The 144,179-nt window shown below is 35.3% G+C and overlaps 2 protein-coding genes, 2 long non-coding RNA genes and 1 pseudogene across 8 annotated transcripts in view; 2 read left to right on the top strand and 3 right to left on the bottom strand.

Moving 5' to 3' along the window:
* The window catches only part of LOC143248560 (TLC domain-containing protein 5-like), an 18,530-nt gene extending 12,609 nt beyond the window's left edge, over nt 1-5,921 (bottom strand). The window contains exons 1-2 of one of the 2 annotated variants that reach the window (XM_076496999.1): nt 5,695-5,921; nt 3,158-3,253 (exon numbers count right to left, since the gene is read on the bottom strand). In XM_076496999.1, the coding sequence (XP_076353114.1) occupies nt 3,158-3,253; nt 5,695-5,893 (295 nt within the window). In that variant the 5' untranslated portion in view covers nt 5,894-5,921. The remainder of the gene's footprint in view (nt 1-3,157; nt 3,254-5,694) is intronic. The other variant, XM_076497000.1, reaches the window with a different exon arrangement.
* Nucleotides 5,922-14,350: 8,429 nt separating this feature from the next.
* LOC143248562 (uncharacterized) lies at nt 14,351-15,214 on the top strand. Its single transcript, XR_013027047.1, has 2 exons — nt 14,351-14,511; nt 14,664-15,214. It is a non-coding gene; the product is annotated as an uncharacterized LOC143248562 (long non-coding RNA).
* A 13,333-nt stretch (nt 15,215-28,547) lies between these two features.
* LOC143248227 (uncharacterized) lies at nt 28,548-33,410 on the top strand. Its single transcript, XR_013026825.1, has 2 exons — nt 28,548-28,657; nt 32,471-33,410. It is a non-coding gene; the product is annotated as an uncharacterized LOC143248227 (long non-coding RNA).
* A 10,834-nt stretch (nt 33,411-44,244) lies between these two features.
* Nucleotides 44,245-102,484, bottom strand: LOC143248559 (uncharacterized). 3 transcript variants are annotated; one of them, XM_076496998.1, is made up of 6 exons: nt 59,909-60,600; nt 59,589-59,712; nt 58,901-59,146; nt 57,903-57,999; nt 46,647-46,845; nt 44,245-45,777 (listed from the first exon to the last, which is right to left on the bottom strand). In XM_076496998.1, exons 3-5 carry the CDS (start codon nt 59,132-59,134, stop codon nt 46,652-46,654), a joined length of 525 nt encoding a protein of 174 aa, XP_076353113.1. In that variant the 5' UTR covers nt 59,135-59,146; nt 59,589-59,712; nt 59,909-60,600; the 3' UTR covers nt 44,245-45,777; nt 46,647-46,651. The 3 variants fall into 3 exon arrangements, with proteins under 3 accessions (XP_076353113.1, XP_076353111.1, XP_076353112.1); XM_076496996.1 differs by lacking the exons at nt 59,589-59,712; nt 59,909-60,600 and adding an exon at nt 102,351-102,484; XM_076496997.1 differs by lacking the exon at nt 59,589-59,712 and having other exon boundaries at nt 59,909-60,407.
* Nucleotides 102,485-126,608: 24,124 nt separating this feature from the next.
* LOC143248558 (NADPH oxidase 5-like) overlaps nt 126,609-144,179 on the bottom strand; it is a 23,626-nt pseudogene continuing 6,055 nt past the window's right edge. The window contains exons 3-14 of the transcript XR_013027046.1: nt 144,062-144,179; nt 142,180-142,330; nt 141,410-141,620; nt 139,897-140,219; nt 138,109-138,297; nt 137,085-137,248; nt 136,357-136,545; nt 134,141-134,273; nt 130,783-131,699; nt 129,766-129,969; nt 127,813-128,083; nt 126,609-127,135 (exon numbers count right to left, since the gene is read on the bottom strand). The exon at nt 144,062-144,179 is cut by the window's right edge and continues 3 nt beyond it. The product of XR_013027046.1 is annotated as an NADPH oxidase 5-like (transcript). The remainder of the gene's footprint in view (nt 127,136-127,812; nt 128,084-129,765; nt 129,970-130,782; nt 131,700-134,140; nt 134,274-136,356; nt 136,546-137,084; nt 137,249-138,108; nt 138,298-139,896; nt 140,220-141,409; nt 141,621-142,179; nt 142,331-144,061) is intronic.

The following is a 144,179-nucleotide window of genomic DNA, read 5'->3' as shown; positions in this document are numbered from 1 at the left end:
GCAGTTAATCAAGAATATGTTGTATTTTTATATCAGAAAAGGGCCTTCTTTTACTTTAAACGTACATGTGAACTCAGCGTGCATTAGTATTAAAATTGAAGCACTGGACGAAAAACGAGTTAATTACAACTATATATTTGAATGGTGAATACAGTGTCACTATCATTACGTGTAAGTTTGATAGAGTAGCCTCTCTATGACTTATGGTGTTGTCGGTTGAATCAAATCAATTGTTTAATGTTTTCGTTAGGTATACTGTGTATACATGCCGATGTTTTATATACTGGTATTATACGGGTTTTGTTACATATACTATACGTATTGTTTTATGTTTTCAAGAAGCCGTGGGCCTATGGGCCACATTTAAAGGCTTGTTGTAAAACAAATTTAAAACTTTGCAACTATTATTTAGTTTTTTTTTTCTCCTTCAGTTTACTGATCATTGTTACAATAATTCATATTTCGTTTCTTTAACCAACTTACAAAAAGTAATTAGTAGGCCTACTTATTTACATGGCCTAATGTAAAGCAATCCAAAATTTTGAGATCACTTTCGAGGAATCCCGTTGAGGTGTTTTTTGTTGTTGTTGTTTTGTTTTTTGCAAATACAAAGGTTCCCTAACGGATTGGGTGATAAGTTTTATATTTGTGCAAACCTCGAGATCCAAACAAATTTGAACTCGGTGTGGCCAGCAGTTTAGGAGGAGCAACATGACACATAATCAGAAACAGAATCTTATTATACAGATATATTCAATAATATTTCAGACCACACTATAATGTTTGCTTTTATGTACCACCTGCAAATTACTTTGCGCTAAAACGAGCAACCTTTACACGTATGGATTACATATTCGTATAGCAATTATCAATTATTATCAATGAACATTATTGGTCATTTGTACCGCCGCCCACACATATACACATTGTTTAGGCGTCTACCACCCACAACTAGAATGTGTCTGCTATCTCTCGAGCGCTGGAACTTGTAATCCGCAGCCTGGAACTCTAATTTTTACGGTATCTGCAGATGCACTCCACTATGCTGTTGGTAGCATTGAAATGCATCTATAGAACGTACCAATATAAATGTTGGTTTCTTATTCTATGCATTCAATCATATCGCGTCTGTGATTTTAAGTTATAAGTGTTTTTGACAAGTGACAATATCAGAAGTTATTAATTTAAAGAACTTACCAACACTAATCATATACTAAAATTGATATTATTTTCTGTCTTTCAAGCTCAACTCTCACAAATAATAACATACTTTTTATATCCTTTTGTGCTATAAAACAGCAAAAAACAACACGAAACTATGATAACCAAATTATTCTTTTTTCTTTTATTTAAAAGGCTAAACATATTCCAAATAACTATTCAGCACAATAAATAAGACTGTTTTGCCTTTAGTTTACAATTATAGTGTTTATTTAAAAAAATACATTAACTTCACACGATCAGTTTATCACCTCATTCTATGAAAGTAAATTTCAGTATTGGATCAAAAAATATAAGTTTTCCTTACAATTTTTATCAATTTTTATGAATAACACTTTATATTTGTCAGTCGCTTTTTCATGAAGTAATTGTTCCACTAAATTTCGAATATTTCACACATTAATTACACGTTGTTTTATCTATCTCCACCTTTTTGTGCGTATGTTGTGAAGATAGGAAATCCACTGTACACTTTAAATAAAAGTTCAAAAATACAACTTTTGAGGGGATTGATTTTGTTAGACTTTTCTTTCGACGTTTCGACTGCTTGTGAAGTTATCATCAGGTAACTGTTTCTAATTTGTGAAATACCGCACGAATATTTTGTTCCAATTTAGAAAAACCTATGTCTTAATTTACACTAAGCTTTAGTTCATAAATAACAAATACTATTTTCTTTTATTAATTTTGTTCTCATTGCATAATATTTTAAAGTCATTAATATTAACTGGATGTTGATTTGTTGCAATATATTCGTAAAAGTGTGATGGGTATTGTTGTATTCTTTAATCCTAATGTTATGTTGCGTCACGTTTCGCCCGTGTAAGTGTTATCAAATCCATACATGTAAATAAAAATATATATGTAAAAACGGCTGGTATGGATGGAAAAAACTCTATGTAGAGGAGCGAACAACGTTTCGACCTTCTTCGGTCATCGTCAGGATACGTGAAGATGCTTTTGTCGTTGAAGTTGTCAGAATAAAGTTTTAGAAGATTTTTGGTTTTAATAAACGGTTTTTGAATAAAATACATTTTCTGTTTGTATTTAATGCGTTTTATGGTTGTTTTCAAATGTTCATAATGTGTTTGGTTACATAGCCATAAGGATCAAAGAACATAACATCACATTTATGAACGCAGCACAACGAATCAACGTCCAGTTAACATAAATAACTTTAAAATATATTGCAATGAGAACAGCATTAACAGAAGAAAAATAAACGAATCATTAATCATTCGTGAACTGAAACCTAATTGAAATGAAAACACAGATGTCGCCCTATATGTTTTCTAAACTAGAACAAAATGATCGTACAGCATTCCACAACATAGACAGTTAACTAATGATAGCCACACGAGTGGTTAAAACGTCGAAAAATGTTAAATAAAAATAATCCACTCAAAAGCTGTATCTTGAGTTTTATTTGAAGGTTATACATATTTCATACAATACACTAAATTCTATATGTTAGTACAATAAAACATTTTTTTCTTGTTCCAACTAATAAAAGTTGTTCGAATACTTAAAGAAAATTCCTTCGAGTATTTTATGTTTCAATTAAAACTGTAATAAAACTATGTTTTTTTCACCAATCTTTGGTAACATCTTCTATATTTGTCATTGAATTTTAATTTTACATTTCGCTATACTATTTTAAGTTCCTCAAATACACTTTCATCCAGTATGGTAAATAAATTGGATTAAAAAACAACAACAAACTTTAATCATTATTTTATCTTCTTTGGCTAAGATTAAACGCTTGTTTGTTTTTGAATTTCGCGCAAAGCTATACGAGGGCTATCTGCGCTAGCCATCCCTAATTTAGACTAGAGGGAAGGCAGCTAGTCATCACCACCCACAGCCAACTCTTGGGCGATTAAATGCTCTTGATTTATTATTTATTATTTATGCATCTACGTATTATAGTAATTACCTTCTGTTTTGTGAAGTAAGCACCACGCCAGGTCAAAGAAAAAGTAGCTCAAACAAATGGCCATAGTAAATTCTTGTTCCAGAGTATTTGGTTCGCCTGGAAATGAACATTAGGCAAGATAAAAAAAATAACCGACATCATAAAAAACGAAAAACGTGTAGAAATAAAAATACAGTCTACAAATTAACATAGAACATATAATACAGTAAGATAGAACTAGTTTGAGGATAATTATTGAGTAACACTCAGTTTTAAAAATTAAACAGTACTTTTATCAAATACTATGTGCAGTTACCAGATGGCGCCACAGTAGTTCGGTAACTTAAATTGTTAGAAAATACTACAAAAAACCATTCAAATGTGAATGGAAGTCCTCCTAAAACATTTATCTACAGATAGTAAGATCTAATTTAATCTTCAAATACCAACTTGTAATAATGAAATTAATAAATTTATTCTTGAGAATTAAGCATTGGAGCACATAAAATTATTTTCCTACGTCTAAATGAACCTGACTCTCCCTAACACTGGACTCAGCAGATAGCCCGGATGTGGCTTTGCACAAACACACGCACTCTCCCGAACAACAAAACATTGGACTAAATAACGGCATAGAGCGTGCGGACTCAGCTTATTGTGCACTTGATCTTCGTAGGTCACTCAAATCTTGACCTAAATCCCGCTCCAGAAAACTACCCAGAATAAAAATATTTATCAAGTTGGAATAGGCCTTTATTTATGGTTAACACGATCCATCCAAACATCAACCCTACCATACCTAAAAATTGTAAGATGAAATTAACACAGTGTTTCTTTCCATACAATTTCAACTATTTACTTTATCTCAAACCAAAATATTTAATTTTGTTTTAAATTTTATGCTTTTAATCGAAATTTTCTGCAAAACGACTGCTTTAATTTCTCTAATATTACTTTTTATAAGTTTTAAATCGTATAAACCAATACGAAATAGACAAATGTGTACTACTCGAACAAACAGGCCCTGCACCTTTTTATGTTTCAAGTAATTAAGAGTTCGAGAGCAAACACACTACATATGTATTGCCCCTTGTGAACTACATCGCAGATCTATTAGCAATTCATTAGGGTCTTTCGAGAAAACAAAACAAAACAACGTTTAAATAAAGTTTATTACCAAAAATCCATAGTAACAAAATTAAGCCACAACTTACAGGTATTACAACTTCACGTAGTTTACTTGAAAGATAGGCTCCAATATCTTGGTTATTGTGATAGTTCGAAAACAAGAGCATGGTTCGTGCTTAACTATCATTTAAAGCAAGTGCAACACAAATGTATGCATGTGGTTTCTCTTTTCTTTATGGTACAAAATATTTCTTCATATGGGTTTGTGTCTCTTTGGTGTTTGCTTGGAAACAGTTTTGGTGCATTAATTCTTTCAATATGATATGATTGACTACATTAAAAAAGCAATTTTAAAACCTGTTATCTTCATATTTGTGGGATGGTCAATAAAGAATCCAAATAAATATAAATTATTGATAATAATGGTTACTTTTCTTTAGTTAAAAATATACACTGATAGGATTAGAATAAAATTACTGTATTAAATATTCAGACTAAAATTTTTAAGTTTCATTGTGACAAACATTTTCAACCACTTGTTAAATTTTTGTTATCTCATAGAACATAAACACATAATTTTATTTATACACTGTGGAGAAACTGGGATTTCAATGTTTGCCCTATGTCTAAGCTATAATCACGAGAGTTTATAACGCTAAAATCTGGGCCTCGATTCCGGAATTAGTACAACAAAGATCATTATGTGGCTTTGTACTTACGAAGAAAACCATTCTCGCTAGCAAAACTTTTTTAAACTTAAAAAGTGCTTCAAACAATAGTATATCACACAACCTTGTACTAAAATGGTACTATAACCAATCCCGTAAAGCAGGTAGAAATATTTAATTTGTACGTTACATATCAATTAACATTTTCCCATGTAATAGAAACATGTTATTGCTGTTTGAAACTAATATTCATACAATATATCAAGGACACTTAAAATATTCTGAGTATCAAACTATTTTGTTACGAAGAAAAAAGGATTAGGCAATGTTCTTGACTGAAGTTTTAATAGCGTTCTACTTGGAATATTTTGTGATAGTCGCAGGTGTACAGACGGGGGTATCTATCAAACGTATATACTGTAGTTTGTTGCTTGAACGTGGTGAAATTAGGTTAGTTGGATACCAGGTCAACTTGTAAACCATGTCACCATTCTTTTCCCTGCAAGTTTTTGTATAAGTTTAAATTTGTTAAACTGTCGAGAGCTATGAACAGTTTTCATCTCGTAGCTCTGGATGCACTAAAGTGAAGTAAAAATTTGAAACAAAAACCTACGAAATAATGTTGTTTTTTTCTTTTTCATTGTAGTCTTTATTCCTAATTTGCGTTCCTATGAAATACAAGTAATAAAACCCAGGTATAAATGAACAAAAAGTATACTCTGAGGACATCTATACACACTTAAAAGTATACAAATGACTTACCTATATTAGTTAGAGGCCAAGGGCCCACTACAAAGGCGTTCCAAGCTGATAGTGCAGACACTGTAGTTCCATGAATGATAGTAACTAACCTACAATGCCACTCGGGTTTTTTGCTCCTGTCTAAATAGCACAAAATCCAATAGAAACCAGTCCAGCCGATGATACCAAACAGCACAATGATCCAAGAAAAGAAGAGCATTTCTTTGCTTTCACGTTTTCCGTTAGGTATCTGTTGAAGAAATTATAATTGAATGTTCACATATTTTGTGTTTGTACAAAGTCAACATATGTGCACAGAGATAAAAAAACGCAATTTCGTGGAAATATATATTTTTATTTCATTAAACAAACGCGCAACAGATTTTCTTCGTAAAAATATTGTAGCTACACGCTGGTGTGGGTTGATTTGTTTACAAACGACAACCTTAAAAATGAGAATCTTTGAAAAGTTCTACACAAATTTAAAGCTACACGAGGGCTATCTGCGCTAACCGTCCCTAATTTAGCAGTGTAAGACTAAAGGGAAAGCAGCTAGTCATCACCACCCACCGCTAGCTATAGGGCTACTCTTTACCAACGAATAGTGTGATTGACGGTAATGTTATAACGCCCCCACGACTGAAAGGGAGAGCATGTTTGCTGCGACGGAGATTCGAACCCTAAGAAAGAGGTAGAAAGGTTAAAGGAAATCAAGAAAACAAATGAATATGAAAGGAAGACCACAAAGAGCCTGCCAAAATATCAGAAGAAAGTGAAAATTATTTGAGATGGAAGTTAAAAAAAATGAAATACATTACATAATGTGTTTTTTTTATTAGAATTAAGCACAAAGCGACGCAATATGCTCTGACCACCACGGATATTGAAATCCGGTTTATAGCACTGTGAGTCCGTAGACATAAAGCTGTGCCACTTAATGAATAATTAAAATCAAAAAGTAGTTTGATTAAAGACAAGATCGATAAAACTATAGGGATATTTTAGATGGATTACAACAAGTTTAAAGAAATGCAGAAGGACATCAAAGAAGTACAGGAAGTCTGAGATGATAAAGTTGAAGGTGTAGAAAAAGACATGAACGAAGTAAAGAAAGACATGAAAAAAGTGACAGAATAAAACATTAGAACGTGAATTATTAAATAAGAAGATTAAGCCACACTCTTTTGGCATCGTATCAGAAGTTCCAGTCTGAAATAACATTTGCTATGGCATATGGAATAGGAGAACTTAGGTGGTCTACACCTTATGCCATTGCTGCTGTTGCATTTCTTACTGAAGGATTTACTTCAGCCATGACATTAAGAAATCCAATTCCCGAACTTATGTGGCCAAATAAACATCGCTCAATCGAGAAACAACAGACTTTAATGTTAAGGTACCAATGTGAGCCATACAGGTTCTACGATAAATCATCTCCAAAGTTAACAGGCGGGATATTAACCAATAATACATTCTTCATGGTGTCCATTTAAAAGGACTTGCTTTTATTACATTGGTAACTTTCCAGCTAAAAGCCATAACAACTGTCAAGCATTCATGGCTGCCCTATCCAACAGGTCTGAGGTGTCACACTTCAACACAGATATACTTGTACACTAGATGGATTATTGAAAGCTTGTAAAGAGTGGTGTGTTTTGGATGTTACTGTCTGACGCCGAAGCCTTCTATAACGGAAGTTGTGCTGCACTGTTATACTGTTGTAAGATAGAACATAACCGGACGTATGGAGGCTCTGAAATATTTTGTTGGTTTGTTTTGGAATTTCGTGCAAAGCTACACGAAGGCTATCTGCAATAGCCGTCCATAATTTAGCAGTGTAAGACTAGAGGAAAGGCAGCTAGTCATTTCCATCCACCGCCAACTCTTGGGCTACTCTTTTACCAACAAATAGTCGGATTGAGCGTAACATTGTAACGCCCCCACGGCTGAAAGGATGAGCATGTTTTTCGTGTGACGGAGATTCGAATCCGCGACCATAGGATTACGAGTCGTGTGCCTTAACCACCTGGCCATGCCGGGCCCTAAAATATTTTTGATATAACATACTCAGCCCCTATTAAAAGATCATCTGATTTAATTGTGAAATATTATTCTTTATAATATAATACAGACATGTGGATGGATAAGAGGGCGAAGTACAATCCTGTGAAATTAGAAATATTCCATACATAAATAGATAATATATATATTTCAACACAAAAAGTGATGTTCCATCTGACACTAACGAAGATAGGTTTAATTTTATAGAACAGAATTAATAGGTTCTCTGTCTTTACAAGAAGACCATCTTACTGTTTTCCTAGTACTCTTGAAAGATTAGTAAAATTAATTAACATAAAAAGAAACACTAAACAAATAATTAGTGTTAACTAAATAATACTGTGTTATCAATCCACATCTATATCCTGATTTGAAAATCACTCATATAGAACTAATGGTAGTTACACTTCATCACCTTAATTTAATACACACCGTAACAGTTGGGTCCGGCATGGCCAGGTGATTATGACGCTCGACTCGTAATATGAAGGTCGCGGATTCGAATAAACACTTGCAATAATCCAAGTAACTGAGTCTGTCCAGAGTTTTATTGTTGAAAAACAAAGCACGTAATAAAGTTAGGTAAGGCGCATCATACGTAGATGTTTTGCGCCTTACCTCTAAAACTTGACACTTGATTGGCTCTCAGCCACAACTTATCCATTAAGTGACTTCTCATGTCAAGTACAGTGTTATCTGTAAGAGTTTATACGTGTGCAGTTTGATTAAAATTATTAATATATATATACTAGTAGATATATTTCGCTTAATAAATTTTGTTCTTGAAGAAAAAGATATTTAGCTCTATCGAGCAGGAACGATTTGTATGTTGATTTACATGCACTCAGGTGAATACTGTTATTTCGATAAACGACCATGTCACACTGTAAATGGCACATCTTAAGTCAGTACTAACAATAGTAAGAACCAGAATAATCAAGATAAATTTCAAATGGCATAAAATAGTGAAAAATGGAATTAAGCACAGATTTAAGCTCCTTTAATAAGTCATCATCAAACCTCCGAATTTCTTTCTATCCAAGAAAACGTGTTCAAATAACGACTACCCAATTACTAAGTAAATGAAAATCCCCTATCCCTTCTTGGTAAATTAAGTATTAGTGATGTATCTAAACTATTTATAATTTAGGCTTTTAGTAGTTAGATCGAAACAAGCACTTTTTACGAGAAGAGATTTACAGACACGCTTGGAGAAAAGACGTGTGGTTTGGTTGTTTTTAAGCACAAAACTATTCTACGGGCTATCTGCGCACTGTTCCACCGTGGGTATCGAAATCAGATTTTTCAACATCGTAAGCTTAGTCTCTCCTTTGAGCCATTGGGGAAGAAAATCCAAGTCCATTGAGAATTTTAGAGAAAAAAATAATTATGTTACCATAAAAATTGGAATGTTGTCGGTATTGTCTAATTCTGGGTTTTCTACAAAATTGACTTGTGCGTTATTAATTACAGCAAGAACATTAATGTCTTTATGAAATATATTTGTTTTGGTTATTTCATTATGCATATATCTTACATATATTGCGATCCGTGGTGTCTGTTTGACTGTGTGTTGTTGTTGAGCAGCTCATAGCATGACTGAAATGCTCAACAATTGCTTTTCGCAGTGGGAGGTATAAGTAGATCAGAGTTTTGGCCCTGAGTGAAACCAAAAGTGGAACACAATTAACCTTTTTAAATTCCATGTAATTATATAACTTAAATTAACTTAAATTTTTAATGGGCACTTTGCCTGTATATATATATATATTCCTGAGCATGGTTTGACGGAATGACTACAAGAATGCATGTTTAATCTCTCGTATGATGGATGGACTGCTTGGAACATAACAAAGAGGCTTTTCATGAAGAAATCACTGCCTGTAAAGTACAGATATGTCACCCTAATAGTTCTAGCAAAAAACATAAGATACTATACACCGTACAACTTACAAGTATATGTGATATATTGAAACTGAGAATATTAACTGTCAGTTTTTATAAAGGGCCTGATTCTTTTAAATGCGTGTCTGTGACTTGTTATCGATACATTTCAGTAATAGACACATAATACACAATCCACTTCTTTTAAAATAATAAATAAATACTCAAAACAAGTCAAACGTATGAACAAATATTTGTTACACTGATGTTTAACACAATTTAATCTAGAGCTTTATATAATTCTCTTGCACGTCAAACGTCAGTACAAGCTGGTTCAATTACTTCAGAACCCAACTGGTAAGACAAATTATTCTCTCTACCTCTGTTACAATAAAATCTGTAAAACTCGCTTCAAAATCACTACGTAACGGATTTATCGTTATACGCTTAATTTAGTACCTACGTGTATTTCAGTTTCATGCATGTGAGTAAATATTGTTGGATGTGTATTGCGTGTTCTCGCCTGTTCTCCAAATGTGTAGAATATTCACGAGAGCAATAATAAATTATATAAGGTTTACGTGTTTTCGAACATTGTTGAACGTTCGATAATCTGATAATCTCGTATGATTCGTATAAAATCAGCTGGCCAAGAGAGAGTTTACCCTATGTAACAAAATTTTTACTTTTTCTTGTCCTTGGGCAGAAAGTGTTATTTCCCAATTGCTTATACCTAAATTAAATGGAAAACACCTATTTTTCTCTTGAAACTTTGCTTTTGTGACCTGGGAGCGTATAACGAAAACATGATGGGAGACTATCTTTGAGGGCTGATACGTGAAAGTGATTTACATTACAGTCGCAAATCTCGAAAAACTACTCACTTCTAAACATTTTTGTATAACTTTGGTATAAATACATTTAAAATTGATTCGTATGTTGTTTTATTCTGACCTTCTATAAATAAAATGCATAAGTTTGCCCGTTTTTCAATAGAAAATCGGTTGATTTCTAAATTTCATTATCCAGGTCACGAAAGCAAAGTTTGAAGGGAATAATGTCAATATTTTTACTTTTACAACATAAGCAATTAAGAAATAACACGTACTATCCAGGAACAAAATTTGTGTTACATAGTGTTATTATTATCAGTCAGCTACAGTTAGTATACTATAAGCCTCGGAAGCTATAATCGTGATTAATGCTTAATAATCAGAAAAACTACCGAATTTGAACAGAAACGTTTATAAATTTCGAAAATTACAAACCGCTCAACTTTAGTAAACTACTTCGAATGCTGTTATTTCTATGAACGCATTAGATATTGTCGTCGGTGAAAATTTACTGGTGCTTCAAACTAGCTACCCGTCAAGGTGTATCGAAAAACAATAATACGTTCTTCGTGAACGTCAATAAAAGATTCAGTTTCAGACCAGATACAAGTCTCAATATTGTTTGTGAGTCTATAAAACTCTTGTATATAAACAATCATTTGTAATAACTATTAGTAATAACCTTTAATTATAAATTATATTGTTGTTTGTATGTTAAAATATATTTGTGTTAAGAAAGAAAATTATGTTATCAATCTTCTTGACAAATATAAATTTGATACATATTAAATTTCAATTGTCTTCTTGAAACATCTAGCTCTTAGTCATGCCATGGCCAGGTTGTTAGGACGCTCGACTCTGAATCTGATAGTCGCGGGTTTGAACCTCTGTCCCTCCAATGTGTGCTCGCCCTTTTAGTCGTGGGGGTGTTATGACGTAAGGTCAACCACACAATTCGTTAGTAAAACAGTAGTTCCAAAGTTGGTGGTGAGTGATGATGACTAGCTGCCTTCCCTATTACCTTTCACCGCTAAATTAGGGACGGCGAGCACAATTAGTCCTCTTATAGCTTTGCGTGAAATTCAAAATAAATTCCCAATTACAGCCCTCTATAAGGCTTTCGAAGATGTTTAGAATTACAAAGAAGAGTGAAAATACAACAAGAACTGTTCGTTTAGTGTGGACTTTAGCGCAATTGGATTAAGCGAAAGTGTATTCAACACATTAATATTAATATAATTACGTACATAAACATGGTTCTAAGAGTGGTCTGAGTAAAAGCGTGACCTAGCCAAACTCTGTCCCTCTGAAGCGGTTATATAAACATTAAATAGTAATGACTGTGCTGAAAGAGTGACGGAGAGAAGAAGTCAAGGTGTACCTGACTCTCCCAGGTCTATGAGACCTAAATCCCAATATCTGGAACGTGGTTCCTCTAATGACAACAATATCAAACATCGCGAGAAAACTTAAAAGCTTCGAGACAAGACTATGTCAAAATTATTACAAAAATAATCAACTATCGAATCACTAAATAATAACTCTAAAACAAACAGCCTTGTATATCTAACATTCACGGACAAATGTATAAGTGCGTGCAAAGATTCTAGATATTTGACTACAATGTTATTGAGAAGAGCAATAGTTGTCTAAAAGTAGAAACATGAGATTTAAGTCATACGATAAATTAGAAGCATCGTAATCAAATCAACATGATGGTCATTTTCTCGCTATGTATCAAAACTCACTTGTACAAGATTTTCTGTCCGTCTTTACAGACTCAGGCATAGACAAATAGTTAACGTGTCGTTTATAAGGCCAAGGTTCAAGTCACTGTGACGCTGATCGCATTCTCCGCTTTCAACTATGGAAAAGTTATTGCTCTAACAACTATAACCACTCCTGTTTTGATTCCAGTTAGCAGTAGAGTAACACGTGCTAATGAAATTTTCCTTCCCTCTATTCATTCTAAGTCATGAAAGTGGCTATTATGGTTTCTGATATGGGGCATGTTCCGTGTGTCGGTGCTGTTTAGATTTAAAATAACAAATGTTTGTTTTGCTGGTTTGTGAATTTCGCACAAAGCTACTCGAGAGGCTATCTGCTAGCCGTCCCTAATTAGCTGTGTAAAACTAAAGAGAAGGCAGCTAGTCATCACCACCCACCGCCAGCTATAGGGCTACTCTTTTACCAACGAATAGTTATATTATATACCAACGTCATATTATAACGCACTCACGGGCGAGCATGTTTGGCGCGACGGGGATACGTACCCGCGACGCTCAGATTACGAGTCGCACGCCTTAACACGCTTGGCCGTGCTGGGCCATAACAAACGTAAACTAGCCGAATTCTGTGTGCTTATATGTTCATGTGATAACAGGAGGCCCGCCTAACCAGGTGGTTAAGGCGCTCGACTGGTAATCCGAGGGTCGCAGGTTCAAATTCCGTCACATTACATGCTCGTCCTTTCAGTCGGGGTGTATTGTAATGTGACGATCAATCCCACTATTCATTGGTAAAAAAAGTAGCCCAAAAGTTGCGGTGGTGTGGTCTGCCTCCTCTAGTCTTACCTACGCTAAATTAGGGACAGTTAGCGCAGATAGCCCTCTTGTATCTTTGTGCAAAATTAAAACAAACATGCGATGACGTAAAACACGAATTCTAAATATCGAAAAAAATAACAGCCTGTGACATAAAAATTTGGCGATGGTACCACACGATTTTCCAAAGCTACAGCACTGTCTATTGGTATCAATGTTGAGATAAAACATTCCTTCATGAAATTATTATGATATAAGCTCTGATTGCCCTTTCTACGATAACTGTACCTTTTAATGTCATATCTCTGAAGTGATCATCACTTAGTAATATACTTCCCTGAAAAAATAAAAACAACTGATAAAAATAATTGCCGTTTACTATAACATATATATATATATATGTATTTTAGTAACATATCAACTGTCGCATTCGTAATCAGTTATAAATAGTAAGTGGTAGGAGATCTGGAACATGTGAGTTCTGTCACCTAGAACCTGATCCTTTACTCAAATTATTGAATCTGTAGTTTGTTTTGTAGTTCTATATCTGTTGTTTTGATTAGAATCTCATCACGTATTTGTTGTTGCCTGCATGATCCAAAATAAAAATATTATATTTTAGAAAAGTTTCCTTGTCAGGGTTACGCAAAGCTAAGTAGTCGCCTATATGAAATGCGGATAGTTGTGAAATATACATATACGCATGCGCACACTACATCGAGTGAATAAATACATTCAATAACGTTGATATACATACATATATATATCCCTTAAAATATTAAAGTTTCTACGATAATTCAGTAACAGTATTATAATAATTAAAATACAATGAAAATATATTTGTGGTCTAATAAAAAACATTTAAATTATCTCTTAGCTAGCAACAATAAGTAGTCGACCATGAGTAGAAACCCTGCAAAACGATCATTTTGGGTTGTTTTCTCACTCCGTAAGTTTTACTTACTACATTTGTATTAAGAAAGTAAAATTATAGTCCATAAACTTACCGCTAACCAGCTGGGTGTGGGTGGACGGACGGGTAGTGTTTCATTAGGGTATTTAAAGAGAATAATAGTTGAATTTCGCAACATTTAAAGAAAAAGGAAATTGTTCCAAAACAAAACTTGTTTCGCAAAAATAGGCTTATAACTAACACACTTTTGTTTGAATGTAGTAAACTATTAGAGTATTCATATGGTTAAGGTGATTGTTGGTCGCTCAGTGCTGAGTCTGATAGCTTAATTTTGAAACTTGGGTTATGAGGCCCGCAGTGGGCCGCATGACACGCAAATACACACAGCCTTTCGTGTAGCTCTGTTATTTACAATAACAAAACGTCAAGATGAAGTGATGCTATACTAAACTGTAAATTTTGCTTCCTTTACCATCAGGGTTAAGAGAACAGAATGGCTGACCAGGTTCGTCGCTTCCTCCTTTCTTTCTTTTTCCAATGCTGGTCACTTTTTTTCCTCGGGCTAAACTGGATCACTTGAAAAGAGAACTGATTTCTGTAATGGGTAAGTTACTACTCTTGCGCTTTCTCGTAAACAAAAGTTAACTTCTGTTCTGACTGTGCCTTAGTTTGACTATTAAAGACGTTCTTTGTAGAATAAAAATCACTTTCTTTCATGTCAATAATTCGTGTGCTTACTGTTGTTGTTGTTTTCAGTTGGCTCTCTTGCTGACCTGAAGAGTGACAGTGTCTACTACTCGGTCTTTCAAACGAAGATCTCGCAGACTGTGATCCGAACGTTTAAGGCCTTAAATAAGGAACACGTCACGTGACTGGTCTCCTTAACAATGGCTTCTGTGTTAATTAAGACGTGCTGCATGTGGAACTCTCACTTGGTTCTTCAACTGTAATCTGCTTACTCGTGGAAGCGACAGGAGGAACGTGCAATGATCCGTACAAACCGTTTTTTGTGTACATAGATATAGATGAGTCTATATGGATTATGTATGTATGTATAGATTTTTTTTTTTGTACAAACGGTGTATCTATTGTGGTCTGGACGTGTTTGGACATGCGTGGTTTGTTACGTAGAACGACGCTAAAGTTACTTGGTAGTCGGGTGATATTAACGCTTATTATTATTATTATTATAACACTTGTCAACGCTTGCAGAGATTATATGTAACATACTATTTAGACTCGTGTAGGTCTCATCAAGAGATTCGATTTATCGGTTATCAATAAAAGGTTATTCAAGTCCTTTGTTACTGTGCTGCCACCTATCATTCTTGTCTTTGTGTACCAGGAAATTTACATTTTAATACCAACAATAATAACGTGTTTGTTTTTGACACTTGCTTAGCGTTTGTTTGTACATTGTAGTCTCTTGTAACGGTCACCTGTAGTAGTAAACGTAAGCTTTAATTAAAAGTTTAACTTCAGGGGTATTTTTGAGTGAAGCGGTTATCGAAGTTAGTATGCCGCTTTCTGTTGCTTCGCAGGTAGAACTCTTTGAAAGTAAAAAGTAGATGGAAGATTTAGTTTAATATTTCTGTTGGCTATCGTTAAACCAAACTCCCTCGAACGTTGTGATAAGTGTTTGGGTTTATTTTCGTCGCATGTGTTGAAGTGAAACTCTCATTAAAACCCAGATTATGTACTTATTTTAAGTGCCCATCGAATATTTATCACGTATGACATTTCGGTGCTTTTTATGTTTCATTTTTAATTTATGTTCTTGCCTTAAAACTTCTGGTACAGTAAGTAGCAGTTTTCAGATTGTTAGAGATTAAGTGACATTCATCAGAAGAGAACAGGATTACAGCTTGAAAATTAAAATGGTGGGTTTTTCAGTCGGAAGTAGGTCTGGCTTACAAACTGAAGGCCATCCAAGACATGGCTCCGTATTGTTGACTTGTGAGTGTTCGTTACCAGCTAACCTTACGGTTGACATGTGGTTCCTGGTTGTGCGAGTGATTCTGTACGTGGCAGGATGTAACTGGCACATCTGTTTTTAACTGTCGCAGTGACTGTTTTTCGTGACGAAATAGTTTAATTGTGAAATATTGCAAAGAAAGAGACGTTAACGCCTTATTAAAAAAAAACTGTGAGAAATCTACGTCTTTTTTTTTAACACCCGAAACACATACATACATACATACATATTAAAAAAAAAAAAAAGCCCTTAAGGTAGCACTGACCCTTAACGAGCGACCTCAACGTCAAAAACCGCATTTTTCAAACTAACCTGAATCGAAAGTTTAGCCTTTTTACGACATAAATTATTCTTGATTTAAAATATTTACGAATTAACTTGTGCTAAGTGATTAAAAATGTAAGTCTAACTTGTTTTCCTTTTGTTTCCACTTCACTATTAAAACCAATATTAGCATGAAATTTAGCACAGTTGTTTATTAGTTTCTGCCACAGCTTGAATGTTGTTGTTTTTTAATTTGAATATTTTTTACCAGCTGTATCGTTATGAATTATATCGCTACTAACGAAAGTATCAGTTAAAAGTAATTGACCCTAGCTCATTAACGTTGCAGAAAAATTGCAAAGTTTTAAATTCAAGCTATCAGGATGATCGTAAAGAGCACGTGTATCAATTTTCACGTGTTTCTGTCATTCCCATGTAAAATTGTGGAGTTAAAACAGTTCGTGTTATTCGCGTCTCTCTTCCCGCAGTATTGATTAGTCACGTGACTGAAATAGTATTCCTACAGATTGTGACATCACACTTGTTTCGTGCTCAACTTGAAGATTACAAAAAGTGTTTATCAGTGTTTTCTCAGTTTGTAAGTTTGACCAGTTTTAAAGGTCATTACTACGTTTTGTACGAAGCTATTAAGTAAAGTATCTGGGTCGGACGTGACCTTTGGTGTAGTGTGAATCCAGAGGTCCAATAATTCTTGTCCCGTTGCCACAGTTATAAGCCGATTAAATGGTTTAAGAGAGACGATCAAACCCCATTGTTCGATTTGGTGGTGGCTACTGCTTTCTCTCTGGTGTTACTATTTCAAGTTTGAAGGTGAACACGGACGATCTTTGTACATCTATGGTCAACAACCTAGAACAAGTCCATACGTGTATGTCGAAACATTCGCATAACTGTGGCAGTTTCAAAGTAATATCGACACAACCCTTTGACGGCCCTGCAGTAAGTTTATAACATCATCCGGGGCTTGATCCCCGCCGTGGATACAGCAGAGACGGTCCATTGTGCAAAATGAAACGAAGATGTCCGCAGAGTTGCCTACTTTCTAGTAATGTCATACGAGACAGGTCTAAACTTGTAGAAACTCCTATATTCACAGTATCTGTTTTGAAATAAGTTAACCGTACGTATATCGTTACTACGGGTTTACATTGTTTTTTTATAGTAGCGCCAGTTACTCTGTCGTTTGCAAAGAACAGTGGTTAGTGACCTGTGTAAGGGTCTTTAATGTGGGCGAAAATTGAATCTTGAACCTACAACAACGAGCCCCGATAATACAGATTTGACAAAACAAAACTAAAACCAGTGGCTTATCGTAATTATTAAAATACTTTAAAAGATTGATCGATGAAGACTAGCAAAATCATTTTTTTCCTTGTATTTATTTTTTGTATTTATTGGACGTTTAAGAGATTTTCCTAGCTAGTTGGTTGAAGGCTGACTGGTACTATCGTTTATCTGAATGTTTTACACTTTAAAACGTTAACTTGCGCTTACACACGTTTTTTAGTTTATTTTAATAACTTCGTTTAACCGAAATCACCTTTTTTAGATTAATAACGTATTACTATTATGCAGTAATTGTAATATTTACTATTGCGTTCTATAATAGAACTATCAAATAAGACTTCTATATATGCAAAAACGGCTCGTTTGGGTTGAGAAAATATTTTACATAGAAGAGCGAACAACGTTTCGACCTTTTCGGTCAAATATTTTCTCAACCCAAACGAGCCGTTTTGCATATATATCTCTACAAGTGGGTTTTCTCGGCATCACAAATAAGACTTCGTTATACTTGTAACCGAACAAACTTGTATGATAAGTGTTTCGTCATCTCAAGGTTTTATTTAAGCAGTTCAGACGTCAGAATGTCCACTACCGTGGCTGAGAGATAAGTCTGGAGGCTTTGTAATACTAAAAACAGTGTTATCGAAACACGTGTTGGGCATAATACAGATTGCACATTGCACTTAGCAACAGACATCCGAATGATTCGTTGGTTAGTTTGTTGTATTACTCATACCAACACTGGCTCTGAAAATGTGATAATTTAGAGTTGGAAAACGTAGAGCAGAAAGAAATCGAGTTATTAGTCTCTTCTCTCCCATTACTGATAACTACCTATTTTTGTTTTCGGTCAAAAAGTCACTCGTTCCCAAGCGAAATTAAACAGTGAGTCAGTCCTGTCCCAAGTTAGATGCACACTATCGGAGTATATTATAGGTACAACAAATGTCTCTCGTATATTCGCTGCCTAAACTGTCGTGATACTTGGCCTGTTCACTGTAGTGACTAAGTTATCGGATTTCGAAAAACATTTTCAGTTTTCACTTGTTTGGCTTTCGACTCAATGTCACCTTGCTAGAAGAAAAACAGAATAAAAAAAAAAAGTATTTAGAGTTGAATTTATGACGGGTTTCTTCGTGAGAAAATCTAAGCAAATTAAAATCTGGGCGTTACCTTCTTATTAAAATCATTCATGTATGCATGATTATCCAGGTGTGTTGTAGGAAGGGGGGGAGGGGTATAAAGGGAACTCGTTCGTACCTTTACTGTACGTCATGTATTATCTAGCTGTTCTCACAGTGCAGTAGCAAGCACGTGAGTGCGTGGTAAGAACTGAGATGCTTCTTTCACCTATGATTACAATAATATGCCAGATGTCTCCTGCCGGACCACGAGCAATGACTCCCACAGAGTCGCCTACCAAGAAGGTAGGACAGCCGACTCGGAACGTGGGAACGTGCGCCATATGGTCAGGGAGCCTTCGGTTTAGGAATGCGAGTGTTCGCTGTCCTCCTAGGTGTCTTCCCTGGGGCGACAGAAATCTCTGGAACGGCTGGCATGTCTACTGGATTACAACACTTGGACGTGGGCACAATACTGATCACGTGATCACGGCCACCTGGCAGGGTTTGAGTCGTACTGTATCTTCGGTCATAGCGGTTGTCATTACAACTTGCAGAAACCATGAGCAAACAGCTGCACTTCTTAATTTTGGTCGTTCAGCGTTCTTTCGGGAACAATCAAAACGGGATAATTAATGTTCGAAAGATAACCAGAAACAAAGCGAAGGAGTTAACAGATACGTGAAAGATAATAAGAAACAAACGATAGGTGCTGTAAAGATATTTTGTCATTTGACAGCACTAAGTCTTGAGTCGTGGCTTGGTTACTAATTACCAGGGTCAGTAGTTAGTCTGGGTTTAACTTTATTACCGGTGTAAGTCTACCTAGTTTCGGTCATGGCTTAACTAAAGTCTGGGCTTTAGCTTATATAATCACATTTATATCTAGGTTCGCAGCATTTACCTGTTAGAGTTATCACATTATTGTATGAAATAAGCACATTGTTAAAATTAACATGGGTAACAAACTGTTTAACTATAAGATGAGACACGTGGGTAACAAAGTGGTTAAACACTTTGTCATGAGTCAATTATAGATGACGAAATAACTTGAAAGTGAGGCCCAAATAATTATCATCTGTTTAGGAAATCATTTGTTATCGAAAACAATAATGATTGGCTTGATTTGGTTTTAGCTACACGAGGGCTATCTGTGCTATCTATCCCTAATTTAGCAGTGTAAGATTAAAGGGAAGGCAGCTGGTCATCACCACCCATCTCCAATTCTTGGGCTACTCTTTTCCCAACGAATAGTGGGATTGACCATCACATTATAACGCCCTCACGGCTGAAATGGTGATCATGTTTGGTGTGACAGGGATTCGAACTCTAGGGTTACGATTCGAGTGCCTTAATCACCTGGCTAGGCCGGGCCACTTCTTGGTGTTCCTGGTGAGGCTGAACAATAATGAACAGATATATACTGCATTCTGTGTTTATTGAGTTTCTCTAAGCTATTTTAGGCTAATATCGTGGAAACTTATTTTGGAGTTACAAATCAAAGTTTTTCCTAAAAAAGCATTTTTTTTCTGTTTTTATTTCATGTTTTTTGTTTTCTTTATCTAATTCGTTTTTTTTTGTGTGTGTGCGTCATGATATTAAGTTTTGTGTTTATTTTTATTTTATTAGTTGTATGTAATCTTGTAACATTTTCGCTCGACATATGTTGCGGATAATACGGGTTAATTTAATTCTGCCAGAGGGCGTATTGAGACTGAATAAACTTTCCCTTTGTATTTTGAATTTCGTTCATCAAATACTAAATGTATCTTGTTTTAAATGTAGTTATCTCTGACGTAACAAATTTACTACTGCCATCTTGTGGCACGCGGAAGTCTAGAAATAAAACAAAAATGGTGGCGTTTAGCCAAACTCAGAAGTTTCACGTGTACACTTTGAAACTTTAGTCACGAAATATTCGAAGAAAAAATGTTTAAGTTCAAAGAAAAGTTGGCTGATTAAAGGTGTCCGACTCAAGTCTGACGCAACAGATGCTAGGCGAATTTCGAGGACCGGACAGTTATCCATAACCGTTAACTCTTTATTCCCGAGGAAAAGGAGGTCACCATGTGAAATGTAAATGAATATAAGAATGACTAAACACGTGCGGAAGTTGATCAAAGTTGCCACGTACAGAAGTAAAAACTTCAGTTAGCAGATGGTGAGCTGTTTGACACGACTTAAGTGGTAATAAAACTACATCAAGGTGAAGGAAGTAATACTGCGTGTACAATAGAGGGTTCAAGTAACAGTATCTTGCATTTCTTAAGACAACACTAAAATTAGGGGTTCGATTCCACTCGGTGGGCTCAGCAGATAGCCCGAAGTGGCTTTGCCATAAGGAAACAAACACACGCTTAAGACTCCAATAAACAGCAAGATTTAAATCTGTCGGAATCCGGCACATGGATCATGGCCATGTTGGTGGACGACTTAGAAGAAATACAAAAAGTGTGTGTGTGTTTTCTTATAGCAAAGCCACATCGGGCTATCTGCTGAGCTCACCGAGGAGAATCGAACTCCTGATTTTAGCGTTGTAAATCCAAAGACTTACCGCTGAACTAGCGGGGGGCACACAAAAAAGTATTTGGTGTTTACGTAAATGAACTGATAGCTTCAGCCAATAATAGCGATAACATTGAATTCTGAAAGAAAGAAATTAATTATTAATAAGTAAAAAAATGTTGCTGTTTCGTCTGATTCTGAACAATTAATATTAATAACAGTGAACGAGGAAACACGCGTAAGTTTGGGGTTAATAATTTCTTTCAACCAATAATTTACAACAGTCTCTTTTTAGTGTTAGGCCCGGCATGGCCAGGTGGGTTAAGGCGGGCGCCTCGTAATATGAGGGTCGCGGGTTCGCATCCCCGTCGCACCAAACATGCTCGCCTTTTCAGCCGTGGGAGCGTTATAATGTTACGGTCAATCCCACTATTCGCTGGTAAAAGAGTTGGCGGTGAGTGGTGATGATCAGCTGCCGTCCCTCTAGTCTTACACTGCTAAATTAGGGACAAATAGTCATCGAGTAACTTTGCGCGAAATTAAAAAACAAACAAATTTTTTAGTGTTAACTTTGCTGTCCAGATGAAAAGTGACAAATAGAGTTATTAACAAACAAATAATAAAGCTAACTATTTGACAACCATAAAAATGGCAATTTGGACTTGTATATTTAGTCGTAACCAAAAGATTTTGGTGTGACTGAAAATGCTCGACTCATAGGGTGACCATGTTTCTAAACTGAAAAAAAAACACCCCTTTCCCCTAATTTCAAAACGGTTCTTACAAATAAGTCATTGTTTATCTAATTTACTTAATGTATCGAACTCTTCCACAATATTTCAAACATATTAATATTAGCCCATTAAACAAAAATCAACTTTTTTTCTGGTGATAAACAAAACAAATGAGCAAAAATAGGCAAATTACACGTTTACGAAATCTTTGATTATTCACTTCATCCGGGCCCCAACATGCCAGATGGTTAGGCCACTTAACTCGCAATCTGAGAGTCGTGGGTTCGAGTCTTCGTCCCACCAAACATGCTCGCACTTTCAACCGTGAGGTGTATAATGTGACGGTGAATCCCACTATACTTGGTAAAAGAGTTGGCGGTGGATGGTGATGACTAGCTGCCTTCCCTCTAGTCTTTCAATGCTAAATTAGGGACGGCTAGTGCAGACAGTCCTCGTGTTGTTCAACGAAAAATTCAAACCAAACCACTTTATCCAGTTCATCTTAAAACAGGTTACCTCATACCTGGGTTTATTCGTGTAGAGTGAATGTAACATGGAAATTTAAAACGTGTTTTGACCATGAGCTCTAACTGTCTCCACAGACCCGAGTTTTTCACTGAACACAAACGGAACTTGCGCCACTAGACTACATATTACAACACTGAACGCTCCCATTATCAAAGAGGTACGTCTACGGACTTACAACGCTATAAATGGAGTTTCGATACCCGAAATTGGCAGAGCATAGATAGTCCATTGTGAAGTTTTGTGCGTAATTTCAAAACAGCGAAATAAAGAATTTCAAATAAGTCTATTACATTATCGATTGGATGTGACTAGTATTTCAATGTTTTGTACACCCTGAGAACTTTTCTCTGGACAGTGGAATAAACTTAAAGAAAAAAAAAAGGTCTGTCTCAGCAGAACTGGTCAGTTTGTATAATCAAAAAGCTCAATATACAAAACAAGGTGTTTTGGAGTAGAGATGCTTCACTTGGGATGTTTATCACAGAAACTCTCTGAAAATAGAGATGTTGGATTTTCAAAGTTCAGATGTTTGGGAGTATAGAGTATGTTAGACTTTGAAATATTCAAAGATAAGAATTTGTTACTTTAATGAATTTAATTAATATATATAAATTAATGCAGTTATATCAGTTGTATTTAAGTCTGAATCTAACCTTGCATTTTTGTATTATTTTACCTGGTTAGCGTTGTGTAGGACTAATACTGTGTTTTATACAGTTAGCATTGTGTAACTCACATAGTGAGTTTTACTGAGCTACCATTTTTTTAGGCCTAAGAATAAGAATTCGATTTTGTGAAGCTTTCTTGGAGTCATTGGTTTAAGTTACTTTCTTTGGATTTTTTTTTCCTTCTTAGAAACGAACAAAAACATAAATAACATTTCGAAACATAAGTTTTAGAAAAAAACATATTTTACCATCTACCTGACTGCGGTATATCACAACAACTATAATAAGTTAATGGTGGACAGTTGAGTAACACTGTGACTAAGTTAATGGTGGATGGTTGAGTAATACTGTGACTAAACGCACGTTGTGACTAAGTTAATGGTGGATAGTTGAGTAACACTGTGACTAAACTCACGATGTGACTAAGTTAATGATGGATGGTTGAGTAACACTGTGACTAAACTCACGATGTGACTAAGTTAATGGTGGATAGTTGAGTAACACTGTGACTAAACTCACGATGTGACTAAGTTAATGGTGGATGGTTGAGTAACACTATGACTAAACTCACGATGTGACTAAGTTAATGGTGGATGGTTGAGTAACACTGTGACTAAACTCACGATGTGACTAAGTTAATGGTGGATAGTTGAGTAACACTATGACTAAACTCACGATGTGACTAAGTTAATGGTGGATGGTTGAGTAACACTGTGACTAAACTCACGATGTGACTAAGTTAATGGTGGATAGTTGAGTAACACTGTGACTAAACTCACGATGTGACTAAGTTAATGGTGGATAGTTGAGTAACACTATGACTAAACTCACGATGTGACTAAGTTAATGGTGGATGGTTGAGTAACACTGTGACTAAACTCACGATGTGACTAAGTTAATGGTGGATGGTTGAGTAACACTATGACTAAACTCACGATGTGACTAAGTTAATGGTGGATGGTTGAGTAACACTGTGACTAAACTCACGATGTGACTAAGTTAATGGTGGATAGTTGAGTAACACTGTGACTAAACTCACGATGTGACTAAGTTAATGGTGGATGGTTGAGTAACACTGTGACTAAACTCACGATGTGACTAAGTTAATGGTGGATGGTTGAGTAACACTATGACTAAACTCACGATGTGACTAAGTTAATGGTGGATAGTTGAGTAACACTATGACTAAACTCACGATGTGACTAAGTTAATGGTGGATAGTTGAGTAACACTATGACTAAACTCACGATGTGACTAAGTTAATGGTGGATAGTTGAGTAACACTATGACTAAACTCACGATGTGACTAAGTTAATGGTGGATAGTTGAGTAACACTGTGACTAAACTCACGATGTGACTAAGTTAATGGTGGATGGTTGAGTAACACTATGACTAAACTCACGATGTGACTAAGTTAATGGTGGATAGTTGAGTAACACTGTGACTAAACTCACGATGTGACTAAGTTAATGGTGGATGGTTGAGTAACACTGTGACTAAACTCACGATGTGACTAAGTTAATGGTGGATGGTTGAGTAACACTATGACTAAACTCACGATGTGACTAAGTTAATGGTGGATAGTTGAGTAACACTGTGACTAAACTCACGATGTGACTAAGTTAATGGTGGATGGTTGAGTAACACTGTGACTAAACTCACGATGTGACTAAGTTAATGGTGGATGGTTGAGTAACACTGTGACTAAACTCACGATGTGACTAAGTTAATGGTGGATAGTTGAGTAACACTGTGACTAAACTCACGATGTGACTAAGTTAATGGTGGATGGTTGAGTAACACTATGACTAAACTCACGATGTGACTAAGTTAATGGTGGATAGTTGAGTAACACTGTGACTAAACTCACGATGTGACTAAGTTAATGGTGGATGGTTGAGTAACACTGTGACTAAACTCACGATGTGACTAAGTTAATGGTGGATGGTTGAGTAACACTATGACTAAACTCACGATGTGACTAAGTTAATGGTGGATGGTTGAGTAACACTGTGACTAAACTCACGATGTGACTAAGTTAATGGTGGATGGTTGAGTAACACTGTGACTAAACTCACGATGTGACTAAGTTAATGGTGGATGGTTGAGTAACACTATGACTAAACTCACGATGTGACTAAGTTAATGGTGGATAGTTGAGTAACACTGTGACTAAACTCACGATGTGACTAAGTTAATGGTGGATGGTTGAGTAACACTGTGACTAAACTCACGATGTGACTAAGTTAATGGTGGATGGTTGAGTAACACTATGACTAAACTCACGATGTGACTAAGTTAATGGTGGATAGTTGAGTAACACTGTGACTAAACTCACGATGTGACTAAGTTAATGGTGGATGGTTGAGTAACACTATGACTAAACTCACGATGTGACTAAGTTAATGGTGGATAGTTGAGTAACACTGTGACTAAACTCACGATGTGACTAAGTTAATGGTGGATGGTTGAGTAACACTGTGACTAAACTCACGATGTGACTAAGTTAATGGTGGATGGTTGAGTAACACTGTGACTAAACTCACGATGTGACTAAGTTAATGGTGGATGGTTGAGTAACACTGTGACTAAACTCACGATGTGACTAAGTTAATGGTGGATGGTTGAGTAACACTGTGACTAAACTCACGATGTGACTAAGTTAATGGTGGATGGTTGAGTAACACTATGACTAAACTCACGATGTGACTAAGTTAATGGTGGATAGTTGAGTAACACTGTGACTAAACTCACGATGTGACTAAGTTAATGGTGGATGGTTGAGTAACACTGTGACTAAACTCACGATGTGACTAAGTTAATGGTGGATGGTTGAGTAACACTATGACTAAACTCACGATGTGACTAAGTTAATGGTGGATAGTTGAGTAACACTGTGACTAAACTCACGATGTGACTAAGTTAATGGTGGATGGTTGAGTAACACTATGACTAAACTCACGATGTGACTAAGTTCGTGGTGTAAAAACAGTACGACTGAAGTTGTAGTGTTACTCGGTTCATGGTGTAATTACATTACGACTAAGATCACGATGTGACTTGGTCCGTGAATAACACTACGACTACACGGATACAAAATAACAAACTTCAAGAACAAATTACACTACGAACACTTTATTACTCAGCACCACGTATTTATTTGAACCCTACACATGTATTAAGATTGTCAAAAGATTTGTTGTTAGCTGTATTGAGTCTAATTTTATTTGCACCAATGCATATTTTTAAAACAACACTCGCCCCTGCCGTGAGGTGATCTCACCAGGTCAGCTACAGGTTCAACGACAAGGAAACTAATAAATATTCTATAATAAAGCTTCCTCTACCGTCTCCACCCACCAGTATTTAAAATACATATATACATAACAAACCCTGTCAGGAATATGCAATAGCATGTGCCTTTAGATGAACAGGAAGTTTCAATGTCATTTGTGAGTTCTATTCTCTTAAACAAACAACTAAGTTACCGAACCATTCAACGTCCAAAGATAAAAATACAGCTACTGATATTCGTCGACGTCTCGCCACCTGCTGGGGTGTTGGCAAAGCTTATTGAACTGTGGCTTCATATGTTTTGACAGGGTGGTAAGAATTGCCCTAAATTCTGATAACTATGACTTTATTTTGTCTAACTTTTTGCCCTAAAGTGACATCATTACTTTCTTTTGCTTACACTTGGTGGAAATTGTTCAGTTAATTTCAAATGATCAAACTATGCGGTTTCTACAGTGCTACAAGCTTGCATTACTAAGTAACTGAATATAGTAATCAGGTTAACTGTATACAGGAAGAACTGAGACGTACGATCGTGTCATGACCATAAAGTAGTCTGATTGTTGTGTTATATTCTAGTTCATAATGTTAATAACCAGAAACAGTGTGATTTGTATTATTTCTTCTCTGACCAGCAACAGTCTGACTTGGGTTATGTTATAGCTCATAACGTTACTGACCAGAAGCAGTTTCATAAGTTCCAATCTATTCAATGTATACGTAAAAAAAACAAACAAACTATATTTCTCCAGGTCGAAGTTTTCATGGAAGTTTTTATTTAAATTAAGTTCGAACTTAACGAAAGGTTTTTTCTCGTTTTTTTATAAGTAGATATGATTTGTTGCACGTTCGAATATTGGAAGATATTCTGCCAGAGATCAGAATTATCTATTCAGAAAACATATAATGCAAAAATAAAACTATAATAAAACAATACGTTAAGCAATCCACAGAAATACTGGAAATTAAATTTACAAGATACGTACTCTTTAAGACCGGTAATATTATTTGTTATATAAAGCGCCACCTAATGACAAATTTAGAAACTAATTATCTCGTTTGCTCCTGGATCCCTCAAAAAAGTTCGATCTAAGTTCACAACATTTGTTTTTTAAATAGATTTCATATACTGAGCACAAAAAAGAAATTTCTCACGTTTAAGCGAATATCGATAAAATAATTATTCCTGTGTAAATTCAAAACCATTTTGATTTTTTAAGGGGGAGGAAATAACAATTAAGTGTCACGAGGAGGTTTGAAAACAAAATTGAAAGAAGGGTGAGATTATTTATTTTTTCTAGGGTGAATATCATAGAAATGTCACGTGATAATTCCAGCTTGCTGATTACATAAAACCACTTCTGTCACTCAAAGTGAAAAACGTGTTAGTTCAGGAGAAGAACAGATTTGTACTGGATGGGTTATCTCTTTATCTTCAGTTTCATGAAACAAATATTCTTGCAAAAGTTTATCACAACAATATAGCACCCTCACATAAAAAAAAAAAAACAGACTCAATCGCTCTCCATGTTTAATATCACAGATCAGACTTTATGAAGATTTTATTCGTCGTACGTTGCTCAATAATTTTCAAGTTTTCCAGTCGGAGTCTTTATTACACCTGTAAATTTTAGTTTTTCCCTCAAACACTTTTAAATCTTCCCAGTAGCTCAGCGGCCAGTCCAAGGCTGGCATTGCTAAAAAGCTGGGTTTCAGTATCCGTGATGGGCAAAGCACATACAGCCCAATGTGTAGGTTTGTGCTTAACAAATAAACAAACAAAGAATAATTTTGAAACTGTCACAGAGACCTCTGTGGCGAAACGTCATTCTTATACGACGTTTCACTTTTTTTTTTTCTCATTTTAAGGAAGACCAATTTACCGTTTCTTTACATCTTATGAGCAAGCAGAGCTAACTACATTAAACCATTTCATATCACTTTCTAATTAGTGCAGTCTTTACTACGTTTCATCGTATTTTGTAAACAGGTGTTTCTAACATTTCAGTTTCTTATTCGGTGAAGTGTTTGCCTGTTACATGTTAATTTGAACAGAGCACTTGTAGCTGCGCCCGGTTTGGGAATTCCCACTTTGAAGAACACCCACGGTCTTCATTCCAAGTTTGTATGGGTAAGAGCTTTAGACTGCTTGGCGCCATATCACCCTTGCATTGCGCATGCACTCTAACCGTTTTCGAATAATTGTTGATTGACTCCGAGGGCAACCCTTCTGACAAAAACGCATCACTGCGAGCCACGACTGTTTGTAAGTGAGAGATGAGGTCAGAGGTTGGGGCAGAGTTCGAGGCCAATGTATGAATATAAATATAAACGACACATGTGTATGTTGATGTAAGTATAAAATAAAGTACACGTGTGAATGTTGATATAAATATAACATAAATTAAACTACAAGTGCTTATGTTGATGTAAATATAACATAAAGTACACGTGTGTATGTTGATGTAAATATAACATAAAGTACACGTGTGTATGTTGATGTAAATATAACATAAAGTACACGTGTGTATGTTGATATAAATATAACATAAGGTACACGTGTGTATGTTGATGTAAATATAACATAAAGTATACGTGTGTATGTTGATGTAAATATAACATAAAGTACATGTATGTATGCTTATGTAAATATAACAAAAAGAACACGTATGTATGTTGATGTAAATATAACATAAAGTACACGTGTGTATGTTGATATAAATATAACATAAAGTACATGTATGTATGCTTATGTAAATATAACAAAAAGAACACGTATGTATGTTGATGTAAATATAACATAAAGTACACGTGTGTATGTTGATGTAAATATAACATAAAATACACGTATGTATGCTTATGTAAATATAACAAAAAGAATACGTATGTATGTTGATGTAACTATAACATAAAATACACGTATGTATGCTTATGTAAATATAACAAAAAGAATACGTATGTATGTTGATGTAAATATAACATAAAATACACGTATGTATGTTGGTGTTAATATAACCTAAATCAAACTACATGTGTTTATGTTAACGTAAAAGTAACATAAAGTACACGTGTGTATGTTGATGTAAGTATAACATAAAGTACACGTATGTATGTTGATGTAAATATAACATAAAGTACACGTATGTATGTTGGTGTGAATATAACATAAAGTACACGAGTGTATGTTGATATAAATATAACATAAAGTACATGTATGTATCCTTATGTAAATATAACAAAAAGAACACGTATGTATGTTGATGTAAATATAACATAAAGTACACGTGTATACGTTGATGTAAATATAACATAAAGTACACGTATGTATGCTTATGTAAATATAACAAAAAGAACACGTATGTATGTTGATGTAAATATAACATAAAGTACACGTATGTATGTTGGTGTAAATATAACATAAAATACACGTATGTATGTTGGTGTAAATATAACATAAAATACACGTATGTATGTTGGTGTAAATATAACATAAGTTAAACTACATGTGTTTATGTTAACGTAAATGTAACATAAAGTACACGTATGTATGTTGATGTAAATATAACATAAAGTACACGTGTGTATGTTGATGTAAATATAACATAAAGTACACGTGTGTATGTTGATGTAAATATAACATAAAGTACACGTATGTATGTTGGTGTAAATATAACATAAAGTACACTACATGTGTTTATGTTAACGTAAATGTAACATAAAGTACACGTGTGTATGTTGATGTAAGTATAACATAAAGTACACGTGTGTATGTTGATGTAACTATAACATAAAGTACACGTATGTATGTTGATGTAAATATAACATAAAGTACACGTGTGTATGTTGATGTAAATATAACATAAAATACACGTATGTATGTTGATGTAAATATAACATAAAGTACACGTGTGTATGTTGATGTAAGTATAAAATAAAGTATACGTGTGAATGTTGATATAAATATAACATAAATTAAACTACAAGTGCTTATGTTGATGTAAATATAACATAAATTACACGTGTGTATGTTGATGTAAATGTAACATAAAGTACACGTGTGTATGTTTATGTAAATATAACATAAAGTATACGTGTGTATGTTGATGTAAATATAACATAATGTACATGTATGTATGTTTATGTAAATATAACATAAAGTATACGTGTGTATGTTGATGTAAAATATAACAACAAAAGCAACACGTATGTATGCTTATGTAAATATAACAAAAAGTACACGTATGTATGTTGGTGTGAATATAACATAAAGTACACGTGTGTATGTTTTGATATAAATATAACATAAAGTACATGTATGTATCCTTATGTAAATATAACAAAAAGAACACGTATGTATGTTGATGTAAATATAACATAAAGTACACGTGTATATGTTGATGTAAATATAACATAAAGTACACGTAAGTATGCTTATGTAAATATAACAAAAAGAACACGTATGTATGTTGATGTAAATATAACATAAAGTACACGTATGTATGTTGGTGTAAATATAACATAAAATACACGTATGTATGTTGGTGTAAATATAACATAAGTTAAACTACATGTGTTTATGTTAACGTAAATGTAACATAAAGTACACGTGTGTGTGTTGATGTAAGTATAACATAAAGTACACGTATGTATGTTGATGTAAATATAACATAAAGTACACGTGTGTATGTTGATGTAAATATAACATAAAGTACACGTGTGTATGTTGATGTAAGTATAACATAAAGTACACGTATGTATGTTGGTGTAAATATAACATAAAGTACACGTGTGTATGGTGATGTAAATATAACATAAAGTACACGTATATGTACTTGTAAATATATACATTTATGTTGGTGTAAATATAACATAAAATACACGTATGTATGTTGGTGTAAATATAACATAAATTACACTACATGTGTTTATGTTAACGTAAATGCAACATAAAGTACACGTGTGTATGTTGATGTAAGTATAACATAAAGTACACGTATGTATGTTGATGTAAATATAACATAAAGTACACGTGTGTATGTTGATGTAAATATAAAATAAAGTACACGTGTGAATGTTGATATAAATATAACATAAAGTACACGTGTGTATGTTGATATAAATATAACATAAAATAACATAAGGTACACGTGTGTATGTTGATATAAATATAACATAATGTACATGTATGTATGTTTATGTAAATATAACATAAAGTATACGTGTGTATGTTGATGTAAATATAACATAAAGTACACGTGTGTATGTTGATATAAATATAACAAAAAGAACACGTATGTATGTTGATGTAGATATAACATAAAGTACACGTGTATATGTTGATGTAAATATAACATAAAGTACACGTATGTATGCTTATGTAAATATAACAAAAAGAACACGTATGTATGTTGGTGTAAATATAACATAAAGTACACGTGTGTACGTTGATGTAAATATAACAAAAAGAACACGTATGTATGTTGATGTAAATATAACATAAAGTACACGTGTGTATCTTGATGTAAATATAACATAAAGTACACGTGTGTATGTTGATGTAAATATAACATAAAATACACGTATGTATGTTGATGTAAATATAACATAAAGTATACGTGTGTATGTTGATGTAAATATAACAAAAAGTACACGTGTGTATGTTGATGTAAATATAACATAAAATACACGTATGTATGTTGATGTAAATATAACATAAAGTACACGTGTGTATGTTGATGTAAATCTAACAAAGTACACGTGTGTATGTTGATGTAAATATAACATAAAGTACACGTGTGTATGTTGATGTAAATCTAACAAAGTACACGTGTGTATGTTGATGTAAATATAACATAAAGTACACGTGTGTATGTTGATGTAAATCTAACAAAGTACACGTGTGTATGGTGATGTAAGTATAACATAAAGTATATTGTTATTCGTACCTTACTATCAGTTTTAGAGGTTAAAATTTCCTTTGCGGCTCCTAATTTAATATGTCTCCTTTTTTTATTGGGATTTTACACATTACAGAATCAGATTCTAAATATTCCGTTCTTGTTAGAGGACAGTATTTCCTGCTGTGTAACGAATGCTTCTCTCTCTTTCGTAAGTAACTCTAGGTAAAACTGTAATTTATAATAATACATGTTACACTATGAATAGGAAAACTTCCTGGAAAGTTGGAATGATTCCAATACTGGTTCGCAGAAGAAACAGGTTTAACAGTGGTTATTAAAATGTTGAGTGTGGCGATTTCGTCAAAAGATCACTAGGTAAACATGACAGAAGAGATAACCAGGTGAAGATTACAGGAGAGACAACTAGATGAACATCACAGGAGAGACAACTAGATGAATATTACAGGAGAGACAACTAGATGAACATCACAGGAGAGACAACTAGATGAACATTACAGGAGAGACAACTAGATGAACATCACAGGAGAGACAACTAGATGAATATTACAGGAGAGACAACTAGATGAATATCACAGGAGAGACAACTAGGTAAACATGACAGAAGATGAAGATTACAGGAGAGACAACTAGATGAACATCACAGGAGAGACAACTAGATGAATATTACAGGAGAGACAACTAAATGAACATCACAGGAGAGACAACTAGATGAACATCACAGGAGAGACAACTAGATGAATATTACAAAAGAGACAACTAGATGAACATCACAGGAGAGACAACTAGATGAGCATCACAGGAGAGACAACTAGATGAACATCACAGGAGAGACAACTAGATGAATATTACAGGAAAGACAACTAGATGAACACTACAAGAGAGGTAACTAGATGAACATCACAGGAGAGCTGATTAGGTGAAGACCACTGCTTGGGAGACCTGTTTTAATTATGATTGTTAGCGGATATTTTAAACGTGATGAGTTTCGTTTTTTGTCGAAGTGAAATCCTTGTGTTGAGACAACAATTAAACTAACTGCCTTATTAATAACTGTTAAATTACTGCAGTATTTGAGTCAAAGCATTTCTTTTAAAGTATGACTGCACGCTTGTAGTTCATAAATGTGCAGGAGATGTGAAACTGTTAAATAACATATTGTTGGCGAATAAAGAAATCAGAAAGGACGCTCCGTGAAATGATTATTGTTTAGGAGAAGGAAATTATATTATAATCTTGTTCACTACATGAAGAAAGGCAATTATTTTTGTGTACAACAGGAAGTAAAGTTACACTAAGTCACGTGCTATAGTTTGCTGAGCTTCTGAACCGCCAGGGGCACTGGTGTCGTGCAGGGAATTTCGTAGCTTACTGTACGCTATAATGATTTTTTTTAAAAAGGTTTTTTAAGCTAAATCAGAAGTCGTTGTTTTGTTCAGTGGCTAGAGCAGAGCCATCATCTGGTGAGTTTCGGCATTCATTCTGAGATTACCCATAGATATCCAAACGTTTGACCTGATACCCATGGTTAATCAATGGTAGAAAACCGTGATTCCTCGAGCAGCTGGGTCGCGTGGACACGTGCAGTCAGTATAGTTGCAGAACACCAGGTGTGATTCCCCTTGTTCTGCTTAGCTAGCACGTGAGAAATATGGTATTTCCTGGTTCAAGTCAATTTTTAATTGAACTGTTTGTTATCAACTGCTTTTATTTTTAATTTAAAAGCACATAAGCACTGAGGAGGGTTGATGAAATACCAGAAGAAAAAGAGAAATAAAACTGCCCAAAGTAGCACAAATATAAATCAGAAAAATCACACTTGATTTCTTGTCGGTATCATGACTTTTGCTTGAAAGTCTAGCATCAAAATGACTCTTGTTACTTTAGGCCCAGCATGGCCAGGTGATTAAGTCACTTGGCTCGTAATCTGAGGGTCAAAGGTTCGAATTCTTGTCACACCAAATATACTCGCCTTTTCAGCCGTGGGGGCGTTATAATGTTACGGTCAATCTCACTATTCATTGGTAAAAGAGTAGCCCAAGAGTTGACGATGGGTTGTGATGACTAGCTGCCTTCCTTTTAGTCTTACATTGCAAGATTAGGAACGAATAGCACAGATGGCCCTCTTGTAGCTTTGCGCGAAATTCAAAATAAACCCAACCAAACTTGTTAGTTTAATTTACGATGCATTCTGAAAACTTATATGACTTATATGTAATCTTCATCAGGCTTACTGTGGTCAGCGGTGAACGTGAGGGTGAGTTTGGGAGGTTAGAGTCATGATAAAGAAAGCTCTGAGACAAGATAATGTGTAACTTGATAACCAACGATTGGAAAATTCAAAATCCGTTTTTCCAGTTCTAGTGTAGTTAATAACTTCATAATTCAGTTTGTGAAATGTTATTAAATCTAAACAGTTCAAGTAAACTCAAATGTTTTTACTTTGGTATTATAAAAACCGAAACACCAACCGATATAAAACAGTAAAGTCCATTAAAGTTTTATTAAACTTTTATAACCTATTGTGATGTTTTGAAAATATTGTATATATATCCGTTTACTTCCCATTTTAACGAGCTGTTTCTGTTGTGATTTTAAACAATTGAAACAAAGTTCTCAGACATTTCAGCAGAACTCTAGTTGAATTTTAAACACTTCTAATCTAACTGCTTTCTAAGGAAAAGGCTTATATGATAAAACTGAAAGTATTTGTGTCACGTTTTCATACGAATTATCACGACATTTCAATTTCTTTCTAATTCTTTTAAGTTGTTGTGGAATGAAATACAAACCACAAGGGCCCGATATGACCAGGTAGTTAAAGCACTCTACTCGTAATCTGAGCGTCGCGGGTTCGAGTTTCTGTCACATCAAACATGTTCGTTCTTTCAGCAGCGGAGGCGTTAAAATGTGACGGTGAATCCCGCTATTTTTTGGTAAAAGAGTAGCCCAAGATTTGGTGGTGGGTGGTGATGACTACCTTCCCTCTAGTCTTACTGCTACGTTAGGGACGACTAGCACAGATAGTCCTTTTGTAGCTTTGTGCGAAATTAAAACAACAATAAAAAACACAAGCTACAAGTAAAATATTGCTGTGTGACTTTTGTTAATACACTTTGTGTAAATGAAAATGGTTACGCATGGCTTTATAAAAACAAGTACAATTTATTAATTAAACAGGGTTTTATTGAAACAAGACCTTGCTAGTGGTTAAGGAACTCATGTGGTTAGATTTATTTAGTACATAAGGTTTTATTGAAACAAGACCTGGCTAGTGATTAAGGAACTCATGTGGTGAGATTTATTTATTACATAGGGTTTTATTCAAACAAGACCTGGCTAGTGGTTAAGGAACTCATGTGGTTAGATTTATTTATTACATAGGGTTTTATTGAAACAAGACCTGGCTAGTGATTAAGGAACTCATGTGGTGAGATTTATTTATTACATAGGGTTTTATTCAAACAAGACCTGGCTAGTAATTAAGGAACTCATGTGGTTAGATTTATTTATTACATAGGGTTTTATTGAAACAAAACCTGGCTAGTGGTTAAGGAACTGATGTGGTTAGATTTATTTATTACATAGGGTTTTATTGAAACAAGACCTGGCTAGTGGTTAAGGAACTCATGTGGTTAGATTTATTTATTACATAGGGTTTTATTGAAACAAGACCTGTCTAGTGGTTAAGGAACTGATGTGGTTAGATTTATTTATTACATAGGGTTTTATTGAAACAAGACCTGGCTAGTGGTTAAGGAACTCATGTGGTTAGATTTATTTAGTACATAGGGTTTTATTGAAACAAGACCTGGCTAGTGGTTAAGGAACTCATGTGGTTAGATTTATTTATTACATAGGGTTTTATTGAAACAAGACCTGGCTAGTGGTTAAGGAACTCATGTGGTTAGATTTATTTATTACATAGGGTTTTATTGAAACAAAACCTGGCTAGTAGTTAAGGAACTGATGTGGTTAGATTTATTTATTACATAGGGTTTTATTGAAACAAGACCTGGCTAGTGGCTAAGGAACTCATGTGGTTAGATTTATTTATTACATAGGGTTTTATTGAAACAAGACCTGGCTAGTGATTAAGGAACTCATATGGTTAGATTTATTTATTACATAGAGTTTTATTGAAACAAGACCTGGCTAGTGGTTAAGGAACTCATGTGGTTAGATTTATTTATTACATAGGGTTTTATTGAAACAAGACCTGGCTAGTGATTAAGGAACTCATGTGATTAGATTTATTTAGTACATAGGGTTTTATTGAAACAAGACCTGGCTAGTGATTAAGGAACTCATTTGGTTAGATTTATTTATTACATAGGGTTTTATTGAAACAAGACCTGGCTAGAGATTAAGGAACTCATGTGGTTAGATTTATTTAGTACATAGGGTTTTATTGAAACAAGACCTGGCTAGTGGTTAAGGAACTGATGTTGTTAGATTTATTTAGTACATAGGGTTTTATTGAAACAAGACCTGGCTAGTGATTAAGGAACTGATGTTGTTAGATTTATTTATTACATAGGGTTTTATTGAAACAAGACCTGGCTAGTGGTTAAGGAACTCATGTGGTTAGATTTATTTATTACATAGGGTTTTATTGAAACAAGACCTGGCTAGTGGTTAAGGAACTCATGTGGTTAGATTTATTTATTACATAGGGTTTTATTGAAACAAGACCTGGCTAGTGATTAAGGAACTCATGTGGTTAGATTTATTTATTACATAAGGTTTTATTGAAACAAGACCTGGCTAGTGATTAAGGAACTCATGTGGTTAGATTTATTTAGTACATAGGGTTTTATTGAAACAAGACCTGGCTAGTGATTAAGGAACTCATGTGGTTAGATTTATTTATTACATAGGGTTTTATTGAAACAAGACCTGGCTAGTGATTAAGGAACTCATGTGGTTAGATTTATTTAGTACATAGGGTTTTATTGAAACAAGACCTGGCTAGTGGTTAAGGAACTCATGTGGTTAGATTTATTTATTACATAGGGTTTTATTGAAACAAGACCTGGCTAGTGGTTAAGGAACTGATGTTGTTAGATTTATTTAGTACATAGGGTTTTATTGAAACAAGACCTGGCTAGTGGTTAAGGAACTGATGTTGTTAGATTTATTTAGTACATAGGGTTTTATTGAAACAAGACCTGGCTAGTGGTTAAGGAACTGATGTTGTTGGATTTATTTATTACATAGGGTTTTATTGAAACAAGACCTGGCTAGTGATTAAGGAACTCATGTGGTTAGATTTATTTATTACATAGGGTTTTATTGAAACAAGACCTGGCTAGTGGTTAAGGAACTGATGTTGTTAGATTTATTTAGTACATAGGGTTTTATTGAAACAAGACCTGGCTAGTGATTAAGGAACTCATGTGGTTAGATTTATTTATTACATAGGGTTTTATTGAAACAAGACCTGGCTAGTGATTAAGGAACTCATGTGGTTAGATTTATTTAGTACATAGGGTTTTATTGAAACAAGACCTGGCTAGTGGTTAAGGAACTGATGTTGTTAGATTTATTTATTACATAGGGTTTTATTGAAACAAGACCTGGCTAGTGGTTAAGGAACTCATGTGGTTAGATTTATTTATTACATAGGGTTTTATTGAAACAAGACCTGGCTAGTGATTAAGGAACTCATGTGGTTAGATTTATTTATTACATAGGATTTTATTGAAACAAGACCTGGCTAGTGATTAAGCAACTCATGTGGTTAGATTTATTTAGTACATAGGGTTTTATTGAAACAAGACCTGGCTAGTGATTAAGGAACTCATGTGGTTAGATTTATTTAGTACATAGGGTTTTATTGAAACAAGACCTGGCTAGTGATTAAGGAACTGATGTTGTTAGATTTATTTATTACATAGGGTTTTATTGAAACAAGACCTGGCTAGTGGTTAAGGAACTCATGTGGTTAGATTTATTTATTACATAGGGTTTTATTGAAACAAGACCTGGCTAGTGATTAAGGAACTCATGTGGTTAGATTTATTTATTACATAGGGTTTTATTGAAACAAGACCTGGCTAGTGATTAAGCAACTCATGTGGTTAGATTTATTTAGTACATAGGGTTTTATTGAAACAAGACCTGGCTAGTGATTAAGGAACTCATGTGGTTAGATTTATTTATTACATAGGGTTTTATTGAAACAAGACCTGGCTAGTGATTAAGGAACTCATGTGGTTAGATTTATTTAGTATATAGGGTTTTATTGAAACAAGACCTGGCTAGTGGTTAAGGAACTCATGTGGTTAGATTTATTTATTACATAGGGTTTTATTGAAACAAGACCTGGCTAGTGGTTAAGGAACTGATGTTGTTAGATTTATTTAGTACATAGGGTTTTATTGAAACAAGACCTGGCTAGTGGTTAAGGAACTGATGTTGTTAGATTTATTTAGTACATAGGGTTTTATTGAAACAAGACCTGGCTAGTGGTTAAGGAACTGATGTTGTTAGATTTATTTAGTACATAGGGTTTTATTGAAACAAGACCTGGCTAGTGGTTAAGGAACTGATGTTGTTAGATTTAGTTATTACATAGGGTTTTATTGAAACAAGACCTGGCTAGTGATTAAGGAACTCATGTAGTTAGATTTATTTATTACATAGGGTTTTATTGAAACAAGACCTGGCTAGTGGTTAAGGAACTGATGTTGTTAGATTTATTTAGTGCATAGGGTTTTATTGAAACAAGACCTGGCTAGTGATTAAGGAACTCATGTGGTTAGATTTATTTATTACATAGGGTTTTATTGAAACAAGACCTGGCTAGTGATTAAGGAACTCATGTGGTTAGATTTATTTAGTACATAGGGTTTTATTGAAACAAGACCTGGCTAGTGGTTAAGGAACTGATGTTGTTAGATTTATTTATTACATAGGGTTTTATTGAAACAAGACCTGGCTAGTGGTTAAGGAACTCATGTGGTTAGATTTATTTATTACATAGGGTTTTATTGAAACAAGACCTGGCTAGTGATTAAGGAACTCATGTGGTTAGATTTATTTATTACATAGGGTTTTATTGAAACAAGACCTGGCTAGTGATTAAGGAACTCATGTGGTTAGATTTATTTAGTACATAGGGTTTTATTGAAACAAGACCTGGCTAGTGATTAAGGAACTCATGTGGTTAGATTTATTTATTACATAGGGTTTTATTGAAACAAGACCTGGCTAGTGATTAAGGAACTCATGTGGTTAGATTTATTTATTACATAGGGTTTTATTGAAACAAGACCTGGCTAGTGATTAAGGAACTCATGTGGTTAGATTTATTTATTACATAGGGTTTTATTGAAACAAGACCTGGCTAGTGATTAAGGAACTCATGTGGTTAGATTTATTTAGTACATAGGGTTTTATTGAAACAAGACCTGGCTAGTGATTAAGGAACTCATGTGGTTAGATTTATTTATTACATAGGGTTTTATTGAAACAAGACCTGGCTAGTGATTAAGGAACTCATGTGGTTAGATTTATTTAGTACATAGGGTTTTATTGAAACAAGACCTGGCTAGTGGTTAAGGAACTCATGTGGTTAGATTTATTTATTACATAGGGTTTTATTGAAACAAGACCTGGCTAGTGGTTAAGGAACTGATGTTGTTAGATTTATTTAGTACATAGGGTTTTATTGAAACAAGACCTGGCTAGTGGTTAAGGAACTGATGTTGTTAGATTTATTTAGTACATAGGGTTTTATTGAAACAAGACCTGGCTAATGATTAAGGAACTCATGTGGTTAGATTTATTTATTACATAGGGTTTTATTGAAACAAGACCTGGCTAGTGGTTAAGAAACTCATGTGGTTAGATTTATTTATTACATAGGGTTTTATTGAAACAAGACCTGGCTAGTGGTTAAGGAACTCGTGTGGTTAGATTTATTTATTACATAGGGTTTTATTGAAACTAGACCTGGCTAGTGATTAAAGAACTGATGTTGTTGGATTTATTTATTACATAGGGTTTATTGAAACAAGACCTGGCTAGTGGTTAAGGAACTGATGTAGTTAGATTTATTAATTAAACAGGGTTTTATTGAAACAAGACCTGGCTAGTGATTAAGGAACTCATGTGGTTAGATTTATTTAGTACATAGGGTTTTATTGAAACAAGACCTGGCTAGTGGTTAAGGAACTGATGTTGTTATATTTATTTATTACATAGGGTTTTATTGAAACAAGACCTGGCTAGTGATTAAGGAACTCATGTGGTTAGATTTATTTATTACATAGGGTTTTATTGAAACAAGACCTGGCTAGTGATTAAGGAACTCATGTGGTTAGATTTATTTATTACATAGGGTTTTATTCAAACAAGACCTGGCTAGTGGTTAAGAAACCCATGTTGTTGGATTTATTTATTACATAGGGTTTTATTGAAACAAGACCTGGCTAGTGGTTAAGGAACTCATATGGTTAGATTTATTTATTACATAGAGTTTTATTGAAACAAGACCTGGCTAGTGATTAAGGAACTCATATGGTTAGATTTATTTATTACATAGAGTTTTATTGAAACAAGACCTGGCTAGTGGTTAAGGAACTCATGTGGTTAGATTTATTTATTACATAGGGTTTTATTGAAACAAGACCTGGCTAGTGATTAAGGAACTCATGTGGTTAGATTTATTTAGTACATAGGGTTTTATTGAAACAAGACCTGGCTAGTGATTAAGGAACTCATGTGGTTAGATTTATTTATTACATAGGGTTTTATTGAAACAAGACCTGGCTAGTGATTAAGGAACTCATGTGGTTAGATTTATTTAGTACATAGGGTTTTATTGAAACAAGACCTGGCTAGTGATTAAGGAACTCATGTGGTTAGATTTATTTAGTACATAGGGTTTTATTGAAACAAGACCTGGCTAGTGGTTAAGGAACCCATGTTGTTGGATTTATTTATTACATAGGGTTTTATTCAAACAAGACCTGGCTAGTGGTTAAGAAACCCATGTTGTTGGATTTATTTATTACATAGGGTTTTATTGAAACAAGACCTGGCTAGTGGTTAAGGAACTCATATGGTTAGATTTATTTATTACATAGAGTTTTATTGAAACAAGACCTGGCTAGTGATTAAGGAACTCATATGGTTAGATTTATTTATTACATAGAGTTTTATTGAAACAAGACCTGGCTAGTGGTTAAGGAACTCATGTGGTTAGATTTATTTATTACATAGGGTTTTATTGAAACAAGACCTGGCTAGTGATTAAGGAACTCATGTGGTTAGATTTATTTAGTACATAGGGTTTTATTGAAACAAGACCTGGCTAGTGATTAAGGAACTCATGTGGTTAGATTTATTTATTACATAGGGTTTTATTGAAACAAGACCTGGCTAGTGATTAAGGAACTCATGTAGTTAGATTTATTTAGTACATAGGGTTTTGTTGAAACAAGACCTGGCTAGTGATTAAGGAACTCATGTGGTTAGATTTATTTATTACATAGGGTTTTATTCAAACAAGACCTGGCTAGTGGTTAAGGAACCCATGTTGTTGGATTTATTTATTACATAGGGTTTTATTCAAACAAGACCTGGCTAGTGGTTAAGGAACCCATGTTGTTGGATTTATTTATTACATAGGGTTTTATTCAAACAAGACCTGGCTAGTCGTTAAGGAACCCATGTTGTTGGATTTATTTATTACATAGGGTTTTATTGAAAGAAGACCTGGCTAGTGGTTAAGGAACTGATGTTGTTGGATTTATTTATTACATAGGGTTTTATTCAAACAAGACCTGGCTAGTGGTTAAGGAACCCATGTTGTTGGATTTATTTATTACATAGGGTTTTATTCAAACAAGACCTGGCTAGTGGTTAAGGAACCCATGTTGTTGGATTTATTAATTATACAGGATTTTATTGAAACAAGACCTGGCTAGTGGTTAAGGAACTCATGTGGTTAGATTTATTAATTATACAGGATTTTATTAAAACCGATGTGTATTATATTCTGTAGTTTCACTAGTGTAGCCAATGTGTATTATATTCTGTAGTGTCACTACTGTATCCGATGTGTATTATATTCTGTAGTGTCACTACTGTGTCCGATGTGTATTATATTCTGTAGTATCACTACTGTGTCCGATGTGTATTATATTCTGTAGTGTCACTACTGTATCCGATGTGTATTATATTCTGTAGTGTCACTACTGTATCCGATGTGTATTATATTCTGTAGTTTCACTACTGTGTCCGATGTGTATTATATTCTGTAGTTTCACTAGTGTAGCCAATGTGTATTATATTCTGTAGTGTCACTACTGTATCCGATGTGTATTATATTCTGTAGTGTCACTACTGTATCCGATGTATATTATATTCTGTAGTTTCACTACTGTGTCCGATGTGTATTATATTCTGTAGTGTCACTACTGTGTCCGATGTGTATTATATTCTGTAGTTTCACGACTGTGTCCGATGTGTATTATATTCTGTAGTTTCACTAGTGTAGCCAATGTGTATTATATTCTGTAGTTTCACTAGTGTAGCCAATGTGTATTATATTCTGTAGTGTCACTACTGTATCCGATGTATATTATATTCTGTAGTGTCACTACTGTATCCGATGTATATTATATTCTGTAGTTTCACTACTGTGTCCGATGTGTATTATATTCTGTAGTGTCACTACTGTGTATTATATTCTGTAGTTTCACTACTGTGTCCGATGTGTATTATATTCTGTAGTTTCACTAGTGTAGCCAATGTGTATTATATTCTGTAGTGTCACTACTGTATCCGATGTGTATTATATTCTGTAGTTTCACTACTGTGTCCGATGTGTATTATATTCTGTAGTGTCACTACTGTATCCGATGTATATTATATTCTGTAGTTTCACTACTGTGTCCGATGTGTATTATATTCTGTAGTGTCACTAGCGTAGCCAATGTGTATTATATTCTGTAGTGTCACTACTGTGTGCGATGTGTATTATAATCTGTAGTGTCACTACTGTGTCCGATGTGTAGTATATTCTGTAGTGTCACTACTGTATCCGATGTGTATTATATTATTTGTAACTAAAATAAATATTTTATCATATATCTTTTCCTTTATATATACAAATATATTGAATACATTTAATCTTTCTTTATTTAAAAAAATATATTGTATTTAACGAGTCTGGTTGCTCTCTAATGTCCATCTCTGGTGTTTGAAGACCTCTGGTGGTTGTCCGGGAAAAGAAAAAATCATATATATTATTTTCAGGGATTTGAATATCGAGATACATACACAATCTTTAAGTGTGAATACATGTGTACAAGATATACGTTAACCTGATATTCTCGCGTTCTAAATCTATTTACCTCTGTAGTATAGTAGTCCAAAGACAGTTTTGGAATGTAACATTCGGATATTGAAGGTAATTCATGTTTGCGATTCATCTAAATCAAACGTTTTATTTCCTTTTCTGGTATTAAAATGTCTCAAAATGCAAATTTATATCTTCCATGTATGTTGTTGTGTAGCATACTGTTAAAATACTTTTGAAATTTTTTCTAATTGATTTGATTCATTAAAAATATCCAAAGTGTTGTCCACGTACTGAAATCACTATGTCCAGAAGGACATAATTTTGACACTGAAATTCGTAAAAACAAACAAACAGGGAAATGACCGTCTACTGTCGATGGCTATTCCAACTATATTGTAGCAGGTTTTGTTATTTAAAACCTGACCTCACCGCTAGAACGAATAATAGACTGAAAGACATTACGTATAAAGACAAGACTCCACTGAATCGAATGAATTCCCTCCTGTATATTTCTATCGCGTCCTTAAATTATAATGACGTTTACGGTTCAGTACCGTTATTAACAAGTTCCTTACGAAGCAATAGTAAACTAGGCCTACTTTATATTACACTTTATCGGCTGCCGTCACACATTATTTTCAAATTGTTACGTGTTTTATGTACGAATCCCATGAGATCCATAAAATAAATTCACACGTCACTTCTACAATTTGATAATTTTATTGAATTGTCTTATTCAAGAATATGTTACAAAACCCTTTACTATTATAAATTTATCTCATAACAAGCTAGCTACATTTGTTCACTCGAGTTCTTGTTATCAAGTATATATCAAAGTTAACTTATGACATCCGGGAAGTTATTCGTCGTAAAATATTAACAATTATTATAAGAGGGAACATTAAACAAGCTTAACAAAATATTGTACTACTTAAATATTACTGACACGAAGCTATAAGATAAATTACTTTCTTGTCTCGTAAATTACTCAGTAATAGAGCAAATGTAATGACAAACCAAGCACGTGAATTTATGTTAATATTATCTCTAACCCTTTTAATATTGGTTATGTTACTGTTAACCCTAACCCTCGTAGTTCATGCTAATCTAAATCTGTCATTTAATGAAACATTAACCATAATATTCTCAGGTGTGTCCATATTACTGCTAACCCTAATCTAGTCTTTACTGTAATCGTATGACGAACTGACAGCAGTTCTTTCATGTTTTGCACTACTTGTTCAGATAAACTATTTGATAAATAATACGTAATACATTCAGATCAAAATGCAAACAATAAGGTTAAAGAACGTTTCCCCGATTTCTACGTCTTTTTGTTTCCATTTATTTCTATATCAAGCTGTGCAATAAAAATATCGGTACGAAATTATCACTTTTGATTATCCACTAATGAAAGTAGTTACTTGCACAAAAAAAAGTAACTTTGGTCCCACCAGTGACGAAAGTTAAGTCATTCGAAACAAAATTGTAATCACTGAAGAAAGTTGAGCCTTCCAAACAAGTTTGTAATTTGTATTCCATCATTGATGAAAGTTGGACCTTCCAAACAAGGTTGTAATTTATATTCCATCAGTGATGAAAGTTGGACCTTCCAAACAAAGTTGTAATTTGGGTTCCATCATGACGAAAGTAGAGCCTTCCAACAAGACTATAACTTTGGTTAAAATAACAAAATAAGGACTTTAGGTAATCACTTAGAATAATTTTTTAAAGGGTGTAATAGTGACCCAGTGCTAAGATAAAACTGCGAATTATTATGAAGATGTGTTATTAGGTTTTAATACCAGCTAAAAATGTCCTTTTTCTACCAAATCTGTGACTAATCAGCAGCATTCTTTACATCCATTCATTTCACTTGGGGCTACTTTACGAACTATTTCCCTAAAGACGACTTGTCTTGCAGTTTCAGTAAGTAGTGGCTCTCGTCACCACAGCAACAACTGACTGAAACCGACCTTGGTCCAGTAACGTCCCCTGGAACAGCTGCTTACAATCATTCTACACGTTTAAATTGATGTCTTCGGTCTGCCAACATTCCTGGGTGGGGTCATCCCGTCACTAGGTCCTATTATGTGACCAATGACAGGTGTGGCTGGTTTATAGCACTGGGCAACTAACCGTGTTTATACTAGAACACGAAACATTGTCTTTTCTGGATTATGGTTTATCTATATGCTGTTCCGAGCTACTCCTGGGATAGGTAGATGTTAGATGACCTGCAAAGAAGTCGATGAAAATAGCAATGTTATTACAGAGAACAAAGACTGACATGCAAGTTTGTTTTATTTATTGTTGAGCAAGTTACACAGTGGTCTATCCATGATTTATAAAACCCGATTTCTAGAGTCGTAAACCTACTGCTGAGCCAAGCCACATGGAGGAATTGAACAAGTTATGTCTAAAAGCTATTAGGAAGAAACAAACAAGTCAGTATGTCTTACAGGAAGGTACTGGTCCCAACAAAATAGCTTGATGTGTTGAGTATGTCTTACAGGAAGGTACTGGTCACAACAGAATAACTTGATGTGTTGAGTATGTCTTACAGGAAGGTACACAAATAAAACCGATGAGGAATTACATTTCATGAACTTAATCTAGTCACACGATGGTGATCATAAAACTTCCTGATATAAATAAGATAGTTTCCCAACCTCTACTATGTTTGTATACCTGAGCAGGCCTGAGAAACCTTGGTATTCTGTGAAAGGCCTCTTCGACACTGGATATAACAGATATAGTTCTTAGAAAAAATTGTGCATCATAATATGATAATTTCCGAGAATCGTTTGTACCACTTAGGCAGAGGCAAGTCTCCGGACTTACAATACCAAAATTCTTGGCACAATTCCCAGCGTTAGACAGAACGCAGATAACCCATTGTGACTTTGCTCAAAAAACAACAACAAAGTTCTCTTTCGTTTGGTGTATAATTTAGTAGAAATAAAGCGTATGCAACCAGATTTTGAAAAGTTACATAAAATAAGGAACAAATGACACAGGAAGAAACGTTCACTTTTCAAACTAAACGTTAATGAGATACGTGCGTCACAAGTGACGTATAAATATTTTGAAGGCACTGACTTACCATTTTTAAGGTCTTTTATTTCCTGAACGGAGCAAGTAGGACGGCAGTGTTCTGCATCTTTCTATATAAGTCGCTAGATGAGGTGGTTCTAGAAGAGGAGGCTCCATCGTTTCGCCCCCACAGTTGGGTTTGGTAATAAGATGACATACCAGTTGCCGAATTTCTGCTTGCCCCATCTGATTTACATCAATATTAGTATCTGGAATATTTATAGACCAATCAATCGGTAGTAACACATTGTGTTATATACAGAGACAATAAATATCGTTTCCTGATTCACGAAGCACAATTAATGAGGTTTACTTGTCATAAGACAACTCTACAACGCCACCTACAATCCACTTCTCTCTTTATATTGGACCACAAACTTTTTTTTTTTTTTGGCGGATATCACGTTATGTGCAGAACGGCTGAGTTAACACTTCACTAGTGGTATTACCTATTACTAATAAGAAACAACAATTCCATCAATAAACTACACTAAATAGTAACACCAGTTTTCAGTGAACTGACTTTATTAAGTAAACTAATACCGTTTATTTTGGTATTTATATATATATATCTAAACGTACCAAACCAGAACAGAAATACTGTATTTTTATTGGACAACTGAAACATATTTGTCCTGTACCTAAGTCTTCTCGTAATAGTAAATAGATCAGTATACGTCATTATTATCTGTGGTACACTACACTTTACATACTTTGTTATCTGTGGTACACTTTACATGCTGCCTTTGTTATCTGTGATACACTTTACATACTGTATTTGTTATCTGTGATACACTTTACATACTGTATTTGTTATCTGTGGTACACTTTACATACTGTCTTTGTTATCTGTGGTACACTTTACATACTATCTTTGTTATCTGTGGTACACTTTACATACTGTCTTTGTTATCTGTGGTACACTTTACATGCGGTCTTTGTTATCTGTGGTACACTTTACATACTGTCTTTGTTATCTGTGGTACACTTTACATACTATCTTTGTTATCTGTGGTACACTTTACATACTATCTTTGTTATCTGTGGTACACTTTACATACTATCTTTGTTATCTGTGGTACACTTTACATACTATCTTTGTTATCTGTGGTACACTTTACATACTGTCTTTGTTATCTGTGGTACACTTTACATACTATCTTTGTTATCTGTGGTACACTTTACATACTGTCTTTGTTATCTGTGGTACACTTTACATACTATCTTTGTTATCTGTGGTACACTTTACATACTATCTTTGTTATCTGTGGTACACTTTACATACTATCTTTGTTATCTGTGGTACACTTTACATACTGTCTTTGTTATCTGTGGTACACTTTTACATACTTCTTTGTTATCTGTGGTACACTTTACGTACTGTCTTTGTTATCTGTGGTACACTTTACATGCGGTCTTTGTTATCTGTGGTACACTTTACATACTTCTTTGTTATCTGTGGTACACTTTACGTACTGTCTTTGTTATCTGTGGTACACTTTACATACTGTCTTTGTTATCTGTGGTACACTTTACATACTATCTTTGTTATCTGTGGTACACTTTACATACTGTCTTTGTTATCTGTGGTACACTTTACATACTATCTTTGTTATCTGTGGTACACTTTACATACTATCTTTGTTATCTGTGGTACACTTTACATACTGTCTTTGTTATCTGTGGTACACTTTACATACTATCTTTGTTATCTGTGGTACACTTTACATACTATCTCTGTTATCTGTGGTACACTTTACATACTGTCTTTGTTATCTGTGGTACACTTTACATACTATCTTTGTTATCTGTGGTACACTTTACATACTGTCTTTGTTATCTGTGGTACACTTTACATACTATCTTTGTTATCTGTGGTACACTTTACATACTATCTTTGTTATCTGTGGTACACTTTACATACTATCTTTGTTATCTGTGGTACACTTTACATACTGTCTTTGTTATCTGTGGTACACTTTACATACTTCTTTGTTATCTGTGGTACACTTTACGTACTGTCTTTGTTATCTGTGGTACACTTTACATGCGGTCTTTGTTATCTGTGGTACACTTTACATACTTCTTTGTTATCTGTGGTACACTTTACGTACTGTCTTTGTTATCTGTGGTACACTTTACATACTGTCTTTGTTATCTGTGGTACACTTTACACATGTCCTTTATTTGTGCAATACAAGAATTCAGGGGCTTTCAGTGGTTATAAAATTATCAAGTAAGTGTGAAACAGCAAACAGAGGTTGTCAACCAGTTTCACTTCGGTATAAGATACATCTGAAGTAAGCGTTGAGCACGAATAATAGACTCTTGACTATCGTGACAGATGGTAACCCACGAAAGGAGGAAAACGTCCCCTTTTAGCCTGTTTTCAACCACATTACACCTCAGAGTGACGTGACTTGTATAAACTCTTCATTTACTCAGACCTGCCACAGTACCGCCAGCGAAGCCACTTCACCCAGATGTTTACACCGAGTGTTTGGCGGACTGTACGAAAATACATCTTCACGATGTGGTGGAACTCACGTCTGGAACAGATGAAACTGCTTCTCTCCTCTCAGGAGAAAACTGACAACAGCACTTCTCTTTAATGTGAAACAGATGGACGGCTTGACTAAGTGTATTTAATCATATCTTTTTACTATTTAACATTTGAACAGTCTCCGTTCTGAAAGAGCAGTCTGGATAGTGGTAATTTACTGCAAACATACAGTCAACATGCTATCCCACCAGTTCCCTCTCCGTTTCTGTTCTCAGCAAATTAATTTTTGTACTTTACACAGTCGACCCCACAACTCAAAAGCTAATCCAGTCTACACTTAACAGCATTAGTAACGATCACTGATATAAAGTAACAAAGATTAAAACTTAATATTTAAGTTAACGAAACCAATTCTATGAAAACAACAACGACAAGCACACACTTCGACAAGTTGATACATAACAAAACTTTAACTAACGTGTAGTAATTAAAATCATTAAATTATCATCTGAATGTCCACTCTACGAATGATAATTTCAGCCACAACCGTATCTCACACTGTCGGCCCAGCTCTTAGAAATTACCTTTGCCCTATGTATACATATTAAGCTAACTATAAAAAGTAATCTTCAAAAGTACAATATCGATTTGAAAGTTTTTAAGAGTAAAACGGCTACTACAACTTTGGTTTTATTTTTCTACATTATTCTCTACAACGTAACTCTTGAAATAAATTATTAAAGCTAACACCCAGCCAGCGAGTCAGAGACACGTGTTTTGTGAATTGATTCCCAAACAAAGCTTTCCAATACCTTCTCTCTCGTTTGTTTGTTTTTTTTTTAACTATAAAAAGAAATTTGAATTTCTTGTTATATCTGGACTGAGAATTGCCCATCACAGTGTTAGAATTCGTACTAGTTTCTGGACTATAAAGAAATATATGTATAAACCATCTAAAGTCTCACACAAAACTCGGTAGTGACCGCACATGTTGCGCAATAAAAGATCTAGTTTCTCAGCTCTATAAAACCGTTTTCTCTGTGGTTTTCGCGAGTTATGTCGAGAGAGATTGTTATCTATTTTAATACGACTGAGTTTCATAGATTCTTTTTGTGGTACTGTATTTGAAAGCAATACTGAGACGTCTTCAGCCATTATTATCTTTGTTGTGATGGTGTCCGCTCCTCATGTCAGTTACAGGAGCTAGTCTCTGTATGAAGGATGAGATAGCAGTAGTAGACCCATAGCAACATCATGGGCAAGTAAAATAATGGAATGTAGATAAATAAGTCTGTAATATTTATAACACATTTTGATTTGACCATTAAACATTTTCGTATACTCCACATCTTATTGGTTGAATACTAGTGACAGGCGAGTTCTTTTGGCAGTAAACAGTGGTTCTTGAAATTAAAAGATCGAGTTCTACAGTTGTTGGTTTTTTGAACACCGGAAACCGTGAAACCGCTCTGTAACCAACCCGATCTTGCAAACACAGTTTCATTTTTCCTCGCAGCCTGGATGTTTAAAAGCAGTAGAGATATTGATTCTACAGAGTGTGTGTGTGTGTGAATTTCAACTAATATTCTGTAAATGTACGGCTTCTATTTTTCCGTTTTCTGTTTTACTTTTTTTAAGTCTTAAAATAACATTCTTAACGCGCATTTCAGCTTAAAACTCGCTACCTTAGGCTTAGAAAGTGCTGAAAATTAACGTAGCTTCACATTTCATCCCATATCCTAATTTTAGGACATTTATTTTTTTCAATATGGATAAAAGTTAAATTCCAACAATAAATTGTTCGATTTCAACATTAAAAAGTCAAGTACAATTATCACAGTTACTCCACAGAGCAGAGATTATGAACCTTAGGCTGAACACTTCAGTTACTCCACAGAGCAGAGATTATGAACCTTAGGCTGAACACTTCAGTTACTCCACAGAGCAGAAATTATGAACCTTAGGCTGAACACTTCAGTTACTCCACAGAGCAGAGATTATGAACCTTAGGCTGAACACTTCAGTTACTCCACAAAGCAGAGATTATGAACCTTAGGCTGAACACTTCAGTTACTCCACAGAGCAGAGATTATGAACCTTTGGCTGAACACTTCAGTTACTCCACAGAGCAGAGATTATGAACCTTAGGCTGAACAGTTCAGTTACTCCACAGAGCAGAGATTATGAATCTTAGGCTGAACACTTCAGTTACTCCACAGAGCAGAGATTATGAACCTTAGGCTGAACACTTCAGTTACTCCACAGAGCAGAGATTATGAACCTTAGGCTGAACAGTTCAGTTACTCCACAGAGCAGAGATTATGAACCTTAGGCTGAACACTTCAGTTACTCCACAGAGCAGAGATTATGAACCTTAGGCTGAACAGTTCAGTTACTCCACAGAGCAGAGATTATGAACCTTAGGCTGAACAGTTCAGTTACTCCACAGAGCAGAGATTATGAACCTTAGGCTGAACACTTCAGTTACTCCACAGAGCAGAGATTATGAACCTTAGGCTGAACACTTCAGTTACTCCACAGAGCAGAGATTATGAACCTTAGGCTGAACAGTTCAGTTACTCCACAGAGCAGAGATTATGAACCTTAGGCTGAACAGTTCAGTTACTCCACAGAGCAGAGATTATGAACCTTAGGCTGAACACTTCAGTTACTCCACAGAGCAGAGATTATGAACCTTAGGCTGAACAGTTCAGTTACTCCACAGAGCAGAGATTATGAACCTTAGGCTGAACAGTTCAGTTACTCCACAGAGCAGAGATTATGAATCTTAGGCTGAACACTTCAGTAACTCCACAGAGCAGAGATTATGAACCTTAGGATGAACACTTCAGTTACTCCACAGAGCAGAGATTATGAACCTTAGGCTGAACAGTTCAGTTACTCCACAGAGCAGAGATTATGAACCTTAGGCTGAACAGTTCAATTACTCCACAGAGCAGAGATTATGAACCTTAGGCTGAACAGTTCAGTTACTCCACAGAGCAGAGATTATGAACCTTAGGCTGAACACTTCAGTTACTCCACAGAGCAGAGATTATGAGCCTTAGGCTGAACAGTTCAGTTACTCCACAGAGCAGAGATTATGAATCTTAGGCTGAACAGTTCAGTTACTCCACAGAGCAGAGATTATGAACCTTAGGCTGAACACTTCAGTTACTCCACAGAGCAGAGATTATGAACCTTAGGCTGAACAGTTCAGTTACTCCACAGAGCAGAGATTATGAACCTTAGGCTGAACAGTTCAGTTACTCCACAGAGCAGAGATTATGAACCTTAGGCTGAACAGTTCAGTTACTCCACAGAGCAGAGATTATGAACCTTAGGCTGAACACTTCAGTTACTCCACAGAGCAGAGATTATGAACCTTAGGCTGAACAGTTCAGTTACTCCACAGAGCAGAGATTATGAACCTTAGGTTGAACAGTTCAGTTACTCCACAGAGCAGAGGTTATGAACCTTAGGCTGAACAGTTCAGTTACTCCACAGAGCAGAGATTATGAACCTTAGGCTGAACAGTTCAGTTACTCCACAGAGCAGAGATTATGAACCTTAGGCTGAACACTTCCGAGTTGGATATGATTTTAACGAAAGGGAGAGATAATCTCGGAGCATGCGCAATTTGCCTGTACTTGTACCACGAAAATCAATATTCTTGAAAATTGATAAGAACGTCATAATACGAACGTCTACAAACACGATCAATATATTGATTTTCGTGTTGCTTAAGAAAAGCTTCAAGTTTCCAAACCAATTACTGCATCTATTCCGACGATTTTTTTCTTCATTAAAGAGATTTACAGTTAAGGCTTAAGTTAAAATATTTTCTTATTATTCTGATTTAACACTTTTTTAACATTTTAACTGTACAATAAGGTTAGTTTGTAGGGTCTGTTTCCATCGTTCCTCGATACGGTAGAGAGGTAATTCGTTTCCTTGTACTGGTTTAGTTTGTATTTAAAGAGTTAAGCTTTGACGGTCTGGTTCACTTTGTTCTCTTCTCAAACGCTTAAGCTGGGATTCATTGTGAATTCTTGAAAGTAGAAAACTTTAGACAATGAAACAAAAACGAGGAACTGGTTTGAGCTTATACCTGGGAATTATTGTTATATTTTCTTACTCTCAGCAGCAATGGCGTGACGTAATATTAAAACGTCGTTCACAGTCAAAACCAGGCGGCCAATGAAAAGCAACTTTCAAATATATGTGATAACCGAGGGAGTTTAGCTAAAAGAAGTAACAGCCTTGAACTTTACGTGCTGTAATTTAGGAAGTTTAACTATCACAACCAAGAGGTTAAGTTACGTTTCTGAAGTCAGTACCAGTGAAGTTTCACGAATGAATAACTGTAAGTAATTATACAATATAAAATATATTGAAATCACGAGATTCTATCAATTGTTATTGTTGTCAAAATGTTATCACCTTTTAATGCGTCAATAAACACCTTTGTTTATTCAGTACAAGATAGCTAATTAACAGAAGCACCTTACACGGACCTTGTGTGCCGAGGCAGTTTTTCTTATCTTACGAATCATTTTGATAGTCCTAGCTGTTATGTTTTCAACTGTTCGTCCTCCAGTGGCACAGCGGTATGTCTGCGGACTTACATCTCTAGAAACCGAGTTTCGATACCCGTAGTGGGCAGAGCATTGATAGCCCATCGTGTAGCTTTGTGCTTAATTACAAACAAACGCTTTAAGTCGTGCACATAATGACACACAAACAGCTTTTGCCGGGCGTGATCTAACGGTTAGCGTGCCGAGGGTCCACATTTTAGCACCCCATTAACTGAGAGAAATCACGCTCTACAGACAGTTTGGGTCCTTGGGTGCGCATAAGAGTGACAATGAAATCCTGTTATTAGATTAGGGTAGCCATAGAGTTGGTTGTTGACTATCTGCATATTAGATTAGGGTAGCCACAGAGTTGGTTGTTGACTATCTGCATATTAGATTAGGGTAGCCATAGGGTTGGTTGTTGACTATCCGCATATTAGATTAGGGTAGCCACAGAGTTGGTTGTTGACTATCTGCATATTAGATTAGGGTAGCCACAGAGTTGGTTGTTGACTATCTGCATATTAGATTAGGGTAGCCATAGAGTTGGTTGTTGACTATCTGCATATTAAATTAGGGTAGCCATAGACGTGGTTGTTGACTATCCGCATATTAGATTAGGGTAGCCACAGAATTGGTTGTTGACTATCTGCATATTAGATTAGGGTAGCCATAGAGTTGGTTGTTGACTACTCCGAATAATAGACTAGGGTAGCCACAGAGTTGGTTGTTGACTATCTGCATATTAGATTAGGGTAGCCACAGAGTTGGTTGTTGACTATCTGCATATTAGATTAGGGTAGCCATAGAGTTGGTTGTTGACTATCTGCATATTAAATTAGGGTAGCCATAGACGTGGTTGTTGACTATCCGCGTATTAGATTAGGGTAGCCATAGAGTTGGTTGTTGACTATCTGCATATTAGATTAGGGTAGCCATAGAGTTGGTTGTTGACTATCTGCATTTTCTATAGTTGTTCAGATAAAAACCAACGACGTAGTTCTCGTGTTGTTTTGCACGAAATTCAAGAAAAAAACAAAACAGATACCTTTACCACGTGATAACGACAACCGTCTTTGTTGAACAAAAACATAAATGATTGCTATATGGTGCTCATAACAAGATGTCTGGCAATTTAAAAAAGAAAGAAAAAGATTTGCATCGGCTTGGGAGCATAAGAGATGAAATTGTACATCTAAGTAGGAAATGGTACTCCAAATGTCTTCTTGAGAGAAAACAAAGTAATTCTTTAGTACCGTGGGTGTATATCGTACATAACAATGTGGCGACTTCGACTCAATTAGTTCAAGTTGAGGCCCTACCATTCATCTGTTCTTCTTTTGATCCAATTTTTTACGTTATTGGTATTGCTATAGACGCTGGACAAAATTACTATACGTATTTTAACGTCGGGGGAGGGGAGGGGGTAAGCAGTGGAATGCAGCAGCTCAGAAAGAGAAAACAAAACGAGAAACCTTTGAATGGAAGTTGAAGTACTGGCATACGTTCCCACGGTCTGAGAAGGTGAACACGCCACCTGGTTCCTCTCTCTCAAGACTCTCACCGTTCTATTGTCTATAGTTTCTCAGGTTGAAAAAAAGTAGAAAGAAGAAAAATTATGATGATGACCAACCTGAAATAGGAGGCGTTGACCGTATAAAGACAGACGGGTCTTGTGTAAGTAAAAATGATTGCTGTGGATAATACACACGAGTGTTACTGCGAGTAGGATAAAAAAAAAATTCTCACTTGCCAATCTTTGCGTTTAGAAGGACTTGTTCCAAATGTTGACCTCAAGTGACTTGAAAATGCATTCTTTACTGACATGCACACGTCACGGAGTTCGGGTTGAATGGTCTCTCGAATTTCCCACAAAAAATAAAATATTTATAAATTATGTATGTAACATATGTAATTCTTAATTTAAATTCTAATACGTGTTTCGAAGGAATACGTGCTTTCAAATACCTACTGTGAAAAATATTAATGTATTATAAACACGTGAGAATGATAATAGTTAAAATATTTACGTGTACGTAATTTTAAATTTGAAACGTTTCTTCATTTTCTTTATCTCGTAAATTTGTTCTGTTTGTAGTTAAGAACAAAAACTACACCCCGGTATCGAAACCCGATTTCTAGCGTCATCAGTCTGCAGACATACCGCTGTGCTACCGAATAATTTTGATCTTAATTTTAAGCTATTGACCAGGTGATAGACAGCTACTTGGCAGCATCCTACCATGCTAAGGGATTCACTGCGCCTCTTATAACGCACTTACAGCTTAAGATGTCGCACGGATTAGAAGCTTGCGAGCTCCGTAATCCAGAGATCAACCAAATGGTTAACCCGCGCCTGTATTGCGTTATAATCACATCCATCCTTAAAGCGCCATCTGTTGACGAAAACGTTAACTTTGACAATACATCACGAAAGCGCCATCTAGTGTCCATAACTAAAGACATAATACATCGAAGTAATATCAAACAAGTTATATCCTTCAGTATATATATATATAACAAACTCGAAAAGCCCTATCGTTAACTTTTTACTAATATAGTAGCTTTTCTGTTTATGAAACTAACACGTCGAACTTATAACATGTACATACAAATCTGTTAATTTAGTTTCAGCTAACGTATTTATACTTTTTATTCAAAGTTGTTACAGTCACAAGTTTATGATTTTCTTCTTTTTCCTTTTGATAACTCTGGATCTTTAAAACTGGCAGAAGTAATTAGGCTAAAAAACATAGTTCACGATTTACACTTGGGGTAGTAAGGACCAAACATTCACCTGACGCCAACTCAGGGAAAACTCTAGTAGAATAATGGGATTTGACTGTCACTCCTATAACGCACCACGTCCCAATAGCACAACTCTCATGTTTTCTGAAAGGAACGGGGCGCGAACAATAGAACCTCAGGTCAACAGCACTGCAGGGTAGCCACTTGGGCCTAAACGCGTAACTGACGCGTATTGGTGCATCCACGTATGTTTTATTGTTTGTAACGTATTAAGGCGATACACGAGCAAACCGAAAACCCTTACGTTTGAGTGCATTACTGCCTCGACCAGGGAACGCGCAAATTAGAGACGGATGATGTAAAGCCGGAAAAATGGGGGTCTTTATAGAAACAGCACTCAACCGCTGTCAGCATATCAACCATGTCCGTATCTGCACCATTATTTCCTTCTTCAATTTCAGCACGTGCAACGTCACAGCATGGCAGATAAGATAAGATAGGAGGCCGATAAGATATAATCACACGTGCGACTTAACAATAACAGTCACTTTAAAGGCTCCTGCTTAAACGAAAAAATATATTGTTAGCTTTAGAGTTCAGCCAGATTCGGTTATCGGTTGTGTACACCGCAAAAAAAGGAAACCTTGGATTTTAGCGCTTTAAGTTCGTAAATTTACCGCAGTCCAACCGGTGTACTAAACGGTTAATAGGTTAGCAATTTCGATGAAGTAAACTGAAAATAGCGATTAGTTCGTCTCGAAAACTTGCACATGAAGTACTGATTCTAAATCTCATTAAAGTTCTATTTATCTTCCGTATTTCTGGAAGCTTATAAAGACCACAAACGTCCGCCACTTCTATTTATCTCTAATGCTTTTTTGCCTATCCATCTCTCAACATATCCGTCCGTTGTCAATGTATTTTTCTATTACTTTTAATTTGTATACATTTTTTTAGCTGTACAAACACTAGCCATACCCCGTAACTCAGTGATAAATCTCTGGACTTATGACCCTAGAAATCGGGTTTTGATACCCTTTGGTGGGCACAACACAAACAACCCATTGCATAGCTTTGTGCTTAAGAACAAACAAACAACAGTTAACCGTCCAACCGCTTGTATAATCTCAGCTTCTTTTACATATTCTCGCTATATTTCTTCCTAGTTAGGCCCAGCATGACCACGTGTTAAAAGCGCTCCACTCGTAATCTCAGGGTCTCGGGTTCGAATCTTCGTCACACCAAACATGCTCGCCCTTTCAGCCGTGGGGGTGTATTAATGTTATGGTCAATCCCGCTATTCGTTGGTAAAAAGAGTAGCCCAAGAGTTGGCGGTGATGACCAGCTGCCTTTCCTTTAGTCTTACACAGCTAAATTAGTGCTAGCGCAGATAGCCCTCGTGTAACTTTGCGCGAAATTAAAAGCAAACCAAACTTACCTTGGAAACAATGTGGGATCCCCCGGGCTTTTAACCTCGACAACAGGGTACTGTGGAGATGATCGATATACCGTACGGTTTCTTCGATTACCGTCAGCTAGAATGAAAAAAAAAAGTGAGACCGTGATAACATTCAATGTTTACAACAACAACGAACGTGCGTGATACATAATGAACTGATATAAGTGATAAACAAAACTGTCGTAAAAACATTCCGACATATTAAATCATCCAAACGATTACGCTCTTGCTCAGTGACATTTTTAATTTTTAGAATAGGTTTTGGTTGTTTCGTAACATAGTCATAGAAAACAAGTGAAGGCCAGGTGTGTTAAGGCGTTCGACTCGTAATCTGAGGGTCACGGGTTCGAATCTCCATCGCACCAAACATGCTCGCCCTTTCAGTCATGGGGGCGTTATAATGTAACAGTCAACCCCACTATTCGTTGGTAAAGAGTAGCCCAAAAGTTGGCGGTGGGTAATGATGACTAGCTGCCCTCCCTCTAGTCTTATACTGCTAAATTAGGGTCTGCCAGCGCAGATACCTCTCGTGCAGCTTTCCGCAAAATTAAAAAACAAACAGAAAGTTCGTACATATAATTACAACAACTTTCAAGTTTTATTGTTTGATTCTGCTATAGCCGGGTGCGAAACACACTGTTCAACAGTCCACAACGGATTTTTTTTCCGTTTTTTTTTTTACATTTCAGACAATTATCAAAATTTGACACTAACCTAAATTAGTGGAAAATAATATTTAATACTTTAAAATTCATGTGAAGTGTACAAAATTATCTCTAATTGTGATTTTTTTGAAAAACACGCATGAATTTTATATACCAACTGTACAGCAGGTGAATTGGTTTCATGAATTTTATATACCAACTGTACAGCAGATGAATTGGTTTCAGCTAATTCTTGTACTCGGGCTACAAAAAGTACATTTACACAGAGCTTCGAACAGTCAAAACAAAATTCTGAGAGCGTGTTTGAGTTACCTTTGACACGTTAGGGTTATCTGCAATAGCAGGAACCATAGATTTCAAACGTTTGTAGTCATGACTACGAAGCGCTTTCATTCTGGTGTTTTTTTCTTTCTTGGACACTTCTAATCGTTCTCTTCGAGACTCAGTGACCATTCTTGTACTCATTTTCTGGGAAGTTGATGGTGCCAATCTTGTCCAGGGATAGACTGTTCTCGTGTTCACTCCATATTTAGTTTTACCTGTCATTTCAAGTGACCGCTGGAAGAAAAAAATAAATGCACACACACACACACACATATATATATATATATAAAGCGAGAATTTTATTACTGAGATTTCAGTTCTAACATTAAAAATCTAGCTACTTTTACGTCCTTACATTGAGTTCTACCATTTAACAAGGCTAAAAATGGTCACTGTTAATAAAATAAAAAACCATCAATTGATACATATAACTATTAACAAATTTTAAAACTTTTCCGAAAGTTGAAATGCTAATTGCTACATATCTTTAGCTCACCTTCTTCCAGTCATATTAATAGTTTAAATAAAATATTCCAACCAGGTTCCTTATTTATTTATTAACAAGATATTTATAATGACGTACAGAAGCACTCTGAGACACGCTAATATTCGTATCGAACCTTTCTCTAAAAGTAATAGACAAGTTTAATTAAAGAACAAAAAGCAGGTAACTTACAGAGTTAAGTGCTTTAGAAAGAACCGGCTTCTACTTAAATTTTGGCGAAAATGTTAGTTGATATCAAATTCTTTCAAATTGTAGAATTCAATCTAGGGCAAATACGTCCGATATTCAAAGTTCGCTTTATATAAAGGACAGAAACAAGTACAGTTATATTAAAAAATAAATTATTACTGAATTAATTACCCTTTTTGTGAATTCAAAATTTACTCATTATAATTTTACTCGATTGTTTTGTTTTTACTCAAAGGAATATTTCTAGTTACGTTAAGAAATCTTGTTTGTAATTAATAAATGTTACAGGTGGTAGAACTTACCACTCTTCGCCCTGGTTATTTGCTGTATGTAGCCTAGACACGCCTTATGTTTGGACTTTTCAAAACAGTTGAGCCTGCGGCGATAGCATTTTGTTTATCAAACAGCAGTTTTAACTGTAGTATTGTTAATTTAGGCTTAGCTAACTATCTGCTTACCTAGACTAAATTTATTTCTGAATTTCTAAATAAACGTTGATAACGGAGTGTTATATGAAAAAACTATACGACGCTTACAACTAGAACAAGGTTTACAACTGGATGAACGTATTGACCCCCTCACCGGTAGAACACAAACTAACTTCCATATGTTTCTTCTGCCTCTCTTGACTCGCTGTGGTAGGCTGGCGAATGACGTCATATGATTGGGAACTATATTCTCCGTAAACTCTAGATTTTTACTACCTTCTTCATTTTCACTAACAGAATAAGCTGCCTCATTAGTTTAAAATCTTTAGATTCAATTCCCATAGTTAGAGAACGTTTATATTGCAGATAAAATATATTTTACACACTAAAAAGTACGGTCCTATTTTGTTGTCTATACCCAAGTGGCGGATTAATTCTGTCGTTGAGTTTATAGTACCCAGCTGTATCACAGGTGTTTAGTGGCAGAGGAGGAACAGGCGGGAAACGCCAATCTCTGGGTAAATTGGCGGGAAGCGCAGCTTGCGAGGCGATCATGTGCAAGCCATAGAGAGAGGATGCTCAACTTCCAAACTTGCGATGATAGACGTTGTGTTATTAAAGCCAAGCGCGACTGGTTGAACTCTCAGGGCGGCTTGTTAGGCTTAACATATTGGCAACGTATGGCAACATTCCTTCCCGTGAGAAAAGTGTGTCCAGATGGTGCGTGTCGACACCATAAGCCTAACATAAAAACTGCCGCAAGTCAGAACTCGATAACAGTAATACTAAGTCTAAAGTCTGTAGAATGATGAGGTATTTTCACACATTGAAATGGGGGTTTTGCCCACCACATCAATTTAAACTTGTGAAAACTGTAACATTTTGCCACACACCAAACATATTTTAATCTTTAAAGCCTATGTTTAGAATGTAGTTATTAAAAAAAAAAAAAAACTTATCTCCACAACAGAATAAATTATATTAATGACTAAAATAATTACCAAAGTAAAAAATTGTTAGTGGTGGGAATCTAATAACACACCTCACACTTACTGCGCATGTTATCAGTAATTACAGACGACCTGTCGAGTAACCTGGTCATCTGAGTATCACCACAATTTTCGTCCCGATTAGCTGTTTCGGCTACTTATTACCAAATAGTAGGTTTTTATTTAGACATAACTTTTATGTTTGTTCCTTTAGGTAAAAGTGAAGTTGAAAAAAATCAAAACATATTATTTGTTTTAGTCTAAAAATACAGATTGTGAACACTAGATTTAAAACAGTGAAACGTGTTATAACATATTCTTTAAGTTTCTTTCAACTATCTATGGACCTCCTAGTGCTTGTAGTTTCATTGATTTCTTTGTTACATGGTCCCTAATCACACGTGCTTACCTAAAAATTAAAACACAAATATTATAACTCCAGCACAAGTACACGTCCCTAAGATGCAAGTTGTGTAAAATCATAAATAATGAAAGGACACAAAAAGTTTCTTCCCTTATATGTAACTGTTAAAACAAACGAACATAATCTCAAAAACGTTCATACAAACTGTAAATAGACACATCAAATCATCATGCCAACTTTGATGAAAATCCACCACCAGGAGGCGAAGTAGTGATAAAAAAAAACGTATAAATGCAAAACTGAAAATTTGTATGTGTCTCCAAATGGATCTAATGAACCTCCATACAAATTTTGGTGAAGATCTATCCACATCGTGTATACACAACAGGCAGTATTATTATATTTATAAATATTGCATTTAATCACAGTAATTACCGGTTGGATCCTTTCTTTCGTTAAAATAGCAAACAAATCATTTCATATTATACCTTAGGTCACATCTTTACACATTACTGTAGCAAGTGAAACATATATTTGCTCAATATGTGGACCCCATCATTAATGAACAATGCATAAACAAAACAGTAATTCTAAGTTAAAGGAACACAACATTGGAAGTAAGATTCGACAGTCAAACACATGCAAGTGGAAAATAAAATGATTTGATAAACACAATGACGTCTCATGCTATACTAATAATAAAGTTCCTGTCATACTGTTCATGTGTTTCATTCTCTACTCATGATGTGTTTTATATAATACTGTTCATGTGTTTCATTCTGTACTCATGATGTGTTTTATATAATACTGTTCATGTGTTTCATTCTGTACTCATGATGTGTTTTATATCATACTGTTCATGTGTTTCATTCTGTACTAATGATGTGTTTTATATCATACTGTTCATGTGTTTCATTCTGTACTGATGATGTGTTTTATATCATACTGTTCATGTGTTTCATTCTGTACTCATGATGTGTTTTATATAATACTGTTCATGTGTTTCATTCTTTACTCATGATGTGTTTTATATAATACTGTTCATGTGTTTCATTCTGTACTCATGTTGTGTTTTATATCATACTGTTCATGTGTTTCATTCTGTACTAATGATGTGTTTTATATAATACTGTTCATGTGTTTCATTCTGTACTGATGATGTGTTTTATATCATACTGATGATGTGTTTTATATCACACTGTTCACGTGTTTCATTCTGTACTGATGTTGTGTTTTATATCATACTGTTCATGTGTTTCATTCTGTACTCATGATGTGTTTTATATCATACTGTTCATGTGTTTCATTCTGTACTCATGATGTGTTTTATATCATACTGTTCACGTGTTTCATTCTGTACTAATGATGTGTTTTATATCATACTGTTCATGTGTTTCATTCTGTACTGATGATGTGTTTTATATCATACTGTTCATGTGTTTCATTCTGTACTGATGATGTGTTTTATATCATACTGTTCATGTGTTTCATTCTCTACTCATGATGTGTTTTATATCATACTGTTCATGTGTTTCATTCTGTACTGATGATGTGTTTTATATAATACTGTTCATGTGTTTCATTCTGTACTGATGATGTGTTTTATATCATACTGTTCATGTGTTTCATTCTGTACTCATGATGTGTTTTATATCATACTGTTCACGTGTTTCATTCTGTACTAATGATGTGTTTTATATCATACTGTTCACGTGTTTCATTCTCTACTCATGATGTGTTTTATATCATACTGTTCACGTGTTTCATTCTGTACTGATGATGTGTTTTATATCATACTGTTCATGTGTTTCATTCTGTACTCATGATGTGTTTTATATCATACTGTTCATGTGTTTCATTCTGTACTCATGATGTGTTTTATATCATACTGTTCATGTGTTTCATTCTGTACTGATGATGTGTTTTATATCATAATGTTCATGTGTTTCATTCTGTACTGATGATGTGTTTTATATCATACTGTTCATGTGTTTCATTCTGTACTGATGATGTGTTTTATATCATACTGTTCATGTGTTTCATTCTGTACTAATGATGTGTTTTATATCATACTGTTCATGTGTTTCATTCTGTACTCATGATGTGTTTTATATCATACTGTTCATGTGTTTCATTCTGTACTGATGTTGTGTTTTATATCATACTGTTCATGTGTTTCATTCTGTACTGATGATGTGTTTTATATCATACTGTTCATGTGTTTCATTCTGTACTAATGATGTGTTTTATATAATACTGTTCATGTGATTCATTCTGTACTGATGATGTGTTTTATATCATACTGTTCATGTGTTTCATTCTGTACTAATGATGTGTTTTATATCATACTGTTCATGTGTTTCATTCTGTACTGATGTTGTGTTTTATATAATACTGTTCATGTGTTTCATTCTGTACTGATGATGTGTTTTATATCATACTGTTCATGTGTTTCATTCTGTACTAATGATGTGTTTTATATCATACTGTTCACGTGTTTCATTCTGTACTGATGTTGTTGTTCAGTGGTATGATATATTTCATGCTGTATTGATGTTGTGTTTCAGTGATATGACATATTTCATGCTGTACTGATGTTGTGTTTCAGTGATATGATATATTTCCAGCTGTATTGATGTTGTGTTTCAATGATATGGTATATTTCATGCTGTATTGATGTTGTGTTTCAATGATATGGTATATTTCATGCTGTATTGATGTTGTGTTTCAATGATATGATATATTTCATGCTGTATTGATGTTGTGTTTCAATGATATGATATATTTCATGCTGTATTGATGTTGTGTTTCAGTGATATGGTATATTTCATGCTGTACTGATGTTGTGTTTCAGTGATATGATATGTTTCATGCTGTACAGATGTTGTGTTTCAATGATATGATATATTTCATGCTGTATTGATGTTGTGTTTCAGTGATATGATATATTTCATGCTGTACTGATGTTGTGTTTCAGTGATGATATATTTCATGCTGTACTGATGTTGTGTTTCAATGACATGATATGTTTCATGCTGTATTGATGTTGTGTTTCAGTGGTATGATATATTTCATGCTGTATTGTTGTTGTGTTTCAGTGGTATGGTATATTTCATGCTGTACTGATGTTGTGTTTCGGTGATATGATATATTTCATGCTGTACTGATGTTGTGTTTCAGTGATATGATATGTTTCATGCCGTATTGATGTTGTGTTTCAGTGATATGATATATTTCATGCTGTACTGATGTTGTGTTTCAGTGATATCATATGTTTCATGCTGTATTGATGTTGTGTTTCAATGATATGATATGTTTCATGCTGTACTGATGTTGTGTTTCAGTGATATGGTATATTTCATGCTGTACTGATGTTGTGTTTCAGTGATATCATATGTTTCATGCTGTACTGATGTTGTGTTTCAGTGATATGATATGTTTCATGCTGTACTGATGTTGTGTTTCAGTGATATGATATATTTCATGCTGTATTGATGTTGTGTTTCAATGATATGGTATATTTCATGCTGTACTGATGTTGTGTTTCAGTGATATCATATGTTTCATGCTGTACTGATGTTGTGTTTCAGTGATATGATATGTTTCATGCTGTATTGATGTTGTGTTTCAATGATATGGTATATTTCATGCTGTACTGATGTTGTGTTTCAATGATATGATATGTTTCATGCTGTACTGATGTTGTGTTTCAGTGATATGATATATTTCATGCTGTACTGATGCTGTGTTTCAGTGGTATGATATATTTCATGCTGTATTGATGTTGTGTTTCAGTGATATGATATGTTTCATGCTGTATTGATGTTGTGTTTCAGTGATATGATATATTTCAGGCTGTATTGATGTTGTGTTTCAGTGATATGATATATTTCATGCTGTACTGATGTTGTGTTTCAGTGATATCATATGTTTCATGCTGTACTGATGTTGTGTTTCAGTGATATGATATATTTCATGCTGTACTGATGTTGTGTTTCAGTGATATCATATGTTTCATGCTGTATTGATGTTGTGTTTCAGTGATATGATATATTTCATGCTGTATTGATGTTGTGTTTCAGTGATATATGTTTCATGCTGTACTGATGTTGTGTTTCAGTGATATCATATGTTTCATGCTGTATTGATGTTGTGTTTCAGTGATATGATATGTTTCATGCTGTATTGATGTTGTGTTTCAATGATATGATATATTTCCAGCTGTATTGATGTTGTGTTTCAGTGATATGATATATTTTATGCTGTATTGATGTTGAGTTTCAGTGATATGGTATGTTTCATGCTGTATTGATGTTGTGTTTCAGTGATATGATATGTTTCATGCTGTATTGATGTTGTGTTTCAATGATATGATATATTTCATGCTGTACTGATGTTGTGTTTCAATGATATGATATGTTTCATGCTGTATTGATGTTGTGTTTCAGTGATATGATATGTTTCATGCTGTACTGATGTTGTGTTTCAGTGATATGATATATTTCATGCTGTATTGATGTTGTGTTTCAGTGATATGATATGTTTCATGCTGTATTGATGTTGTGTTTCAATGATATGATATATTTCATGCTGTACTGATGTTGTGTTTCAGTGATATGATATGTTTCATGCTGTACTGATGTTGTGTTTCAGTGATATGATATATTTCATGCTGTACTGATGTTGTGTTTCAGTGATATGGTATGTTTCATGCTGTATTGATGTTGTGTTTCAGTGATATGATATGTTTCATGCTGTATTGATGTTGTGTTTCAATGATATGATATATTTCATGCTGTACTGATGTTGTGTTTCAATGATATATTTCATGCTGTATTGATGTTGTGTTTCAGTGATATGATATATTTCATGCTGTACTGATGTTGTGTTTCAATGATATGATATGTTTCATGCTGTATTGATGTTGTGTTTCAGTGATATGATATGTTTCATGCTGTACTGATGTTGTATTTCAGTGATATGATATATTTCATGCTGTATTGATGTTGTGTTTCAGTGATATGATATGTTTCATGCTGTATTGATGTTGTGTTTCAATGATATGATATATTTCATGCTGTACTGATGTTGTGTTTCAGTGATATGATATGTTTCATGCTGTACTGATGTTGTGTTTCAGTGATATGATATATTTCATGCTGTACTGATGTTGTGTTTCAGTGATATGATATATTTCATGCTGTATTGATGTTGTGTTTCAGTGATATGATATGTTTCATGCTGTATTGATGTTGTGTTTCAATGATATGATATATTTCATGCTGTACTGATGTTGTGTTTCAGTGATATGATATGTTTCATGCTGTATTGATGTTGTGTTTCAGTGATATGATATGTTTCATGCTGTACTGATGTTGTGTTTCAGTGATATGATATGTTTCATGCTGTATTGATGTTGTGTTTCAGTGATATCATATGTTTCATGCTGTACATATGTTGTGTTTCAGTGATATGATATATTTCATGCTGTACTGATGTTGTGTTTGAGTGATATCATATGTTTCATGCTGTATTGATGTTGTGTTTCAGTGATATGGTATATTTCATGCTGTTTTGATGTTGTGTTTCAGTGATATCATATGTTTCATGCTGTATTGATGTTGTGTTTCAATGATATGATATGTTTCATGCTGTATTGATGTTGTGTTTCAGTGATATGATATATTTCATGCTGTACTGATGTTGTGTTTCAATGATATGATATATTTCTTGCTGTACTGATGTTGTGTTTCAGTGATATGATATATTTCATGCTGTACTGATGTTGTGTTTCAGTGATATGATATGTTTCATGCTGTACTGATGTTGTGTTTCAGTGATATGATATATTTCATGCTGTACTGATGTTGTGTTTCAGTGATATGATATATTTCATGCTGTACTGATGTTGTGTTTTAGTGATATCATATGTTTCATGCTGTACTGATGTTGTGTTTCAGTAACGTGATATGTTTTATGTTGTACTGATATTTCATTCTGTGTTGATATTGTGATTCAGTGACATATGTTTCATGCTGTATTGATGTTGTGTTTCAGTGATATGGTATATTTCATGCTGTTTTGATGTTGTGTTTCAGTGATATCATATGTTTCATGCTGTATTGATGTTGTGTTTCAATGATATGATATGTTTCATGCTGTATTGATGTTGTGTTTCAGTGATATGATATATTTCATGCTGTACTGATGTTGTGTTTCAATGATATGATATATTTCATGCTGTACTGATGTTGTGTTTCAGTGATATGATATATTTCATGCTGTATTGATGTTGTGTTTCAATGATATGATATGTTTCATGCTGTATTGATGTTGTGTTTCAATGATATGGTATATTTCATGCTGTACTGATGTTGTGTTTCAGTGATATGATATGTTTCATGCTGTATTGATGTTGTGTTTCAGTGATATGATATGTTTCATGCTGTATTGATGTTGTGTTTCAATGATATGGTATATTTCATGCTGTACTGATGTTGTGTTTCAATGATATGATATGTTTCATGCTGTACTGATGTTGTGTTTCAGTGATATGATATATTTCATGCTGTACTGATGTTGTGTTTCAGTGGTATGATATATTTCATGCTGTATTGATGTTGTGTTTCAGTGATATGATATGTTTCATGCTGTATTGATGTTGTGTTTCAGTGATATGATATATTTCAGGCTGTATTGATGTTGTGTTTCAGTGATATGATATATTTCATGCTGTACTGATGTTGTGTTTCAGTGATATCATATGTTTCATGCTGTACTGATGTTGTGTTTCAGTGATATGATATATTTCATGCTGTACTGATGTTGTGTTTCAGTGATATCATATGTTTCATGCTGTATTGATGTTGTGTTTCAGTGATATGATATATTTCATGCTGTATTGATGTTGTGTTTCAGTGATATATGTTTCATGCTGTACTGATGTTGTGTTTCAATGATATGGTATATTTCATGCTGTACTGATGTTGTGTTTCAGTGATATGATATGTTTCATGCTGTATTGATGTTGTGTTTCAATGATATGGTATATTTCATGCTGTACTGATGTTGTGTTTCAGTGATATGATATATTTCATGCTGTACTGATGTTGTGTTTCAATGATATGATATGTTTCATGCTGTATTGATGTTGTGTTTCAATGATATGGTATATTTCATGCTGTACTGATGTTGTGTTTCAATGATATGATATGTTTCATGCTGTACTGATGTTGTGTTTCAGTGATATGATATATTTCATGCTGTACTGATGTTGTGTTTCAGTGGTATGATATATTTCATGCTGTATTGATGTTGTGTTTCAGTGATATGATATGTTTCATGCTGTATTGATGTTGTGTTTCAGTGATATGATATATTTCAGGCTGTATTGATGTTGTGTTTCAGTGATATGATATATTTCATGCTGTACTGATGTTGTGTTTCAGTGATATCATATGTTTCATGCTGTACTGATGTTGTGTTTAAGTGATATGATATATTTCATGCTGTACTGATGTTGTGTTTCAGTGATATCATATGTTTCATGCTGTATTGATGTTGTGTTTCAGTGATATGATATATTTCATGCTGTATTGATGTTGTGTTTCAGTGATATATGTTTCATGCTGTACTGATGTTGTGTTTCAATGATATCATATGTTTCATGTTGTATTGATGTTGTGTTTCAGTGATATGATATGTTTCATGCTGTATTGATGTTGTGTTTCAATGATATGATATATTTCCAGCTGTATTGATGTTGTGTTTCAGTGATATGGTATATTTCATGCTGTATTGATGTTGTGTTTCAGTGATATCATATGTTTCATGCTGTATTGATGTTGTGTTTCAATGATATGATATATTTCATGCTGTACTGATGTTGTGTTTCAATGATATGATATGTTTCATGCTGTACTGATGTTGTGTTTCAGTGATATGATATATTTCATGCTGTACTGATGTTGTGTTTCAGTGGTATGATATATTTCATGCTGTATTGATGTTGTGTTTCAGTGATATGATATGTTTCATGCTGTATTGATGTTGTGTTTCAGTGATATGATATATTTCAGGCTGTATTGATGTTGTGTTTCAGTGATATGATATATTTCATGCTGTACTGATGTTGTGTTTCAGTGATATCATATGTTTCATGCTGTACTGATGTTGTGTTTCAGTGATATGATATATTTCATGCTGTACTGATGTTGTGTTTCAGTGATATCATATGTTTCATGCTGTATTGATGTTGTGTTTCAGTGATATGATATATTTCATGCTGTATTGATGTTGTGTTTCAGTGATATATGTTTCATGCTGTACTGATGTTGTGTTTCAATGATATCATATGTTTCATGCTGTATTGATGTTGTGTTTCAGTGATATGATATGTTTCATGCTGTATTGATGTTGTGTTTCAATGATATGATATATTTCCAGCTGTATTGATGTTGTGTTTCAGTGATATGGTATGTTTCATGCTGTATTGATGTTGTGTTTCAGTGATATGATATGTTTCATGCTGTATTGATGTTGTGTTTCAATGATATGATATATTTCATGCTGTACTGATGTTGTGTTTCAATGATATGATATGTTTCATGCTGTATTGATGTTGTGTTTCAGTGATATGATATGTTTCATGCTGTACTGATGTTGTGTTTCAGTGATATGATATATTTCATTCTGTACTGATGTTGTGTTTCAGTGATATCATATGTTTCATGCTGTATTGATGTTGTGTTTCAATGATATGATATGTTTCATGCTGTACTGATGTTGTGTTTCAGTGATATGATATGTTTCATGCTGTACTGATGTTGTGTTTCAGTGATATGATATATTTCATGCTGTACTGATGTTGTGTTTCAGTGATATGATATGTTTCATGCTGTACTGATGTTGTGTTTCAATGATATGATATATTTCATGCTGTACTGATGTTGTGTTTCAGTGATATGATATGTTTCATGCTGTACTGATGTTGTGTTTCAGTGATATGATATATTTCATGCTGTACTGATGTTGTGTTTCAGTGATATGGTATGTTTCATGCTGTACTGATGTTGTGTTTCAGTGATATGATATATTTCATGCTGTACTGATGTTGTGTTTCAGTGATATGGTATGTTTCATGCTGTATTGATGTTGTGTTTCAGTGATATGATATGTTTCATGCTGTATTGATGTTGTGTTTCAGTGATATGATATGTTTCATGCTGTACTGATGTTGTGTTTCAATGATATGATATGTTTCATGCTGTATTGATGTTGTGTTTCAGTGATATGATATGTTTCATGCTGTACTGATGTTGTGTTTCAGTGATATGATATATTTCATGCTGTATTGATGTTGTGTTTCAGTGATATGATATGTTTCATGCTGTATTGATGTTGTGTTTCAATGATATGATATATTTCATGCTGTACTGATGTTGTGTTTCAGTGATATGATATGTTTCATGCTGTACTGATGTTGTGTTTCAGTGATATGATATATTTCATGCTGTACTGATGTTGTGTTTCAGTGATATGATATATTTCATGCTGTACTGATGTTGTGTTTCAGTGATATGATATGTTTCATGCTGTATTGATGTTGTGTTTCAGTGATATGATATGTTTCATGCTGTACTGATGTTGTGTTTCAGTGATATGATATGTTTCATGCTGTATTGATGTTGTGTTTCAGTGATATCATATGTTTCATGCTGTACATATGTTGTGTTTCAGTGATATGATATATTTCATGCTGTACTGATGTTGTGTTTGAGTGATATCATATGTTTCATGCTGTATTGATGTTGTGTTTCAGTGATATGGTATATTTCATGCTGTTTTGATGTTGTGTTTCAGTGATATCATATGTTTCATGCTGTATTGATGTTGTGTTTCAATGATATGATATGTTTCATGCTGTATTGATGTTGTGTTTCAGTGATATGATATATTTCATGCTGTACTGATGTTGTGTTTCAGTGATATGATATATTTCTTGCTGTACTGATGTTGTGTTTCAGTGATATGATATATTTCATGCTGTACTGATGTTGTGTTTCAGTGATATCATATGTTTCATGCTGTACTGATGTTGTGTTTCAATGATATGATATGTTTCATGCTGTACTGATGTTGTGTTTCAGTGATATGATATATTTCATGCTGTACTGATGTTGTGTTTTAGTGATATGATATATTTCATGCTGTATTGATGTTGTGTTTCAGTGATATGATATGTTTCATGCTGTATTGATGTTGTGTTTCAATGATATGATATATTTCATGCTGTACTGATGTTGTGTTTCAGTGATATGATATGTTTCATGCTGTACTGATGTTGTGTTTCAGTGATATGATATATTTCATGCTGTACTGATGTTGTGTTTCAGTGATATGGTTTGTTTCATGCTGTATTGATGTTGTGTTTCAGTGATATGATATGTTTCATGCTGTATTGATGTTGTGTTTCAATGATATGATATATTTCATGCTGTACTGATGTTGTGTTTCAATGATATGATATGTTTCATGCTGTATTGATGTTGTGTTTCAGTGATATGATATGTTTCATGCTGTACTGATGTTGTGTTTCAGTGATATGATATATTTCATGCTGTATTGATGTTGTGTTTCAGTGATATGATATGTTTCATGCTGTATTGATGTTGTGTTTCAATGATATGATATATTTCATGCTGTACTGATGTTGTGTTTCAGTGATATGATATGTTTCATGCTGTACTGATGTTGTGTTTCAGTGATATGATATATTTCATGCTGTACTGATGTTGTGTTTCAGTGATATGATATATTTCATGCTGTATTGATGTTGTGTTTCAGTGATATGATATGTTTCATGCTGTATTGATGTTGTGTTTCAATGATATGATATATTTCATGCTGTACTGATGTTGTGTTTCAGTGATATGATATGTTTCATGCTGTATTGATGTTGTGTTTCAGTGATATGATATGTTTCATGCTGTACTGATGTTGTGTTTCAGTGATATGATATGTTTCATGCTGTATTGATGTTGTGTTTCAGTGATATCATATGTTTCATGCTGTACATATGTTGTGTTTCAGTGATATGATATATTTCATGCTGTACTGATGTTGTGTTTGAGTGATATCATATGTTTCATGCTGTATTGATGTTGTGTTTCAGTGATATGGTATATTTCATGCTGTTTTGATGTTGTGTTTCAGTGATATCATATGTTTCATGCTGTATTGATGTTGTGTTTCAATGATATGATATGTTTCATGCTGTATTGATGTTGTGTTTCAGTGATATGATATATTTCATGCTGTACTGATGTTGTGTTTCAATGATATGATATATTTCTTGCTGTACTGATGTTGTGTTTCAGTGATATGATATATTTCATGCTGTACTGATGTTGTGTTTCAGTGATATGATATGTTTCATGCTGTACTGATGTTGTGTTTCAGTGATATGATATATTTCATGCTGTACTGATGTTGTGTTTCAGTGATATGATATATTTCATGCTGTACTGATGTTGTGTTTTAGTGATATCATATGTTTCATGCTGTACTGATGTTGTGTTTCAGTAACGTGATATGTTTTATGTTGTACTGATATTTCATTCTGTGTTGATATTGTGTTTCAGTGACATATGTTTCATGCTGTACTGATGTTGTGTTTCAGTGATATAGTATATTTCAAGCTGAACTGTATCGTGTACTGATTTAACTTTGTAATTTTAATGACAAACGTATCAATTGTAAGTCATGGACAAACACTTCTTCATTATGTCTGGACATCTTTCTTCTTGAAATACGTGGTCAGTATGCTTCTCAATAGGTGGTCAATATGCTCCTCAATATGTGGTCAATATGCTCCTCAATATGTGATTAATATGCCCCTCAATATGTGGTCAATATGCTCCTCAATATGTGGTCAATATGCTCCTCAATAGGTGGTCAATATGCTACTCAATATGTGATTAATATGCTCCTCATAAATACTTGTACACAATAGCTTTATCCTTGTTATCAATGGCCCTTCCTCCTCCGCTATTTTAACCTGTGGGATGTATCTTATCAAAATCTGTGGACAACATATGTGATAACTTATTCCTTATTTTAATATGCGTGGAAATCCCTCTCTTCTTCCATTACTTCTTTTTAATCTGGTCATAAAGTTCCATTTGTTTTTAAACTATTAGGGACATCTATCTGCTTAGGTTTCCCGGAGGAACCGCGGCAAGTCTTCAGATTTACAACCAAAAAACTGGAGTACAGCAGATAGCCCGATGTGTAGCTTTGCTCTCAGGAAACACAAACAAATTTTGCTTGCACTCTACTGGGAACATCTCTCCTGATAAAAAGAGGTATTTGACTCCTAATTGTTTTCAGTATAAATGTTCCCTGATCGGGTTTGACGAAATGTTTCCAATTTCACAAGATCTTGCTCGATAGAAAAGCATCTGCTTCTTAGTATATTACGTCACATTGTAAGATTATGAAGTATTAGTTTTTACTGATCTCAGCTGTGCAGGACACGCGCTGCTTGCTCGTGCTGAATTCCTCCCACCATCACTACGATCACCCCCGCCAGAGAAAAGTGCACCTTCCTTTAAGATGTTAAGTTAACAAGGTTAACAGATGGAGAATGCATGGGGATAAGATATCACAATGTAAACAACCGTTGTACAAATATAACATGGTTTTCTAAACCCTTTTACAAATTACACTAAAGCCCTGACAATGAAATCGCAACACTGAATAGCATAATTGTGAGAAAAGCTAATCTAAACAATGAAACTGTAACACAAGTTAACTGTTAAAATTGTTCACTTATATGGATTCAAAAATATGACAATAGACATAATCATAGCACGTGCTGCAATATAGTATATATTTAATGGTTTAAACGTCATTCTTGTTGTTTCTGAAATAAAACTAATATTCCGACTCCATTAAACAACTAGCATTTTGGTCGCTTCGTTTAATTGAGCTAATGGCCTGGTCGTCTTATCAAAACAGTTTATGTTCTAGTGTTTCGTTTAATAAAGTTATTGATCTGGTCGTCTCCAATACACAGCAAATGTTTTGGCCGTTTCATTTAATACAGTTAACAATCTGATCGTCTCATTAACACAATTACTGTTCTGGCCGTTTCGTTTGATGGAGCTAATACAGTTTATGTTCTAGCGTTTCGTTTGATAAAGGTTCCCATCTTGTTGTCTCCAATATACAGCAAATTATTTGATCATTTCGCTTAATACAGTTAGCACAGCTAATGTTGTGGCCGTTTTGTTTAATGGCGCTTACGATCCGGTGGTCTTATTAATGCGAGAAATGTTCTGATCGCTATTTATTAGAACTAACCCTTTTACAAAGTACGGTCATCTTGTTCACCCAACTGCTATTCTGGCAACTTCGTTTATCAGAACTAACGATCTGAACGTTTCGTTAAAACAGATATTGTTCTGGCAGCTTCGATTAACAGATGCGTCATTTGCAAGTAGTATAACTTTCTAAGTAAAACCCGAATGTTTTCTATCTACTAGCCTATAACACTTTCTCAAAAATACGATGACTGGTGGTGGTTGAACTTCATGCACAGTTATCTCATAAAGTAACTTGTTAAACCTTTCGCACACAGTTTATAAAAGCATAGCATTACCTCCAGAAGCCACGTGGAACCTTTTCTGAGGAGCCTCACATAACATAAGTTGACGGGGAATCAGGTATTAGGTTGATGTCTGAAAAATTTTAGTGATATGATACAATTTAAGCCTAGTTTATTAAGAAGAAATGCCTTTATCTTATGCTGTGTTTCTTATAAAGGCTTCTTGTATTACTAGATAGCTTTATCGGCTTGTGTTTAAGGTTTATATATATATATATTTCTTCACAATTCTATCACATTATAATACACCGGCATTATATTTCCTCGCTCGAGAAACAAAACAAAAGAAGGACGAATAATGACGCAATCGATTACCACGTGAACAAAAATAATTATTCACACACACACTGTAATTGTATGAACAACCAGGTAAAAACATCGAGCTCTCACTGTGTGTATAAAATTGACATTGGTTGTATGAATAAGGTTGTCGCTTTCACCGCACGACTGGAGAGTTAATTGATTACTTCTTATCACGTGCTGAACACATAAATACACTGTTAAGATCGCAGGGTTTAGCTACACAGCAGTGATTAATTAAACCACTTTCGAAAAGTTGTTTAATAAATAGTGCTACATTTTATCCTTAAATCCACGTGTTATAGTGAGATAATTTAAAAGGGTTTTGTTTCACTGAAAGGGGGGTCGAAAGCAACCTATAGGAGTCACCCGTTTTAATCACTGGCACTATCCTACAATAGTGTATTGTCTGTCAGTCAGTCAGTAGATACTGAAATGACGTTACATAAGGGACGCTTAATGTTGCAGTTTGTACTGTAGTGGTGTCAGTAAAATGTGCGTAAGTCATGAATCACGAGAAGAATTAAGCAGTGTATGCTACAACATAGCATGACGTATGAACTTCAAAAGCAATAAATAAAAATATGTTATTCTCAATTTTGATTTTATGTGTTCCTTGAACAGAACACCTTCGAGGACACTGTATCTTATACTATCTAGTATAGTGACATATTAGGGAGGGGAATTAGTAGCTTAAAGTGATTGGTCATAAATTTGTTGCCAATAAAAAACAAAACAAATCAAAACGAAAGGAATTCTACAATAGAGTATGACTCATTCGGAACGATATAATGTATCATAAAACTTTAACATAGATATCTGATAGCAAAGAGCTTCATTTTAACACGGAGATATTATGGTGAATCCTATTTACTACCAATAGTTTTATATTGTAAGAAAATAATATATTTGAAAGCTATGAGTTGTTACTTTATAGTATTGAGGCGACTGTGCGACATCTGGTGTATAAGAAACTTCATCTTTAATGTTTTTTGATGTAGATGTTTATATGACGTCTCCGTGTCACCTACTGATATTTTACAGTGAATTCGTCGTAAATCAAATGATTAATTATAATCTATATATTTAGGTTTTCTTGTCAGTTTGTTTGAATTAAATGAGCTAGTTTTAATCTCACCCAATAATTTAAGCGAGGAGTAAAAGTTGGAAACTGATATGTGATTATTCCCCACATTTAAACGGATTGTTTTCTTGGGTCATTAATTCATTTTCAAATTACTTTTCTTATTTCAGAATTCATTTTGTATTATTTCGCAGTGAAAAACATTTGTCTACCTGCGTTTGAAAAAAAAAAAAAAAAGATAAACTCGGGTCAACTCGTTTATGCGTGGGAAAAGCTACTCTTGTAGGAAACTGTGCCGGGCAATAACATCGAGACGACCCACTGCCTCTCTTGGAAACTGTTTTCCCACCTTTTACGGACCCAAGCGAGATCAGTGATGCGTGGTATTTCGTCAATCGGTCTTGTTGCCCGAAGCAGATGGAAAATCTTCGTCTATTTCTTTGTGTGTCACTAAGAGTTTCCAATTGTTTTCAGTACTATATAACATTTCGTTCTTACATCAGTATTCTGTGGCCAACTTTCGAGCGCCCGACGTCTTGGAAACTGATCAATCGAAGATTTCGTAGCCATGTGGGATATCTCAGAGAATTACGTTAATTTTTAGCGAGCGAGCGCGGACTGCTGCGACGGGGCGAGGCGAGGGAGGTGCTGAGTCCCGCGCGCTTGGAGCCTCGAGTGTAGCCTTGACCGCGGTCGCTTTCCCCGCACTTCTTCCGGCCGCCCCCACCTGACATGTGAGTAACCTCGAGTGGAGGCTTTGAAGGTGCAAATTTGGCCACAAGACAAGTTAAATTTGAGAGGAATGGAAAACTGAAGGCCTCGCTGTCCGAGTTTATAAAGACACCACTGTAATCACCTTGTCTATCGCTTCGCGAATCTCGGTTGTAGACAGCAAAAACAAAAACGTTCGACACGCCACCCTTTGAAAGACGAACTCAGTCATTTCCAAAAAAAAAAGAAAGAAGTTGTTTATTCAGGAAATATCTTCCTAGTTAGTTTTTGATAAAACTCTTTAATCAATTTAAACCTGGTGTAATTACATTTTAACCTAACTTAGACATGCATATATCGTCGGCGCTTTTTTTCTGTTTAATTACCCCATTCAGTTAGACAAAAACGGTTAGAACTACTATATGTATATATCATACTCAATGTTACAAAAAAACACAATGTTTGTTTTTTTAATTTCCCACAAAGCTACACGAGGGCTATCTGCGTTAGCCGTCCATAAATTAGCAGTGTAAGACTGAAGGGAAGGCAACTAGTCATCACCACCCACTGTCAATTATTTGGCTACTCTTTTACCAACGAATAGTGGGATTAACCGTCACATTATAATGACCCACGGCTGAAAGGGCGAGCATGTTTGGTGTGACGGTGATACGAACCCGCGACCCTCAGATTACGAGTCGAGTGCCTTAACCACCGTGCCATGCCGGGCCCTAACACAGCTAGCCTATTATGTAGCTTTGTGCTTAATTAAAAACAAAATTAAACCTTTGATAGGATTAGTTTCTCAAGTATTTATATATTCGTTGACCACCTGACCATGCCTGGCCTCACAAAAAAAACACAATATATTGAAACCTGGAACCAAATATCGGAACCTGGGACGGGGGCACTTCCTCCAAATAGTTAAATATCAGTCTTCCCCCACTATTTCGCTGATAACAATTTTATTTATTCAGTCAACACTCCAGTTGCACAGCGACATGCATGTGGGCTTAGAACGTTAGAAACCGAGTTTCGATACCCGTGGTGGACAGAGCACAGCTAGCCCATTATGTAGCTTTGTGCTCAACTATAAACGAACGAACAAATAAATTTATTCAGTTGACTAATTTTGTCAACCGAAATTAAAGAAGATTATAGTTCTTTGGGAAATTCTAAAAATTACACCATTAATGACGTTTTATGTCTCTTGTAATACATATATATATATATATATTGATTATTACACGAAATATTATTATAACTTATGACGCACAGCAAACAATTTAACATGTACTTTTTATGTATTCCATGTGTACAATACAACACTTGTTATCGTGTAAAATTGTTGAATAATTTTAAAAGCATTTTTATTAAATGCCAGAGAATTTTTATTTCTTTACGACTGACCCCTGACCCTTCTTCTCCAGTGTGTACGTAGTACATTTCGACGTACCTGCATTGTATTTGTTTCTTAAATTTCGTCAAAAAAACAAACATTTAACTGCTGCTTACAGATCTTTAATACACAAAATCATTGTAAAAACAAATATTTTTTTCCATCTAGGACCTAGGAGGTCTCTGACCTGGCCGATTAACCCTTGTGTCGCAAAAAGTGCAGTCCAGGTCAAAAACACAAAATACTTGCAATCTGTTCAAGGCATTATAATCGAATAATCTTATATATCATGATATTTAACAAGCTGTTAGAACAACATAGATAAATTAAAGCTATATGGAGCTGAATTACTTACTCAACACCAGGTGGCGTTGTATATAAGGTGAATTATGCTTTTAATTTTCGTTAAAACGGTTTTGGTGATCTTACAAATGTTAATTTTTGCATGTCCTGTACTCATATATTTATTTAAAGAACAGATAACTAAACACAATTCCCTTGCGTATATTATACAGATTAATGTAACGACCATAGTAAATCTCGTACTTAAAATGTTCAACTCCAAACAGAAAAAAATGTAAGAATTTATAATAATTATTATTTTATATGAAGAATATTAAAAATCGGTAAAAGTAACGACTTTTTTAAGGCTTATAAACTATCCTTTCCTATCAAACTGTTTCGACTTAAATTTGTCTGTAAGTTTTAACTGTAGAATAGAACTGATATTTATGTTCCCACGTAACTAGTCGTTTTATATGGAAATATTTCGAGTAAGAGTGACGTATACTGTGTTCTTTGTTTAGGCTTAGCTTCCCACGTTTCGGTAGGTTGATTTGTCCCTGATTTCACCGTGGTATGAAACCATGTTTTACATTTCTTCGCAAGCTATATGCAACACATTTACCCACGTGCAACCAACATTAAAATTAAACTATCAAATTAGCCCTCTTACGATACCGATAAAACTCTGGATTAAGGTCGACAGCAGTTAAACTGAGAAGCATTGTCATATATACAAAAGGTACAAATACCGGTGTTGATGGTATCGCTGGGTTGCTCTATATTTAATGCTACAATTAGGTGTTCGATCCCTGCGGCTATCGCAGCACAAATAATCTGCTCTGCAATTTTGTGTTTAGCAAACAGACCAATTAAATATAGAATAAAAAAAAGTGTTTTTCTTTCTAAAACGTATTCCTCTCAACCTCAGACAAGAACAAATTATCACAACATAATTCGTTTGTTTGTTTTTTTAATTTCGCGCAAAGCAACTCGAGGGCTATCTGCGCTAGCCGTCCCTAATTTAGCAGTGTGAGACTAGAGGGAAAGCAGCTAGTCATCCCCAACCCACCGCCAATTCTAGGGCTACTCTTTTACCAACGAATAGTGGGATTAACCGTCACGTTATAACGTCCCCACGGCTGAAAGGGCGAGTCTATTTGGTGCGACAGGGATGCGAACCCGCGACCCTCAGATAAGGAGTCGCACGCCTTAACCCACTTGGCCATGCCAGGCCAATATAATTCGTAATCATATTGACTGTTTAGGTAAATCAAAGCACAATGATCGTGGTTTTAAGTATTGGAGAACGCCATCTGGTATCTGAAGAGTGTTCCTAATATATTCAATACAAATTAACCCCAGTGGCACAGCGGCATGTCTTCGGACTTGCAGGCAAAGAAACCGGGTTTCGATACCCGTGGTGGGCAGAGCACAGAGAGCCCACTGTGTAGCTTTGGGCTTAATTGTAAACAATCAAACCAACCTTATAAAGAAATTAACCCCCAGCTTTCTTCGCCTTCTTTATAAGAATGACAAGGTAATTTTGTTATAGAGGATAAAGTCTAATATTCACATTGAATTTTTACGCATGAATTACCATTGATTCAACAAATGTTTCTGTATACGGGACCTCCTGTTGGTTCAACGGGAAGTCTGAGGCTTGTAAAGCTAAACCTCAGATTTCAATACTGCGGTGAGCAGAACAAAGTTTATCAAATTATAAACAGAACGATGTTTTGTTCGAGTGACAATCATTTATGAACAAGATATTGAGTTGATGAAAGGGAACAGTTTCAAAAAGTAATTACAAGTACGAATTCTAACTTCTGTCTTCATAATACCAGCTTTGAAATCCATAACTCTAGCTATTGTCAGTGTCTAAGGGGGCCTCACCTGCCCAGTTTAGATCCTGGTTTGTTTTGAATTTCGCGCAAAGTTACACGAGGGCTATCTGCGCTAGCCGTCCCTAATTTAGCAGTGTAAGACTAGAGGGAAGGCAGCTAGTCATCACTACCCACAGCAAACTCTTGGGCTACTTTTTTACCAACAAATAGTGGGATTGACCATCACATTATAATGCCCTCACGGCTGATAGGGTGAGCGTATTTGGTTGTGACGGGATTCGAACCCGCGACCCTCGGATTACGAGTCAAGTGCCAGGCCATGCTGGTTCGTTTAGACCCTGCGACTCTTCCATTTATGGATTCTAAATTAGTACAAAATCTATGACACATACGAACCAAAAACTAAAACACAATTAAATCTAAGCCTAATAACCGTATATTTAAAATTACAGACGTAAAGTTTCTGATGCTTTAATAATTACGTCTATAATTAATTAAACAAATACGTGAAAACTATATTCTTGTGAACGTTTGGTAATAATACGGTGTCATGCAACTTATTAATTAATTTACAGTGACGATAGCTGATTTCGTTTACCTCCTTCAAAATCTGTTCACCTCTAAATAAGTGGGTGCTGCTCCACCCCTTACAGTGCACGTGTTGCCACTGGACCTGCTATGCACTCTAACGCAGAGCCAACCCGCGCTCAATAAAATAAGCAAAACATAAAGTTAATCACCGTCACACCTATGTTTATGTTTGTATTTTAAAACTCCATAATAAGCATTCAAGAGAAAACCTAAATCATATCGAACTGACTCTATCCTAAAACGTAGAAGGCTGAGTCTTAGTTTTCAGATTTACTTTCAAAGTTCTATTCACTTTTTAATAATATTTCTTACTCAGGTTTTTAGTATAAATATACATGTTTTCAAAACATGTTTCAGTTTCTTCTCGACCTAGTAAGTGTTAAAAGCTTATTTACAATACGTGCTCGTCAGGTACTATTTTAGAATTTGTAAAATGCATAATAAAATATTGACTTCTTTTTTCCTTTTTCATATTTGTAACAAAGTATTACATGTCGAGTTTCTGGCCGACTTCTGACTAGAAGTATAAAAAAACTACGTCAGAGGTGGGAAGGTTGATTGTTTGTTTGTTTTGAATTTCGCGCAAAGTTACACGAGGGCTATCTGTGCTAGCCGTCCCTAATTTAGCAGTGTAAGACTAGAGGGAAGGCAACTAGTCATCACCACCCACCGCCAACTCTTGGGCTACTCTTTTACCAACGAATAGTGGGATTGATCGTTACTATATAACGCCCCCACGGCTAAAAGGGCGAGCATGTTTGGCGCGACGGAGATGCGAACCCGTGATCCTCAGATTACGAGTCGCACGCCTTAACACGCTTGGCCATGCCGGGCCGAGGAAAGGTAGAAGATCGTCGATTGTGACAAACGTGACAACCACAACTCTATGTAACATACTGTCCGCGTGGTGGCGCTGTACAATATTATTACCATAAAACACATAAAAATAAATCATAGTTGATATGTTCATTCGGATGTGATTACAGTTAGATAAGAATTTTGTTTCTATGCCTTTTCTTGAGGTCGTGTGCTTTGTCGTCGATAAACAAAAAAGATGTTTACAACAATATTTCAAATTTTGCTTTTCCTTAAAAATATAAAAACGATTCTTGTTAGCTTAAGAAACTACTGTGTTAACGTTCTCTGATAGGATAACGGTAAGTATACAGACATACAACACTAAAATTTGTGATTCGATTATCCTTGGTGCCCACAGCAGATAGCCCGATGGGATTTTGTTCTTAAATAAACAAAAACTTCCAAAAACGGTGGGGTTCGAATACCCGTCACACCAAACATGCTTGCCCTTTCAGCCGTGGGGGCGTTATATGACAGTCAATCCCACTATTCGTTGGTAAAATAGTCCAAGAGTTGACGGTGGGTGGTGATGACTAGCTGCCTTCCCTCTAATCCTACACTGCTAAATTAGGGACGGCTAGCGCAGATAGCCCTCGTGTAACTTTGCGCGAAATTCAAACCAAACCAAAAACAGCACTATTTTCGAATATTTTGTTCTTTAATTTTATATACAATGAAATATTTCAAACACCACTATTAAACATCAAGCTAAAGTATTCAAGTCTATAATTAATTTAATGTATATATATATAAACTAATATAATTCATTTACTTTTTAAACTAATTGTACGACAAACGCGGGGTAGAAACAAATGAACATTTTTATCATTGTAATGAACAGGCCCACTTATTGACAACCTGGCTTTATAATGCACGAAATGCGTAACAGTACAAATAGTCCACAGCATTATAAACGATACGAAGTTCTGAATCATTTTTACGATACATTACAGCAAGATGGTAAACACAAGAGTTATAGAAGTGGAATATGACATATCCGTCATTTTGTTGTTATGATTATTTCTGTTGATAACTGTGAACAATCTATTGCTTTATCCATGTATTTGTTTACTAGTGCCTAGCGAATGATAATAATTTGTTTGTTAGATGTATTTATGTCGTGGGTAGGTGTATCAAGAATACTGACATTATACACTTCACAGCTTCACCATAATAGCTTCTTCCGAACATATGCTGTATACACTACAGATTAATGATAGTATATGTTCTCTACATACACTGCTGAGACTAGACTCTGTACACTACAGATTAATGATAGTATATGTTCTCTATATACACTGTTGAGACTATACTCTGTACACTACAGATTAATGATAGTATATGTTCTCTATATACACTGTTGAGACTATACTCTGTACACTACAGATTAATGAAAGTATACGTTCTCTACATACACTGCTGAGACTATACTCTGTACACTACAGATTAATGATAGTATATGTTCTCTATATACACTGTTGAGACTATACTCTGTACACTACAGATTAATGATAGTATATGTTCTCTATACACACTGCTGAGACTATACTCTGTACACTACAGATTAATGATAGTATATGTTCTCTATACACACTGCTGAGACTATACTCTGTACACTACAGATTAATGATAGTATATGTTCTCTATACACACTGTTGAGACTATACTCTGTACACTACAGATTAATGATAGTATATGTTCTCTATACACACTGTTGAGACTATACTCTGTACACTACAGATTAATGATAGTATATGTTCTCTATACACGCTGTTGAGACTATACTCTGTACACTACAGATTAATGATAGTATATGTTCTCTATACACACTGCTGAGACTATACTCTGTACACTACAGATTAATGATAGTATATGTTCTCTATACACACTGCTGAGACTATACTCTGTACACTACAGATTAATGATAGTATATGTTCTCTATATACACTGTTGAGACTATACTCTGTACACTATAGATTAATGATAGTATATGTTCTCTATATACACTGTTGAGACTATACTCTGTACATTACAGATTAATGATAGTATATGTTCTCTATACACACTGTTGAGACTATACTCTGTACACTACAGATTAATGAAAGTATATGTTCTCTATACACACTGTTGAGACTATACTCTGTACACTACAGATTAATGAAAGTATATGTTCTCTATACACACTGTTGAGACTATACTCTGTACACTACAGATTAATGAAAGTATATGTTCTCTATACACACTGTTGAGACTATACTCTGTACACTACAGATTAATGAAAGTATATGTTCTCCATACACACTGTTGAGACTATACTCTGTACACTATAGATTAATGATAGTATATGTTCTCTATATACACTGTTGAGACTATACTCTGTACACTACAGATTAATGATAATATATGTTCTCTATATACACTGTTGAGACAATATGCTGTACACTACAGATTAATGAAAGTATATGTTCTCTATACACACTGTTGAGACTATACTCTGTACACTATAGATTAATGATAGTATATGTTCTCTACATACACTGTTGAGACTATACTCTGTACACTACAGATTAATGATAGTATATGTTCTCTATACACACTGTTGAGACTATACTCTGTACACTACAGATTAATGATAGTATATGTTCTCTATACACGCTGTTGAGACTATACTCTGTACACTACAGATTAATGATAGTATATGTTCTCTATACACACTGTTGAGACTATACTCTGTACACTACAGATTAATGATAGTATATGTTCTCTATACACGCTGTTGAGACTATACTCTGTACACTACAGATTAATGAAAGTATATGTTCTCTATACACACTGTTGAGACAATACTCTGTACACTATAGATTAATGAAAGTATATGTTCTCTATACACACTGTTGAGACTATACTCTGTACACTACAGATTAATGATAGTATATGTTCTCTATATACACTGTTGAGACTATACTCTGTACACTATAGATTAATGATAGTATATGTTCTCTATATACACTGTTGAGACAATATGCTGTACACTACAGATTAATGAAAGTATATGTTCTCTATATACACTGTTGAGACTATACTCTGTACACTACAGATTAATGATAGTATATGTTCTCTATATACACTGTTGAGACTATACTCTGTACACTACAGATTAATGATAGTATATGTTCTCTATACACGCTGTTGAGACTATACTCTGTACACTACAGATTAATGATAGTATATGTTCTCTATATACGCTGTTGAGACTATACTCTGTACACTACAGATTAATGAAAGTATATGTTCTCTATACACGCTGTTGAGACTATATGCTGTACACTACAGATTAATGATAGTATATGTTCTCTGTACACACTGTTGAGACTATATGCTGTACAGTACAGATTAATGAAAGTATATTAAGAACCATGGACTTTCTTAGTTGTAACTATCCATTGAATACACAATATCATAAGAAGAACGTGTGAATTACTACCCGAAATAAATAAAATGTTCTTTACGAATCTTCCTGTGGTTTAGATTATGTTTTCTTAATGTGTGGATTGTCACGATAACCACTCAAAGTTGAATCACCACAGTGCAGATAATCCATCATATGGCTTCCGTTCAAAAACAAGCGAAACTCGAACCTCTGATTTTAGTGATTCTACCCGAGACATATTTATCGGCATTTTGGTCTTTGTAGATCAGGGAGAGCCAGGTTCACTGGGACTTGAAAAGGAAAAGTGCTCGTTACAGGAGTTACTTTTTGTCGAATATCGAGCAAAGTTGTTTGAGGGCTATCTGTGCTAGTCGTCCCTAATTTTGAAGGCAGGCACCTAATAAACGCCACCCTCTTTTAACTCTTAGGTTATACTTTTACCAATAAATAGTGGGATTGACCGTCTCTGGTTCGAGGAACAAGGATGTTAACTGACGGGATTCGAACCTGGTACCCACAGCTTGCCAGATCATTATAGGAGGAGATCATGTGTTTAGTCGTTACCCAGCGGATAGACAGTATGGGCTTAAAAGTAAGCGAAAGAGATCATGCTAAGAATGCGGATATTTTGGAGTCAGACAGGTTGTATGTACTGAAGAGATAGCGTCTTATCTTCCATTGTTATTTTTATCTTTAATCTCTACCCCTAATTTTTCTTAGAAACAGTCTTCAAAGCACACATTATACGCTTCCACATGTTGTGACACATGTATTCCATCAACAACTATTTATCACCGAAACACAGTTAGGTTAAACACAGGAGATTCTGACAAAGGTTATAAAGAATTTTCCTTCCGCTCGAGGGTTCTCCCGGAGTTTTACCGCCTCAGCTGGGTGTGATGAACGATCAAGCAAACACATAATGACTAACCCCCCCTCCCTCCATCAGTAGAAGCGAACGTGAAGAAGTTTTCAATTGGTTCTTTTAATTCATGGTGTTTTTGTATTTTTTGGTGTGTTTTTTTGTAAAACGAAAGGTGTGTATGTGTAGGAAGACAGTGGTTGTTGGTTGAAAAATGAGACATCTTGAGCTTTCCCGTCAGTTTAATTACAGGTTGGGAGTACAGTTGATAAACCAACAAATCATGAAGGATCAGGAGAGAAACGATATAGAAATTTTGTATAATACGTTCCTAACGTAAGGGAATGAAAACTTCAAGGATTCTTCACTATATTAAAACAATTGTATTCAAATAATGTAGAGACCTTCGATAATGTGAGTCCGTCACACCAATGATTAGGTATTTCCACATCATGGAGATATGCTGAGATTGTACACAAAAGCAGTTCCAAAACAGATTTTATCTTGGGAAGAGATAAAACAGATAAAGAACTTGTCTATACAGGTTACTGAATACTACTGAGGTTCTGTTACCGAATGTTAATAACTAAAGAGATGAAACAGTGTCACGGATTATAAGTTATCTCGTACGAGTCTTCGACTTACTATATTACGTACGTTACGTATTACCATTTCAAATAGCCTGAAATTTTAATTGAGTTTGGTGTGTTGAAAATTTCGCACTAAGCTACACGAGGGCTATCTGTGCTAGCCGTCCCTAATTTAGCAGTGTAAGACTAGAGGGAAGGCAACTAGTCATCTCCACCCATCACCAACTCTTGGACTACTCTTTTACCAAAGAATAGAGGAATTGATCGTAACATTATAACGTCCCCACAGCTGAAAGGGCGATCATGTTTAATGTGACGGAGATTTGAACCCGCAACCATCCGATTGCGAGTCGAGTGCCTTAACCACCTGATCATGCCGGACCATTTTAATTTACAAGTTAATTGAATGCCAGTATGTGTCATATTTACCAACAAGATTGATACACACAATGTTCTTTCTTAATACAAGTATATTTTAACATACAAACAACAACACAATTTATAATAACGGTTAGTACTAATAGTTATTAAACATTTTAACTGATATACAAGATTTTTTCAAACTTACAAACTATACTGAGTCTTCCGTCTGGTCTGGAACTGAATATTTTATCGAAGGTCCAAGTTCACGAAGAACAAATGAATTCTGAGTTACATCTTGATTGAGCTTGCTATCTTGACCGGCCTCATGTCGCTTATAAATTGACATTTTACAGACGAAGATATTTAATGTCCTCGTAGAAGCATTAACGTCGGAAGTTAATTCAATAAAGTTAAACGATATATGTGTTCGAAATCTATAAACGTTCTAGTTTAATTCTATAGTTTTTCGATTAATAAGCGTTAGTAACAACTATAGCTTTCGAGGCTTATTGTACACTGACTGTAGCAACCAAACAATATTCTATCACTGTCTCTTGGCGCGACTTGTCATAGCTCGCTTTTATATACTCATTAAGCGCGGTTCTAGAAAGTTAAGCAATATTCTAAGACACGCTAGTGTTTTCGTAAAACGTATGTTGTTGATTCTTACACTCGAGAACCTTTTGCAAATTTAGAGAACAGGCGAGACTTGCGCAATGCACATCTAACAATATACGTCTTTGTTTTGTTTTGGAATTTCGCACAAAGCTACTCCAGGGCTATCTGTGCTAGCCGTCCCTAATTTAGCAGTGTAAGACTAGAGGGAAGGCAGCTAGTCATCACCACCCACCGCCAACTCTTGGGCTACTCTTTTACCAACGAATAGTGGGATTGACCGTACATTATACACCCCCACGGCTGGGAGGGCGAGCATGTTTAGCGCAAACCGCGACCCTCATATTACGAGTCGGACCTGACCCACGTGGCCATGCTGGGCCAATAGGTAAGGAATAATTGTACTAACTCGATTGGGTCTTAAATTCAGAAGAATTCGATTTTTCTAGATGTGTTCTTTGTTGTAGAAGGTCAAAGTTCCACACTACCAGCTATTTTACTGGTATAATAATTTATAATACAGATCTCAATGTTAATAGATTGCGAGGAATAATTTTTAACAGATATACAAGTGTTATGAGATCGTAAAGAATAATCTCTAACTGGCCACGATCCGCATGGCATTTACAGTAGTTTTCATGCCCTTCGATCTAATGTTTTTTTTTTTTTTCATTCTAACATCTTCACCCAAGTTATTTAAGCTACCCTTTCTTGCAGGGATTGCGTGCTAGACCGATAAATCGTGGTCTATTAAAAAAAAAATATATATATATATGCGACCAGACAAACAAACTCAGGCAGACGTAACTTTATTTAATAAAAGTACACTTAAAGATATTTATTATAATACGCAGAATACGAAACGGTTGTGAACGTTTAGTGTATGACACGATTTTACGAGCTGAAATAACGAAACTCGCAAAGACGATGAATAGAAATCGTAGTAAAGACAAAAAGTATCCAAAAGGTCTTTATAGGAATCTATCAAAGGAATCCGAACTAATCTATTGGAACATAAAGTGAATCTAAAGAAGAAAAACGTAGATGAATATGCAATATAAAAGTTCTGATAAAAGTTCCGGATATTAGTGTTAATACCTCCTAAAGAATGATCTATAACACGTATGAAATATGGGAATACCTAAATGTTGAAATACGCGTAGAAAATGTTCAACCTAGAAAGTTTTTTTTTCTTCCATCTACAAAACCTATCAGGTGTTTTGATCATTTGCGGAGATAGTCAGACTATAAATGTTTTGCTTTTGTTGTAACAACATTTATTCAAAAAACCAATGAAATGAAACAAAGATATTCTCGAACTGTTTCTAAATGCGAAAATATGCGAGGTTTTTAAATATTTTGAAATATAGTATTTTCATTTCCAAAATTTATTTACAAGTTGTAGTTCAATTTACACAGTTCGGCTGGTTCATTAACACATACATAGCTTTTGGAGGGTTTAGTTCCACATTCTGTTAATAAATGAAAAAGGCCCGGCATGGCCTAGCGCATTAAGGCGTGCGACTCGTAATCTGAGGGTCGGGGGTTCGCATCCCCATCGCGCCAAACATGCTCGCCCTTTCAGCCGTGGGGGTGTTATAATGTTACGGCCAATCCCACTATTCGTTGGTAAAAGAGTAGCCCAAGAGTTGGCGGTGGGTGGTGATGACTAGCTGCCTTCCCTCTAGTCTTACACTGCTAAATTAGGGACGGCTAGCACAGATAGCCCTCGAGTAGCTTTGTGCGAAATTCAAAAAACAAACAAACAATAAATGTAAACGTAGTCTCTGCATTGCCCAGCTTGAAGGTCTGTTAACAATAACCCAAACTTCTCAAAGACCTTGTTTTACATTATATTAAAATTAAAGCAAGCGCCATAGGGGTTTGTTAGCTAGTCATCACCACCCACCGCCAACTCTTAGGCTACTCTTTTACCAACGAATAATGAGATTGACCGTCACATTATAACGTCCTCACTGCTGTTTGGTGTGGCGGGAATTCGAATGCGCGACCCTCAGATTACGAGTTGAGTGCCTTAACCACCCGGCAATGCCGGGCTTCACAAGGCTTTATCTGATAGAAAGAAACATTACTCATTATGCAATCCTCAAATATTCATTCATAAATGTTTAACTTTCCACACAACAATTTGTTAGCTAGAAGAAAATGAATGTAACAGTAAGAATACAAGTTGTACATTCTGCTTAGGACACTGTTTTCGTGTTGACTTATATATATATATATAAAGTGTTCAAAAGTTCAATTGTTTGTTTTAATCAAGCTGATTGGTCAGATAATAAAGTGCTGCGGGTTACCAATGAAGATAAAAAACATCAGCTATTAGTTCGACTTCAGTTAGAAACCAAGTTTTGTAAAACCACAAACCGCCTCTAAAAAACGAATTTTTGATACGAGAAGAGCCGAAAAATAACTTGTTGTTCCACGTGTTAGATCTTATCAAACGTGTGTCATGCAATTCCTGTGATATTTCTTCCTAGAATCTTGAACTTTAGGAGCTTGCTTGAAGGATAACATATGGCACATTATGGCTGAAGGCGGAACAGATTACGCATGCTCTGTAAGTCCTCCTCAGCGATTTTGATGGAAAGTGTAGAAAACTCTTCCCCCCCTCTTGTCGCATAACGCTGAGCTCAAGAGCTCATAATACTAAAATATGGGGAAGACCAGGAGGGGGAATACCTGCGGAGGGTCAGTTGCACATAACCGTAGTAAAGACAAAGTGGCTGGACAGTTGAGACCTAAATACTTACCCAAAATGGAACCTGTCTGACTTTATAGAATGTAAACCTGGAATTAACTTCAACAAAAACGTAATTTGAGGCAAAGATTAACGTGTTAAATAGAATAACAAGTCTTATCAGTACAGCAGTGAAGAAAAACTTACAGTAAAACAACTAGATAATAAACGATTAAAGATTCTTGAAGTTACCAAATAATTCCAGCTATCTGTTTACAGATGTTTCGTATCTCTAATAAAATACCACGAGAACAGATCTTAAAACTGTCCAAAATGCCAATACTGGTAATAACATATTTTTAACGCTTATTTCTCGCCATATTACGCTATATAACATAGTTTATAACACTTTTGGATATAATGCCAGTACTGCTATTAACGTCAATGGAATATTGTCTTTTGAAATAAAACACGTTCATTTCCACTTTCAGGTAAAAAAAAAGTGTTGATACATACATTTTATTCCTAATGTTGATACTTACTGACCATCCTTGGTGTTAATACTTAATACTCATTATTGGTGTTAATACTTACTGACCACTCTCGGTGTTAATACTTAATACTCATTCTTGGTGTTAATACTTACTGACCACTCTCGGTGTTAATACTTAATACTCATTCTTGGTGTTAATACTTACTGACCACTCTCGGTGTTAATACTTAATACTCATTCTTGGTGTTAATACTTACTGACCACTCTCGGTGTTAATACTTAATACTCATTCTTGGTGTTAATACTTACTGACCACTCTCGGTGTTAATACTTAATACCCATTCTTGGTGTTAATACTTACTGACCACTCTCGGTGTTAATACTTACTGACCACTCTCGGTGTTAATACTTAATATCCATTATCGGTGTTAATACTACCCACTCTCGGTGTTAATACTTAATACCCATTCTTGGTGTTAATACTTACTGACCACTCTCGGTGTTAATACTTAATACCCATTCTTGGTGTTAATACTTACTGACCACTCTCGGTGTTAATACTTAATATCCATTATCGGTGTTAATACTACCCATTCTCGGTGTTAATACTTAATACCCATTCTTAGTGTTAATACTTACTATCCATTCTTGGTGTTGATAGGTACTACCAATACTTTTCATGTGTTGCTAAACAATTAGAAACTGACGACATTTGAACTACCCATTTCATGTTCACATAATCACAGTTTTTTGAACAAGGTGGGCTTGTTTTAATTATATCATTTATACACACAAATAAAATGTGTAGATGATACAGATACGGGGATCACGATCAACTAAATGACCCTTTTGTTTTAAGTATAATGGACAGAAAATACACATTTAAACAAATAAGGTTGTACAATGCAACAGTATTTTGTATTTGTTTATAACAGAGCAACGTGCTTTACTTAGATTGTGAAGCACTGTTGAAAACGCCCTGTACTCAGTTAAGTAAGACCAGTTTTCTTATACGTTCTTAAGGTTTAACAATATCCACATCAGGAGTTTACACACATCTTGATCTAATTAAAAGCGTTTCGTTGGCTTCTTTTCCATTACTGGTACCATTTCAACACATTTGCTGCATGTTTGGAACCACTGTCCTGCTCCAAGTTGAGTTCCTGCTCAACAGGTGACGATCCTGGGGGAATGACATGATTGATGACGTCATTCGATGTGTACCAGTTTTCGTACACCACAGACAGACAATATTTGTACTCGTCCTGTAACATGTTTAAATGTAACCTGATCTCTCTCTGTCATTGAATAAACTATAATTCATTATTGTCACCCACTCTCTGTCATCGAACAAACTATCATTGGTTATTGTCATCCACTCTCTGTCATTGAACAAACTATAATTCATTATTGTCACCCACTCTCTGTCATCGAACAAACTATAATTGATTATTGTCACCCACTCTCTGTCATCGAACAAACTATAATTGATGATTGTCATCCACTCTCTGTCATTGAACAAACTATAATTGATGATTGTCACCCACTCTGTCATCGAACAAACTATAATTGATAATTGTCAACCAGTTTCTATCATCGAACAAACTATAATTGATGATTGTCATCCACTCTCTGTCATTGAACAAACTATAATTGATGATTGTCACCCACTCTGTCATCGAACAAACTATAATTGATGATTGTCAACCAGTTTCTATCATCGAACAAACTATAATTGATGATTGTCATCCACTCTCTGTCATTGAACAAACTATAATTGATGATTGTCACCCACTCTGTCATCGAACAAACTATAATTGATGATTGTCAACCAATTAAAGCTTGGGATTCATCTATAAAGATCACCTGCTTCCCTCCAACTTTTATCAAACCAATGTCTGAAGCCTAGTGCCCATTACAGCCATTTGGTTTGGTCATCTTTCTTACGCAGTGGTGTTTTAGCAGCTATACGTCAATTGAAGCCACTCTGTGCTAATTAGTGTGCATATTACTGTTCTGAACATAAGATTTGCACTTCTACTTATTGCTAGTTTATTCACGATACATCATCAGACTGTCATTTATCATTTGTAGTGTTTTCAACTTACCATTACTTTTGACTTTATTGTATGCAACATAGACTGAAACATGAAATTCTGTCTAGCATCTCTACCAACTAAAACTCTAACATTTTTGTCATATGATATTTCTCATCTGAAAACCGATATCACGTTTCCCACACTTATACTGGAAATAGTTTGATACATGTAGTCTTAAAGGTATTATGGTAACGTGGCATGGCATGATTGGTTGAATGATAGAGAAGGAACGATTCCATAATATTTTTATGTACACTCATTGGGGTTCACCTTCCTCATAATTATTCCAAATACCGTAAGTTATACAAATGTAATATATGTATTCATGAAGCAAAACTATCATTTCATGTTGTTATTATACGCCATACTTAATGAGTAATACATGTTTCACAGAGTTGGTAATACATGTTTCACAGAGTTGGTAATACATGGTGACGAAAAACCTACTTGAAGTAATAATGTGTCCTCCAAACGGCTGGTATGTTAACCTGAAGATGACCTAAGAAGGTTGAAATGTTGTTCACTACTTTATTTTAATTAAAGTTCTAATACCCATATCAGCTGTCTTGAGAACACGGAATAGGTAATACCCGATTTTCTTCAAATCATAGACTTATGCGGCTTGGGGAGAAAACAAAATGTAATATTAAAGATACATAGTCAAACCACCATCGAAACAGGTAAGTAGATGAAGAAACTATAAGATAGCTGGTTCTCTTTTCATCTTTTATAAATTTAACTGTATTGGTTCTAATAATCGTAAACTTGGTTTTATGTTGTAAGAAAAACTTAATTTAGGGTCCGGCTATACAAGCGCCTAAGTTAAAAATTTAAAACGAAATCAACTTGCATGATGTCACATTTATATTTGTAGGTTCCTTGTTGGCTCCAGTATCTGATGTTATAGATTATATTCAACAAATATTCCCAAAAGATTTTTTTTTATGTTTGTGTTAAGAATGTTTAACATACAGACGTCGCTACCAACAGTTTGTTTTTGTCAGAAGGTTCCGGTACAACAAGAGATTAGTAACTACGGTTAATTGGTTAGTAACATAAATGTCTAAATCACCTTGGAAAACAATTTATCTAGCAGGTCTTACCCTCCAAAGAAAATATTCAAAACTATTGCAAGTTGAGGAGACACTGAACCTAGACGCATGTCAACGAGTTACTTTAAATGATGGAAAATATTGTCGCCTTGATGTTCTAAAGAGAAAGACATCTGGCAACAATCTGTAGATCATAAATCACGTGACCTTCAGCAATTTTAACGAAAATATCATATTTAGGTTCTGTCAAGGATACAGTGGCGTAAGTCGGGGGGGGGATACAAAATGGGGCCCGAATCGTAACTATAATATTAGGGAAATAAATGTAGGGGCCCAATTATTTATTATTTAGGGGAGGCCCATCTTTTGTACTTATGCCACTGCAAAGATAAATAAACAATTGTCAAAACAAAAACGAATTTTCGTCATCTCCTTTTTGTAGATAAAGAAGTGATCCGAATATTGAAAGTATATATATATATGTACACGATATGCGTTTTATACAACACTCAAATAGACACATTTTTCAGAGCGCCAAAAATATCTCTAAGAAAGGAAGGTCACACACATATATATGTATATTTAGTTTTAGGAATCATTCTTCACAAGATGGAAGACAGTTTATACTGAAAGTAAAACTTTGGGAACTAAGCCTTCTTTAAATAATGAAAACAAGGTTCATTTCATTTCCGATAACAGAAACCAGTCCAATGTTAGAAAATGGGTCATCATTATCCATAGCAGCTGGACTTTATCTTAACATCGAGGACTGAGATTCCACGAAAATTGAGAATGAGATCTGTGTTTGAGAGATGGAACTCAACAAGCAGATGTGATCTTTGGTCACCGAACGTCATACATAACATATTAAAAAATACAGAGCAGCCAGTAATCCTAACCCAATATTAACGTCTGCAAAACCTCACTCCCCACTCACAAGATCTTATTAACTCCCTCTCTACAAGAGGGGAGTTTGATAACACTTACAGAAGGATGAGCAACACCAGATAAATAAACATAGTATAGGGTGAACAAGGCCTAGCATTAAGCACGTGGAGATGCTAGATCCTTCGTCGCCAAGTGGTCATTATTAAAGTCAGAGAGCCTTGCTGGCCTGTCACGTTGCTAGTTGTCAGAGAAGTGATCTCTGGAGTTTGCAAAAATCGTTTTGGTTCAATAACCCTGTCAACACTAGCCATCTGTTTAACGATAATGGATCACTAATTATTTTCTTGCTTGGTGCTACGTGTGATATTAAAGTTAATCTTTTGACAATTTTTGGTTGATCCTGTTTCTACACTGCTCTGTGGATGATCTTAAATGTTAAGATTTACTCACTTATTTTTAAATATACATTTTACACACCATTTCCTGAGTTATGTATAATGAAGTACGCAAACCTGTTACCTTTATCATATCTGAATTTTCACTTCACAGACAGGGCGCAAACCGAAATGTTGCAGTAACGATAGGATGTCTTTTCGAACTGGGCACAAAACCGAAACGTTACAAATAACGATACGTTATATTTTCAAACAGGACGCAAAGCGAAAAGTCGAAATAACGATAGGATGGCTTTCTGGATAGGGCACAAACCCGAAACGTCATCGAGTAGAAATATTCACATGTTAAAAGGTTTTAGTTTGAAAAAGGCGTTGATCTAAGACATTGTAATGGGGGGGGGATTCAGAATGTTATACGCTGTCATTTTTGTAACACAAAAATTTATACAGAAAGTAGCGCTTACACTGACACAGCAATGTAACTGTTCCACGTTATGTATGCTATTTCCTTGTCGAAGTGGGGTGCACCAAGTCATAAAACAGCAAGTAACACTAGCAGGTGTTGGGGGTACAACCGACTACTTACTTATCCCACCCAGGCAGCATTGTTGCTATTATTTAAAAGGCGAAAATAATAAATTATATATTTTTTGTTTCTTTTAAATTATAGCTACTGTACGATTTGAGAGGAGGTTTAGCTAAAAACAAAATATTATAATTATTTTAATCATGTGGTAAACACTGGAGCATTGGAAGAAACTCTAGAGAACGGATTGTTAGCTTAACTATATCTAATCATTCAAAGTCTGCCTCATAAAAAGACAAGTCTACTTTTCACAAGCGTTATAGTTTTATCATTTTGCATCAACTCTTGTAGAACCTACGTGTTTATTATGATGAACAATCTACGAAATAATTTCCTCTTCTTACATGTATTAGGTAAGGAATACACTCACTGACACTGTACATTCTGTTACATCATCAGTATTAAATGACTCCTACTCTACGTTCTGCTACATCATCAGTATTAAACGATTGCTACTCTGCATTCTACTACATCAACAATGTTATTGAAGGGTCAGAGTATTCAGTTAAGGAAGGCTCGTTTCCAGCATCAAGCCTAATTTTACAGGTAAAGCGACACGTCAGGTCACCACCTTGACCACGGAGAGAGAGTGCGTGTCGAAGGTCAAGTAGCAACTCTGTATCTCTTGAGAGAAAGAGACACACAGCTTCAGATGAACGTGTTACCTCTTTCCCGCCCACAGCGATAGGGAGTATTTAGGTCGGTTTACTTCGGTTTACTTATTTTGTGAAAAGCAGTAAAAACCGGGAATGGGAAAATAACCATCATTCTTTATATCCAGTTGGGAATTTTATGGACGTTTTACATAAAATAGTGATGCGGTTAACAGTGTAGTCAGAGGTAGAGGGTCTTTTTTCTCTCCAAAACAAAGGCTAATAAGTCTTTTTAGCATTTTTTTTTCCTTTAGCAATAGAGGTGGAGCCAACAGTAATAAAATTAAAACAAAATCCTTGAAGTGTAGACATTTCCGGTTATGAAGAACCTCCCAGCTGGCGCCACCTGCGTTGCTAAGGTATTATGGAATTTCCTACCGACTTTGTTATTTCCAAGTGTGATCGAATGAGTAGAAAAGGAATTTCTCATGCGAGAAAAAGAAATGAACATTTTAAGTCTGTGCTTTAAACACACTCAAACACTACGCATCTCCAGTCGCTTATGTGTTGTTTTTTTAGTTACTTTTGTAACAGGTCATTTCTTTTCACGTTCCAACCCACCAGAATATTATTTTCATCCGTTTTGTTTTTACCTTGCAACCTGCACAAGGAAACATAATTTATTGTTGCTAATGGCAGCACATACATTGCTTCTGACTTTTGTTTTATTATTGACTATGTTTATCTTTGAAATATTTTAAAAGTGGGTTTTTACTATTGCAGTTCAGTTGAATAACGTGTCCTCCATGTCTCCTTCCTCAAAAAGTCAATTGATAACAACTAGTAAGATTAAACAGAAGAAAAAAAGGCCTTGGCCTAGTCTGGTTGTTAGGACAATCGATCTACAATCCACTGTCGAAAGTTCGAAACATGCTCTACTTTTAGCTATAGATGCATTGTAAAGTGACAGTCTATCCCATTTTTCGTTGTTAAAATGGTAGCCTGTGAGTTGGCAGTGGATGGTGTTGATCAGCTGTCTTCCTCCCAGTGTATCGCTTCAAAATTAGGGACAGCCCATACATGTAGCCCTCGACTAGTTTAATGCAAAATTTCAATAAACAAACAAAAAAATAAACCGAAGAAAAATTTGAAAGTTAATAAGTAACTATAAGGTTGACATTCTACGTGTGTGTGTTTTCTTATAGAGAAGCCACATCGGGCTATCTGCTGAGCCCACAGAGGGGAGACATTCTACAAGAAACTGTAAGGTTGACATTCTACATGTGTGTGTTTTCTTATAGAGAAGCCACATCGGGCTATCTGCTGAACCCACAGAGGGGAGACATTCTACAAGGAACTGTAAGGTTGACATTCTACGTGTGTGTGTTTTCTTATAGAGAAGCCACATCGGGCTATCTGCTGAGCCCACAGAGGGGAGACATTCTACAAGGAACTGCAAGGTTAACATTGATCAAAGAACTACAAGAGATCACAAATAAACGAAAATCACGACACCAAAGTTTCATATATACGATAACGTTATTTGTGTAAGAAAAACAAACACACATTACATGTTTTGGTGGACAACATGTCCATCCTCAGGTAGCCTTTACACAAGTAAAGTTCCTGTGCACATCAAACTTTGGTGTCCCGATTTTGATTTTGATTAAAATATGCACAGGTGCTGTCAGTTTGATGCACATTACATGTCACTTGTTAGTTGGATTAGTGGTAGGCCTGATGGCTTTTAACTCTAAAATTGGGGATTCGATATTCGAGATGGATAAGCACAGATAGGAAAATGTGCAATTTTGCGCTTAGCAACAAAACTTTTCTAAATATTCTATACAAGCTATAATAGTTGCTATAATAATTATAATAGCTATATAATAATTAGAGAAATTGAGTGTATGTTATGTACACACTTTATAAGATTTATTTCAACAAAAATCATAACATTTCTGTAAAAAACACATTAAAAACATTTCTACATTCAACTTCTATTTCTCACTAAATTACACTAATAGGTATTTTCCTTCTCTGTTGTTAACACATGCAGTGCTCTTTTGTTGTTAAAGTACACGAAGGACTATCTTTGTTGTGTCTGTTTGTTTGAATTTCGCGCAAAGCTATACGAGGGCTATCTGCGCTAGCCGTCCCTAATTTAACAGTGTAAGACAGCTAGTCATCACCACCCACCGCCAACTCTTGGGCTACTCTTTTACCAGCGAATAGTGGGATTGATCGTCACATTATAACGCCCGCACAGCTGTTTGGTGCGAAGGGTATTCGAATCCGCGACCCTCGGATTACGAGTCGAGTGACTTATCCGCCTGGCCATGCCGGGCTTTTGTTGTGTCTACCGCTGCGAACAGAACTTACTGCTGATACCATGTTCGTACCATGGTAGTTTGATAGTTCAAATTTTGAAAACAGCACGCGACCAGACGGTGAATAGACCTCTAATCTTTTAACCTACACGTTTGGAGTCGCATTTATGTTTATTTCAGTTATTTAACAACAAACTAACGAAACACATACGTATAAGGAAATGTACATCTTGCCTTACTTTGGTTTTAGCAGGTGATATAACACTCATTTGATGTATTTCAGGCATATATTTAGGCAAATGTTCTTATAATATTCTCGGCCATAAGAAGTTAGATCTGTCGTGAATTTCTTATGAAATTTGAAAACCTCGGAAGCAGGACATGGTAAAGTGTCTCTTTACTCATGAACGTTTCGCCTCTCTAACACATCTGGGATGAAACCGAGGCCCTAGAAAATAGTTGTTTCGAAAACAATCATTCTCAAGTTTCATAGTATCTTTCAAAGTCCATTAAAAAACCAACACACAAAAACAACAACACGAAGATAATTGAATTTTCTGATGTTAAGATTAGTGGAAAATACGAGAGAAAAATTGACCACCGTTCAAGACTGTCAAGTATCAGTGATGGTACTTCACGACATGTTTGGTTAGCTCTTTCACAGCTCATCAAATCGATCGGTTGTAACAGAAATTCATCGGGTCAGCGAAGAATGACATATTTTAACTTATTATCAGTCTTAGTATGACAAGATTTCACTAATATATCATTACCGTATGCCGTCGTCTACACCATAAGACTTGTCATCTGGTGTTGTCATGTTACGTCATTTGTGATATAAGCCGGAGTGGTTTGTCTCCCTGGAGTCAGAGTATTTTGTGACGGACAAGATGAATGTATACGGTGGGTCTACTCAGGAGAATCTCCAGAAATCGAGTACAAGAAACAACCGAATGAGTGGTCCAGTTTGAACGTTATCGTCATAATGCAATAAATGGGGTAGCAGTATTACGTAACAACACACAAGACGTGATGTGCTGGATGAATGGTTCATGCACTAAAGCTGAATACCCTGGAATGAAGCGATCCACGCCCCCCATTTTATACCTTCACTTATAAACATTACATTACCGTGCACTTTAGTGAGTGTTCTATAATAATTATAACACATGGCATTGCCGGGAACTTTAGGACGTGTTCTATAAGAACGGCATTCCTGGGTACTTTTTTGAATGTTCTATAAAAATTGTGGCCCGGCATGGCCAAGCGCGTAAGGCGTGCGACTCGTAATCCGAGGATCGCGGGTTCGCGCCCGCGTCGCGCCAAACATGCTCGCCCTCCCAGCCGTGGGGTGTTATAATGTAACGGTCAATCCCACTATTCGTTGGCAAAAGAGTAGCCCAACAGTTGACGGTGGGTGGTGATGACTAGCTGCCTTCCCTCCAGTCTTACACTACTAAATTAGGGACGGCTTGGTGCAGTGGGCTAACAACCTACTCACTTAAATACCTGTTGAAGAATCCGCAAGCGATTGCGGCCCTATGTTCCTTGATGGAATCTAATGGTGAATGAATAAATATTGTAACACGTGGCATTTTGAGCACTTTTGTGAAGTGTTTTACAAGAATTGTAATGCATGATATTGCCGGGCACTATTTATAGGTGCTCTCTCTCTCTCTATATATATATATACACACATAACCAAATCATCAATATGATTCACCACTGGAACATCAAACTATTCTATTTTCTCTCTCCTTTACTTCTTTCTTCTACTGATTTCATGAGTTCAAAGGTCAGTGTTCAGGACATAGTTTTACTGAGGATTTTTTTTTTATCTTTTCTCTAAGCTTTATTAACAGTTTCCACGATTTCACAGTCGTATAATGTCGAAGAGTTTTTCTTGGTTAGTTCTCAGTAGACGGATGTTTGTTTTGTTTTAGAACACAGAAAAGTAAAAAAGTTAAAAAATGAAATAATAATCGGTTGAACAGTTGCCAAGTTTCTTGTATATATTTTTATTATTATTTTATTATTTAGTAAAAAATATAAAATATTAGCGATTGTTCAACTTATTATTATTTTTGCCTCGTGCAGTTTTTAACTACATTTTTCTTTGAGTGAAAAGATTAATGCAACAAGATTTAACCCGAAACGTTTTGTTTCGTTTCAATTCCACACAAAACTACACAAGGGCTATCTGCGCTAGCCGTCCCTAATTTAGCAATGTAAGACTAGAGAGAAGGCAGCTGCCAACTCTTTGGCTACTCTTTTACCAGTAAATTGTGGGATTGACCGTTACATTATAATGTCCCCACGGCTGAAAGGGCGAGCATGTTTGATGAAACGACTACTGTTATGAACTGAAATTCCCTCTCGCTCCCAAAGTGTAAACATACGACGAAAAAATACACAGAAAGTTCTGGTTCAAACCGTAAACCTTACATAGTGATAAAGGTAAAACTATATCAGAATGGAACGGATCTAACTAACTAGTAGATTGAGATAAAAAAGACAAATGTTCGTTCGCAGTCGTGGGCATATAATGTAAAAACACAGATTACCGAAACATACATTAAATACAGATAAATATTACAAGTTATTTAGACTATCTAATAACAGATGGAATAGTATTGGAGTATCGCAAGGCTTGAGGGTAAATTTGTAAACTGTGCGTCGTGAGATCGAGTTCCTTTCCCAAACATACGCTTTCAGCCACAGAAGCATTATAATGTTACAGATAATCTCACTTTTCGTTGGTGAAAAGAGTTGTCCAGGCGTTGGCGATGGGTAGTGTCGATTAGCTGCTTTCCCCCACAGTCTATCACCTCTGACCCCCAATGGCTCAACGGTATATCTGCCGATTTATACTGCTAGAAAATGAGTTTCTACATCCGTGGTAAGCAGTGCACAGGTAGCCCTTTGTGTAGTTTCGTGTTTAATAGCAAACAACTATTACTTTTAAACTAAGGACGGCTAGCGCAGATAGCCGTCGTGTAGCTTTGCGCGATATTCAAAACAAACAAAAAATTTTATTCTGCAACGTTAATGATATAACGGAGGAAAAAAAAAAACACGTCAAATGGTTTGTAAAACGTTTCGTGAGGATGAATTCAGCACAAAAAATACGAAAACTGAAACCAAATAAACATGCGAAAGAGTGTATACAGTGGTCGTATTTCAGTTATTGATGTTAAGGTTTTATACAATATGTGTTTTAAAGCTTACCTCTGTCATGTCTTTTTTCTTGTAGTTTAATCTCCCGCTCTAAACAGACGTAGTTTCAAGGTTTAGCAACTAGCACTTGGTGTAAGGATTTAATGGGAATAGAAACATCAGTCACTTGTAGTCCTGTTCCTTGCCAGCTGTATAATTAACTGTTAACGTTAACAGTGTCTTTAAAGACAAGGACCACATTGTTTGGCTGTATAATATCATCAAATTTATGTCTTCTTTCCAGAGTAGAGTTTCCTTGAACTGACGACCTATGCTAGGGGCGTGAAACAGAATAATTTGGTAGGAGGCGTCATTAGGTGATCGATTATTTCTTTCCACCTCTTACATTAATCTCCCACCACCCTAAATCCTAATTTTTGCAACGGGAACTTCACCTTATGTTCCTAAAGATGTGGACGGAGGAAAAAATATCTCAAACCTTTCACAAACAGATGGTCATTCGAATATGTAATTGTTAGAGCGCCATTTTATGGTACTTGAAAATGGGGTTGGAGTGAAGTTATATGTGATGACAAGGGGTAAGTAAGGCTATAATGAAGGTTACCCAGTTTTGAAACCAAATTACAGTTACATATTTGGGGAGATATATTTTACCAACACAGTAACTATATATTAATATAATAATTTCCTAAATACATGCAGCACTGATCCTACTAATTTATTCACGTGAAATATTCAGTCAAATAATTATTTAAAATATTAAATAGTTAGCGTTAAGCCTAACGTATCATTCCACTCACTTGTATGTCACCGTGTCCTACGGGTGTCACTGAATACCCTCATCACTAACCCTGGACAGGAACAATTCGAAATAATGACACTATGAGCTTCGTACTGTGGAAGAGCGTATATTATGTGCATGGCGTTTTGAAATGTCTTTGTTCATTCAAATAAGTTATCAGAATCAATACTGCTTTTTTTTTGCAGAGCATATATAGATATAAAATTACATTGTGAATAATCTTATAATTTTATACATGAACATTTAATGAATGGAAAACATCTATCACATACTAAAGGCTTTCAAAAGAAGGTATTATAGATAGATATAAGATGTGATACAAAGGAAATTGTGTCATCTGATTTAAAATAAATAGTATTTTTTCCCGAATCACCCCTTTATGAACGATAAGTAATGTTTGTTTCATTTATAGTATTGATTAAAATGTATAAACAAGTAGTATAATTATTTCTATCCCTCACAGTTGCACAGCGGTATGTCTGCGAGGTTACAATGCTAAAATTCGGGTTTCGATACCCTTGATGGGAATAGCAGAGATAGCTTATTGTGTAACTTTGTGTTTAACTCCCAAACAACATTATTTCTTATTTACATATCACAAATATATTTCTTTTAACGATTATTATTTTGCATCGTTAGCATAGTATTTGGGCGTAGGACTATAACAAATCTCCTATTACGGAACAGCAGAAGATTTACGGACTTAAAACGCTAAAACCCACGGCTCGATTCCCCGTGGTCAAAATCCCAAATGGTCTACTGTACCTTTGTTCTTATACAACAACAACAGGAAAAATAAGGAACAAAAACGAATATTTTAAGGTAACAGAATCGTATAAGATGTTCTTGGGATTACGGCCGAAAACATCGATAACAATGAAAGAACTCACTAAGTTATTGTTCTTTCCCACTTAGTCAATAAGTTAATTTATTGATGTTTTACTAAGTGTTGTTTTTCTCTTTTCTTTCGGTTCCAAATCAGTAAGACTTTGATGCGAAGAACCAATTTAATGGCCCAGCATGGCCAGGTGGTTAAGGCGCTCGACTCGTAATCTGAGGGTCGCGGGGTCGAATCCCTGTTATACAAAACATGCTCGCCCTCTCAGGGGTGGGGCGTTATAATGTGGCGGTCAATCCCACTATTCGTTGGTAAAAGAGTAGCCCCAGAGTTGGCGGTGGGTGGTGATGACTAGCTGCCTTACCTCTAGTCTTACATTGCTAAATTAGGGACGGCTAGTACAGACAGCCCTCGTGTAGCTTTGCGCAAAATTCAAAAACAAACAAACAGACCAGTTTAATTTAAGTCTGTATCTTTTATTACATGTGTAGCGCATAGGAATTTCTTTCGTAGTGCTCTTATGTGGTTATTTAACACGTGTTCTTAACTGCATTTTGAAACTGTTATTTTTATACTTTGAAAACAGAGCGTAAAATAGCACAGACAATTAAAGCCTCGTGAAAATTCCAAGGAAATCTCTAGATTTCTGGTTGAAATTCTATCAGCCAGATTAAAAAGAGAAGTTGTTTCAGTGGTGATGTTTCAGAAAATATAAAAACAAACACCTTTTTTGTTATATAAAACAGATGAATGATAATATGAACAAATATCAGTCTCTGGCAGGTCTCACGTGATTCAGACTGTCACCAGAATATCAATCCTACACGTACTGTTGAACAGAGGTGAAAAACAAGTCCGCACATGGATATTAGGGTTATCACATTCTAGCGAGCGTAGGTCAAGACTTCTCAGCACGTGATCAGTGTGTTTACTCTCTCACTTACAAACGTACTTCTTACTTTATACTAAAAATTTTACTTCGCATTTGAATAGTTTTATTTTACCCTTGGTGTGTAAGGATAAAGTAATAAGCTATATGTTAGGACTCTTTCGTCCTGATGTCAAGTGTAGATTAAAGTTCTGGTTAAGAGTTACACAGTACTCTGTTAAAGACCCTTTCGTCCTGTTGATAAGTGATGATTAAAGTTCTGGTTAAGAGTTACACAGTACTCGGTTAAAGACCCTTTCGTCCTGTTGATAAGTGATGATTAAAGTGCTGATTAAGAGTTACACAGTACTCTGTTAAAGACCCTTTCGTCCTGTTGATCAGTGATGTTTAAAGTTCTGGTTAAGAGTTACACAGTACTCGGTTAAAGACCCTTTCGTCCTGTTGTTAAGTGATGTTTAAAGTGCTGATTAAGAGTTACACAGTACTCTGTTAAAGACCCTTTCTTCCTGTTGTTAAGTGATGTTTAAAGTTCTGGTTAAGAGTTACACAGTACTCGGTTAAAGACCCTTTCGTCCTGTTGTTAAGTGATGTTTAAAGTTCTGGTTAAGAGTTACACAGTACTCGGTTAAAGACCCTTTCGTCCTGTTGATAAGTGATGTTTAAAGTTCTGGTTAAGAGTTACACAGTACTCGGTTAAAGACCCTTTCGTCCTGTTGTTAAGTGATGTTTAAAGTTCTGGTTAAGAGTTACACAGTACTCTGTTAAAGATCCTTCGTCCTGTTGTTAAGTGATGTTTAAAGTTCTGGTTAAGAGTTACACAGTACTCGGTTAAAGACCCTTTCGTCCTGTTGATAAGTGATGTTTAAAGTTCTGGTTAAGAGTTACACAGTACTCGGTTAAAGACCCTTTCGTCCTGTTGTTAAGTGATGTTTAAAGTTCTGGTTAAGAGTTACACAGTACTCGGTTAAAGACCCTTTCGTCCTGTTGTTAAGTGATGTTTAAAGTTCTGGTTAAGAGTTACACAGTACTCGGTTAAAGACCCTTTCGTCCTGTTGTTAAGTGATGTTTAAAGTTCTGGTTAAGAGTTACACAGTACTCGGTTAAAGACCCTTTCGTCCTGTTGATAAGTGATGTTTAAAGTTCTGGTTAAGAGTTACACAGTACTCGGTTAAAGACCCTTTCGTCCTGTTGTTAAGTGATGTTTAAAGTTCTGGTTAAGAGTTACACAGTACTCTGTTAAAGATCCTTCGTCCTGTTGTTAAGTGATGTTTAAAGTTCTGGTTAAGAGTTACACAGTACTCGGTTAAAGACCCTTTCGTCCTGTTGATAAGTGATGTTTAAAGTTCTGGTTAAGAGTTACACAGTACTCGGTTAAAGACCCTTTCGTCCTGTTGTTAAGTGATGTTTAAAGTTCTGGTTAAGAGTTACACAGTACTCTGTTAAAGATCCTTTCGTCCTGTTGTTAAGTGATGTTTAAAGTTCTGGTTAAGAGTTACACAGTACTCGGTTAAAGACCCTTTCGTCCTGTTGATAAGTGATGTTTAAAGTTCTGGTTAAGAGTTACACAGTACTCGGTTAAAGACCCTTTCGTCCTGTTGTTAAGTGATGTTTAAAGTTCTGGTTAAGAGTTACACAGTACTCTGTTAAAGATCCTTTCGTCCTGTTGTTAAGTGATGTTTAAAGTGCTGATTAAGAGTTACACAGTTCTCGGTTATAGACCCTTTCGAACTGTTGATAAGTGATGTTTAAAGTTCTGGTTAAGAGTTACACAGTACTCGGTTAAAGACCCTTTCGTCCTGTTGTTAAGTGATGTTTAAAGTGCTGATTAAGAGTTACACAGTACTCTGTTAAAGACCCTTTCGTCCTGTTGTTAAGTGATGTTTAAAGTGCTGGTTAAGAGCTACACAGTACTACGTTAAAGACCCTTTCGGTCTGTTATCAAGTTTAATATCTACTATCTGTATATAATTGTTTCTTTTTCATTGTTTAAATATATAGTATCTGCTATCCATATATATGTCTATTTGAAACTAAATTGAATAGACGACGACTGCCTGTTGTAAGGGACGACATTTTGATTTCTTCCGTCTGCTTGCTACAATATTCCTTGTAAATAATGAAGCAAGAGAACATTAGGTGAAATCATCCAGATTCTATGTACAATATACACACTCGTAATAAATGGGATGAACAGCGACATTAATGACATGTTTTTATGATTCGTGTTATTTAAAGGTTATCAAACCAAGACTCATATGCCACTTGGTGAAAAAATATGTTTTCAGAAAGTCGGTAGTGTCACCATCTATAACTCTAGGCTTAAACTACTAAGTATTTGAATTATATTATTTTAATCAATACCACTATTCCTGTAGAGAGATGTAGTTTCCACTACAGTAGATTTGGCCTGCTTGTGGGGTGGGAGAGAACTTGTACACTATTGATTTGTTAAACAAAAGCTGTGATATACGTCGAATATAAGATTAATCTTTTTAACGTCCCTCGTGCTGAACGGGGTGTAGATCTTCGCTAGTACTCCCCACCTCAGTTCCTTTGTGACGTAAACACGTACACAGCTGTTTTAAAAAGTTATCTACGTGTTGCATTGCTTTATCTTATCCATTCAGTCTGGCTGTATTGCTGTTCGTTCGTGCGTTTTCAAAGCTATTGACACGACTAAGCACTCGCCGCATATTTGTACGCAATGCTACAAATTTTAGGATTTCAACCTTGCCCTGACCGTGAAGAGCTGGTATGTTACCACAGGTTTGATACCGTCCGCTGCAGGAAGCAGAACTCGATCAACAAAAGTATTCTTGTACGGGAAACGTTGTGACATTTTTTCCATACAGTCCAGTTTATCAGCTGTTACTACCGGGAAACAGATTTATGAATGAAAACCTGATCATTTTCCCGTTGCATACCTACTATTCCGTCGCCCCATTCATATTTAAAGGATCACTTTCTGTTCTGGGATCCCGTATCCTGTGTACCATTCACATACCTGCTCCGTCACGCGGATGACGATAAATGTATTCATCCGCCAAACGTGTTTTAATGATTTCCCAGTTTTCTGAATTAAATTCGATGTAAATATTCACTGGAACGGTGTGTGTGTGTGTGTGTGTTTGTATAGCCAGAAAACCAACAGTGTTTCCTCAGTTGCGAAGATAGAACACATATTTGATCTTTTTTGTTGTTGTTTGTTTGCCTTGTATGTTAATAACCGAAATGTTAGCAGTATAATAAACATCTGTTTAATAGTTCATACTGCACTGTTCGGAATTTAGTTAACGTGCACAAACAATATGGAAACAGTTAATATTTTAAGAAGTTAAATTATAAAAATAGTTTTTCAGTACTGAGGAGCAGAGTGTGGCTATAGTTTGACAGATTGTGACGGTAATAATATGATAGGTTGTGGTGGTTATAATGTTACACATTGTGATGGTAATAATATGATAGGTTGTGGTGGTTATAATGTTACACATTGTGATGGTAATAATATGATTGGTTGTGGTGGTTATAATGTTACAGATTGTGATGGTAATAATATGATAGGTTGTGGTGGTTATAATGTTACACATTGTGGTGGTAATAATATGATAGGTTGTGGTGGTTATAATGTTACACATTGTGGTGGTAATAATATGATAGGTTGTGGTGGTTATAATGTTACACATTGTGATGGTAATAATATGATAGGTTGTGATGATTATAATGTTACAGATTGTGATGATTATAATATAAGTTGTGGTGGTTATAATGTTACACATTGCGATGTCAGTTATGATGCATCATTATTAAGCTTGTGATGTCAGTCATGTTATCTCACTCCGAGGGAATTAATGTCTGAAATGATATACCACAATAAGAATTGTGATGCCGGTAAAGTTGTCGCTGCAAGCCTTATGTTTCTAATGTTTTCTCACTATAAGGATTGTAATATCATTAATGCTATCTCTATACAGATTGTGATGTCCGTCATTCTACGCATGTTGTCAGCGTAACTCATTTTAGCCCAGCTCATGTATGTAAAATTAACTAACTATGAAGCTTGTGATAGTTATAATGTTACGACACAATAAATATTGAGATGTCAGTAATGCAATCTCACAATAATGCTGCGAGTTATGTTTACACACTATATGGATTGTGATGTCTGTAGTGATATAAAACTGTAAAGATTTTGTAAATGTAATCTCATTACGCGGATTGATATGTCAGATATGTTATCTCACTATAAAAATTGTAATATCATTAACATTACCTTACTATAAGGAGTGATATGTCAGATATGTTATCTCACTATAAAGATTGTAATATCATTAACATTACCTTACTATAAGGATTGATATGTAAGTTATGTAATCTCTCTATGAGGGATGTGAAGTTAGTAATATTATTTTACAATAAGGATTGAGATGTCAGTAATGTTGTCTTACTACAAGGATTGAGATGTCAGTAATGTTGTCTTACTACAAGGATTGAGATGTCAGTAATGTTGTCTTACTACAAGGATTGAGATGTCAGTAATGTTGTCGAACTATAAGGATTCTGATGTCAGTAATGCTATCATCTCCTTCTAGTCATTACAATAAAAGTTCAGTCGATTCTCGAGTTCATGTCTCAAGGTTGATGTGAAATATGAATTTGGTTCGTTTTTTATTGTGATAAGTGAATGAAAAGTAATTCTATAATTTGTCAAATTTATGTTATAAGAGTAGAAAACAAAGATATTTCACAGATTATTTTGGTTTACTACATAATGAATTGTCCGACATGTATAACAGCTTTCACAATTAGTGGTAAAACCGCTGGGATATTTATATTATTTCCTTTGGAGACTGCTAGTACAAACACAACTGATATAGCTGATGGAACTTACATTTGAATGTTAGTAATGTCCAGAAAAGTGCTGTTAAACGTTTGCTGTGAAATTGTATCTAAATTGCAAGATGAAAGAGTTACCATTCATAACTGGATTTTAGTCCAGGCATTTGTTGTGGACCACGGACATTATACTAGCTTCTTCTCTGTCCATCTCTGTGAAGTGTCCTTCTACACAGGACGAACTTGTGTGAAGCTACTATATATTTCACAAACACGTTAATTTGGGATTTGTAGGGATGGCCAAATATCCTGGTGCCTGGATGGTGTCAGCGTCAGAAATTATCTGTACACACCAAAGGTGACAACCATTGAGCGGTTATTAAAAATAAACAGTATCGTGAGGAAATGCCAAATGTTCAGAAAAGATTCTTTAATCAGGTAAATAACCAGATTTCTACTCGTGAAGGGCTTGGAAACCTCTTGTGGAAGACAGAACTGATATTCTAACTTTGGACAAGTGTGATGAAAGAACCTTTGTCAGAGATGAACAATGGAAAGGAATGAACAAGGTGTAAGTGGGAAAGATATGACGATGTTAACACACGATACGAGGTGCAAGTGGGAAAGATATGACGATGTTAACACACGATACGAGGTGCAAGTGGGAAAGATATGACGATGTTAACACACGATACGAGGTGCAAGTGGGAAAGATATGACGATGTTAACACACGATACAAAGTGCAAGTGGGAAAGATATGACGATGTTAACACACGATACAAGGTGCAAGTGGGAAAGATATGACGATGTTAACACACGACACAAGGTGCAAGTGGGAAAGATATGACGATGTTAACACACGACACAAGGTGCAAGTGGGAAAGATATGACGATGTTAACACACGACACAAGGTGCAAGTGGGAAAGATATGACGATGTTAACACACGACACAAGGTGCAAGTGGGAAAGATATGACGATGTTAACACACGATAGAAGGTGTAAGTGGGGAAGATATGACGATGTTAACACACGATACAAGGTCCAAGTGGGAAAGATATGACGATGTTAACAATAACGATAGAAGGTGTAAGTGGGAAAGATATGACGATGTTAACACACGATAGAAGGTGTAAGTGGGAAAGATATGACGATGTTAACACACGATAGAAGGTGCAAGTGGGAAAGATATGACGATGTTAACACACGATAGAAGGTGCAAGTGGGAAAGATATGACGATGTTAACACACGATACAAGGGGCAAGTGGGAAAGATATGACGATGTTAACACACGATACAAAGTGCAAGTGGGAAAGATATGACGATGTTAACACACGATACAAAGTGCAAGTGGGAAAGATATGACGATGTTAACACACGATACAAGGTGCAAGTGGGAAAGATATGACGATGTTAACACACGATACAAGGTGCAAGTGGGAAAGATATGACGATGTTAACACACGATAGAAGGTGTAAGTGGGGAAGATATGACGATGTTAACACACGACACAAGGTGCAAGTGGGAAAGATATGACGATGTTAACACACGACACAAGGTGCAAGTGGGAAAGATATGACGATGTTAACACACGATACAAGGTGCAAGTGGGAAAGATATGACGATGTTAACACACGATAGAAGGTGTAAGTGGGAAAGATATGACGATGTTAACACACGATACAAGGTGCAAGTGGAAAAGATAGGACGATGTTAACACACGACACAATGTAGAAGAAAGAAATTAGTATTTCATAAAGTACATGCAATATTTGAATACAAATAAGTTTATATCAAACACTTGAGAACTTTGTGTGGTTTTTCAGTCAGTGATAGTTTTTACATAAATATATATACTTTCATATACATGTGTAGCTGCCTTCAGGCAGTGACTCCTCCAATGAAGCAAATATCTTTCAATTGAAGAAGGAACATCTGCTAGTTATATAAAGATTGTAATATAGTTAACAACAGTTAAATAAAGATTGTGACATATTTAACAACAGTTATATCTATAAACAAACCGATAGAGGAGAAAGAGTTTGACCTGCGCCATCTAACCCGCATGCATTATACATAACGATGCATGTCTGTAGATTAACAACACAATCTATAGTTATGCATGTATAGGAATATAAAACAACTGAGTGTAAAGTAAAGTGTTGAATATTGAGAAGAGACAAAATACTGTGATAGAAAAGTTACGAAATAATTAATTGTGGAAAACGCACACTGTGCGTGTACGTTAAAAAGTAAATTTTTCGGTAAATTCCAAAAAACAAAAGCCAAAAAAAAATTCAAATTTGTAAAGAAACGCGTCTTAAATTAAAATCCAATGTTTTATGCACTAACAAAATATTTGCTGTCCGTTTCTAGACAGTTGACAAAATGTTTCATGTCGTCATGAAAGTCATCCATTCTTTAAAATATTTATCTAAGGAGGTGTAAAACATATCCCGATGTAAAAATTGGGTTAAACCTCATAACTCAATCAAAGAAGGAAGCATTATACTTTAATTTTATTCACGTATTTGGAAAGAAAAATAGCATAAGTAGAGCAGGCAACGAGCAGTAAACATCTTCTGTCCACAGCTGTTGTGATTGGTGAAAGTTACTAACTATCGAACTGTTGTCTGCACTTATGATAAACCTTGATCTCAAATTTCGAAATCCTGTTCGACAAATAACTGACACAGGTACGAGAAAAATTACAAACTACATTAGCATTATTCAAAATATGAAACACCTGTTTGTTCATATTTAGAACTACGCGTGCTCTCGTGCGTATGTGTGTGCTTTTATTTCTGTTTCTAAAATAGTGGGCCATATCAAAATTCGAAACACTCCCGGCACCACTTTTATCTTTCTTTTAACGTGCTTTTCAACAAAATATTTCCACACAGAGCAGACACTACTTGGGCAGATGTTTTAGTGTAATTAAATGTTCATCAACAGATGTCGCCATAATATGTCTGCGGCTCGTCGGCACGACCAACGACGTCAGAGAGTTGAAACTAAAAAGACGAATGTATATTTAGACAAGGCTTCAAGCAGGATCGTCCATGATTTGGGCCGAACATTCCTAGACACACTTCAGGAATGATTCATCCTACAGTTAGAGCCTTAAAAGGCTACCCTTCTCACACAGGCTTATTAAGTGTGTCACATTTGTTCGATTTAGCAGAGCCTTCAATAATGAGGCCAGTATTACCCTACACAGTGCGTATTACGTTCTTCGAGCCAGTAGTTGATCATAAATAATCATTTCTATCTGGCTGAGACAGGAACATTCCACCTGCTAGGATAATAAAAACACATAAAACAATTTTTATAGTACTAATAGACTTGTACATATGCGAATTAGGAACTCAGTAAACTGGAAAAATGTCCCCAAATTGTTTTATAAGTAAGTTGTTCTCCGAATTTTGTAACGCGTTTCGAAGAGCAACACGTGCGATATAATTATGTTAGGGCGTAACTACTGAAATGATTATGCAAAAGGTAGAAATATTAATTTACCTGTAGTTAAGTGCAAAGCTACACAAGTGGCTACCTGTGCTATGCCCATCACGAGCATTAAAACCCGATATTTAGCTTTATAAGCTTTCAGACTTATCACTGAAGCCGGCCATGGCCACATTGGTTAGGGCGCTCGACTCGAAATCTGGAGGTCGCGGGTTCAAATCCCTGTCACACCAAACATGCTCGCCCTTTCTGCCGTGAGGGTGTTATAATGTTACTATCAATTCCACTATTCGTTGGTAAAAGAGTAGCCCAAGAGTTGGCGGAGGGTGGAGATGACTAGCTGCCTTTCCTCTAGTCTTGCACTACTAAATTAGGGACGACTGGCGCAGATAGCTCTCGTGTAGCTGTGCGCGAAATTCAAAATAAACACAAAATTTTCGCTGTGCCACTTGGGATGAGTGTGAGAATGGGATGCGAGAAACAAGTGTTAAGGTGTAACACTGTCAAGCTAAACACAAAAGTAACTTGTTAATGGGTGAGAATGGGATGTGAGACACAAGTGTTAAGGTGTAACACTGTCACGCTAAACACAAAAGTAACTTGTTAATGGGTGAGAATGGGATGTGAGACACAAGTGTTAATGTGTAACACTGTCAAGCTAAACACAAAAGTAACTTGTTAATGGGAGAGAATGGGATGTGAGACAAGTGTTAAGGTGTAACACTGTCAAGTTAAACACAAAAGTAACTTGTTAATGGGTGAGAATGGGATGCGAGAAACAAGTGTTAAGGTGTAACACTGTCAAGCTAAACACAAAAGTAATTTGTTAATGGGTGAGAATGGGATGTGAGACAAGTGTTAAGGTGTAACACTGTCACGCTAAACACAAAAGTAACTTGTTAATGGGTGAGAATGGGATGTGAGACAAGTGTTAATGTGTAACAATGTCAAGCTAAACACAAAAGTAACTTGTTAATGGGAGAGAATGGGATGTGAGACAAGTGTTAAGGTGTAACACTGTCAAGCTAAACACAAAAGTAACTTGTTAATGGGAGAGAATGGGATGTGAGACAAGTGTTAAGGTGTAACACTGTCAAGCTAAACACAAAAGTAACTTGTTAATGGGTGAGAATGGGATGCGAGACAAGTGTTAAGGTGTAACACTGTCAAGTTAAACACAAAAGTAACTTGTTAATGGGTGAGAATGGGATGCGAGAAACAAGTGTTAAGGTGTAACACTGTCAAGCTAAACACAAAAGTAACTTGTTAATGGGTGAGAATGGGATGTGAGGCACAAGTGTTAAGGTGTAACACTGTCAAGCTAAACACAAAAGTAACTTGTTAATGGGTGAGAATGGAATGTGAGGCACAAGTGTTAAGGTGTAACACTGTCACGTTAAACACAAAAGTAACTTGTTAATGGGTGAGAATGGGATGTGAGACAAGTGTTAAGGTGTAACACTGTCAAGCTAAACACAAAAGTAACTTGTTAATGGGTGAGAATGGGATGTGAGGCACAAGTGTTAAGGTGTAACACTGTCACGCTAAACACAAAAGTAACTTGTTAATGGGTGAGAATGGGATGTGAGACAAGTGTTAAGGTGTAACACTGTCAAGCTAAACATAAAAGTAACTTGTTAATGGGTGAGAATGGGATGTGAGGCACAAGTGTTAAGGTGTAACACTGTCAAGCTAAACACAAAAGTAACTTGTTAATGCATTTTTCTAATCCGTCTTGTTCTTTGGTTAAATTCACGTTTGTGAACGTTTAACTTGTTGAAATAAATTGTAATATGCGATGTGTTTGAAACCAAGTCTTGTTTTGAAAGAGTTGAAACACGCAGGCACCGAACACAGGGTGTGCTGTTTTTATTGTCTACTCAAATTCTTCATGTGATATGCTGATTGACAACTTGGGCTAAAAAGGATTTTGTCGTTAACATACAAGTTAATTTTTAATTATGTTTTTAGCTTATTGTTATTAAGCCCAAAGTTTCACAATAAACCATGTCTGTTCTGCCTACCACGGGTTTATCGATTTTTTTTTTTCGTCACAAACCTGAATTTATCACCGAGTCACTGTGGGTTACATTTTGGATATCCTAAACGTACTTGAATACTGTTGAAACCGGACCTTTTAAACTGTTGGTTCTGATAAAACTTTTATGTGCCTGACTTGTTTAGAATGTCCTTAATGTACTTGAATGCTGTTTCAACAGGATTTTTGAGCCACTGGTTCTAATAAAACGTTCATATTTCTGGCTAATTTAGAAAGTAGCTCGACTGCTGCACTCCACATTTGCAGGTCCTCGTGAGCTCACTGTCTGAACTATAAAGCTCATGCTGCAACAGTCAGAAGGAGGACCTTCTATTGCTTATATAGGTTTAATTTTATCAGAAAGGTTCGCCTACAAAAAATAAATTAAAATATTGTTTTAACATTATACAAGAATATTCCAGGCGTTCGACTTCGGTACATTTTTTTACCGAAATGAATTTCTGAAATAATTCTATTTTTCTTGCTAAATATTTTACAAACTTGCGTCGCCTCTCTGGGACACGATGGAAGTTTGGTTTGTTTGTTTTGGAATTTCACGCAAAGCTACACGGGTGCTATCTGTACTAGCCGTCCCAAATTTAGCAGTGCAGGACTAGAAGGAAGGCAGCTAGTCATCACCACCCACCGCCAACTCTTGGGCAACTCTTTTGCCAACGAATAGTAGGATTGACTGTCACATAACGCCCCCACGGCTGAAAGGCGAGCATGTTTGGTGCGACGGGGATTCGAACCCGCGACCCTCAGATTACGAGTCGAGTGCCTTAAGCCACTTGGCCATGCCGGGCCCACGATGGAAATCGGAATAATTCAACAGTGTACAAAAGGTTTATGAGAGAAAGAACATATCCTTTCAAATATAATGACTCCACTTTTATCATTTTACAAACTATCGAGGAAAATTAAACTTAAAAGGCATTAGTAAACAGAAAATAAGAAACTCGTGCAAAGCTTTAGGTTGTGTTGAGAGAACGCTCACTTATCTTGTTTCATGTGAAGGTGAGAGGCGCCATTTTGTTTAGGTTTAGGCGATATTGAGTTCGTTCGACGTTCATGTTGCGAAGTTTCATGCTATTTTTAAGATAGTGTCATCTTTCTGAGGGGACATCAGCTTGCCAAGTATAAATATTTTGCTTAAAAGAATGCCATCTTGTCGAGGGGAAGCCAGCTTGCCAAGTTTCACGTTATTGTTAAAATAATGTCATCTTGGATTTCACACAATGTTGAGAGGATGCCATAAAATTACACGTTCCAATAATGGGCTATGCCATGCATTACAGTTACAGTTCACTTTACAATAATATTTTCAATTTTAGTAAGAGGTTATATTTTTCAACAAATAAAAAGCTGTACAGAGATGTTCAGAGCACTTGAGATATTTCGTAATAATTCTTGAAACTGCACAACATACACCCAACGTAAAATAACCTAGGACTAGCTTGGTCCTGAGAAGAAAAATAGTAATACATTATAATAAACCGAGGTGAGGTATAAATGTATATGTTTAAGTATACAAAAACTAAGGTTGAAGTTACATTCTAATGTTTAGTTTCAAAATTTTATCAGCTTATTTTATCTTTTAGTGAAATAAACGCAATAATGAAAACATATAACAATGTAAAAACACAAGAGGTGTTTAAAAATGACATTGTTACCATGACTGTTACATGACATTACTTCATTAGCTGAAAACTATGCCATAAGATATCTTACAAGCTGGACACCACTACAGTTACATGACATTATCTCATCAGCTGGACATCAGAACACGAGATGAGAGTACTTCAACATCTGAAAACTGTCACTGTCGCGAGATAATTTCACCAGTTGAACGCCAGGACTGTTACATGACATTATTTCAGTAGTTGAACACCAGGACTGTCACCTGACATCATTTCAGTAGTTGAACACCAGGACTGTTACATGACATTATTTCACTAGTTGAACACCAGGACTGTTACATGACATTATTTCAGTAGTTGAACACCAGGACTGTCACCTGACATTATTTCAGTAGTTGAACACCAGGACTGTCACCTGACATCATTTCAGTAGTTGAACACCAGGACTGTTACATGACATTATTTCACTAGTTGAACACCAGGACTGTTACATGACATTATTTCACTAGTTGAACACCAGGACTGTTACATGACATTATTTCAGTAGTTGAACACCAGGACTGTCACCTGACATCATTTCAGTAGTTGAACACCAGGACTGTTACATGACATTATTTCACTAGTTGAACACCAGGACTGTTACATGACATTATTTCACTAGTTGAACACCAGGACTGTCACCTGACATCATTTCAGTAGTTGAACACCAGGACTGTTACATGACATTATTTCACTAGTTGAACACCAGGACTGTTACATGACATTATTTCACTAGTTGAACACCAGGACTGTTACATGACATTATTTCACTAGTTGAACACCAGGACTGTTACATGACATTATTTCACTAGTTGAACACCAGGACTGTTACATGACATTATTTCACTAGTTGAACACCAGGACTGTTACATGACATTATTTCACTAGTTGAACACCAGGACTGTTTGGAATGTTCTACTTTATTGAGTTTATGGTAATGAGCGAGTAGTTTGATACAATCATGGATTCATACGTAGTTTGATACACTGTTGGATTTATATGTAATTTATTCGAAAACCACAACTCACTGTAGTCCTCTCACATGGTTACTACCAAAGAAGTTTGTAACACATTGAAACCCCAAACTAAGTGTTAAGCAACTTAATACTTTCATTTTTATCAGAAATTTAAAAAAAATATATATTCACAGGCTTTTCATTTTTTTCAGGAGAAAGTAGAAACACGTGTTAAATTTTAATTGAAAAATGAGGTGTAAAAACTGTGTATACATTTACAGCTTCATATGTACGCACATATATAAACACGCGTACATAAACCTTCCTGGACATACTTATATGGTTTACCAGTTTAACAGAGTATGTCCTTTCTTCGAGATACGTTTCAAGTGTTTTAAATGTTTCTACTAATTCGTGGCTTAGTTGAAATAATCTTACAGTTAGATTCATCTAACAACCGTTGTTGAGGTTGCGTCACTGGTGCTCCAAAACCATCAATCTGTAGTTAACACCTTTTACAGGTAAAACTGTACTAAGTCAGTGGTAAATAACTGTTTGTTTGTTGTTAAACTTAAAGCTATACAATGAGCAACCTGCGTTTTTCCAACAGCAGGTATCGAAACGTGATTTTCAGTGTTATAAGCCCAACTTACCGCGTAGCCACTAGGAGGCAATTTATTTTATCATCATAAAATGTCTGTCGATGGACTTCCCTAGGGCTCTCCGTACTCTACTGGTTAAATTACTAGACTGCATACAGGAAGGTCCAAGGTTCGAACAACATCGATATTTCATTAAAAGACGTTTAGTATTTGTGGCTTGCGGGCATTATAGCTGTGAAATTCAATACTGCTAGGTTAAGACTAGCCGCTTAGGCGATTGTTGTTGTTGGTCAGTGTCACTTCTGGTCAGCAGTTCTAAGTAAGGGCGAATGACTAAAACCGAGTTCCCTTTCTGGCTCGCTAGCCTATGCACTGCATGGGGCACTGATATGTTGCAAATATAAACTGTTCTCTCGCTAGGTCAGAGTAAGCTATTTTACCCTACAGTAGCAATGGCATTCACTAAGTCCATTGTATGACGAAAAAACGTGGTACGAATAACATTAGAAAATATTCGCCGATTAGAAGTATACTACAGTGATGATAAGAGATCAGACAAGAGAAAGAAAAAAAAACAGACCGTGAAATATATGCAAACTACTAGATTCCTGGGGCTACGTACGTAGAGTTAGTTGTCTTTTAGCGACCTCTACACCTTGTCTCTAACGCAAGCAAATCACTACGCATGACAGCTAAATGCTGACTGCGAGCTGTTAACCTTTGTGATGTTAGATACGACACGTATATAACCGGTCGTCTATTTCTCGGAAAAGAGCAACGTTAATAGCACTTTTAGGCTTCGATTATCAGACTCACTTTTCATATTCGCCGTGAGATTCCGCAAAACTATTTTTTAAACCCAATTCATCACAGATGGCAGCTCACCGAGTTCAGAACCACCAATTTATTCCATCTAATTCAAGCATGTTGAATGAAGTTCGCTCAGACCCCTGGGGTACGGAGTATTTTCCCGATGTTCTCTGAAGTGATTCGAGTAACAAAAGTGACACTTACAGCAGCGCGAAACACAGGAAATGTTGCTATGTTAAAGTAAGAGAGTGATTGGTTTGTTTTAAATTTCCGTTCACTTACTTCTATGTGATACTTATTAGAATCCCCAATGGCTGCCATTTTCCACCCACATGTTTTACAGAGAGGAGCAAAAAAAAAACACACACGACAAAAAACAATCAAACAAACGTGTTTCAGTTTGAATGGAGGGATTCTAATACGAGGACCAAAGACTTTGCTTTTCTTATATTATACAACCAGTTCACTAGAGGTCGCTGATCTCGAGGGGCTGTTCTATTCTAAAATTGTTAGGTAAATATTTAATAACCAGCTTTGGTCTTGACATATGAGGCGACATTTGGTTAGTCATTACGTTTACAACTTTAGAATTCCTATTTATTTAAACATTATCATTCGTTCACTAGAGGTCACTGATCTCAAACGCCTTACTCTGGAATTGTTGAGTAAATTTTTAGTAATATTAACCAACACGATGTACCCGATGTTTAGTTTCATAAGGTAGTTTTATCCAATTGGACGCTAACGTCAAATACGTCATCGTATTGAAATGTTAACAAATGAGGAGTCAAGCTGACAGCAACAGCGAAACAAAAAACAACATAATTAAAATATAATGCTCGGTGTTCAATCTAATTTTGTGACAAATACTACGATAATGAAATTATGTCCATCATGAATCATAGCGAACTTAATAAGTTAGGTATAAATAACCAGTTCTTAGAGAGACAGATCAACTCGAAATCATATTTTTACATGTCTCTAGTTTCAAATCAAAAATGGAAAATCAAAAGATGAAGTGTGAAAGGGAAAGAATTTGCAGTTTACGTGATTGTTTGTCAAACTTCACAGTTGTGCAAAGTATTACATTTACAAAAGTATTACAAAGTATTACACTTATAAAAGGTGATTTTGACAGTTTCTACGCAAATAAACTATTTATAGCATTTAATAAAAATCAATCACAAGAACCACTGCGGTACGAAAAATGGGGAAAATAAAAACTTAATTTATGAAATTGTTTTGATATTAGCATCGATATAAATTGACAGAAGTGGTTTATTGTTTGTTTATTTTTGAATTTCGCGCAAAGTTACACGAGGGCTATCTGCGATAGTCGCCCCTAATTTTGCACTGTACGACTAAAGGGAAGGTATCCCAACTCTTGGGCTACTCTTTACCAACGAATAATGGGATTGACCATCACATAATAACGCCCCCACATCTGAAAAGGCGAACATGTTTGATTCGACGGGAATTCGAACCCGCGATCCTCACGCCTTAACCCACCTGGCCGAGAGAGAGAAGTATTGATATAAATGTATTTAATATTCATATATACGGATACTAGAAATTATATAAAGTAACAATACCGATATCAAATGACAAACCTATATCTATATACTTATAACGCCTCAACGGCTGAAAGGGGCGAGCATATTTGGTGCGACGGGGATTCGAACCCGCGACCCTCGGATTACGAGTCGAACGCCGGGTTGTCGATATAAACTGACCCAAGTAGTTATACAAGGTAATGATCATATAAACACAAACTGTTGTTAGTACTGACATAAACTGAGGCTGTGGGTAATGACCTAACCTGAACAGTTTTAATTATATGTATTAATTAAGATGAATTTTCATAATTACCTCAAGTTGTAGAGTTTGGACAAGCCTCGGTATCACGTGCTAGTATATTGATATTAATATCATTGGTCATATAAATTCTGTGCTTATAAATTTTCAACTACAGTTACACGAATATTTAATTGACCGTTTTATCATTGTTATATAATCTTATTGTTCTGTCGTCGGCAGGATTTTTAAACTTATCTGGTGAAACTAGTTCGTTACACCTGACCCTACAACATTTCGAAAAGAAATCTTTCTCAGCTCAGACCTCGTTCAAACTCCAGTTCACCTAAACTACAATAAATAACCAAAGCTCTTCCATCACCGTTTCTACCAGCTTGAGCACACGTACTCTACCATAAATTGTTGTAGACGTACGTTGCAAATGAAATCCAAATCTCTCCGATAATCTAGGACTACTGTAAAATCAAATAAATTTACTTGAACAAAATAACTAATAGCTATCATGTGCATGTAATCTACTTTCGAATGTGCTAGAAAACCTTATGCCACATTCTTTGACCTTTCTAGGTGTTCTCGACAATCTTACTTTATCGTTTTGATCTGAGAGTCATCATTAAATATCACGGCTCCCTCTAGCGAACATTTAAGTTACAACATTTAAAATATAGCTGCTTATAATATTTTATTATAGATGTACGTGTATACAATAGCCACGTATAGCTGTTTATTGTGTATTGATAATATTGTTTCAATCTTGTATTTATTCGGCAAACTCACAGTAATGTACCAGAAATATGTCTTGAAACTGTTCTAAAGTTTTTTGAGGAACAGTTAACAGGTTTAAAAGTAGTATAAACTACTGACGACTTTAGACAGCGTGGTATAATGTTTTAGGTATACTTTATAAATTACTCAAAAACTGTACATGGGATACAGCTGGTGCAACATTGAAAATTCGGAAGAAAACGATCAAACATCTTCAAGTCAAAACTAAAATACCAAACAATCAAACAAATACAAGTGCTCAAAACCGACCTATCAAAGAGACACACCTCTCTGACTCAAAATCAAGTTATCAAAACATAAACCACTGTGAATCAAAATCAAACGTGTCGCAGGTTCGAATCTCTGTCGCACCAAACACTTTCGCTCTTTCAGCCGCGGGGGCGTTATAAAATGATGGTCAATCCCACTATTCGTTGGTAAAAGAGTAGCCCAAGAGTGAGCGGTGGGTGGTGATGACTAGCTGCCTTCCCTCTAGTCTTACACTGCTAAATTAGGGATGGCTAGCGCAGATAGCCCTCGAGTAGCTTTGTGCGAAATTCAAAACAAACAAATAATTCAGAAATATTGGGCCCGACATGACCAAGTGGGTTAAGGCGTGCGACTCGTAATCTGAGGATCGCGGGTTCGCATCCCGTCGCACCAAACATGCTCGCCCTTTCAGCCGCGGGGGCGTTATAATGTGACGGTCAATCCCACTATTCGTTGGTAAAAGAGTAGCCCAAGAGTGAGCGGTGTAGTGGTGATGACTAGCTGCCTTCCCTCTAGTCTTACACTGCTAAATTAGGGATAGCTAGCGCAGATAGCCCTCGAGTAGCTTTGTGCGAAATTCAAAACAAACAAATAATTCAGAAATATTGGGCCCGACATGACCAAGTGGGTTAAGGCGTGCGACTCGTAATCTGAGGATCGCGGGTTCGCATCCCGTCGCACCAAACATGCTCGCCCTTTCAGCCGCAGGGGCGTTATAATGTGACGGTCAATCCCACTATTCGTTGGTAAAAGAGTAGCCCAAGAGTGAGCGGTGTGGTGGTGATGACTAGCTGCCTTCCCTCTAGTCTTACACTGCTAAATTAGGGGCGGCTAGCACAGATAGCCCTCTTGTTTTTTAATTTTGCGCAAAGCTACACAAAATCAAACTATCGAATAAAGAAATGAAACGCTGTAACTCAAAATCGAACTCTCATATAAACAAATCTCTATATCTCAAAACAATTAATTACACAAACCGGTTTGACTCAAGATCAAACTGTCAAACAGATATCAATGAAGCATATTCTCTGTCGCTCAAAACCAAACAAGTTTTTGTGACGTTAAAACAATGAAATGAAAACATCGATATGGTGAATTATTTATTCTAACTTTCTATCATTTGATAAGCTTTATTAAATACTCCTCATTGTCAGATAAAGTTCGTGTTTAATAGACTTCCTTTATCACTATGAAGTAGTCTCGAGAATCGTTAGTCAAACGTTCATGTTAGAAGCAACTGCGTTATTAAAACTTAACTGTTTAGTAATAAATTTTCCATTTCTCAACAAAAATATTTAAACTTCGACTGGTAAAGAATACGTCATCCACTAATTTCACTTCAATTTTTATAAACACTCTCAGGTTTTCTTCTTTCAAGATGTTTGTGACTGGATGTTAGGAGTAAACTAACCACTATTTGAATATTTACATATAGGTTGTTTTACAGAAAATTAGGAAGAATGAAACCCAGAACTTAGATCCCCATTCTCTTGATTATCAGACACCCCCCTCTAGTTTGGAGTTCTTGTATTTTTTTTTTTTTTACTTACAGCAAAGCCTCATTGGGTTATTTGCCGAGTCCATCGCGGGGAACGATCCCCTGATTTTAGCGTTGTAAGTCCGTATACTTACCGCTGTACTAGCGGGGACCTTGGAGTTATCGATGGAAATAACCTTCTCTGAAGATGAAGTTAAACACAGGTGTCACTACTGACGTTCTTATTTTAAGTTGAATAAGTTTGTTTTTTTTGTACAACAAATATTTAAATTACCAGCCGCTACATTTGTTGTAGTTTCATTCCATTTGCTTGAAGTTATTCTATTTTATCATTTACATGTTTTGTATTTAAGCTACGCTTTCTTACAGGCATCATGTGTTAGATCAACATATCCTGGTCTATTTGAAAATGAAAGAAAGAATGAGAGAGAGAAAAGCAGTCAAATAAAAACTAACGTTTATTTAATAAAACTACATTTTGTTTATCTTTAATTAAGCACAAAGCTGCACAATGGGCTATTTGTGCTCTGCCCATTACGGGTACCGAAACTCGTTTTCTAGCGTTACGAGACCGTAGTTTTATCGCGTTGTCATTGTAGGGGCATTACACTACCTAAATTTATTTAATGAATCTATTAGTAAAGTGTTTGTATTCGAAATTTCGCGCAAAGCTACACGAGGGCTATCTGCGCTAGCCGTCCCTAATTTAGCAGTGTAAGACTAGAGGGAAAGCAGCTAATCATCATCACACTCCGCCAACTCTTGGAAATAGTAGGGTTAACCATCACATTATAACGCCCTCACGCCTGAAAGGGCGAGCATGTTTGTGCGACGGGGATTCGAACCCACGATCCTCGGATTACGAGTCGAATGCCTTAACCCACCTGGCCATGGCGGGACACTAGTAAAGTGAATAATCAAATAATGTAATGGTATTTTTAAGCGGTACAGAGTATGAAGCAGTTATGAGCCTTCAGTGTATCATACGATTTTACTAATTGAAATAGAGAAACTTACATAAACGGCAAACAAAACTCGTATAAAAAACAAAAGTAGCTAAAAGATGTTTGCAGTCTATGAAACAAGCCGAAGCTAAATTATTCTAAAGTAAATGTAAAGTGGCAATGAAGGCAAACATAACTGATTATGCAAAAACGTCCTTTAAAAAATGAACATTACACATCGATTAAGTATTGTTTGTGTGAAATACTTCCCAAATTAAAAAAAAAGTTGAAATCGAAGCAAGGCGTCACTTGATGACATTGTACTATTGTCAAGCATTTTCGCTGCATTCAAAATTTTGATTAAACAATAAACAGGTAAGGCGATTCTGAATTCAAAAGCCAAGATGCAATCTAAACTTCTCGCGCAAAGGTATTCCTTTGCAATATGAGATTTGTATCGTTTGGTAGATAAACTTGAGAGAAAATTTCCAGACAGACAAACGCAAGGTCATTACTTTAGATTTGACTGATAGTTATAAAGACTTAACATTATTGGACAGGTACGTGATAACTAAAATCCTCCAAAGAGACTTTTTGCAGAATCAGTACTGTTGTGCAGATATCCGATAACAGAAATATTTCAATGTTGACTTGCAACCTTTTAATTATTAATTATTTTAATATTTTAATTATACTAAAACGACCAATATATTCTTCATAGGTGACTACGACGCCATCTATTGTCGAATATACTATTATTTATGCCAAGCGATTGGTAAATACAATTTTTTTTTTTAAGAGGTGTTTACACTTACGTAAAACCAAAACTAACCTCAAAACAAATGCGTAATAATAAACATTACTTTCAGTAAGCGATTTTTCTTATCTCTTGTAGATTCTTGTATAATATTAATCAAACTGTAATACTGTAATCATATGTAAAAGTAAATTGCTGATTTATTATAGTATTTCATTTACCTCTCCCATGTTAATATCGAGAAGAAACAGAAGCTTATAGAAGTTACTTTCAAAATGAGTAAAAATTGACCAAGTTCTCTTTCCAGCTCAATTCAAGTAACATAGAACAATTGCTAAAGATGGCGCTTAAGTATTTCTTGTACAACAATTTTATGTCAGAGGTATCATTACTGGAAACTGACCAACAGTGATGTCTGTACGGTGCGACATCAAAGCACAACACCAGAATTAAAAATGTATTTTGTTACAACACTTCAAGACAAACAGAACTGAAATATTTTATTTCTAATATAAACTAAATGAAAACAGACCGGTTAGGGCTTAAACCGCAACAATTTTGAAAGCTGTCTGGTTTTGAGTACAGAATTTCTTAATCACTTTAGAATTATTTTTCATATTACGTTAAAAATGTTTCCCGCGCTATCTTTAATAAAACGTACTTATCTATCTTGACGTTACACGGACACAATTTTCTTTTAACACTGTTAAGGCCTTTACAAACTAGTCTGGTTTCTTTGCGTGTTCAAGACGAACGTCTCTGTAATCGCTTATTACTTTAATATGACCACTGAATTAATCCCACCAATCATACAAAAGAAATTATGAACTGGGCACATGCTAAGGGTAGAAGATTACCGGATAGAAGGGGGATCTAAAAACGGTTCATTGGGAGAAGATTAAGACAAACGAATAGGATGATGTCCAACCAAAGACTTTGTAGAGTGGTGGATGGGAGAACTTAGCCTCGGACCTGTCTAAGGACACAACATTTGAAAATGGTGAACTATGAATTAACTATGTATTACTTTTTACTTGCAAAACTTTTTCATAATATATACTGCATAGCTTTAAGTACCCTGTTTATCTTTGTATGGATTTAACAACTGGAAATTTCAAATGTCATGAAACTCTTAACAAAAACACGCAACAAGGTAGAAGTAACCCGCTTCATAACAAATATGTTAAGACTTAGGCATAATGCCGAACCTGAAAGCTAGCATAACTCGCTTGTACTATAATTATCATTATTTGGTTAGAATTAGTGTCATCAGCTTAAAACTGACAGTTAGATAACATCAACTACTGGGATTATATCAAAGGAGATTTATTAACACGAGACGTGAACCTAAAATATCCTTCATGAATAACAGGTACACACAACACAATCCGCTAGGGATTTTCAAATATAAAAAATTACAAATTTTTATGAATTTAGAATATCAAACATCTAAAGAAAAATTATAGCATACATATAGAAGGAAGAAAGCTTCAGAGTCAAACTTAACACCAATAAAACCGTGAATAAATCTAAATATTTCGGTCAATTTAAAACTTCAAAACTGTGTATCACGAAACAATATTTTTGGAACAAAATATCAGTTTTAAAAAGCAGGAAAAACTAGAAAAACAACAATGACATGCGCACAAAAAACAAAACGAAACAAAGTTAAACTTGTGTAACAGTAAATATATTAATTATGTGGTGATTAAAATTCAGATCTCCAAGTTTTAAAATTTGTTCAGAAAATCTCTTTCTTGAATAAGAAATTATATTCATTACATTTTTTATGAAGAATCCTGTCCAGGTTCGAGGGTCCACAGTAGAAAACGGATACTTTTCCTTTCCTTTGGTCAGACAACTCTCGAAACATCTAAGGAAAGAAAACAAAATGGCTGTGAATAACATCCACACATTTCGTGAACATTTTTGTTTATATTATGCATGTAATTTTCATACAGTTATTTGACATTACCCTGAGGTAATTACATTTGTATCAATATTTGTCCCAACAATTTTTTCTGTTACATTTACAACAGCATAGAAGGTTAAATAAGATTCATTAAAGTTTAGTGAAACGTTTATCTTGTATGCTTACTCTCTGATAACTCGTTTCCCAACAGTCAAGTCAGTAAACAAGTTAAGCCTATCTCATCACAAACCAAAAACAGTTTACACACACAGTTGCGAAACGATTCAAATTTTGGGAGGTTTTTCTTTTGGCGAAGTTAGTATTTTTCCCCATGAAGGTTCATACATTTCGAATGTTGATAAAATAAAGTACAATATAAAAATGTTAGATTGAATGAACTAGAATTACTTAACCAGTTCGGTATCAGTAAGCGAGATAGTGAATTATTTAGCATTTGAAAAATTGATTAGAGTATTTTTTTTACAAGGCGTTCATTAGCTTCGAAGTATCTGTTGAAAAATTAAGAACTTAGGCCTAACAATGAGCCCAGCCTCTACAGAACATAATTAGACAAGTATATTCAATCTTTATTAAGCAGACTTAACTTCATGACAGAATACATTATAACAATATCAAACCTTGTCCCAGTCTGGCTGGCCTGGTTGCGTCCTTGTTTTCAAACCAGTAATCAAACATCTTTTTTGATTTTCCATGAAGCAAATCTAGCGCCAACTGTAGGCCTAGAGCCTTCATGTCGTTCATGTGAAGAGCCGAAGTGATGAAGATGTGAATGTCTAAAAAGCTGTCATTTGTGCCACCAATTTCTGCCTGCTGAATTTCGAGGTCACTCAAAAGGCTAATAAACCATTCGAATGACCGCTGTTCCTGGTTTAGCCAAATGAAATCAACCTGAAATATAAATTATTCCTTTTTGTTCACAATGCACGCATTACTCGAAACATTCTTTGCATCACCGATAAGTTTTTACCATTTATTAAATACGCTTACGTTTGAGAATTTTTACTGTGTTTCAGTTCGTTAAGCCCTCTAATTTTTTCTGGGCATTTCTCAACCACAGTATAACGATACAAACAATCATGTTGTAAAACGTGATTTAAAGATATATCACTTATTCGAGTATGTTATAATGAAAAATTTTCATTTCTTTTCACTAAAACAAGCATTAGGACACTATCAGGGACATATTTCAGTAACTGATAGAGGGGACTCAGCCCCAGGGCTCATAGATAATTTTATTATATGTAAAATAACATGGGTTGTATGGCACACAACCTTAAATCTGCCACTAGACATTAGAAATTTCTTGGGCGCACTTGAAGGTAAAACGATGCAATAGCTCGTGCAGTTAATTTTGCCTATGATTAGTTGGCCGGATAGTAGATAAATATGATACGTACGAAATAAGAATTCTACACAGTAATTCTTGAGACAAAAACCTGATTGTACTCGTCTTTACCAAAACAACCATTAAAACATCTCTCATAACATTAAGAGGTTTGACGAATCAAAGACAGTACAAAACACAACAAGAAAAACACAATCACTAACGGTAGAAGGTTTAACGAGTTGCAAAAAATTCCCAAAAGCAGTTAGAACGTCACAAAATATTGAAAATTTCATACTAACTGTAAGGGAGTTGCTGAAGTATCCTATTTTATTTTTAATAGCCGATACGCTTAATATAACATTATACTTTTGGCTTTGAGAAACAAAACTAATTTAATGAGTGAAGTAAAATAGAACTGATACAATGAATTTTTGTTGTTTTGTTTTTCTTCTCAAAATCATAGGAGTTAAGACACCAGGTGACATTCTTGGGAGTTTTAAAACAATAACTTAACATTTTTGTAAGTTGTGAATTATCCCAATATTTAATAACGCAAATTGCAAAAAAATTTATAAATACATTTTTCGTTGTAAGTAGCGTTAGATTTGCCAAAGCATGAATTAGTGTGTAAGATATAAATTGAAACTTTGTAATAACCGAAGAGTCATTTAAGATATCTGTACGTAATATTCATTATTTGTGAAACATTTTACACACAAAGAAACATTATCGTTGACATAAGAAAGCAAAACATTTCCCTTACTAAAACTGAAATAAAAAAGACCAATGTAAGAGTTAATCAGTAATTTACAAAAAAAAACAACACACCCCGAATGCAAATCACTAACTATCATCTATGTTGTGCTCAAATCAAGCTGTAATAGTACATGTAAAAAACGTCTCGTTTGGGTTGAGAAAAGTTTTTACATAGAGGAGTGAACAACGTTTCGATCTTCTTCGGTCGAACCTGACGATGACCGAAGAAGGTCGAAACGTTGTTCACTCCTCTACGTAAAAAATTTCCTCAACCCAAACGAGCCGTTTTTACATATATTTCTCTACAAGTGGGTTTTCTCGACATCACCGAAGCTGTAATAGTGTTACCAATATAAAACCTAAGGTGATAGAACTTGTATTAGAAAAAATAATTACAGCAAGTTTTCGTTTTATTTAAACAGTTTCCACATTTCCCTAAGCACGTGGTCTTTATTGGGGTTGAATAAGTACTTAATCAGTTTCACACCTTACGAAGTATGCGATTGGTGCGAGGATTCAACCACTGATGATCACAGCTGGGACACTTCATCTTCGATTGTTGGTATTGTAACATAATGCTCTGTAACATGCTAGCAAACGGCGTTACTCCTATCTCAGCAGCTATGAGCACAGCATGCTGAGACCAGAAAATCTGTCGAGTGGACAAACCGTAAGGACCGTCTAAGACCACCTGTAGGGTTCAAATAAATAATGATCTTTATGTCGTGAAGATTTAGTGAACCTGAATAATCACATCTGTATATATGGCGAAAGTTCAATTATTGTAAATGCACTAACACATAAGAACACCCCTCTACACCACATTATTATGTTGCAGTATTTATTTATTTATTTCGCTACACGAGAGGTATCTGTGCTAGCCGTCCCTAATTTAGCAGTACAAGACTAGAGAGAGGGCAGCTAGTCATCACCACCCACCGTCAACTCTTGGGCTACCCGAATAGTGGGATTGACCGTCACATTATAAATGTGCCCCACAGCTGAGAGGGCGAGCATGTTTGGTGTGACGGAAATTCGAACCCGCAATCCTCGGATTACAGGTCGCGTGCCTTAACCACCTGACCATGCCGTGCCTGCAGTATTTATTGCATTATTTTAATTTACATTTTACTAGGTACAATTGATCATTTTTAAGGATCACTTCACATACACGGCCATTTCACAATTCCTTCAGGTTAAACCAAACAATGCTTTATCCAAAAAAGGTAAAAGTATTGTTATAAATTCACTCTCTTGCTACTCAAGAGACGAAATTAAAGACCTGCCCCTCATTCTCTTTATAATAGAAACTGAATTTTTGACTATTAAACAGCTAAAACTAAAGACTTTCATTCAGTTTTGGTATTAAAAACTTGCAAGTTCTCTCTATTAAACAGCTAAAATCATTATCCATTCACTCTGTTATATAGAGTTGTCTTTCTCTAGAAATGTTTACACAATGATGAAAAACGAAACAAACAAGAATTAAAATGAAATTGAGTACCTTTAATGGTTTTTTCGCTTGAATTACGTGTTTTGCATCAAGTGTTTCATTCCATAAAGATGATGCCAACTGTCCTAGTTTCTCTTCCTCATCATCTCTTTCCCAGGCTACAGGAAATACGACTGTTGGCAAGGTTTTTCTAAACCCACCGTCTTTAGTGGTGGCATCGAGTAGTCTCTTCTTTGGATGAGGAATTCTAGTTCTTCTTCTGGTCGAGTCATACGTTGAAGCTGATCCACTCATTTCTTGTTTTATTTCTTGTTCATATCGATTCTTTGGAGTTACACATGGTTGGCCCGATCCTTTCAAAAATATGTAGTTGTTATTATCTTCATGTGGGGTATTTGCCCCTTCCTTTTTCTGGTCTTGCAAAATGTCGTTATTATCTTCACGTGGGGTATTTGCCCCTTCCTTTTTCTGGTCTTGCAACATGTCGTTATTACCTTCATGTGGGGTATTTGTCCCTTCCTTTTTCTGGTTTTGCAACATGTCGTTATTACCTTCATGTGGGGTATTTGTCCCTTCCTTTTTCTGGTTTTGCAACATGTCGTTATTACCTTCATGTGGGGTATTTGTCCCTTCCTTTTTCTGGTTTTGCAACATGTCGTTATTACCTTCTTTATTCATATTTATGAGGCAATACTCTTCGTGCCTTTCTCTTTCTTGTTTCACGTCATTGTTTATAAATGTACGAGGGTTAACGTAATATTTCTGTGGGTCACCTTGTAGATCAGAAGTGATATCACATGTTGGTGGTGATTGTGCTATAGAAACACACTTTTCTTCCATGTCCGGAAAATACTGTTGTTTATAAACGTCAAAACTAGCATCTTCACAAATCTGATTTTCTTTATCGAAATAAGTCCATAGCAAATTTGTCCACACTCCCACTGCCCTGACGTGCAACGAAAGAGTATCTGCAAGACAGAAAGAGAAATCTCAATTAATTTTTCGTTTCTTTGCAAAGTTTTCCAGACCCATAACATTGCGAGGCGTGTAATACAGAAAAATTATACGGTATAATAAACATAACCTGCAACACGAATAACCCTACTTTGGTGGACGGGTATATCTGTACCTATGTATATAACCAAACTTCTTCGCCATCTATTGAACAACATCACAAACAAACTTCTATAAAAAATTCACACTTTTGGTATTTAAGATTCAGAGAATGAGAAAAATAGCTGCAGTATGTGTAAAAGATATTTCTTTATAACAGAACAAAATTTTAAATAAAAATACCCATCACAATAAAAACACGACTTTACGTGAGAGTTTGATTATATCTTTATTGATATAGCTTTTAGATGCAGTACAGAGAAACTGAAGTTCTTGATAAAAACAACTTTCTAATAAACGGCAACTCTTTTAAAATATAAAAACATTACAGTTTATATCAGTATCATTTATAAACGTTTTGAGCTCTGTACATTGAAGCATTTTAAAACACAAGGAGTTACGTACGACTAACAAACACAATCCGAACACTATTTGTGCAGCACTTTCCAGAAAAAAAACAAACAAACAAAAAACAATTGGAAAATGTTCATTTTTTCTAATTTTATCTTCTACGAGGTATGAATATTACGATTATACAAGCAGCCGTCCTAAGTCACCGTTTCTGTTACTTACATGAACGCACGAACACGATCTGTAACACAGAATTACATGAACGTACAAACAAAGGTTGAGAAACAGTTTTCTGACAAGGATCACTTAGAGTGCAAAGCCTTGATCTAAAACATTTTCGTAATTGTTGGTAGCTGTGACGGATTTAATAACTGTTTGTTTCAGTTTAATATATATTAAAAAATGTATGCAACTTTTATTGTTAAATGTATATTGCGTAAGACCCGCCTATTCTCTAACTTCGTAGAATGTTCTGAAGAGTAAGAATCAACAATATAATGTAATATTTGTTATTGACAGTATCGTTACCAAGTATACTTTCGAGAATGTCCCCTTAGAAAAAGAAAAAAATAATAATAAATTGACCCGCCAAATGACGGTTAAAATTATTGTTGGTCGGCTACAGTCAGTATATTACAAGTCTCGGAAGCTATAACTGTGACAAACAGAAAACTACAGATATTTCATCAGAAACGTTTATAGATTTCAAACATTACGAGACGTTCAACTTCAGAGAATTAACTTCAGACGTTAGCATTTCTACGAAGGCATTAGATATCTTCCCCTGTGAAAAGTAAGCTGTTAAACCGTATCAGGCCAAACAAGAATAGAACTGGCTAGCATTCCCCGTCAAGTGAAGTGTATTTGTGTATCAACATAAAATTAATTCGCTCATCGTAGACCTGAGCGGTAGATAAAATATTCAGTTCCAGACCTAATATGAGACTGAATATCGTGTACAAATTTGTAAATTTTGTGTAAATAATTATTTGTGATAACTATTTATAATAACCGTCATTATAAATCATATTGCTGCTTGTATATTAAAATTGGCAAATAATAAATTTTATGCACGTCGGTATTCTATTAAACTTTTAAATTAAAATCTACGGCTAGTTCAAATAGTAGTACGTAACATAATAAAATCGGAGACTTGTCCAAGATGAATTATAATACGTAATAATGGTTCATTCTACGGCGTCACGTGTTCCGTTAGAATAAACTAAAATGCAGTCTTAATCTAAATTACTGTTGGAGTTATTTATAAACGAAATTATTTTTCAAGTTGTCTTTCTGTAACAATATTTCAGGAAAAACGCTATATTATTTTTATATAAATTACTATATTTTGACACCAGTGGAAACTTATTCGACAAAATTATTTATTGATGGAATGAATAGACAACTGGAGAGAAAAATCTAGTTTGTTGTTAGAAAGCAGCTACAAGTCTGTTTGGTTCTAAAGTACGTATATTAGTTCACTTATATTATACTCTACTGAACACTGCAATTTTTTGCTATGTCATATTCCATCGGGCCATTTAGAATGATAGAAAAGGCTAAATCAATAGAAGTGTGTGTAATATTAGGGGGGCGTTTATGGGTATGAGTAGTTAATACAAGGTCTTTGTTGATTTAACCTGCACTTCATTACATCAGCGCCATCATACTGATGAGTGTAAAATCGATCAAAGCAAAGTACCATGGGTAATAAAAGTCCAGTCAAGCTATTGAATTCAACCCACCTATTTTAATTACTATGTAAACGAAGGTTGTTAAACATAATTATTATTATTACGATAAAGTTAAAATTATTATTTATATCTCGGTGTAAACAGTCACTTTACAAGCACGCATGATTTTATTTGAAAGGTTTATTTGTTTGTTGTTTTAAAATAATTAAATGGAAAGACGCTAACAGGCGGCGTAGCGAAACGTAACTTACCGCATTGCTCTGGAGCACTACTGATAGTGAAAGGATGCCACTCAAATTTTGCGATTGACGGAATTTTAATAAAAACATAATCCCCAGGCTGGAAATCAAAATATCTGGGTCGTTTGATAACTAACTGGATAACCTGGAACACGTAAGATAAACACTTTTAGAGATCTATTTATTTATATTACACTGTTGTTAGACCATAATAAAATTCCAACCATTTGTTATATCTATTGTTATGGCGTGAACGGCTTTTTCAAGCTTGCGAACACGATTATAACTATACTTGTTATAAAATATCAGTATTAGGCCTATTATATATTTCTTGAACACTATGTTCTTTATCTAGTCCTTTATGGATTTTCAGAACTAGTAAGGTGTATATAATTACTATTCCAATCACGTTAAGTTTACCATATCTAAATATTGAGCGAAGCATGTCGTCAGTAATGGGTTATGGCGAAAATATTGTGGGTAGAATTGGTTACGTGTCTAGGATTTTGGAAAAGGTGGTCGGCGCCCGGATAGGAATCTCATAATTTCAGCATACGTCGTTTACATGATGCAGACAGATGGTATATCAGACTTAAATATTATAAATTATTGGTCTGTAGTCAGAAGAGACAGGAAATAAAATATTTCATTGAAATGATTTATTGTTGAAAGAGGGCGCACTCTAAAGCCCGAGGACACAAAGATATGAAAATATGGGAGAAGGAGGGCAGCCATACCATCCGCAACCCCTTCAATTTGCTAGAAGTTGGAATACTGTTACTATACTCTTGTAATTCTTGAAGGTTCCAAAGGGGATAGATAAAAAAAATGTAGAACTAAAAATATATATATAACAAGCCTCATACATTAGAGGTAAAGTTAAAATAAGTGATTACAATTTTCTAAATTTTATATTATATATAGTTTACGAAATTTGTTTTAATGACGTTAGGCCTAAAGTTTTTAATCATACATAAAATTAATGTTTATAAGTCCTTGTTAAGCTACTTATTGTTGCAACTTTTTCGTTTTGTGTGTGTGTGTGTGTGTGTGTGTGTGTGTGTGTGTGTGTGTTTAATAACGAAGAAGCATCTAACGGTTTGGTTACAAACGTTTAGCTAACAGGCTCCATTATAAACATTTTCTCTCACTGCTAAATGGAGAATGTCGAAGTGTTTACAACAAGATGTCTCGTTAGACGTGTTAAAGTGTAACGTAAATAACATCACTTCGTGTTTTGGTTTTTTTCGATAGGCTTAAACTTTAGCTATTTTACGCGTGCTGAGTGTTATTAAATAAAACGGCCCATTTCAATCAACAATTTTTCAATACAATTAGAAGCTCAACGCATTAGCGTTTAGAATTTACCATAAATTTTGGTTCGTCTTTTAAAGCCCGAGTTAAAAATTATTTAGCCTAAAATCTACTTTAATATTTTTATAACTCTGTACTCTTATATATCTCACAGTCGTCATAAACATGACCGAAAAGCTCTTCATGTCGTCTTGATGATTGCCTTTTTTTATTATTGGCCTCACAAAAAGCTTTGTTGTGGTATTGCAATCATTTTAGTTATTTTTATTTTTTACTTCGCATATTCATATCTAAAATTGTTATTACTATTCAGCGGATTAGTACTCTGTACTCTTATATATCTCACAGTCGTCATAAACATGACCGAAAAGCTCTTCATGTCGTCATGATGATTGCCTTTTTTTATTATTGGCCTCACAAAAAGCTCTGTTGTGGTATTGCGATCATTTTAGTTATTTTTATTTTTTACTTCGCATATTCATATCTTAAATTGTTATTACTATTCAGCGGATTACAAAGTTTTATCATCGTACGTGAACCTGGCTATGTTCCAAGTAAGAGAGACACTATCACAAAGTCTTAAATCTAGAAAATTTCATGTCTGACAATCACTTGAAAAAAAAAAAAATTGGGGTGGGTGGTTGGGGTGGCTATTTCCACAGTAAATGTGCATTATTATTTAAAAAATAATTAAAACCAAAAACGTTTTACTTGTTTACAAAGTCTAAACAAAGCTAACTGCGTTATAAACGAGTTGATTAACTAGAAGGAAAGCAGCTGGTCAACATCCAGCGCCATCTCTTGGGCTCATCTAATCACAGTTAATGTCATTGTCACAATTCAACCACCACCTCAAAATGCGAGGCGTGTTTTTTGCAGCAGTGATATGCATTACCTTGTATTTTGCTACTCACCTTAGACGGTAATATAACCCCTTTAACTACACACGTTCTTCCTCCTTTGTTTAAAAATGTTCGAAACCTGAAGATCATTTCTAGTAGAAACAGCAAAGCTGGGCCGAGAAGCCATTTCCAGAAGTTAGGCCCGTGAATCAACAAGAGGATCCAGAAACTCAGGTATAATAGATGTATGTAGTAAAACATCTGTGAGGGGGGGAAAAAAAACTACTACTAAGAAAAAATGAAGGAACGTTTGTAAACAAAACTGAGGGCAAGAAAAATGATGGAGGACCGTCTTTTACACAAAAGTAACTGAGGATAAAGGATGATTAACTGTCTTATAACAAAACTAAGGGTAAGAGGATTTAGGTCCATTTTAAAATAAAGCTGGACAATGGTTAGAAAAGACGTAAAGATACATTTTGAAGAAATATAACTCCGAGGATAGTTTAAACACATATTGATTATATATTATGGCGGCCATTGTCGTGGTTTTCGATTGGTCCCTACCTCCATACGTAGCTGTAGAAATATAACAAGGTATTATTTAGTTACCTAAGTCTTGACTGTTTCTGAAGCTGTTAGATTTTGAAAAGCAGTTACTATGTTTCAAAAGAATAGATTTGGTAACAAAATAAGGTAATGGACATTCAGTATATCCGCTCGCACAAAATTTAAGTCCACACAAATGACAACCACTGGTAAAGGATTATATTGCTAGGTGACTAGAAGAACTTACTGACCTTGAACATGCCCTTCTGCCTGACGTAGTCCAGTGAACAGACGACTATAACAATCAAGACAGCTAACATCATCCATCCGGTGATGAATATTGATCCTTCTATCCACCCGACTCCATTTCCTTTAGAAATCAGAAGCGACGCTACGTGATACTGATTACCCAGATCTAAAGGGGGTTGGGAAGATTGATTTGATTTATATTAAAACAAATCGAGAAACGAACAACACTTCCACGATTATGAAAACAATCTAACGGTATATCATGTACCCATCCATTTTGAAAGATTTCTTTTATTGTTTAGGTCAGTGGTTCCCAACCAGGGGTGCGAGATAACATTTATTCTGACCACCTTCACCTTTATTCTCAAATAAATAATTACTGTGAGAGGTGCGAGAACATTAAATCTTTTTCGGGGTGCGGGGCATAAAAAAGGGTTGGGAACAACTGGTTTAGGTGCTACTAAGTTACGAGTTGCTTTAAATAAGCACTACATTGTCTACCGAAATTTATAAAAAGTAAAAAAAAACAACAAAATTTGCATTTCATCTCGGTGTACTCTGAGTAAACAACTTTGGAGATTATTTATTATCTGACAAGGGTGTCATGGGTGGAGGGGGACGACCCCCCTCAAGCTCAAAAAGGGATGGTGGCAAAAGTTAATTTTCTAAAAGACATTTATAATAATGTCGGATTACAAATAAGCGAATTATGAGTTAAGGTAAACATTCCTGGAGTTGAAATGGGGGGGTATCTAAAGTAAGTTTTCTTCGCCCCTCCCCAATTTTGTTAAATGACACTCCTGCTACCTAGGACTTAATACGAATATACAGTTCACTGTATCACGTGCTTAAATGTTATCTGTAAAAGCAAGAAGTGTCGTTATTCACCCATATTTTTCCCTTTGGAATTTAATAAATACTTAAAAATGGTCAAAACTAAAAATACTATAACCAGAGCAGTTGTTTTTTAATTGTATAAAAAATCCATTCAGTTGAATATAGGAAATGAACAGCTAACTAACGTACACATATTACAAATGTGCATGATAATATGTAAAGCGCTGAAGCCGAGAATAAACCATCCGATGAGCTTGTGGAAATACACAGCCTGGTCTATAGGAAGAAACGTCGAGAATCCTCGTTCCCGGAGATACGCGAGCGACTGTCGTAGAACAGGCAACACGATGAACATGCAGTTGAAATCCAGACACAGACCTATAAGCAAACGAAACGTTTCTTACGACTTCATTAATATCGGAAAACCCTTCTATCTGGTAGCAACAGAACGGACTCAGATAGCAAATATATACACTGGTAACAACATAAACGGTTTCAGTTTGGGTTTATAGTTTACAATAATTTCTTTTACCTAAATTACAATTAAAACAAAGTAAACTGTTATTGATGATGAAAAACCCTGAAGATGACCTTGGAGGGTCGAAACATTGTTCTCTGCTTCTGAATAAAAGTGTTAATACCCACATCAGCCGTTCTGAGACAAAGTTAACGCTAGTTATATTCAAGAACAAGATGGCTGACTTAAAATGAAAGTGATTACTATAATTACATATCTCAGCTAGTCTCTGACGAGTCTTGGTATTGACCGAAAGGCCTCATCAGCACATGAGATGGTAAATACGGTTCACATATTTTTCGTTCCTTTCACTCCCGGGTACTTGCAATTTCCCCAGTTTTGTTTAATACAAAAAAAAAAAAAAACTTACTGAAATTATCTTCAGAAACAAAGTAACTTTCCCTAGTCTTACCTAAACATAAATTAACTTCCTTTCAGTCTTATACAAGCATAAATTTCCCAGCGATATTTTGTAAGACTCGTTCAAACTACTTAGCCATGAATGTTGAAAGTCCAGCTAGGCATACTAATATACTTTAAATTACGTTCTTCATTTTTCATTTATTCGCAATCTTCTGTTGGATGGCGGGAATGAGAGACCGGGAAACGATAGTGCGGATGACCAGGATAGAACATTGTCAAAGTGCAGCAACGGGAAGGAAACAGGGCTGAAACCAACCGACTGCTTACACAGGCCTGCGGTGGCTTTATTGTTAAACCAACTGACTGCTTACACAGGCCTGCGGTGGTTTTATTGTCTTGAAACCTTTACATGTTCTACAGTAATTGAATTAGAAAATATCCATTTTTTTCTCCATCACGTACAGACGTTTCACAAACCGTGATAACGAAATACGTAAAAAAAAAAAAAAGACCAGAACACGTAGGTTTGAGACTAAAAGACGTGTATGTCACGTGGTAAATCAGAACGAATGAAAACGTATATTTGTTTGAAATCAGTGTTCTTCCATTTTCTTAAATTCGTTTCTAGTTTTTGTTAACAAACATAATAAAAAACGGTTATTGTGGTAAACGAAATAATGTGATCCGTGTTTCTTTTTTCTTCTCGATTTGTAAAAAAAAAAAAAAAAAAATTCATCCTTACGTGATAGAAAAATAACTGACCAATGGAACCAGAATCACAAGTTTTAATTTTGCAAGCCTTTATTGTATATAGAATAGTTGATAAAACTGAATTCCTAACAATTCGAGTATGATAAATGGCAAAGCCACCACAAGCTCCGTTAAAGGCTACGCAATATATGTTGGTTTTTTTTTACTTTCAAGAACGAGACGCAAACATGGAATCTGCAGTACTCCGGCGCGCTTATCACCAGTTTCATAATTTAACGGACTGAAACCTTAACACAGGATAAATTTAATTAAGCAGTATGTGACGTTCTTGTACTAAGTATGAACCATATTACTAAAACTGCAACAAAACACAAGTTTTTACCCACCACTCGCTCGAGCAAACACCTCAAAAATGTGTTTCTTTGGTGGTGTTTCTTCTCTCTGAGTTTCGCTGCCCATAAATATATCAAAACTCAAAGCAGGCTGATGGAACAGCTTCGAAAGAATGTTCTCCGAAGTAATCTCCGTCTTTACCATCTGAACGCTGCTCGTCACGAAAATAATAATATTGATCGCAACATAAACCATGAGGAACGCACCACTGACGTAGTTGTTTCGTAGATATTGCCACGTCAACTTACGAGGCAAACCATCCTTGAGACGATTCATTAGAGGTCTTTGACGGGGTGGCAGGAGCCACTTCTCCACACTTAGAAAAAGAAAATATATTAATTTACACAGATTATTATTACGAAATAATAATATTTAAAACTACACATATGGTATTATAAACAATGTTATCTGTATTTACCCCTCTCTCTCTCTCTCTCTCTCTGTGTGTGTGTGTGTGTGTGTGTGTCTTTCTGTTTAGTTCTATTGAATATTATTTAGTTCTGCTTAATGTATTGTGGTGGAAGCTAAGTTCAATTTGTAGAAATTTTAAGGTGGCTTCATTTCTACTTTAAGGGTGACTACCCTCCTATAACTGACTATAGATTGTGAAGGTCAGTCAGTAGAAACTGAGTTGTTGTAGGTGTAAACACTCAGCTTCGTACCCGTATTTGATTTTCCGTGACGGTTGACAAGATTAAAGTCGGGATTTTGTCTGATAGATGGGATATTACCAGTGTATTTGGATGCTATTACCACAAGCAATGGCAAGTTGACAATTTGGACCGACAACGGTAATACGATATATATGAAGAAACCCAAACAATGTAAAATAAAATAATTAAGTTAAAGACACTGGATAAATTAAAAGGGTCCAAGGATCCCCAGGGTACAGGCTATAATATAAAACTCTATACTAGTATAATATATCCACTCTACTACTAATTAAGTGAATGCTTTACTACTACTATAAAGGGAGGCTGGAATACAAACCTCAGGAGGTGAGATTATCTTAATTACACCTTATTTCATTTTTATTTTACTTTGGGAAGGAGTTACCCTTTCACAAGTATGCAGGCAGTGAAGGGTGATATAGATGTGGGACATTGTGGACTTGAGCACCCATCTTGCCCTCCTAACTTTTATTTCTTTTGGCGATTTTGATTTTTTAAAATTAATTTCATGCGAAACTAGCGAACGGAGATTAAGACTGACAAACAGTGTATCCCCACCACAATGTCGGACTTGCTTCTTCAGTTACCTCCAAGACCTAGAATACATTTTATATCCAACATTATAGTCTGTACCATGGGGATCTTTTTATGTTGCGTTTTTTATTTAAATTTGTTACCGTTTTGTCTGGGAATGTTTTTGTTCATTTAAATGCCATTTTATCACAGGTTTGGATTTTCTGTTGGTTTTCCCTAAGTAGGTATTAATTTTCTATAAATAAGTGTATGTTAGTATTTAGTGAATTTCCTTCAGAAGTGCGTGACATTTCCGTCGTACCTGATGGACAAGTTCTCAATTAGACCAGTGTATCGCTCTAATTGAATTCGAAATTCTCGAAACGAAATTGAACCACTGTGGTCAATGTCGGCTTTTTCAAATAAAGTACCAGTCAGGTCTTCTATCTGGTCATCAGTAAAGGTCAGACCATTTTCCTGCATACACTCCTTGACTACACTGTATAGTTCGGCCTTCTCAAGGAATCCGTCACCTGAGGGGAAAGAATTCCAGAATCTTAGATAATTGGGTTCTAATCTAACACTAGTTACATTTAGAAACAAGGTATTTAAGTTGTTATCCGATATTTCGAAAAATAACATTAGGTGACCTTAGAACCAAGAAATGCTCGTGTTGTCTCCAACGCTTGTCTCGTTATTGTCAAAACAACAGATACTAAATTATTTACTGATTATTCTAAGAAATGTTATGTTAGGTCAAAGTAAAAAGGTGTAAAGTTGCTTATGTTCTGCGCGTGTTCAACGCTACATTGCACGTTTAGAAACTGGTATTTAAATGTTTGGGATTTACGCTATTCCGTTTACAAAGTAAAAATGAATTCATATGTAAACCTTACAATGCACTTTGAGCCTGATGTTGTAATACACTACTAGTGTACTAGTAAAGATCGTTTACCTACGGTAAATACTACAATTAGGATTTTAATATTTATCTAAATAACTGAAACTGATTTGCCTTTTCCCAGGATTCAAAAACAAAGATTTGTAATAAAAATATACAGGACATTCAGTAATTTAAAACGAGCTTCTCACCGTCTATATCGTAGATGTCGAAGATGACCTTTAGTTTTTCTTCTGGACTCTGCTGGGCGAACTTCTTAATCCCACTTAGAAATTCTTCGAGTGACACCGAGCCAGAATTGTCTGTGTCGTACAGACTGAATATGCGCTCGCTGAAGAAGACCTTAACACCAAAGCGTACAAACCAATCAGTTTACAAGAAAACGATCAGAAATGCGCCAACAAATTCAAGACCGTAGCTGCACAAACAAATGTTTGTACTCTGGAAAAGTGGAAACAAAATTACGCCGTTTGAAACGCGACAGTTTTGTTGGCCAAGACATTACCTCTTGAATCGCGAGTTAGAATCCTGCCAGAACGAAGCTCTCACTTCTCCAGAAAAACTGTACTTCGCAGATTGATATACAACCTTTAGAAACCGATTTTCCGAATGAATACGAGTGTACTATTAACATTGCTTTTCTTCTACTTTTGATTTTTAAAGTAGATACGGAATTGTAAAGACGTTCTGAAGAGATGTTGATAGATGCTTTGAGAGAATGATATACAATAATACTGTGGCAGAAACAATAAAAAAAATAATTTACCAAATATGGGGAGAATTTTATTAAATTTAGTAGCAGCCTCACCAAAAGATTAGATAAGTATTATCAAGACGTCTCTAGTTGTTTGTAAAAAATATTTTTCAAAAAGGCTTAACTGCAACTACATTAAGAAGCTTTACGACAGAGAGACTTTAGAACTTGATACTTCGAGCAAGTTGAGTTTTACAGTCATAACTGAAGTAAATTTTAACACGCCTCTCAGGAACCCGTGGGTGTCTTTACAACAGAATTGTAAATATTGAAGTTTATAAAAATATCACATTTTTATGTTTAGTTTTCAACTGAGACATGAACGATTTCACCTATGATTTGGTAGGGAAGATCGAAGTATCACGATAGTCAACAGTAGGATGAGCAGACAAACACTTTGAAAGAAGTCGCAGGTTTAATATTGTACTCGGCTTGCTACACATTATCTGATAAAGTGGTTCTAAACGGTTTCTGAATAGCCCTGCGTGTCACTTGGGATTTCCAAATTTCTTTCATATACTGACAAATTTCAGTCACCCTCAGTAGTGTACTGTTGCTAGTACCAGGGCAAATAGGATTTGTATCTACAGAATTTCGATATGAATAACTTGAGTGTAAATACATTAGGTAAGACATTGAATTGTTGGGTTAAGGGGACGGTTACTAAAATGGTACTTGGGATGGAGGGGCTATCATATGAGAAGAAATTATAATCCTTAAACTTGAGGGGAGCTGATTGAGGTTTAAGATCATGAAAGGAAATCATAATGTTGACGTATCAACATTTTCATATTTCATAGCAAGAATTATAGAACTAGGGGATACAAACATAGATTTAGGCATTGTAGAAGCTGTCTTCAGCTGAGACAATTTTATTTTGCAAATACGGTAGTTAGCCCTTGGAATGGGTTGTCTTCAAATGTTGTAGAGGCAGTAAGTTTGGGCAAGTTTAAAAGAAAGTTTGATAGATATATAAATGATAAAAGCTGGCTTTAAATATTTTTATTTAATAGTTTTAGTTTAGCTTAGTGGACGGGGCACTGAGATGGACCAACAGGTCCCTCGTTCCTAAACATCCTAATGCTAATAGTGAGCTCGAAATGACTCCTTTTTTAACCAATAGAAATGCCTAAAAATTTTCACTTCAAATTAAGATGAACCGGATTGGGTCACCTTTTTGTTGTTGTTGTTGATTTTGTAACATTAAAAATATCTTCCAGTGGCTCGTGAGAGGACTGTTAACAACTAGTTTAACTGGAAATAAATGTAAATCCTAATGACGCCATAAAGCCAACGCTAAAACATGAAGCAACACTTACGTTCTTCGATTGGATAATTTTTTTGAACTGGTCAAGTTGTAGCTCCTGGTTGTCTCCAACATGTTGTCTGAACACTTCTTCAAGGTGAGCCAGATTTCTGGGAGTAAGGCCATGTTTG

This window comes from Tachypleus tridentatus, chromosome 4 (assembly GCF_004210375.1).
Source record: "Tachypleus tridentatus isolate NWPU-2018 chromosome 4, ASM421037v1, whole genome shotgun sequence".
Classification (NCBI taxonomy): domain Eukaryota; kingdom Metazoa; phylum Arthropoda; class Merostomata; order Xiphosura; family Limulidae; genus Tachypleus; species Tachypleus tridentatus.
The sequence above is the reverse complement of the archived record's forward strand: the minus strand, read 5'-3'. Positions and strand labels throughout refer to the sequence as shown.

Coding starts and splice junctions, on each gene's coding strand:
- LOC143248559 (XM_076496996.1), bottom strand. Junction 58,000..58,900: donor ATAACCCTAACGTGTCAAAG/GTAACTCAAACA, acceptor TTTTCATTCTAG/CTGACGGTAATCGAAGAAAC. Junction 46,846..57,902: donor GATCCCACATTGTTTCCAAG/GTAAGTTTGGTT, acceptor TAAATATTCCAG/ATACTAATATTGATGTAAAT.